We start from the raw sequence: 141,989 nt of genomic DNA on the forward strand, positions 1-141,989 counted from the left end.
TTTGCCAAGGACCGCCCTCGCAAATGGCAGTTGCCTCAAGTGTTAGGTGTTATCATAAGGACTTACAAAGCTCCTCTCCCCTAAATGTGTCCTAACTCGGGTATCACGGGGTCTAAAATCCTAGCGCTAGCAAGCCATTGCCTAGGCTAAGCACATCGTTCTATCTTTTTTTTTTTAACACTAATGTTTATTTTTATTCTGTTTGTTTGAAAATACATGGCTTTGTCCTTTTTGTGCCTCTTCTCACAGCCCAGAGGCAACTGCTTTCCACTCTTAGCCTTTTCTCCACGTTTCTAAAGACGATGAGTACACTGCGACTTTACTGTCCAGCTTAGACCTCTTGCTTTGCAGACGAGATCTAGCTCTCTGACATCCCCGAGGATAATTCTAAGTGCTGTTAAGGCTGCTGCCTGGGCTTTTCCCATCCAGGAGGAGAGCCTTGGGTGGGGACAGAAGGGGTGACTCACAGAATACGTGAGTCAACTAGGGTCGAATCAAGAGATCTGCAGCCCCAGGCGGCCGGAGGCCTGGCCGGCTCCTCTCTGGGCCCCTGGGGACCCGGCAGACCTGCTCCTCCATTCTTGGTCAGGCTACAGCTCCTTGGCGTGTGGACTCTTGTCTGCCTGGAATACAAGACGTGCTTCTAGTGGGAGGCTCTTCATTCTGTTCTTTACCAACAACATTAGCAACGGAACCAAAAATCTCCCCAGCTCACCGGTTGAGCGCCCCGTACTGCTAAAATTCTTGCTTTTTCATCAGTGGAGATAAAATGAAACTCCTTCACGGTCAGGAAACAGGTTCTGTTTCCTTATCTCTCTAATAATATTTCATGCTTTTCTGCTTTCTAAGCTGGAGGCATTTTCACGAGCTCTGAAGCCCAGTATCCTCAAAGCTCCCTACAGGGAGCCCTCGGCCCGCTTCCGCCCTCCCCAGGCAATGTCTGCTCCTCCCTGGATGCACACGCCTCGTGCTTTCCCTGCAGAGACAGAGCTTCTGGGCAGAAGGTCCTTTTTTCCAGTCTTATTTCTCCTTGCAACGCCCACTAGTAGCACAGAGCTTGTTTTGCACATAGTAGGTTTGCATTCCTAGTGCCTCTCTACCATGGATGACCCAACCCTCCAGCAGGTGTCAGAGTTACCTCTTTCTTAAGACCAGGGAAAAGGAGTGAGTCTTCCCTGCAAGTTGGGGGCGGCGAAAGCCAACCCTTCCAAGTGGAGCCGTCCACTTGTCTGTCCTCTCTCAGCGCCGCTGGGGCTCACGGACACGCTTGCGCCACCTCTCAGATCAGCGCTCAGAGAGGTTCATTGTCTCGTGACCTTCCGTCTCGTCTCTGGGCCACACCTGCTGTCCCCTCCTCAGGGTTCCCAGTGGTTCCCTGGAACCTTCTCGATTTCCCCAAAACACCTCCCTCTTCACTTTCACAACTGACTCCCTTCTGCGACAAAGGAGACAGAGGGAAGAACCCTCCCCTCGTGCCTGCCCACCCGCAAAGTGACGGCTCTCTGCCCTTTTTCCATCGTCTCTTCTCCAACCCGAGGCTCATTCCTCCTCACATATTCTGGATTCCTTGTCTTTCCGCCTCTGGAGGGACATGTGTCATTCAAGCACGCAGTCCCCTTTCCTGGATGTGTCCACGCTCACCCTCCCTTCTGGCTGCTCTGGGACCTGGGCTTCCCGGGAGAAGGGGCTGATTTCCAGGTCTGGGGCAGGAGGTGCATGGAATGAGCTTGTGAGGACATCTTGTCACCCTAGAAAGCAAGGACACTATCAAAGGTACCCGGGTCATGTCAGAAGGAGTCCCTGACCAGTGCGATTCAACAAGGAGAGTAACTGGAATGGATGCAAATACAGCAACTGTGGCTCAGCCCACTAGTGCGGAGAATTAAAAAGCAGAACAAAGGAAAACTCATGGCTAACTTTTGAAGAATAGTAGAAAGCCAGCTCATTATTTTGACAAGTGGCAAATAAAGGAATTCCACATGTATCCTGCCTTTTCTATATGAACTGTGCTTCAGGGTTAACTAAATAACTGATGAGGGGAAGTTTCTCTTTATAGAAGTAGGCTAGCAAATAAAAAAGAAACAATGGAATTATGATGTCACCATTTCACAACTATGAATTCTACTTCTAATGAATTAATGAACTTAGGCAAGGAACGTCTAAGTACGGCAGAAGATGACCAGATGCCAGATGCCTCACTGGCTTGAATCGACCCGAATCTGATCAAGCCTCGGGAGCTCCTTGCCAATTTCAGGTGGTACACAGGAAGTACATAAAGAATATGTTCGACCATATCATAAAGATGGGGTCAGCACAATGCAGAGTGTAGGAAACTCTGCAAGAAGAATGGCCTGGCCTCCGTGACAACAGCAAGAAATTGCTTAGGACGAAGATGCAGGGGACTCTCCAGATGGAGAGACCTAGGAGACACATCAGACAATACACGTGTGGACTGTTTGGGTCCCCATCTGAAAATAAACTGACAGAGTGAGACCATTTATAGGGCACTCAGGGGAGTGAGAACACGGGCTGGGTATTTGACGCTATTATGGAATTATTCTTGCTTGGGGAGCTCTGATGACGGCAGAGTGATTATGCTTAAAACTGTATCTTTTAGAGATACACAGTGAAACTTTACAGGTAAAATATAACGTCTGGGATTTTCTGCAAAATATCCTGGGGCAGGAAGTGGGTCAAGACAGAGAGGAAACAAAATTGGTGGTGCATTGATCATTGATGAAGCCAGGCGATGGGTACCTGGGGCTTCATTATAATGTTCTCCCGACTTCTGTCTACGCTTGAAAATGTCCATGCACTTCCCTGGTGGTCCAGTGGGTAAGACTCCGCACTCCCAGTGCAGGGGGCCCGGGTTCGATCCCTGGAGGGGGAACTAGATCCCACATGCACGCCACAACTAAGACCCGGCACAGCCTAAATAAAGAAAGAAATATTAAAAAAAAAAAAAAAGAAAGAAAAAGAAAATGTCCTTGCGTTTAAGAAATGTCCTTCCTCCCCCCTGAGTCCTTCTCCAGTTTTGGGCCCTTCACTTCTCCCCAGCGCAGCCAACCTTCCTGAAATGGTTTTCTGCTCTCCTTCCTCACCACCACCCAGGCCTCCGCCCGCCCGCACACCCCCCACCCCCCCCACCCCCCTCCCCTGCCTCCCAGGCAAGCTTTCTCCTCCCCTGCTGTCTGTATCAGGCCTCTCTCACCCACCTAGGATTCTTCCGGAGACTCCAGACTCACACAACCAACCCCAGTCAACAGCCCCACTGAGACACCCCACGGGAACCAAACGCTCAACAAGTATAAATTAATTCCTTGCCCGCACCCTGCCCCTCAAGTCTGTCTGTCCTTTGTCTGTCACCTCTCTCCACGAAGATGCCGCCATCCAGCTAGCTGCCCAAGCCAGACAGCTGGGTGTCATCCCAGCTCCTTCTTCTGCTTTCTCTCACCTCTTGGGCCTTCCTTAAGTCTGCGCTCCCAGACAACCATCATCTTGGGCCCATCTCGGGCCCAGATTACTGCCAGGGCCCTCAGCCCTCCCCGCTCCCTTTCCCTGCTCCATCCCCGCTCCCCATACCAGCCTGAGGGCTTTTGTCCACGCTGTGCTCCCTCTGCACAGACCATGTCCCTTCTCTTCCCCGAGCGCTTGGCCAACTCCTTGTATGCTGCTGAGATGTCATCTCCTGTGACCATCAAGCCTGGGTCAGGTGACCCTCTTTTGCACCCCCTGTGTCCCCTACTGCACTGTGTGACACAGCCTTGTGATGATCGCTGGTGACCTGTCGTCTGACCTCTCCACTAGCTGGGAGCTCCTGGCGGGGAAGGACCACATCTGTCCTGGGCTGCACTGCGTCAGGGGGGCTCCCCCAGCCTCCCGCCCCCCTCCTAGATCAGGGCAGTTGGAGGGCAGGAGGGGAAGTGGGGCTGTGGACTCCCTGCTTCTTCCCCGCTGCTGCGCCTCTACCAAAGCGCCGCCCTGGTCCAGGGGGTCCCTCTACAGCCTCAGCGCCCTGGGTTCCAGTAATGTGTCACTCCCCTGGCCTCTTCAGGCCTCGGGTGCCAACTTCCTGATGCCGCTGGCCTGGGAGTGCCTTCTCCACCACCTGCTCAGACTTATTTAGCCTCGTAGTGGGTTAAAAAATGTCCCCCTCCTGCCCCGCCCCACAAACTCATGTCCCTCCCTTAAGCTCTGAACGTGACCTTACTTGGAAATAGGATCATTGCGGATACAGTCAGTTCCGTTGAAGTCCTCCCGGAGTAGGGTACAGCCTAAATCCAACATGACTGGTGTCCTTACAAGAGGGGGACACAGAGACACAGACACACAGAGAGGAGATGATGTGAACACAGACAGGCCAGGTGACGACAGAGGCCGATTAGAGCGATGCACCTACAGGCTAAGAAACACCCAGGATTGCCAGCGACGCCGCAAGCTGAGAAAAGGGCACGAATCCCATTCTTCCCTGGAGGCTTCAGAAGGAGCATGGCCCCGCCAGCATCTTGATCTAGACCTGTGGCCTCCAGACCTGTGAGACCGTAAACGTCCATTGTCTTAAGCCCCCCACTCTGAGGTCTTTTGTTATGGCCGCCCCAGGAAGTGAACCCAAGTCCCTTCCTCACGCTGGCATCGGTGACCGCCGGCTCTTGCCACAGGCCTCTTGCTCTGTGGATTCTGCAAAGGCAAGGCCCCTGTTGACTGAGCCCTCAGTGCCTGGCATGCTCTGGCCCCGGTAGGCACCCAAGACACATCTGTTGGATAAGAGTGAATGTGCCTCTCATTTGGTCTGTTCCTCTTGTTCTGAAATAAAAATCAAAATAAATTCAAAGCAAGCGTGGAAGTCTCGAGTTAAAGCAGAGGCCCAGGGCTTCCCTGGTGGCGCAGTGGTTGAGAGTCTGCCTGCCGGTGCGGGGGACACGGGTTCGAGCCCTGGTCTGGGAGGATCCCACATGCCGCGGAGCAACTGGGCCCGTGAGCCACAATTACTGAGCCTGCGCGATTGGAGCCTGTGCTCCGCAACAAGAGAGGCCGCGATGGTGAGGGGCCCGCGCACCGCGATGAAGAGTGGCCCCCACTTGCCGCAGCTGGAGAAAGCCCTCACACAGAAACGAAGATCCAACACAGCCATAGATAAATAAATAAATAAATAAAATAAACCCAAAATTTAAAAAAAAAGGCAGAGGCCCGGCCAGGCAGGTGTGTTGAGCGGGCAGCCCCAGGTCTGGTCACCCTGGACTCATCTCTCTGGAAGCCTGGCCATGGGCTGTGGCAGCGGCAGCCGGAGGGCACACCGCCACCGGTCCCCACGCTGTGTCATGAGTTCGAAATGCTGGATACGAAAAGTTCAGCTGGGTTGGAAATTCATTTATTGATTCGCACAAGAAATGTCAATATTACATGTAGAAAGAAAAGGAAGAGTGTCAGATTCTTAAAAATAATTTCAACTTTTGTGAAATTTGTGTGATTGTAAAAAAGACTTTAAAGTTATCATCTACCTGCACCAAGAAAGTGTCTCCAGGGTGACACCCCAGCTGTGCCCCCGGCCTGAGCTCGTGTGCAGCCATTTCAAGCATTAACACCTGATATGATCATCAAAGCAATCACACGTTTTCGTTTCAAAATGGGAACTGTTTTATTTGGAGATTTCATACAAATTTACTAACTTCCCTAATCCATTTTTAGGTGTTTCTTACAATCATACAAAAGATTAATATTTTCTAAAAGATTAATATTTTAATCTTTGTAAAATTAATAGATGAATATTTTCGGCAAATATTATACAGACCACCTCAGGTCCGTCTGGTTTTCCCCAGTGCGCCAAACAAACACCATCATTTTCTAGGTGAGAAATGGTGTGGAAACGTGGAGCGTCCCTGTGCTGAGTCCTTCCGCACCCGTTCATGCAGTTGGCAAACGTGGATGAGACCTTCTGAGTCGGGCAGGGCCCCGAGAACCCCTCCAGTCCCAGGCTAGGGGCCAGGAGATGGATTTAGAAATAACCAGTACCAGTTTGTGGTGCTAAGTCAGGAGCAAGAGCTATCTACAGTGCCCTGGGAAAGCAGTGAAGATGGCCTGAGAGAACAGACAAACACTTGACCTGGGACTCGAAGTTTGAGCTCACTAGGAAGAGCCGGGGTCTGGAGGGCTAAGGCAGAAATAGCCACTCAACGTGTGAGAAAGTCCTGGAAACTAAAAGAGCGGTCCTGAGCTTTGGTTGTGAAGTCAAGAGTGGGTTAGGGTCTTGTTTTCCAGCTACTAAGGACTGAGGCTCTTTCCTGATCGGGAGGGGGATCTTGAAGGGCTCTCATCAGGAACACCAGGGTCCCATCTGCTTTAGGAGGGCAATCTGAAGGGCTGGAGGAGTGGATTTGGGGAGGGAGAGCTTGCAGGCAGGGAGGCTGATGCAGAAGCTAAGGGAGAGAGCAGGAGCCCGGAGCAGAGCCCGGGGCGGGTGCAGAGCAGGGTGATTTGGAGAGAGAGGTGTGCCAGGCTGGGCAGGCTTGGATCACCATGAATGGAGAGGTAGGGAAGGGAGGAGGACTGCCTGAGAGAGGAGGTCTGCGGGAAGAGACCTCGCCAAGGGAAGGGAGAAATCAGGAGGCGCGGGCCACCTCCCTTGCAGGATGAGGGGCCAGCAGCCATCCTGCAGCTGAACCTCAGGGCTACAGTGAGGCTGGCCGGTCTCCTTCCTGCATTGAGAACGCTTCTCAGAGGCCTACAGAAGCGATGCATTTGACGCCCAACTCAGCCAACGGGAAAGGATAGCAGGGTGTCCCCAAACACAGCAGGGCCCCCGGGGGAAGGCCTGGCAGGGGAAGTGGGTACTTGCCAGGAGGCTGTGTGCGCTCTCCTGACCTCTTTGGGCAGTTACTGCCGGGCCTTGGATTGGTTTTATTTATTTATTTATTTATTTATTAACATCTTTATTGGAGTATAACTGCTTTACAATGGTGTGTTAGTTTCTGCTATATAACAAAGTGAATCAGCTATACATATACATATATCCCCATATCTCCTCCCTCTTGCGTCTCCCTCCCACCCTCCCTATCCCACTCCTCTAGGTGGTCACAAAGCACCGAGGTGATCTCCCTGTGCTATGCAGCTGCTTCCCACTAGCTATCTATTTTACGTTTGGTAGTGTATATATGTCCACGCCACTCTCTCACTTCGTCCCAGCTTACCCTTGCCCCTCCCCGTGTCCTCGAGTCCATTCTCTACGTCTGTGTCTTTATTCCTGCTTAGATTGGTTTTAACTTTAAGCATTGTTTTAACCAGGGGGAGACTTCTTCCTGGAATTTCTTCTGCAAAACATGCTTTCTGCCTCACTGGGCCCTTCCAGGGAGGTGCTTTCCTGGGAGCTGGGCACCTGGGTTGGATTTAGATGCCATGTGTCTACCGCGGGTGCTTTGCAGGTACCCCAGGAAAATAATCAGGCTTGTGGGGGGCGGTGCCCGAGGTCAATTTTGGGCAAGAAGTGAGCATGGGATTCGCAGAACACTGTTCCTGGGTGAGGTGGGAAGCCTGTTATGGTGCCGGGGAGGGTCCGTCTGGTTCAGGTGACTGAGACCCAGTAAGGTTCTCCAGCACAGCCACGTGAGGGGTGTGTCACACACACACACACACACACACACACAGGTGTGATCAAAGATGGTTCACCACAGCCGATCGTGGGCCCCATTTTCACTTAATACGAGGCTAGTCTCATGAGTCTGACCCCTGAGAGGAGGTAATAAGAATAATGTCCAGGAGACCAAGGCTGGCCCCCTTTAGTGCCGGTCCTTTCTCGGGAAGTCCGGCTCCGCTGCTGTCGGGGAGGACTTACGTTGAGGACAAAGGGTCCTTGGGGAGCTCCTCTTTGGTCAGTTTCGAACTCAAGCCCGGGCGTCCGCAGGCAGGTGCAAGGAGCGGGAACCGCGGGGAGGACTCCTGGGCGGCGGTGGCCCGGGGTCTCCTCGTGGGGGCGTCCCCGCCCGGCCTCCCCGGGGCTGGCTGGGCCCCCGGGCGCGCTCCGGGGCCGCGGGAGGACCGGGGAGGGGGATGAGTCGGAGGGGGAGGGGCCGAGCTGCAGCCGCCGCCGCCCGGCCGGGCGCCCCGCGGCCTCAGGAAAGTGAAAGGGCCGCCCGGGCCTCCGCGCGCCGCCCCAGGAAGTCGCGAGCAGGAAGCGCCAGCGGCGGCCGGGCCGGGCGGCGGGGCGCGGGCCTGGGGGCGCAGGTGAGACGCGGCGACCGAGATGGGGCCGGGGTGGGGGGGAGCGGGCGGCGCGGGGACCCCCTCCCCACCGCCCGCGCCGGCCGGGCCGCGGGACTCGGCGCCGCCGCCGAGCGACACCTGCCAGCGCGGACGACGGGCGGGGAGGCCGGGGGTCCCTGCGCCGGGCGCGCGTCTTTGTGCTCGTCCGGGGCGGAGGCGTCCGGCGGGCTCCGGACCCGGGGCGGCCCTTGCAGCGGGCGGGGGCGGGGCTGGAGGGGCGGCCGGGCGCCCCGGGACCCGGCGAGCGGAGCCGGGGGAGCCGGTGCCGGGCCGGCAGCCGCCCACCGGAGCCCCGGGCGGGGGCGAGCCCAGCCGTCCTCCGGGCCCTCTCCCCGGCCCGCGCGGCCGCGGTGACAGCCCAGCCCGGGACTCGAGAGCGGAGCCCCGCGCGGGGTGGGCGGCGCGGCGGGACGTGGGCGTGCCCGCCAGTCTACTCCGGGACGGGCCGCCGGGGAGGAGCCGGCGCCCAAGCCCGCGGGAGGCGCGGGAGGCTCGGGGCGCCGCTCCCTGGGCCTTCGGGTTGTTCGTCTGAGCGGCTGGTTCCCGGAGCTGGTGAGCCTCCTGGAGGGATTTTACTGGACTCAAAGCCCCGGAAAGTCACCCGGCCTCGGGGCCCCAACCGTCAGGCTCTTTTTTCCAACCTCCCGCACCCGCCGGCCCTCCCAGCCTCTGCAGCCACGCTGCTGACCCTGGGGACCTGGCGACCTAGGGCTGCGACCAGGATCCTGGAAGGCCCCTCTGCACACCGCCAGGTTTGAATTTCTCCGGGTGGAATTGCAAAGCCCGCCTTTCCTTTAGTCTCCCTGAGCTTTCTGTCTGGAAAGTGCCCACCTGCCCTTGAATCTGAATTGTGTGAGGGTGTTCGAGTTGGTAACTAGGTTAGATCTCCCCCTTCCCCCATTGCTCCTTCTTTAATGTCTTTTAAGGTCAACCTTGAGAACCCAGGGCTCTAGACCTCCAGTGTCTCACCATGTGGTTTTGGAACGGCATTTGCAGGTTCTGTGTTGTACCCGCCACCTTGAGGTTCTGTTTGTTGGTGGAAGAAAGTGGTACAGGTAGAGGATTCCTTTTTGTATTTAAGCCCAGGAAAGAAATACTGGCTATTGTCATTCATTTTTAATATTGCTTACAGCCTTTAAAGCACAGACCATAGAAAGTGTTTTCTCTGAAAAGGAAGTTGTGTTTTCCTCTCTCTCTCTCTCTCTCTCTCTCCCCTAAAAGAAAAATGTCTGAAAACTTGCTTGGGGGACATGCATTCCCCCCGCCCCCTGCATTTGCCTTAAAATAAGATCTACTTTAAAAACCCTTGCCTTTAAGTAGATTCTTTAAGAAGCGCCTGGGGCTGCTTTGATTACTGACCACAGCGCTTCAGTTGTGGGAAGACCCTTTCTGTGTTCTGCGCATCATTACTTTTGAGACTCATTTTCGTCTCCAGCGAGTACACGGAACTGATCCCCAGGTAGTGCGTCTGAGGGCGGGGCTCCAGAATGCGTATTGCCCTCAGGTCATCCCATTTTATAGTTATGTAGTTTATAGACTAGGTTGGGCACTTCCGGAACATGGGTATAAAAATGTGCATTTTAGATAGTAAGAGAGATGCTCTAATGGGGTGTGTCTGAAGTTGCTGTCTTTGACAGTAGAATGAAACTGGGTATTCTGACACTTTTCCCTACTGGAGTGGTGAGTTCCAAGGGTGCCTATTAAGAGCCGTTTTTTTTAAAGTACGTTTTCTTTTTTATGTGCTTGGATTGTGTGCCAAAAAGGGGGCTTAAACCAAGTGATCTGCTCCAGTTCTGCCGCCCTCTCTTTGGAGGAGACCTGCCGGGAGGAAGTAGGTTGGAGGGAGGAGGGGACTGAGGGAAACTGGACCAACCTGAATTTGCCCCACAGCGTCCAGCCAACCCGGACCAGCCTCCGGGCCTCTTCCTCGACAGGCAGTGGGGCTCACAGGAGAGCACGGAATTTGTCACTGATGACCTTGGAGGTCTTGACCGGCTCTCGCTGGAATGATTTTCAGTGGACACCGTCCAGGCTTTGGAGGAAGGGGCCTCATTAAGTCGAGCTCTTAATGTCCTACGTGTAAAATCTCTATGTTTACACATCTTAATTAAACTTACGGTGAAAACTTATAACACTTGAGTTCACCCATTTTACAGAGGTAAGAACCATGGTTTTAAAAGGAAATCAAGATTTTTTTTTTTTCCTGCTGACTTTTCCAATGTCTTCTGGATTTTTTTTTTTTTAACATTACAGGTTTTACCAGAATTGAATTGAGGTTTATTGATTCGTTGATGTAATAGATGGCAATAGAATATTTCCAGATGAGCCGTAGGTACCTAGAGAAGCAGCGTCTGGACAGAGGAGGGAACTTGACTCTGACCATCCATTTCCAGGTGCTGTAAAACTTAGACCAAATCCTTTACTCTAAAGGAATCACTCAAAGATTGTTTCTCAAAGTATGTTTAGGCCCAAACAGGAGCCCACTCATTTTGAGCAGAATTTTAGTAAAACGGTTTTTTTAAATATAGAGATTTGAGCAGAAACATTGCGAAGCACTTGTGGAGCTTGGTTCGGCGCATCTCTTGACCGCTTGCCCTGTGCTGGGTTCTGAACCAGGGGATGGGGACGGGGTGGTTGCCTGCAGCCCTGGGCCTTCCTCCCCTGATTTCTACTGAGAACGATTCCAGCTGCTGTTTACTGAGCATCTCCTCCGCGCTGAGGGCTGTCCTTGGATCACTCATTTCATCTTTATAACCACCCTAAGTAGGTGCCATCATCCCTATTTTTTAGCTGGGGAAGGTGAGGGAGCAGAAAGTTTGTGGCATGCCTGAGATTACCCAGCCCAGGGTCAGCTGTCGGGGCAGGTGGCACTCTGGTGGGATGGAGAGCTGAGGCTGTGTCATCGTTAGGGCCCCGGTGGGGTGTGTGTGCAGGCCGAGTGGCCAGGCTGGCTGTCGGGAGCGAAGGTGTAGCTCCCCTGGCTGGAGCAGAGGGGCCTCAGTGCCTCACTGAGAGGAGGTGGGGGGAGTGGGGAGGGTGTGAAAGCTTGGCAAGGTGCATTTTGAAAACTCACTCTGGAGGGAGAGCAGGAATGAACATGGGGAACCTCTCTTAACTGGAAAGACGCAGGCACTGAGGAATATCTTCTAAATCGGAACTATTTGCTATTACTTACCTGTTATCGCAAGGAAGTGGTTTAAAGACACTGAATACATTTCAGCTTTAAATCGAGATTAATGTTTAGTCAGAAGTAGCTTTGTTTAAAAACGTTATATAACCTGTGACTTTTCGATAAGTATTAAGGTAGAACAGTGAATGCTCCTGCATACACTGTGTACTGTGTGATTTAACGCATGGGTCCCAAAGATTCCTCGCCACCGAACATAGGAGAAAAACTGAAAAATAGCACAGGTCGTGGGGTTGGCTTTGGGACAGGAGACCAGGCCTCCCTGCGCCTTCCTTCCCATCTGGCTCTGCCTTCAGCCCTGACTGCAGAATGGGGCCATTTTCCAAGGCCTCTGAGGTGACCACAGGTGTGAGAAATGAGGTGGCACAGACGAGCTGAAGTTCATTCCCACGGCATTACGTGCATTTAGACTCCATTGCAAAGCCACAGTCAAATGATGGGCTTGATGACCTGCCTCCTTGTCCAGGCCTATGTTCCTGTCTGTTACGGTGGCTCAGACGTAGCCCGGGACACAGCTTGGGGGAATGGAGCACGGCCAATTCCCTGGTGCTCTGGTGATTGGGCACCTGGTGCGACCCCTGGGCACATATGGGTCTCCTGTGAATGTCAATGTTAGCTCTGCAGAGTATTGTGATTGAGAGTGAACACGTTGATCTCAGGAGGGCTTCCAGATAAAGAGGAGTTCAGCGGTTTTTCTTACAAGTCCTCAGAACAACATGTGAAGTTCATTTCAGTGACCTTTGAACAAGCTGCCCCCCACCCCCACCCCAGGACGGATGCTCTACCCCTATCTGGTGGCTCTCGTGGTGGGAGCGTCCTGTTGCAGGGAAGTCCAGCTCTGCTCTGGGCTGGGTGACCACACCACGTGCGGTTACTTCTGCCAGGGCTTCCGACGGTGCCATTGTCAGCACACTTGACCTTTCCACCCCTCCCTCTCCTTGTAGAGAGCCGAGCCTCTGCTGGAAGGAAGAGGGCAGGCGAGACCCCACAGGACACCCCTGCGTGCTTCCCAGGATCAAGAACCTATTAATGAAGCATCTTATTTCGTGACCGAAGCTCCACGGTCAGTGAGACGTAAATGGCCCGACTTCCCCCCGGCATTCGCTTCATCGTCTCGTTCTCCAGGGATCAGTGGTAAGTCCTTGGGCACGGTGCCTCCCTCCGTGCAGCCAGTGCCCCCTGCCCCCAGTTTCATGATAAAATGCACGTGGATGGCCAGCCTCCCCATAAGTGTTGAATGGTTTATTGGTGGTGGAAGCGGTGACCAGGAACACGGCCAAGTTGTCCATCTTTGGTTCTGGCAGTGACAGACAGACTGAAAACCTTCGAGGTTTTCCGTGGTTTCTGGTCCACTGAAGATAATCCTGGTCCCCACCCACAGAAAAATGACCACTGACTACCGACAGGACGATAAAATGGCTGTGGGTGAAATAAGTATGTTAACTCTGAGCTTAGTGAGTGGCCTCGCTGGGTCAGGACTTTCAGAGAGAAAATGAGATCTGAACAAGTTAAACGCAGATGCCTTTCTGCTCTGAGAGCACCTGGTGTGCTCTGAGAATCTTTCTCACAGGAGATTCGTGAATCCCACACTCCTTGGAGCAGGCGGATGGTGAGGGCGGAGTGCAGAGCTGGACTGTGTAGTCTCTAACCCACACTCTCAGTGGGTTTTCTCCCCTGCTGATCTCTGTTGGGAAGGAAGAATTGTTCCTCTACCCTCTTAGGTCGAATGACTGGGGGCATGTGAATTAAACTGACAAAAGGCAGATTGACAAGAGAAAAGACATTTAACCACGTATGTGTGGGAGTTCACAGAAAAACGTGACTCCAGGGGGCCTTAGGATTTGGGGATCGGATCGGATACCAACCATCTTAATAGGGGAAGAGGAGCAAGGGAAGGGCACTTTTGGGAAAACAGGTAACTTTTTGGAAAGGTAAATGGGCCCTTAGGAGACTAGTTGGGAGCTAGGATACCGTCGTGACAATGTCTGTTTAGGTGTGATGTGGGCATACCCCGTTTCTGGTATTAAGACTCAGTCTCTCCTGGCTGCTCCCAGGGGGGGAGGATTTATGACAGCTGAGTTCTTTCTCCGCGGCTCTGCTTTTAGGCAGATGAGAGATTTCAGGACTCACGTGCCTTCCGCTCAAAATAACGTTGATGCTGTCTCAGCGTGTTCTGCATCCCTTCAGCTCCGTCTCACCAGGGCCCTCTTGGCCTCCGCACCTTTTGCAGCCTCTCAGGCCCAGGCTGGTGGGGCGAGCGCCCACAGGGTCTCAGGTGTGACCTCAGACATCTGGCTCTTTCCACAGCAGTTCGCTTGTCCACTCATCTCCCGTCCACTGCTGATCTAGCCGCAAGTGGTTCCCTTTTATTTAGTGGGTGTTTATCTTTCCCTTGTCTTGAAACTTTGTTTTGATACAATTTCAAACTCACAGAAGAAAATAAGAATGTTACCAGGAGCTCCTGTAGAACTCTTATGATCACAAATTCTCTTTTTTATCTTTTTTTAAAGTTGAGACCTACAGAGGTAGAACAGTGCTTCTCATGCTTTAGTGTGCATGGGAATCACCTGAAACTTGTTAAAATGCAGATTCTGACTCAGTAGATCTGGGTGATGCCTGAGAGTCTGCATTTCCCAGGTGATGCGGTGCTTTGCGTCCGTAGACCACACTGTGAGTTGCAAGGAGATAGCATATTTGTCTTCATTTCTATTCCATCTCTACCTCAAACTTGCTCCTTGACCTTGAAAGGGTATTTAACCTTTCTAGATCTCAGCTTCCTTCGCTGTAAAAGAAGAGAACTAGCTTTTCTTCTAACATTCCTGCGAAGGACATTTCCTATGTTTTTCTACCCAGCATGCATTGCCTCTTCCTAACAGCACTTTGATTTCCTTTGGGGAATTGACTTCCCTCCTTCGTGTGCAGGTGTGATAGGTAGGTGAGTCTCAGGATTTTCCATCCCGTTATGGCAGCCCCGTGACCTTCCGCCATAGCCCAGGTCCAGCAGGAGGCAGGAGAGGACCTAAGGTGGGCTACGGGCCTCTCTCTCCTGGGACTTTCCGTCTTGAGTTGACTGAACCCAGGGCAGACGGAATGGTGAATCGCCTCTGGTCCAGCCGTGGGGGTCCAGGTTCAACTGGCAGACAAATTCGTAACATTTGTCCTCATTTGCTTCTCCCCCTACCGTCTCTCATCTCTCTGTGTGTGTGTGTGTGTGTGTGTGTGTGTGTGTGTGTGTGTGTGTGTGTGTGTAGATGTACATATACACGCACACACATTTTTTTCCTGAACCATTTGAAAGCAAGTTAAAGACATTATGCCCTTTTATTTCTAAATACTTCAGTATGTACTTCCTGTGAACAAGACATTTTCATATAACGGCACACAAAGATCAAAATAAGCAAGTTTAACACAGATATAATGCTATTATCTAATCCACAGCCCATACTCAAAATTATATCAAATGTCCAATAATGTCTTTTATAGATTTTTTTCCCCCTGGGCCAGGATCTAGTCTGGGCCCACACTTTGCATTTAGTTGTCCTGTGGGTTTAGTCTCCTTTAATTTGGAACTGTTTCTTGGCCTTCCTTTGTCTTTCATGAGCTTGCCATTTCTGAAGGATACAAGCCATTTATTTTATAGACTGTCCCTTGTTTTGTGTGTGTCTGGTATTTCTTCATGGTTAGATTCAGACTATGCATCTTTGTCAGGAATAACACGGAAGAGAGACAGCTTCTCGCTGACGGTAAAGGAGTTACGAATATTGGTGGCGGGGGGAGGAGGGACAGAATGAATCACGTGGTGTTGGGTTGGCATTAAAGATATCGAGAAGAACTGGAGAGGAAGCAGGGGGAGAAATATGTGTGTGTGTGACGTGTGTGTAGGTAGTGGGTGTGTGTGTGTAAAATGCCCTCTCTCTGCCCGCTGACGGGCCCCGGGAATAGTAACACCCCGCAGCAGTGAGCACACCCGGTGCTGGATCTCACTTTCTACGTAACGTTTTCCGCTGAAGGAGCCAGTCAGGCGTCCTTGGAGGCTGGGTCAGCACTGGCCAGGGAAAGTGAGATGAGCATGGAATATCTCGTGCCAAAAAATAAGGAAGTGCTTAAAAATGAAGGGGCGCTCACTGGCCCAATCTGGGATGACATTTTAAATAAACGACGCCAGTAATGGATTATAGCCCATTGAATAAAACAAGAATCCAGTGAGTCCATTCTGCTATAACTAAATAATGCAGAAATGGGAGGAAGGAAAGCTCTCTCCCGCAGTAGAATGCCAGCCGCTAAGTAGAGCAGGAGTGTCCAAGCTGGAACATCGCCATCCGAAACCATCAGGGATGCTTGGTTTAGGCAAGGATCATCAGTGGACACGCACGATGGGGGGAAGGTTGGAGGAACAGGATATCTATGTAACCTCAAAGTACGTTCCCACAAACTCCTGACCGACTACTAGAGGGAAAAACTGTAGCTTCTCTGAGGGGCGACCAGGCAGAAAGCCCCTAAACCAAGGGGTCAGTGATAACGTCACTGACATCGTGGCCCTCCTTTAGGGTGCTCTGGAGAGGCTCATGTCACAGTATGCCTCGTTTCCTTGTTCCTAAATGAGGGATGTCTTCTTACTAATTTCTGTGCCAAATGATACTGTTCAGTAACTCTCATCTAAAGAATGTTTTACTTCTTATTTGCATATGACCGAGATAAATAACACTCAAATAAGGAAACGATATTCCCCCTTGAGTCTCTGAATTGTCTGGGAATGCCTGCGGCATTCTAGAACATCTCTGAGGAAGCTTTGAAGGCGCCTTGCTGAGATAGGCTTTTTTTGCTAGAAACTTGGGGTTAACTCAAACACTATTCTTGTAGTGTTGGTGGATACAGAGAATGCTATCTATTGCTGCAGAAAGTAAGCGGAACGCTGATGAAGTAGAGGTTTAAATAATTCATTTTTAATTGTATTTGCTTAATATTCATAAGCCTAAATGTAACACAAAGCAGAAATTAAAGTATCGGATTATATTCGTTTCCTGGGGCTGCTATAACAAGTCCACAAACTGGTTGGCTCAAAAGAACAGAAATTAATTTTCTCATGGTTCTGGAAGGCAGACGTCTGAGATCAAGGTGTCGGTAGGGCCGTGCTCCCACAGAAGGCTCGAGGGAAGCACGCTTCCTTGCCTCTTCCCGTTTCTGGCGGCTGCTGGCTGTCCTAGCGTTCCTTGTCCTGCTCTACCTGCATCACCACGTGGCCTTCCTCCCTGTCTGTCTCTGTGTCTCCCCATGGCCTTTTATAAGGACACGGAGCTGGATTTAGGATCTTAGTGGATTGTAGGTCATACGTGAGTTGAGTTAAGTATGACCTCAACGTAACTAATTACATCTGCAAGACCCGATTTCCAAATGAGGCCACATTCTAAGATTTATGGTGGACATCAATTTTTGGGGGGACAGTATTCAACCCACTACAAGATGGATAAAAGGAAACAAATATTATCCAAAGTCCTTGCTTCACAAGTGATAAAGGAAGAAGGTGGACGAGGATAGAATTACAAAATGGGAAAGGACTTCTGGAGGATTGTTTAGTCCCCACAACCCAGGATAATCCTGCAGAAGTAAGAAGTCTGCTCGCTCTCCAGGACGGGGGTATTGCCATGGCCACTGGGAAGGCACCAGCCCCACAGTGGTTTAAAAGTACCAGTGGGGCTGTGTTTAGGCCTTCCAGAAGTGGAGAACTCAGCCTCTAGTTGCTGGCTCTTCCCCTCTCCTCAAATCCTACGTAATAAGATGAGGAAAGAGAGAGGAAGGATTTGAAAACAGAGGGAGTAGAGTTGGCCTGATACTGGCGAAATGAAAGATCGGCTTCCTCTTTAGGAGACATACATTCTGTGTCTAGGAAACTCCCGGTTTGCAGGCTAGGTTGACCCTTTGCCCTGATTCTGCAGAGCAGGTTCCCTCCGAGAGCCCTGCTAACCGGCAGGCCGGTACTCTTCCCAAAGGGGCTGATTCATCAAGGTGTTTCACCTCCACCCAAAACTGAACTGAAAATGTGTGGAGGCAAGTTCTCCACTCTGTAGCCCTCGGTGTTCTCGGGGCTTCCGTGGCTGTGCTCCAGCGTGGCATCCCCCAGCACGGGGCAGTCATGGCAACTACTTCGCCCCTGCAGGCTCTGGGCAGGTGAGCATCGCATGCAAGACCGCCCGCTAGAGAAGAAGGCAAGGGCCCAGGAATGGCTGCTGGGTTCCCATAACCTGGACAGCTTGACAGCCTAGGAATGAATGCAGGTGTGTTAGAGCCCCAGGGCTCTTCAGACCTGATCGAGGCATACGGACGAGCTCTTTATTTCTGGGTTTATTTATTCTATTTAATAAATATATTAAATGCACTTAATAAAACTAGAATATTTATAAGTGGAATGTTCTGGGTAGAGAGTGGAGACCATGAACCCAAGGCCCATTTTCTTTTTTAATTTATTTATTTTATTTATTTTTGGCTGCGTTGCGTCTTCGTTGCTGCGTGCGGGCTTTCTCTAGTTGTGGCGAGCGGGGGCTACTCTTCGATATGGTGTGCAGGCTTCTCATTGCGGTGGCTTCTCTTGTTGCGGAGCACGAGCTCTAGGCACGCGGGCTTCAGTAGTTGTGGCTCTCGGGTTCTAGAGCCCCGGCTCAGTAGTTGTGGCGCACGGGCTCTGTTGCTCCGCGGCATGTGGGATCTTCCCGGACCAGGGCTCGAACCCGTGTCCCCTGCATTGGCAGGTGGATTCTTAACCACTGCGCCACCAGCGAAGCCCCCCAAGGCCCACTTAAGTAGACCTGCTCTTTCCAAATCCTTCTGAGCTGGGTGATGATGAAATCCAGAGTCTCCTGGCCGATGGCACACCTGCAAGCTGGTTGTATGTAGCGTCCTTGAGGGCTCCAAATCCTTCTCTCAGGCTCTGATTTGGGAGGGGCTGGAGGTAACTCAGACTGAGAATATTTTCTTACTCCTTGTGGAGATGGGCAAAGGGAGCTCTGTACCCAGATGGGGTCCGATCGGGGTCCCCGACAGTCCACACTAGCCCTAGCAAGTGGGCATCAAGCAACCAATGAGTCTAGCTATGGGCTGGAAATTCTGGCGTTGAAAGTTCCAGTGGCCTAGAACCTTCATAAGCTGGTGCAGAGGAGCAGGGTGGGGTGTGGGATGCGGAGAGCTTCCAGCAAGGAATTGAGAGACCTCCACCCCCTACCAAAATGGATGACTTTCAGAAACACAGGGACAAAGGCCTAGACTTTTGTCACAGGTCCACTGTACTTGCATAGTCTGTGTGCTTTGCGATAGATGTCACACTCACTTGTTTATAGTTTCACTTTTTTCCTACCTGCTCATTGGCAGGGGCTCGAAGAGCAAAGAATCCTAGGAAAACCATCAGTAAATGCTTCCTTGATGAAGTCGGTGTGGTGCGCCCTCGCTAAGCGCGGGTGTTCCAGAGGTGGAAGGTTTGAGTCCCACGGTACTACCAAGCCTTTTTTTCCCACCTGAAATATGACCTTCTGTTAAAAAGCTGGAAATATTTATTTGACTCCTGCCTTTTCTGGTGGCCAGGGAGGCAGACACCCTCAGGAGTCTTCGTGTTAGTCCAGAAAGCTACCCTCGAGAAGTAAATCACAACATTGGAAATGTGGGTGGGAGACAGGAGGAAGGCCCCCTCCTCATCGAGGGCCTTGAATGAGCCGCCTCCCCGGGGGCCGTGGCCCCCCTGCAGCCCCTCTCTGTTCTGTCGCCACTGCCTCCGCCTTGGGTCATCATGGGTTCAAGCCCGCACGCAGTTGGAAGGTCATTGGCCTTTCCAGACCAGAACAGGACGGGTTCTTCAGGGTTAGGGGCCGGGCCTCAGGACGCAGAGGGCCTGCCTTCCTGCTGGGTCTCCTTGTCACCATCTCTTGCCAAGGACTTTTTCCTCCTGACCCGTTGTCTTCCCCGAAGGGCCGCTTTTCTATAGGGTGGTTCAAACATTTAGAACCACATTTAGACCTGAATGAACTTTCATCTTCTTGCTAAAGTATCTTCTTGTCTGTAGTCTCCATACACCTCAGCACTTCCTCTCGAACTGCTTTTCTCATAAACCAAGAACAGCAGCAGGGCTTTGGGCCAATAGTTTTTATGTCATTGGCCTTATTCATAGCTTGTCAGCGTCACTGAGTTGTTCTCACTGAGGCCGGTGAAATAGTTATATTTCTGCCTTGCTTGTGTCCTTCTAAAAAGTAAAAATAAATATGATCTTAAATGCCCAGGGTAGCAGGCTTATAAGTCACTTGCAGTTAATTTTGTTACAAACTAAATCATCATTCCTTTTTGTCTGCTTTGTAAACCCATGTGTACATCTGTGTCCCAGGTTTCTCTTTGATTAGTTTTTCTCATGATGGTTTAAATAGTTCCAATGAACAAAATAAAAGTGGCACATTTTTAAAATATTGTAGTGGTGTTATAAACAGGATTGATCTTTGATGTAGGACTGAGTAAAAAAACATACAGCATAAGGAAATTTAAGAATACCGTTGTAATGGATTCTTAATGCACCTTTTTTTTCTTTATTGAAGTATGGTTGATTTACAACGTTGTGTTTTATTTCTGCTGTACAGCAAAGTGATACACGTATATGTTCGTTATACATATATATGTTCGTTTTCATACTCTTTTCCATTATGGATTATCACAGGATATTGAATATAGTTCCCTGTGCTATACAGTAGGACCTTGTTGTTTATCCATCCTCTACGTAATAGTTTGCATCTGCTGACCCCAAACTCCCCGTCCATGCCTCCCCCCAGCTTCCCTCCCCCTTGGCAACCACAAGTCTGTTCTCTATGTCTGTGAGTCTGTTTCTGTTTTGCAGATAGCTTCATTTGTATCGTATTTTAGATTCCACATATAAGTGATATCATGTGGTATTTGTCTTTCTCTTTCTGACTTACTTCACTTAGTATGATCATCTCTAGGCCCATCCATGTTGCTGCAAATGGCATTATTACATTCTTCCTTATGGATGAGTAATATTCCATTGCATACATGTACCACATCTTGTTTACCCATTCATCTGTCGATGGACGTTTAGGCTGTTTCCATGTCTTGGCTATTGTAACTAGTGCTGCTATGAACATAAGGGGCACGTATCTTTTCGAATTACGGTTTTGTCTGGGTGTATGCCCGGGAGTGGGATTGCTGGGTCATATGGCATCTTATAATTTTATGTCATCCCTGCCACTGTTTTGTGTTTCAGGTACAGAGCCTTCATTTTTATTTTGACATTTTTGCTGTATGCAAGTTTTCACTTATCTCGAAAGCCTATCAGCATAGTTAAGGTAAGAAATCATTGAAAGCACTCGATTTCATCTCCTGCCTGTAATCTCTGTAAGGAACTAGTAAGCCGGTTGGGGGGAAGGGGAGTTTGGGGGAGAGCAGTAAGATAAATGGAGAAAATGGATTGTTGAGAAGCAAGGTATTTTGCTGCTTTGGTTTTTAGTTTCTCTTTTCTGAAATTAATAACTTTAAAATGGTTTTAGGATTTATAATTTCAGAGGTAGTATACTTTCGGTTATATTCGTTGCCTGTTGCAGAATTCTAAAGCTTAATTAAATATCTATTCTGTCTTGTGTGAACTTTCCCTCTGAATATATCCAGTCTAAAAATGTTCCCCAAATTGCTTCTACGGCCATTAGGCTTTGATCCTAAGTCTGGCAGTGGTGGTGTTTCTCCATTATTCTCAGAACACTGAGTTTCTGTGTGAGTGATGGGTGTGCAGGAAGTTATTAGGCAGGCATTTAACTCGACTTGGGGAAAAGAAGATTAAAGGAGACAATCCTACGAAATAGCCAGTTGTAACCCGGGAAAAAGCAGAGTAGTTTTCTTACCCTCACTGGAATGACATCATTTTGCCTGCAGACTGTCAACTGGCTTGAATGGCTGCTGAGCCTTTATTATAGAAGAGACAGGAAATCGTCCAGGGCCAAAGGTAGCTCATTTACAGCCCGACTGCCCCTCCCTCACTTTCTCCTCATTGGCAGGGACGCAGGTCCGGGACTGTAATTCCGTTGACCTTTGTGGTCCCGCTTCCTCTGCCCCCCGGGTCGGGGGGCGGGGGGGAGAAGAGGCCGAGTGCTGGACAGCTGTCGTCTCGGCTCCCGGCCGGTGGCAGAGGCAGTGCCCCGAGGCTGTTGCTTCTCTGGATGGTTCTGTGTTCCCCGGTCTGCAGCAATTCCTCCTTGACCCCTAGGAAGCAGGAATTTCCCCCGCCCCTCAAGTCGCTTGTAACATTCTCCCTTTTTTGATGTACCAAGTTTGAATAACTATGGCAATCTTTGCAGACCTTTTATAATGCAGTTTTCAAAAAAGAGAAAAGGATGGGACAGGAGAGGGTGGGCCTTCATCCACTTGACCAGTGTCTCTAATACCAGTACCAAGGACCAACCCGCCCCTGTCAACTTAAATACTACTAATTCCTGTCTTCCTGGTTAGGGAAATACACATATGGCTCAAGAAAAAGGCAAGTTATGAAAAGGGAAGAGACCGTTGAAGGGACCTTAGAGAGTGCCTAGAACTGAAGGAGCCAGCGGGGTCGGGAGCCTTCCTGAGCCTCCGATGGATCCTGGAAGGCCAGATGTGGATCCTGGGGCCAATCCTGGCCTGCTGGGGGCGTCGCGGTGCAGCAGCAGCCTGACAGACTCAGGGCCCGTGTTGGGACCGAGGCAGCATGCTGAGGGGGGCTGGCCACTGGAGGGTCTCCTTCTGGTGGTCACGAGGGTCCCCAATTAGCCAGGAAGGGATGCGGCATTGTTCCAGGCCACTCTCCCGGCTTCCCCGTCGGGGGCTTGGGGCTTAGTGACGAGGGGCCCGGCTCTTAGTTACGTTTTCATCGGTCACGGTGACTGCCACTGGCTGAGCCCCGCGCCTGACAAGGTGCACGCCTCCCTTATTTAATATCATCGTCACGGCAGTCCTGTGAGTGTCCTTTTGAGGAAACTGAGACTCAGGAGCCTAATTCCTCTATGCAGGCCGGGGCCACCTCAGGTGAATTCCACAGGGTCGGGCTGACTCCAGGGTCCCTGCCCTTACCCTCCCTGCCACAGGGTCTCTAGGGCAGGTGTATGTAGGAAGCTGGGTACAGTCACGGCATCACACCCAGATTTTCTTCAACACGCAGATTGTCTGACTTAGCGCCTTAGACGTGCCTGGGTGTGGATTGGCCTAACGCAGAACCCCGGGGGCTTCGCCTTCTGAGATAGATAAGATGTCACACTCCATATGATAACTTACTTTGTAATGCCTTACAAGGCTTTCACGTGCTTTATTTAGCTCATCTTATTTATAAAACCAGAAGTAGTAACGCTGCTGTTGACCCAAGGAACAGTCTGAATTATCTGTAACTTATGTTTATTAGTACATTATGAGCAAAACAAAATTAAAATATATTTGCGTACCTGGAATTGATCACCAGGGGTGGTGAATCATAAAATGATTCATATTCTTTAATGTCACTTACAGTGACGTGACATGTCGTGGTGGCGTGAGGCTACTCTGTTTAGACTTAGTTTAACCACTGATGAAACCTTTCATTTTACTCTGATTTTAGTATATAGCAAAAAGGAAAAATAAGTGATAGTGATGAAAACAGGGCTGGGAGGAGGTGGGGTTACAACCCCGCTCTCTTCTGAGAGCTGCTCCAGCGCTAGCCCTGCCTCTTAACTGGAGGCCGATGGACATGTGGGGCCTGCACGCTGCCTGAGGGACACTCTGGGGGGCTCTTCCCTGCCCCCCCCACCCCCAGGCTGGGCCAGAACAAAAGCCTGAAAGCAGAGGGTTCTCGGGGAGAGCCTGAGCTGCAGGGGATCCAAGGTCCCTGAGGGGAGCTGTCACATTGACCCGTCTGAGTGTGAATGTCCAGCCCTCTCTGCACACACGGGACCCAGGAAAAGAAAGCCGTGAAATCCTCAGCGGCGGACAGAAAACAAAGCCTGAAAGGCTGGAAGTGCATACCTTGGCTTTGGGTGGGAAACTTGCTATCTGGAAAGTTCTACTGTTCCCAGTATTTGTGTTTAAATAGGACACAACTCCAATGAAAATCTCAGCAATGTCTTTTTTAACTGAATAAAATAATCTTAGAGTTTATGTGAAAAGAATGACCAAGAATTAATTACCAAGGAAAGTGTGGAAAAGGGAACATTTTTTAAGCCACTATAATCAAATTATTATGGTATTGCATGAGGATAGACAAAGAGGTCAGTAGAAAAGTATAGAAAATACTGTGGAAACATACAGTAGAATGGCTGACAGAGGTGATGGGAAAAGTATAGTTCATCTAATAAATGGTGTTGATACAACTGCAGATTCATCTGGAAGAAATACAGTTGAACCCCTATCTTATAAAGAATAGATGAATGGATTAAAGATTTAAATGTAAAAAATAAAAAGTAAAAATCGAAGAACAAGAAGATGTCCATCTTAAGGGTGTGAAGTTGGGAAATCCAAAAGAATGATGGACGGAGGGGGGCAGAATGATGGACGGAAGAGGCAGTTCGCAGACAAAGGATATACCACTTTATACCCACAAAGTGGCAAAACACCTAAAAGAGTAATAGCCCCTGTTGCTGGCAGTGATGGCGGGAGAAGACTTTCAGGTATGGGTGATAGAGATGTGAAGTGTTACAGCCTTTTGGAAAGCATCTGGGTAACACCTGTTGAAATTAAAAATGCTTGTCCTTCAGTCCTGCTTCTGGGAATCTTGTCCATAAAAATGAAAGCGCCAGCACTTATGAGTATTTGCATAAGCATCTTTTTTGTAGCATTGTCTGCAATTTTTTTTTTTAAAGGAAAAAAAAAAAACCTGGCTATTATGTGAACTTAATCAGCAGCTGAAAGTTTGAATAAATTATGGCACATCCATATTCTGATATGTGCAACTACTTAAAAGAATTAATTAGAGCCAAACCAGTTGACTCAGAAAGATTCCCAGCAGGTATTTTTGAGTAAGAAGAGTCAAGGTGGACATAAGTCCATGCAGAATGATCCCATTTAAGAAAAATAGACAGTGACCCAAAAGCTTCCCTATGTATTTCTGTACACCTTTGTGAGTGGGTGTACCTTTGCATATGCAGAAGTGTGTTTGGCCCATTTTCATGTGGCTCCTGTGAACTGACCACCTCCAGGTGCTGTTGTAAATGGGGCCCAGGTTGTCTGTTCTTCCTGTTTTGAGCACTGTCTCATCCGCTCTTGCTGCTGCAACAAAATACCATAGACTGGGTGGCTGTAGACGCAGACATTTGTTGCTCACAGTTCTGAAGGCTGGACATGCCAGATCAGGGTGGGTGCCCGCACGGTCAGTTTCTGGTGAGGGCCCTCTTCCAGCTTGCAGACGGCTGCCTCCTTGTAGCTTCACTTGGTGGAAAGTTGAGGAGCTCTCTGGGGTCCATTTAAAAGAGCATTAATCCCATTCACGAGGGCTCCACCCTCATGACCTAATCACCTGCTAAAGGCCCCACCTCCTAATACCGTCCGTCACCTCAGGGGTTAGGTTTCAACATATGAATTTGGTGGGAACACCAGCATTCAGAGCGTAGCAGGCACCAGAACTTTCATTTCTCTTCTAGGACTTCTTTTGCATAATGCTTTGGAGAGTTCTTTTAACCCAGAGCTTCATAAAAGGAGTCTAGGGCTTCCCTGGTGGCGCAGTGGTTGGGAGTCTGCCTGCCAATGCAGGGGACACAGGTTCGAGCCCTGGTCTGGGAAGATCCCACATGCCGCAGAGCAACTGGGCCCGTGAGCCACAATTACTGAGCCTGCACGTCTGGAGCCTGTGCTCCGCAACAAGAGAGGCCGCGATGGTGAGAGGCCCGCGCACCGCGATGAAGAGTGGTCCCTACTTGCCACAGCTAGAGAAAGCCCTCGCACAGAAACGAAGCCCCAACACAGCCATAAATAAATAAAAGAACGTGAATTTCTTTAAAAAAAAAAAGATCTCTTAAAAAATAAAAAATAAAAAATAAAAGGAGTCTAAAGGACTAGTTAAAATAAATGGACCCACACAGCCTAATGAACCCTAGAAAATTTACTAAACATATACACTCTGTATAGATTATGGACACACGCGTGCACGTACGTGCGCACACACTAAACTCCGTGTGTCGTTCAAAGGTGAAGTGAAGCTGACACAACCCCTCTCCTCCTGATGAGGCCCGAATCCCCTGCTCTCAGTCTCCTGCCCCTCTCCCTGTCACCTCCCAGCATCTTCTGGACCCCTTCCCCATTCCCACTGGGCTATCTCCTCCGTTACAGACAATGAGCAGCTCGCTGTAGCCTTGGCCAGAGAACCGAAGAGCCCATGTTTTGGGAATGAATGAGCGAATAAAGAGTTTCTCAGGGTGAAGCTGCTCAAGTTCAGAGTTTAGCACGTAGAGTCTTCATTAATGTACATTTATATAAAAACATTGGTGCCTAAGTGACTGCACGGGCCGGTGTGTGTGGAGCTTACGGGGAACATGTCTGCTGCAGCTCCTGCTGCCCAGTGCTGGGGATGGAGGGTGCTAGAGAGGGGATCTGTAGATGGGAGGTAAGTGCACCCCCCTGTGTCCCTGCCGCTCCCCCCTACATGGTGCTTCGTAACGTCATGGCCGTTTTCTGCATCCTTCCATCATGTCCACACCTGTCTTCTCTCACTCCCTGCCCCCCGCCCACCTTCCAGTCACTCTGGAGTCTTGCGGTTTATTGTGTTGTTGCCGTTCCTTTGTGTATTACACAGACATTTTTAAACACGTATGAGCCCCATGCACCTGGAATGTTCCATTCTGCTCTTCCCCTCTTGGCGTATCACAACCGTATTTCTCGGCTGCCACATTGTCTTTTGATTGATCGTCTTTTAATCACTGCCTGGTGTATTCTGATTAATTTTATGTGTTATCTGTTGAAAGGCACGTGTGTAAAAAATTTGCAAAGGAGACTGCTTTTATGAAAGCAAAGGACTAGCTCCCCACCCCCGAAATGATTTTATAACATGGTAAGAATCAGTTCACCTGGTGAGTTTTTTTTCTGGCAAACTAAGTTTATCTTAGTTTCATTAATCCTTAATTTTCCTGCAAACACCAGGTTTGGGGAATAAAACTCACTGAAAAGTTAAAATATGGCAGTCTTATTAAAAGCTAGCATGTGGTCATTTAAATATCCTTAGAATTCTTTATGCTCAAGTAATGTTAAGTCTTGTACTGCTTTTGCTTCAGCTTTTCAGGGGGATGGGCTGGAGACTGCATTTCTCATATGAAGGAGGAGGGCTGGGGAGAGAAGGGAGCTGAGTGAGATTAGGGCCAGCTGGAGGCCCTGGGGTGCCCCTGTGTGGGTGGACCCCAAACACACAGCTGCCAGTCACTGAGCCTTTCTGAGGGCTGGGGACCCGGAGGGGAGCTCTCTGCACACACCTGCATGTGCTCATCTTCACGGCAGCGCCGGACGGGCCGTGCTGTGCTGGCTTCTTAAGGGACCGTGGGGAGTCCCCGTGAGTCGGCTGAGGCTGGAAACCGGCACAGCAGCACCAGGACCCCGGCTCAGAGCCCGCGTCCCTGACCAATACCTCTCATCCCAGGACAAACCAAAACAGAAAACCTCTTCTGCTTGTTTATGAAACAAAAAGGGATGCTTTCTAATCCTTTATATCCCCTGTGGCTGGTGAAGGAGGACGTGGACCTGCCGGTGGGAGCCGCGTCTATAACGGTCCTCTTCCCGGGCTTCCGCGTAAGGCGTGTGTTAGGAACCCCCACGCCGGCCCCGCTCGAGGGTCCCCCTCAGCCCATGGGGGTCCCTGCGTCCTGCCTGTGGCTCCCTTATTGAAAGGTGAATAGACAGCATCAGTGGTGCCTCCGGGCCCGGCTGGCTTCCAAGAGAAGCAGCAGAGAAAGGTGGGCGGACACACCTGACTTCTGAAGACAAAGAGGGAGGGAAATTATCACATCAGGCGGGTGGGAAAGTGCTGGGAATCCAGCTTTATGCAGAAAGGCAGGGCTCCCCCGTGTCCCCGTCCCAAATCCACAGCCGTGTCCCCGTCCCAAATCCACAGCCGCGTCCACAGTGTCTCAGGGGGGCAGGGAAGGGGCTCCGAGCATCCCAGGATGACAGCGCCCGGCCTCCACCCCTGGGGAGCGTGAGCTCGGCTGAGGAAAGCTATTTGCAAAGTGTTACTTTGAGTTTGGAAAGCGGAACCTTGGCTAGTTTTAGCGGAAGCTTGTGTTTAAATTACAGCAGAGCAGCCCAGTGATGATGACAAAGCCACGTGACCACAGAGTGGCTGGGTCCCCCGTCCCAGGCCAGGTCTCAGGGGCGTGTGTCCATGTAAAATCAGCTGTCCCACCGTGGCTGATCACAGCCCTAGCAAGGCGGCCTTTTAAAGGAGATCAGCCTCTTTAGTGACCCCTCTCCTGAAGAGGCGGGGTACCCACAAAGCGAAGGTGGTGGACAGGCCTCCTGGCTGCCCCCCACCTGGTGGACTGGGGTGCAGCTCCCTGCCCGCTGCCCTGTGTCTTGACCCCGGGGTAGATGCTCCTGCCGGGACCAGCCTTCCCCTCAGCCCCCCAGGCCCAGCCTCTCTCAGGCCGCAGCTCACTAAAGGACGCCCCTTCAGGACCTCTGCTCCCCCTGAGGGCCACCTCCTTGACCTTGAGGACGCCTCCTTTCTGCCCTCGCTCACACCTGATGGATTGGTCCATCTGAGCCCCGTGTAGCGGAAACCCCAGAAAGCGCCCAGCAGGGGAGAAGTGGGAGCCAGGGGCCACCTGGGAGGGGACACGTGTGACCCCCAGGTGGCACCACAGGCGCATGGAGTCCTGTCTGCTGCCCCTTGTGTTTTAAGGAACAAGTCACCTGTTACTCAGGTCCCCATAACAGGGCGGCCCCGGCTGCCCTGCGGCACTTTTCTGGAAGTGTGGACGCCTCCTTAAGGAGCACCTTGAGCTAGTTTGGGGGGGGTGGTTGACGTATGATTTGCACATAGTAAAGTGCACAGATCTGCGGTGTCTAGCCTGGCAAGTATTTACATGCTCACCCAGGAAATCATCACCTAGGTTAAGGTCTGGCCCCTGTCCAGCTCCCCGCAGGCTCCCTGTGCCTGGTCCCCATCATTGTTCCCCTTCTCTAGGTGACCACCGTTCTCACCAATGTCACCTGGATTTACTTCCCTCCTCCTGAGCTCTGTAAACAAAGTCCTCCCATTTGTGCTCCTTCGTGTCAGGCTTATTTTGTTTCGAGATTCATCCTCGTCCTTGGTGGACCTGTAACTTGTAGTCAGTGATACAAATCCAGCAAGATGAATCCATTCTTCCGTTCTGGGCAGGTGGTCCCCCATGCCGCCCGGCTGCTCTGAGCAGTCGTCTCTGGGTGGCCCGGTACAGGCTGTGTCGGCTGTGTCTGTGCTCAGGAGGGGACGGCCGCTAGGGAGCTCGAGAAACCGTCCTCATCGGCAGGCACTCTGTGGGTCCCCTGGACACACCGCCCCAGAGGTGCCGTATCCCCCTAGGACGCAGTCACCCTAGGACGGCTGTAAGGAGAGGGGCGGCTGAGCCCCACCTGAGTGCACTCTCTCTCTCTGGCTTCTGTCCTCCCCATGGATGTCCCAGGGTGAGCTGCACAGAGACTGCACAGCTTCATATGAGCGGGAAGTCGGATTCCACAGCCAGAGCCGAAAAGCCTGGGACAGCCCCGCTCACCAGCCCCCAGACAACGGGACCGACTGCGGCTGGGCCCCATTTGGTGAGTTCTCCATCCGTCCCCCTGCTTTCGCCCCGTGGCTGAAGCTGGCCGTCCCTGCAGGCCTCCTCCACAGGTGGCAGTCCCCGAGCCGGCTGGCTGATCTCAGCAGCGGTGACAATGCTGTCGGATGCAGCTGCGCCTCCAGGTGCAAACTAACCTCTCCTCCCAGCAAACCAGCCTCGCACCTTCAGCTGCTGCACGTTTCCCGTGCCCGTGTGCAGAGGTGTCGCTCAGTGGTCAGACCTGCTGGAGGTCATTTGCAGGTTGCATTTGTCCAAGCTGGATGTTAGGACTTACGGAGCGTAAGCTGTGGGTGGAAAGAAGAGAGCAATCTCAGAGCTGTAGTGTGGGGCTGGCCTGGGGGGCCCGAACCAAAGCCGGTGTAACAGGTGAAGCAGAACAGAACCCACAAGCTCAGCGCCAGCGATGGGGATTTGACCTGATGGGAGTGATGTTTATGTAGCGATTACTGGAAACATGGTGACTTGATCTTCAGTTGCTGTATTTTCTGTGTTCCCTTCTGAGGACACCGCCCAGACGTAGAGAGCAGAGGTCTCGTATGTCATTGTACCTCTCCCGGACATACATTGGTATTTAGTGGAAAGTGAACAATGCTCTCCCTTTCCTGTTGCTTCTCGCCCCATGTAGATGAGGGCAACTACCAGCAGCTGCTCGGCGCCCTGGACTACTCCTTCCTGTGCGCGTACGCTGTCGGCATGTACCTGAGGTAGGTCGGGCTGAGACTGCAGGACCCAGGCGGTCCGCTGGGCGCAGAGCGCAGCTCCGGTGCTCTGAAGACGCCGCCCCGCCCGCAAGCGGCTGCTCCTCCAGTCTCTCCTCAGAGACAGGGATGAGGTGGACGCCCGCACACGGCCTGGCTGTCCTGCCGATCGGGCAGGCTGTCCTTGGACGGCTTTCCCGGCCCCGGGGTTGGACGCACCGTGAGCCCTGCCGGGACCCGGTCACTCAGGAGCAGGGCCCTGGCCGCTCCCCACCCGGTGAGCACGGCAGAGCATACTCTTCGCTGGTTTCAAGGGCCGCCGTCTCTTTCCTAACCCCGCCTGGCGTCAGAGCAGTTCACACAGCGGGTGCTGGGAGTGTCCACCTGGATGCCCCGCTAGGCCGGAACAGAGCCTCCGCTGAGTGCCAGAGGCCGTCCTGCCTGGCGGTGGGAGGTGTGGACCCCAGAGGCACGTTGCTGGGATTTGGTCCCGGCTTGACTGCTCGCTTGGGTGGCTCTGGACGAGTTACCGCACCTCCTTGGGCCTCAGTTTCCCCTTTGCAAAATGGGGGAAACAGTAGTTCTTAACTCACAGGAGTGTGGTGAGGTTTAAATGAGTTAATACATGCAGAATGCTCAGAACGGGGCCTGGCCCGTGCTGTGTTCCCAGCGTCTGTGACATACGATCATTACCCCATTCTTGATCCAGTTCTGAATTGGCCTAGGGAGGTGGTAAATATTAGTGGGTAATAACAGGACATGCAATTGGCCGGTTAAAAACTGCTATTGTGTCAGTCTAGCCAAGTTTAACAAAAAAAACAAAACAAAACTTATAGGGACTAAGGCCTTTAGTCCAAAGAGGGCTTTGTTCAGAGACACAGAGTTTTAGAGCTTTGGGAATCTCTGGAATCCCTGTAAGTGTTTACCTTCTTCCCTGAGATCCACCCAGACTGTGTTATCACCGAGACCTGGACCCCCTCCCCAGCTCAGGACCGTCTGGGTGTCTGGTACCCAGACAGGCGGTTTCTGCTGGTGGAGTGGCTGTCACCCCTTTGTTGAACTTGCACATCTGCGTAGAGCTGCAGGGCTTGTCTGAGTGCGGAATGAATAACACGGATGCAGCACAGAACAGGAGCCCAGCTGCTGAGAAGGACGGTGTAAGCCTCAGGTGCCTTAGGGTGTGGGCTGCCAGCCGTATTCCATCCTGGGGTCAAATATTTATGTTCTAAGAACCGCAGTTTTACTGGACACCAATAATCAATATAAAAAGACCCCAAGGTTGGAGTGTGTTTTTCTCAGTTACTAGAAAACACTAGTTAAACGTGGTTGCCAGCTGGGAGTGATTTTGTCTCCTAGGAAACAGTTAGCAATATCTGGAGACAGTTTTGGTCATCTCAGCTGGAGAAGGGGGTGCTGCTGGCATCTAGTGGGCAGAGACCGGGGGTGCCGCTAAGTGTGCCACAGGACACAAGACAGCCCCTCGCCACAAAGAATTACCTGGCCCAACATGCCAAGGGTGCTGAGGCTAAGAAACCTGGTTTGAATAAAGTGGTTTTATTATTGCTTATTTATTGGCAAAGATCATTCTTTATGCAACTCGCCAACGAAGGTTCTTATTAAATAATTTTATTTTATTATGAAATAGTATTATTTATTTCATAATAACCTAACGTGAAATCCACAGTGGACTCGTGACGGGGATGAGGGTGTACCCTGCTTCCTTGCGTGCTTCCTTGCATGACGTCTTAGCGACATCATGACACATTGCTAGTGAGATGGATGGTGTTAGTGTAGCAGGTAACTCAGACGTGGTGGCACCTTTGTTAACCCAGGTCATCGCTGGCAGGTTCAAGCAGGTGTGGCGTGACCTTTATTACCTGTAGGAGCCTTATACGATGTGGAATGCTGTCCATTCCGTTAGGCCTTTTCTTTAAAACTTTAAAATAGAGACCAAATTGAGTCCCAGTATTGTCTTGCAAGACTAGAGGACATTTGTAAGCCCCAGCCGATGGCACTAGCTCTCAGGAGGCCCATCTGACTCTGGCACTTACTCCGTGACCTTGGGCAGATCAGCCAGCTCTTCTGGGGCGTGTTCCCTCTTCTCTGAAGTGAGCAAGGTGAAGTAGATAATTCCTTTAGCTCTCGAATGCTCTCGAGTTTGTATGTGATCAATTTCTACTCAGCTTAAAATTTGACCTGAATGCTGTTTCTAATTTTAAATTACTTCCTCTGCTTTAGTGTTTAATAGGTCATTTGCGTGATACTAGGTTGATCTTTTTTTTCTTTGGTAAATTCTGAAGGAAGATCTCTCTGGGGTATTTGTTCTCGAGATGAAAGACCAGAATTTTGGAGCTGGTTCCCGGGCAGGCAGGCGTCATCCTTCATTACGTCTCATATTTATCTGACTCCTAGAATGATTACGTGGAAGAAAACGAGACCCACGGAGTGTATGTAAAGATTGCCAAAGGCTCACAGTCATTTGTGATTGTTCTCCAGGTCTCTATTCACTTAATAAGTCACAGTGTCAAGCTGTTCCATAGTGACACGTCCTACAAGGCAGTAAAGGACGTATTTCATATGGCACTGGGTAGTGAGGTGTGATGGTGGTAAAGCCCTGTTGAGTGTATGTCCCGGTGTGAAACTGGAGATTTTCACCCTCCCCGGCAGCACTGGATCTGTTTGATTGAGCACCCACTACATGCCAGGCACTTAACCGAACTTATGTCGTTTGAGCACCCAGGCGGCTCTAGGAAGCAGTTCTCCAGAGAGATTAGCTCTTTATGGCATCACGTTGCTGTTCAAAGGGAGCGTGGAGGCTTTGCCCCACGTCTCAGGCTTTACCTTAAAGACAAGGCTCTGTCTTTAAACCAGATCGCAGTGCTTGCGGCCAGAGGGTCGTTGGCAAGAGCGCCTCTGGCCTGGCCACTGATGCAGCGGCTTAGTGCCAGCCTGAGGGCCAAGAGACGTGCTCAAGGTCACGGGTGGACCCCTTTTCATATTTGTCTACAGTTCGACAGTTGAAATCTTAAAATACTCTATACATTCACTGGCTGTTGTTTATATAAAGCAGGATTAGCTGGCAGGACAAGTTTTTGGTTTTGTTTTTTTAATTGGCAGGCATCATATATGTCAGAGTGTTTCAGTTTTATTATTTGACAGTGACTTTTGTTAGAAGTAGAAAGTCTTAAAAGGTGTTGCCAGTTTCTGGTTAATAAATGCTCCACTGAAAAATAATTGTGATTAAAATTTACTGGAAATTGGAGTGCTTTCAAGTTCTAAAAGCTCAGAGAACAGCATGAAAGCATCCAGAAAGAAATCGCTGGGTCATTTACATTATGGGTGTGTTTGTTTTCTCATATTTGTCTTTCTTTTTTCTCCCTCCTCAGTGGCATAATAGGGGAACGCCTGCCAATTAGGTATTACCTAACTTTTGGAATGGTGGCCAGTGGTGCTTTTACTGCCCTGTTTGGGGTAGGGTATTTCTACAACATCCACAGTTTTGGATTCTACGTGGTGACCCAGGTAAGGTCTGGTCCACGGCTTGCCATGTATGGGATTTCCGTGATAAGCCAGACGGGGTGTTAATGTCACGGGTCCCCAGCTCTGCCAAGAGAGAACGTGGCAGGTGGTGGGAGTGGGCACAGAACTGTGTCCTAGCTGAGGTCAGGGTCGGCGCTGGCACATCCAGCCCCTTTTCTCTCCTCTGCTCTGAAATTCCAGCAGCCATGAAGGGTTTCTTAGTTTCAGGAGTTGCCGCCTAAAGAATCCTATTTGTCGGTACCCCAGCCAGGGGATTGAAGCATGAAGCCCTTCTAAGTCCTTCTGCCTTAATTTGGGTGCATTTGAGATGTTCTGTCTTGTGTCAGACTTGACCGCTCTGGGGTTGGGGTCATGAGGGGCGTGGTGTGGGGGAGGAGGTTGAGGGGACTTGGGGATGGTCGGCAGTCGGGCAGGGTTGGGGGCAGTCAGCGGGGCGGGGGGGGGGGGGGGCGGAAGGCGAGGGCCTAAGGGTGCTGCAGGGGAGTGAGGGCCAGACGAGCATGCGGCCCGGCCCTTCCAGCGGGGCCCAGTGCTTCCCGGAACTCTGGGCTCTGCCCCTCCCCACAGCCCTGTGGGTAATATTGGCTAGAAGTGGAAAATGACTTGGAACAATGATGCTGAGCTTCCGAGGCTCTCCAGACAGCCCAGGGAGATGTTGCAAGGTCATCAGGGCAAATCGTATGTAATTTGCTTTCAAAATTTTCACCATAGGACTTGAAAGAGTTTGGCTGTTTTAATTACCAAAGCGATGCGCACTTTATGGTGATAACAGAAAATCAGAGAGAAGGAAAAACCTATTTCCCAGAGTCCCAGCACGTTCCTGGAGGGAAGGCTGAGCCTGGCTGGCCCTGAGTCTGGACCAGCGTCTCCCAGGCCGCCTCTGGAGGCCGGTCCTTCCCGGCGGCAGCTGGCGGAGGCTGCCCCTGACGCCCCTGAGACTAAAGCAGAGCCAGCTGCTGATTCGCTTCCTAAATCCCTGCTTCCGACACAGGCTCAGGGCGCGCTTGGCAAGTTGGGGAAGTCATTTCTCTAGGCACTAGGTCAAGGTTCTGCTCCCTTCGGTGAGTGGCCAGCAACGGTACCTTCTTCACGACGTAAGAAGGGAAAACGTGCAATTTACAAGCCACCCTTACGGTATCATCACCGTTCTGTAAAAAGGAGAGGGTTTTTCTCTTTTCGTAAAGTTTTAGCTTGGAGAGAGAGTGGACAGCCTGGCCCCAAGCTGTTAACAGTAGTTCATCTCCGAGCAAGAGATTTTCTTTTCTTTTTTTTCTCTACTTACTCTAAAATTTTCACGATAGGCACGTACGACTCTCGTGGTAAGATATATGCGTATATTGTTAAAATAACACGTCTGGCTGCCGAGGCTCGTATCGCATCGGGTTCTGCCCCTTCCTTTTGTGAGAGTCCCCGCTGGGCGCCCAAACCCCTGAGGCCAGGCTCCTGGGCGTGGGTGTCCCCCCTCAGCGGTCTCTTCCTTTGCCCTCTGTCACAGATCGTCAACGGACTGGTACAGACCACCGGCTGGCCCAGCGTCGTCACCTGCCTCGGCAACTGGTTTGGAAAAGGGAGGTGAGGAAGGCAGCCCTGCTTCCAGCAGCAATCGTTTTCAGAAGATTCTGATAAAAACCAGAACGCTTTATGTTTAGGTTTTTTTTAGATTCATTACAGAAAAAAAACACATCAGTCTACTGTATGAAATAAGATGACTGAAACCTCTGGGTCTCGAGGGTCTAAAATTCAGGCGGGCCTCTGTCCCAGGAGATGCCCCTCCGTTGTGGGCAGGGTGGAGTCTGGGTCATCTGCGCAGCCATCCAGCAGCCCGGGCCTCACCTGGCCTCCTGGGAATCGGGGAGAAATGCAGTCAGGGCCTTGCCTCAGGCCTTTCGAAGCAGAAGCTACATTTTCACAGGACTGAAAGGCACAGGGAAGTGTGACCTGTCCAGGTCACCCAGCGCCTGCTGGCAGAGCTGTACCCAGCCTCTGGTGACCTGACTGCGGTCAGATTCCATCGTAACGTCTGTGTGACCGGCAGCACGGCCAGGCCCACGGTTAGGAAGTGGTCGAAGATGCTGGACAAGATGGGGAAACTAAAACAGGAAACCCACTCATCCAGTCTTATTTAGCCCCGTTCATCTGGCAGGTTCTTCAACGTGAACTTTGCTTAATGGGATATTCCATCAAATGATTGTATTTAGATTGCAAAGGCACAAATTTAAATTAGGGGCCTTCCAAGAATTCTAGGAAAAGGCCTCTTTCTTCTTTTAATCATAGAATGAATAAGCTCAGAGAGATGTAATTATGCAGCCGGAGGTAAGGGAAGATACTGTCCTCTTGTAAACACCCCTGGTCCCAAGCCTCGCAGAGGTGGTGTGTTGCACTGCCTGTTTATTTCTACACCAGCTCTCACGCTGTGCGGGCACTGTTGTAACCTCACGTACTGATCCATGTAAGCCCCGAGACATCATTTGCCACCTTGTGTTTTGCTGTGTTGCAGGCGAGGTTTGATTATGGGGATCTGGAATTCCCACACCTCTGTGGGCAACATTCTGGGGTCCTTGATCGCTGGCTACTGGGTGTCCACATGCTGGGGCCTGTCCTTCATCGTGCCTGGGGCCATCGTGGCAGCCATGGGGATAGTGTGCTTTCTCTTTCTCATTGAACGTAAGTACCGGTGGATGATGACCTCTCCCCGGGAGGGCTTTGCGGGGGCGGGGGGGGGGCGAGTTTAGAAGAGGCTGCTGCTGCTTCGTCCCAGGCAGGGGTGGGGTTGTCCAGCTCTCCCTTGCCAGGAAGACTTCCTTCTTAGGTATGATGAGCCATTGCTCTCCTGGTCTTGCTGGATTTTCTGCTGTTTCCCGATTTCTGGAGTAACCAGTGTTGAAACTCCTCCCGCCCTGTCCTCTGGCCCCGCGGCGTTGGGCATGCGTGGTCTTCTGCCACGTTGCTCACTGCCCAGCCCACGTGGCTGCACCGGCCCACCCCAATCTTGCTGCCACAAACTGAAATGTGCCTCACCAGCTTGTTTGCCTTCTGATAAGGTATATCCTGGACAGTGTTTTAAAACCATGACATGACTTAAGATCATATACCTTAATTAGGTAAAGAGTGTTCTACCAGAAAATCCAAGCCTTTGTTCCATCCTAGACTCAATCCCAGACTTTTGTTTTAATTGAATTTTAAATTAATTTTTTAAATGGAGATCGGCAGGACACGCATTCCTAACAATTACACTAACGATAGAGAAGCAGGTGCTGCTTTAGCTGTTACATGTCAGGGTGCTCTAATCCCACGAGCTATTCTGATGAGTTATATTTGGCGTTTACCTCTTTGATTTGGCTTAAAGCAACATAAAATCATATGGTACTAGATAGCTCCCCACTGTCAGCTCCCAGGGACGCGGAACTCAACTCAACGGTGAGCGTTAACTGTAGCTTCAGCTTTGCATTCGGAGTTGCCGGTTTTATCATCCAAAAGGTTAAGGCACGTGAAGTTTCTCACTTCTTTTTTCTTGTTGCTAATGCTAACCTTTTCATTTTTAAAATAACCACCATTTACTGGGGCACACGGGAGGCTCTCAGGCCAGCGTTGTCCGGTCAGTGAAGATGGAAGCCAAGGTTAGATGAGGAATCAGACGCCCCCCTCCCCTGGGTGTGAGCAGAGGTCGCGGGGCTGCTCAGCTCCCATCGTCACCGTTTTCTCCAGGGGCCCAGTAAGCTGTTAGCAACATCTCGAAATGGCCCAAACAAGTGAATTGTTAAACTGATGGGGGCGTGGTGGGGAGGTTGGGTATTGTGACTTCCTTGCCGACATGCCGACCTGTGGCATTAACTGTCGCTTGTGTGTCACCGGAGTTCTGGGAAGGATCATCGCGTCACCTGGACTCTCCAGGGGCTGCTTCCACACCATCACCTGGACACCGACGCGCTTCCTCTATGTTAGTGCAGGGACACCCCCCCCACCCCCCACCCCCGCCCACCGCGTACCTTCGGCCTGAGGTCCAGAGTCCCCGGTGGCTTTTATTCTCTTCCTCAACTGATGAAGGGGCAGCTCTGGGGAAAGGGGTGGAGTGACAAGGAGTGGAGGGCGTGGCAGTGGACGGGAGCTTGTTTGCTGGCCTGGCCAGGGCTCTCGGTCATCCTGGGCGGGGCAGGATTTTTATTTATAATAAAATGAGAACATCCTCCCCACTGAGCCGCAGCTCCTGTAGCTTCCGAGGGGGCGGCGACGCTGGGGGCTCTCCTGGAGCTGCTTTCCCGCCGCTGGCCATCCTCTCACCCCCCTCTCCTGTTTCCATGGTGACCATGGGGCTCTGCCTCCCCCCCACCCCCGCCCCGCCCCGCCCCGGCCCACTCTGGGATGAAATGCACTCGCTCAGCTTCCCCCAGACCCGTAAGGTGTTCCTGGGAGATGTACTGGTACTGACTCAGGGGACAGATGAGCGCTCGTGCCCCCTCCTTGGCCTGTGGGGAGGCGGCCTCAGCGGGCACTGAGGACGGACGGGGTCCTGGGGGGCCGCGGGCCGCGGGGAGGGCGCTGCGGGCTGAAGTCCGGGCCACAGAGGCCGTTCTCCCCTCCTCCCTCTGCTATCACATTCCTCTGGGCCGTGCTGGTTCTTTTTACCTGGAGTCTTAGCTTTTAGCCATTAGGTGTTCAGGGTAAATATGTTCAGGGTTGTGCAAGATCGTCCGTTGAGTTCCGTGTCCCCGTTCTTCATGAGGCCACCAGCTTTCCTCTCGCTGGTCCTCCTTTCCTGCCCTCACACCTGCCCCCTCCTCCCGCTCTCCCCATGGCCGGGGCAGGGCGCTCTGGTGTCCCGCGAGCATCGCCCAGTCACCTGGTCCTTGCTATCTCTGCCTTGGGCTGGTCACCTCTCCCCGGGACTGGCCGGCTTTGTCCCACCGCCCTCAGCTGCTCCTTCTCTCCTTGCCTGGCCTGCGCCCGGGTCACCGGGGCCCAGCTTGTGCGGCCTGAGGCACCTTCTGGACTTGGCGTTTCTCCACATTCCCGCTGAATGTCTTCCTCTTGAGCTCGGGCTCTGGAGGCACTGCTCAGCGCACGTGGCTGTGACAGGACGCCGGCCGACCGTGCCAATGACACTTCCCTTTGGGGGCAGCTCCTGCAGCCGGCCTCACGGGAGGAGGCATTTCTGTGGCCCCCTAACCCTCCCACGCTGGGACCCGGCACCCAGGGCGGCCCCGTGTCCACGAGTGTCTCAGCGAACGGAGAGAAGCCAGTTCGCAGGCTCGGACACCCTTACTCCTCCTCCTCGCTCAGCCCGAGCCAGGCCCTTGTGAACAAGGCCTCTCCTCCTGGGCCCGACGCCGCCTGTCAGCCTGAGTCCACTGTAGGCACAGGCCTGTTGCTCTAACAGAGGCCCTCCACAGCAGAACGAGAATCAGACCGCCGGGCTCTTTCTGCTGAGGGGATTGGTACCTATTCTGCCCCTGGTGACAAGGAGGTGGCGTCTGTATGAGTGATGATGAAAGCCAGCTGCAAGCAGTGACCAGCAAATCCTGTGTCCAAGGGCAGAACACTGCAGAGAGGAGAGACCGGATCCACGTGCATCTCGGTGGTTTACTTCTGCTACCTCCCGGTCCCTAATCCCCTACCGCAGGGTGGGCGGGAAAGCCCCAGGAGCGCCCCTTCTCGTGACCAGCAGCGAGGGACCGGCTCGCCCCTGTTCCTCCTTCCTGCCGGGGCTGGGCCCAAGGGGACAGGGCACGCCATCCACAGGCCCCTCCAGGGCTGCCTGGGAAGCTGCCCTCAGACGTGTCCCAGCCAAGGGTCACTGGTACTAATGTCCTGCAGGGTGAAAGCCCAGGAAAAGCCATGTCCTGGGGACCAGCCACACCCCATCGAGACTGACCCTGGGGCTCACAGCACAGCTGGGGAAAGCCACGGGCTGGGGAACTGCTGATGTCACTGCACATCCCCAGGGCCATCGGGACCATCAGGGCTCCCCAGGCCCACCCTCCGCAGAGGGCAGCGGGGAGGAGCCTCCAGCCCAGGAGCACGTGTGGTCCAGGGGCCCCTCCGCGGTGTCACCCTCTGTATCTCGCGGGAGGGAACGCCGCTGTGGGAGGTTTAAAGCCCTGTGGCTCCGTTTGTGTTTCAGGGCAGTTAAACTGGCTCACCAAAAATTATAAAAAAGACCCGGGTTCTGGGTGATGGGGAAGGAGCAAAGCTGTTAAAAGGCGGCTGTCTAGATTCTCAAGAAGTGGAGTTTGCTTGCCAGGGCTACTCGTGGCCCTAAGCCCGGCTCTCATTCCCGGGTCACACCAGCGTGATTTTAAAGTACGAAGACGAAAAAAGCGTAGCTTCTGGTTTTGTTCGCTTCCACATGTCCTCCCCTCTGTCGACAAAAAATTAAGCAGTGGATCTAAGAAAAAATTGGGAGACTTTATTCAAGCCAAATGTGAAGATTCTAACCCAGGAAGAGCATCTCAGAAAGCTCTGAGGACTGTTCCGCCCATTAGAAGTCAAGACACAGTTATGTAAGTTTTTTGAGACAGAGGGATTATTGACAGTTTACATAATCCAGGTCTAAGGGGCATCGTGGTGGGCCACGTGACCCCTTACAAGATCAGGAAGGAATGTTATCTTTAAGGAGTTGTCTTGTGGATGCTGGGAGAATGTTACTCCTCTTGGCTGCGCAGGTATTTCTGCTCATGGGGGAGGTTTGGTTGATGCCTAACGCGGATACATGATGCACAGTGCGGGGGAGAGGTCGCCAAAGGTCAGAGAATCATTTTTATGTGTAAGTTTTTCTTGTCTTGCCGTAAAACATGAATTTTATTTCGCACCTCCTTGCATTTAGGTAAAAGGCATTTTGTTCTATTTCAAGGTAGATGTTTTGTGCCCGCTAATTTTACTTCTAGTTAATTCCATAACATTAAGTGACTCATCCCAAATGTTATTCGGAACCCCGCTACTCTGATCTACTGGTCATGGTTTTCTAGTTCCTTCTGATACTTATCCTTTAAATGTATCTCACATGGCTTGTCACCATAGTGTACTTATGCTCTGCTTATTTTTATTTGTAAACTATTTTCCATATTGCAAAGCAGGCTTCCTATTCGTGACGATTTGCGTTTGTCGGTGCTGGTTTCGTACTCTCCCGGCCTCAGCACGTGGGGATCAGGCAGTCACGGGGCCCGAGGGAGGGAAGGGGCGCGTGTGGGTTCTTGCGGGGGTGGCCGAGCTGCGCCCTCACCCCACCAAACATGCTGCCTCGTGCATTGTCTTTTTTCTTAAATTGTTGCTAATTTAGTAAAAGTATCAGAGGGTGCCTTGTTTTGGTTTACTTTCTTGTGTGGGAGGAAACACCCAGCCCTGGTTCACACTGTTCCGTGTTTGGTGTTTCAGATCCGAAGGACATCGCCTGTTCTTCCTCCCTGGCCATGGTAAGGACGTGCTCCCTGCTTCTCGTGTCTTCAGTATGGTGTGCCGTCTGCCAGGTGTCTGATGACTGTCACCAGCCTGGCCCTGTCTGTCCAGTCAATGGGTAACGAAGTATGGACACAGGTCCTGCCCTCAAAATATCGGCAGTTTTAGAAAAAGATTAATCATAATGATAACAACCGAAACCAGACGAGAAGCTTGGTGCGGTCTGGGTTAGGGACTCGGAGAGCCACCAGGGGCTGGGGACCGGCCGGGCCTCACAAGGAGCGGGGACATCATACCTTTCCTGGGTGGGTGTCGTGGTGTGACTACAGGATGACGCAAAGCTAAGCTGGCTGGCGTCACTTGAAACTGGCGCCCACACCTGGCAGGTGGCCCGTTAGGACCGCCCAGCACCAGGACCACATTCCCTGGGTCAGTGTCACTGCTCACCGCCACCCCTTTCCTGACCTGCTCACGCCCAGCTGGGGAGCGACCCTGTGGTCTTCGCGGCCCTGCAAGGGCGCTTGCCCCGCCGGCGTCCGCAGAGGTCTCTGCCTACCCCCAGGTAGCAGTAACTCTGGGAGCTGCCCAGGCCAGCTCCCCTCCCCTGGCGTTCGGCTTGCCCTCTCTCCTCTGTCGCTCCCAGCAGGGGTGTCGCCCTCGCACCCGATTTCCTGCTTACCTTAGAGTACACTCCCCGAGTCGTGCTCCCTGACTTCCCTCGCCCGGCTCCCCTCCTGTCCTCCGGCCTCCACCGCTCTGCCAAAGCCACCCGCCAGGGCCCCCAGCAGCATGGTCTGGCCGCATGTGGTCAGCGCTCTGGCCTCACCCCTGACCTGTCACCAGCGTGTGACGTGGTCGTCTCCTCCCTCCGTGAGATGCTCCCTTTGGGGGCTTGTAACACGCTCTCCTGCTTCTCTGGTAACATGCAGAGCGCTTTGCTGGCCCTCCTCTGCCAGACCCCCAGACGTGGGAGCCCCCCAGCCTGGTCCTTGGCCCCGTCTCTCCTCGTTCCTGCTCTCACCGTAGGAGATCCTGCGCGGGCCTGGGGCTTTCAGCGTCCTCACAGCACCTCTGTGTGCGTTGATGTGGAGTCCCCAGCATGGTCCTCTCCCCTGAGCTCCGTGGTCATAGGTCACACCGCCCACCCGACATCCCCATAGAGGCGTCTGGGTGTCTTCCCAGACTTAACGCGACCAGAATGTTCTCTTTATTTTACCCCATAATCTTGTTAGGCCCCTGGCATTCCCCGTGTCAGTCGGGGAACTGCTCTCTGCCCCTTGGACAGGCTGGATCCAGAGGACTCATCCCAACTCCTCCTTCCATCAGCCCGGGGCCCATCCGTCACCAGGCCCGTCAGCTCTGTGTTTGTGTGTGTGCGCGTGTGCACGTGCACATGTGTGTACGGAATCATCCTTGTGCACAGCTTCAGACGTACGGGAAAGTGTACCTGTGCTAGAGGCGTTCCTGTGTTTGTGTGTGTGTGACCTGGGGCCCAAGCTGTGTCATCTCCCCCTGCTGAATCCTCCCTGACAGCTCACTGAGCCTCCCCAGGATACATGGGGCAGGGTGGCCCACGGAGTTGGGGCTCCTCTTCCACTTTCTTCCTCTCAGGGGTCGGTCAGAGGGAGAGATTGGACTGATTTCTGGGGGCGTTTCATCAGCTTCTGCCACAGCCCCAAGGTTCTCTTTCCCACAGGAACTCTACTCAACTTCCTGTAGGGCCCTGGAGAGACCCGTGTCACAGGGCCTTCTCGAGGGGCCCCAGAGCCTGGGGAACTGAGGGCAAGCTTGGGTGGTTCTCTATCTGCTCTGTCCTTTTGCACCTCCCCCTTATCATAAGCAGAGCTTCTGTGCAAAGCCGGATGCACTTGCAAGACATTTCACAGGTGCTGACTTCTAAGTAGAGCCGTGTCCTATCTGAATTTCCCATCTGAAGGTGTTATTTTCAGCATCAAGTTCTTATTTTTTCCAGTTCTTTAAAGTTTTCGTTATGGAAATTTTAAAACACGTAAAAAGGTAAAAAGAATAGTATCATGAACCCGCATGTACCCATCACCCTGCCAGTCTTATTTCATCGGTACCCCTTCTAATACTCCCTCCTTCTCCTCATGATTTATTTTGTAAGCAAATACCAATCATCATATTATTTTGTCTCCGACTATTTCAGTATATGTTTCTAAACTCTAAGGACTCTTTTATTAAAAACAAACAACAAAAAAACATTACTATACCATTAGCACACCTAAAGACCAACAGTAAAGAATAGAAAAAGAAATAGAGATAATCAATGAAGCCTGACAACTGAAAAAACACACAACCTAAAAGTTGTGAGTAATGTTTTATTCAGGGACCTTACTGAGGACTGTGGCCCAGGAGACAGCCTCTCAGTAGCTCTGAGGAACTGTTCCAAAGAGGTAAGGTAGGAGCCAGGATATATAGGAGTTTTGCTGAAAAAAAAAAAGCCATGTAGTCAAACATCAAAAGATTACTGTTGGGCTTCCCTGGTGGCACAGTGGTTGAGAGTCTGCCTGCCAATGCAGGGGACACGGGTTCGAGCCCTGGTCTGGGAAGATCCCGCATGCCGCGGAGCAACTAGGCCCGTGAGCCACAATTACTGAGCCTGCGCGTCTGGAGCCTGTGCTCCGCATGCAACAAGAGAGTCCACGATAGTGAGAGGCCCGCGCACCGCAATGAAGAGTGGCCCCCGCTCGCCGCAACTGGAGAAAGCCCTCGCACAGAAACGAAGACCTAACACAGCCAAAAATAAATAAATAAATAAAAGTTATTTTTAAAAAAAGTGTCTTTATAAAAAAAAAAAAAAAAAAAAAAGATTACTGTTAATCACAAACAGCAGACATCTCAAGTTAATGATTTTATTGCTTGTCTCTGTATAGGAAGATGCAGGGGTCTGGGCTCATTGAAATTATTCCTTAGATATGCATCTTAACTATCTAGGGCCAGCATCCTGTTTCTCTCCTTCCTGAATTCCCCTCAGGGCACACAGTTGGGAGGGGCTGAGGTGGGGACTGCAGTGGCTGATAGCTTGGTGGCGGCAGCATTCTTTGTTTACTGAAACAGCGCAGACAACATTTTTTGTCCACAAGCCAAAATTTGTTCTTCGAAAAGATCAACAAAATTGACAATCCTTTAGACTGACCAGGAAAAAAAGATTCCAATTACCAAAATCTGGAATGAGAGAGGGGACGTTACTACCAACTTCATAGAAAGAAAAAGAATTATAAAGGAATACTATGAACAACTGTATGCTAACAAATTAGATAACTTAGAATAAATGGGAAAATTCCTAGAAAGATATAAACTACCAAAACTGACTCAAGAGATAGAAAATCTGAATACATCTATAACAAGGAAAGAAACTGAATTATTAATTTAAAAATTGACTACAAAGAAAATCCCAGGACTAGATGGCTTCATTGGTGAATTCTATCAGACATTTAAAGAAAAATTAGCACCAACTATTCACAAACTCTTCCAAAAAATAAGAGAACACTCCCCATTCACTCTCTGAGGTACTATCCTGATAACGTAAGGAGACATCACAAGAAAACTATAGACCAAGCTCTCTTATGAATGTACATGCAAAACTCAACAAAATACTAATCCAGCAACATATAGAAAGGATTAAATATCATGATCAAATGCAATTTATTCCAGGAATATACAGTTGGTTTAACATCTGAAAATCAACTAACGTAATACTCCACATGAATAGAATACAGGACAAAAACCATAGGGTCATTTCAATAGAAGCAGAAAAAGAATTCGACAAAATCCAACACCCCTTCATAATGAAACACTCAACAAACTAGGAATAGAAAGGAACTGCCCCAACCAGAAAAAGAATATCTATAAAAAGCCACAGCTAACATCATACTTAATGGTGAAAGCTTGGATGCTTTCCCCTAACATCAGGAACAAGACAAAGATACCTGCTCTCACCATTTCTATTTAACGTTGTACAGGAGGTTCTAGCCAGAGCGTTTAGGCAAGAAAGTGAAATAAAAGACATGCAGATTGGACAAGAAGAAGTAAAAGTGCCTCTATTTGCAGGTGACATGATCTTGTATATAGAAAATCCCAAGGAATCCACCAAAAACCTATTCGAGCTAATTAAAGTTAGCAAGGTTGCAGGATACAAGATCAGTATATAAAAATCAATTATATTTCTATACATTAGCCATGAACAATCCAAAAATGAAAATTAAAAAACTTCATTAACAGCAGCATCAAAAGGAATAAAAAACTCAGGAATAAATTTAACCAAGGAAGTACAAGACTGATACATTGCAAACTACAAAACATTGTTGAAAGAAGTTAAAAGAAGACCTAAATAAATGAACAGATACCCTGTGTTCACTGACAGGAAGATTTAATACTGTCAAGATGGCAATATTGCCCAAAATTGATCTACGGATTCAGTGTAATCTATATCAAAACCCCAGCTGGCTTCTTGGCAGAAATTGACAAGCTGATCCTTGATTTCATATGAAAATTTAAGGAATCCAGAGTAGCCAAAAGAATCCTGAAAAAGAACAAAGTTGGATACACACTTCCCAATTTCAAAACTTATTACAAAGCTGCAGTATTCAAGACTCTGTATTACTATCATAAGGGTAGACATACAGATGAATGGAATAGAACTGAACTCAGAACTTAAACCCTCATACTTATGGTCAATTGTTTTTTGACAAGGCGCTAGGACCATTCAGTGGGGAAAGGATAATCTTTTTAACATGTGGTGCTGGGACAGCTGGGTATCCACAGGCAAAGAGTGAATTTGGACCTGTATGTCACGGCCTACACAACATTTAAATGCATCAAAGACCTAAATGTGAGAGCTAAAACTATAAAACTCCTAGAAGAAAATATAGGAGGACATCTTCCTGACCTTGGATTAAGCAAAGCCTTCTTAGATATGACACCAAAAGCACAAGGGGTGGAAGGAAAAATAGATAAATTGAACTTCACTGAATTTAAAACTTTTATGCTTCAAAGGATACCATCAAGAAAGTGAAAATACAACCCAAAGAATGGGAGACAATATGTGCAAATCATATATCTGATGAAAGACTTGTATCTAGAATACATAAAGAACACTTAGAACTCGGTAATAAAAAGACAAGCTAGTTTAAAAAGGGGCAAAGGATCTGAAGAAGACATTTTGCCAGAGAAGATAAATAAATGGCCAGTAAGCACATGAAAAGGTGTTTAATATCATTAGCCATCAGGGAAATGTAATCAAAATCACAATGAGATACCACTTCAGACCCACTAAGATGGCTAGAATCAAAAAGACAGATAATCATAAACTGGAACCCTCATACACTGCTGGTGAGGATGTTAAAATGGTGCAACCACAGTGGAAAACAGTCTGGCAATTCCTCAAAAGGTTAAGCATAGAGTCACCATATGACCAAGCAATTTCACTCCTAGGTGTATCCAAGAGAAATTAAAACGTGTTCATTGTACAGACACACACACACAAACACACACACACACACACACACACACACACCCCGTGGCCCCAGTGGTCGAACTCTGATTGTCCGGCAAGCCATGCTCTCTTTCTATGTGGAGGGTGTTTTCTTCCTTCTGAATCAATCTGCTGTTGTAGGAAGGGATTCTGTTTTTCACTGGTTAGAGGAAAAGTCGTTTCGAAATGTCAAAGCCGTCACAGAAAGTTAAGTTGCCTTGATCGGCATTTTTACGTTTCTTTATTCCTCGGTCTTGGATTATTCTTCAGGAAAGGATTTTATTTTCACCCTCTGTTATCTGAGGGTCTGAAGCCTTGAGATTAAACTGATTCGCCTTTGTTTTACTTTAATCATTTGTCTTATTTTCCCTTGATAACGTTTTTGTGAAGATATTTAGTGTCCTTGCTGCAGTGAGTTTAGGTGTAATTTCTGTCCATTGATTCGGTAATTGCTCTAAATGTTTTTCTCCCAGCATCCAAAAGGCTACGAGAACGGCACGCACAGATTTCGGCTGCAGAAGCAAGTGCTAACCGAGGAGAGGAACAAACCTCTGGTGAGTTGCACACGAGGCCGCTTGGCAGGAAGGCAGAGCCCTGCCTCAGTGACATCTGTCACAGACATCCAGGGTCTTGTATTTCCTCAGTTTGCCTTTGTTAGTTTGTAAATCAAATTTGTAAGCGATTCATTCATCTGACAACTGTCTGCAGCATTCAGGGTTGCAGCACCTGTGCCACGGACATCAGTCCCAGTGTCCTGTGGAACTCACTCACATCCTGGGGCGGGACGAGTGTGGGGTACAGAGAGAAAACCAGCAGACAGAGCCGTCCAGAGAGGACCGAGCAGGCACTAATTCAGGCCTGGTCTTGGGAGCTTCCCTAAGCTGGTGGCTTTGCGTGGAGCTGTCAAGGAGGTGAGGAGTGAGTCTGCACGCACCTGGCCCAAGGGGGTTTCAGGTGGAGAGAGCATAGGGTGGTCTGGGAATAAGAGGAGCGACCCGAAGGCAACAGAGAAAGTTGACTTCCAGCGCTCCGCCCCTTCACTACCCCTCCGTTATACAGAAGAGGAAGTTGAGGCACGGAGATGCTCAGTTCCCTGCCTGGTCCCCTTCACAAGTGGGGAGGCCAGGATGCTGTCCAGGGCTCTTCCCCAGCGCTGGGCTCACCCTCCCGTCTCCTGTCAAGATGCAGTCAGCCTCCGTATCCACAGATGCGAAACCGCCCATACAAGGGCTGACTGTACTAAGCCATTGTACGTAAGGGACTTGAGCATCTGCAGATTTTAGTCTCCGCAGGGGATCTCTGGGACCAATCCCCTACAGATCCCGGGTACCAAGGGATGACTGTCCTTCCAAGAAATTCCTCCCATTGCTTCTGCCTGGCTGACCACATGGAGCCACAAGGGCATTTTAGATTTGGTTTTAATTCTTGAAAGTATAAGATATTCTCTTTTCTTTTTAAATCAGTTAGCTTAAAGGATAAATGTACTAAACAGGCTTCTTACTTTTTTTTCTTTATTGCCCAAGGAAGTTATTTCTGGTGGTTGAAATAATGGAAGAGGGAAAAATGGTGTCTCATACATCTTGGTTCTTAGATCTTAGTGAAATTCAACTGAAATGCTTTAAAATCTCTACTCACTTCTGAGTTTACATCAGAAGCAGGTGTCTTAGATTGGGCTGCTGTAACAAAAATACCCTAGACTGGGTGGCTTAAACAGTAAACCTTTATTTCTCGCATTTCAAACCTTTGTTTCTGGAGGCTGGGAAGTCCCAGATCAGGGCACCAGCAGGCCTGATGTCTGGTGAGAGCCTTCCTGGCTGGTAGGCAGCTGCCTTCTCTGTGGATTCTCAGGTGGCGGAGCAGGGAGAGAAGCAAGTTCTCTGCTGTCTCTTCCTATAAGGGTACTAATCCCATCATGCGGGCTCCACCCACATGACCTCATTACCTCCCAGAGACCCCACCTCCTAATACCATCATATTAGAGATGGGGGTTCAACATACAGATTTTGGGGGAACACAAATATCAGTCCATAGCATCAGGACTTAATCAATGTCCAAATGGCTATAATTCCTCTCCACTTGTTACTGAAGACTTATCTTTTCCTTGAGGCAAGAGCCAGGCCCTGTGTTCTAATGTAGTTACTGACCAGTAAAGCTAGCTCTGTCTTCTGAGCATAACTTCCCTCTTCCTTTTTTCTGTTCCTTCTATTAAAGTCTATTTACTAACATGTCACCAAAGAGACAGTTACATATTTAGCAGCCCCCGTAGGTCCTGTTTCAGGCCTGGCCACACCACAGGCTGACTTTGATGTGGACATGACCGGGCAGGTGTTGGCCGCAGTGGATGGGTGTCCCCTTCAGCTGGCCCCTGCGCACTAACCAGGCTTTGTTTGGTCCCCGCCCTTCCGTAGCGTGGAGAGCTCATGTGCTGGAGGTGGCTCTGGGGTCAGCAGGCAGGATGTCCCACGCGTGTGGCAAGACGCACTGGTGTCACCTTTCCCGGAGTGACCTGGCTCAGATCCATGGGCTCGGAGTGGAGCCTTACCCAGGACCCTGATCGCGACTGCTTTTCAGCTGGGACTGCTTAATTCCCTTCTATGCCAGGCATGGTTCTTAGACTTCGTGGGGAAATACATAAAGAAGGGGGTGGGCAAGGCAGAGAATGTGAACAAAGAGAAAGAGGCTCCGGGGTCTCTTGCCACGCGGCGGACCTGCGTCCAGCCCTCGTGGGTGTTTATCGTGTCGTCTTGGGGATGTCGACCTCTGTCGTCCTTGTAGTCACATGTCCTTCATGTCATCCTTGGCCTCTCGGAGGGTCTTTCTTTATTTTTTTTCTTTGTAAATTCTTTCCATTTTGTGTTCTTATTTTTTATTTTTATTTATTTTTGTTTATCTTTTTTTAAAATTTATTTTCATTGACATATAGTTGAATTACAACGTCGTGTTAGTTTCTGCTGTACAGCAAAGTGACTCAGTTATACACATATGTATATTCTTTTTCATATTCTTTTCCATTATGGTTTATCACAGGATATTGACTAGATAGATACCCTGTGCTCTACAGGAGGACCTTGTTGTTTATCCGTTCTCTATATACCAGTTTCCACCTGCTAACCCCAACCTCACAATCCAACCCTCTCCCACCCCTCTGAGGGCCTTTCTGATTGGCTGTGGCTCAGCGGCCACTTAAAGAACGCTGAGTGGGTGTTTTGATGCTAAAGGTTTCTCCACCCAGCGTGGCAGTGCAACTCCGTCTGAGGCCAGCACGCGGTGAGGCAGGGCTAAGCCATCATTCGTGCAAACTCCCCGTGTGCGTTTGCTCTCGTCACACGGAGCCCTTTCACTCTGTGCACGTATAAACCTCAGAGGAGGGTCCCCAGCTGAATAAGCCCCCATCCCACTGAGGGCTCCCCATCCCAGCAGATACCCTGGGGGCTCCAGGCACACCGCTTCCCCTGCCCTGTCCTCCCAGCAGGTCTCTGTTGGCTCCGAGGAAGAGGAAGCCTTGCTCTCCTGATTTGCTTTGGAAAACCCGCCATGACCTCACGCACCCCTCTGTCTCCTCCAGACACTGCAAAAGACTGGACTTGGGTGGCTGGGATGGCCCCCACCCCCCAGACTGTGCATAAAGGATGAGCGGGTGTGGGCAGGAGGCCCATCCTCAACGAAGACAGGGCCTTCCCTGCCTGCCTGAGGGGCTGCTCGTGGCTTAGAGCAGAGGGGCTGGACCGAGGCTTTAAACCAGCCCAGTTTACAGAACAGGGAAGGGCCGGGTGCTGACCCTGGGCTGTGACCAGGTGGGTTTCCGTGCTGGACCTGCAATTACTACTGTCCTGGCTGAGCAGAGTCTTTTCACTTTCCTTTTTCTCTTCATCTGGCTGCATTTCATGGTCCACCAGTTGGACCACTTAGTGTTAAAAAAGTCTGTCCTGTGGTTCTCAGCCTTGACTACACATCGGGCTCTCCTGGGGCCTGCCCCTGAGACTGCTGTATTCGGTCTGGGGCACAGTCTGGGCACCGGGGTCTCTCAGAGCCCCCAGGAGATGCCAGGGTTGAGAACTAAAGATTTCGTCTCCTACACTGGACAGCCGGCGTAATTCACAAGAGAAAACTTTATTTTCAAACTCAAATCATAATTCTCTGTTTTCATGTACCTTTGCGGAATTGTCGTCAGGAGGATGTTCTGCTTCCACACGGGGGTTTGTTGTCTGCATCCTGAAACATCAGAGCACGTGGTTACCTGCGACCATGTTCACCAAAGGCCGGTTCTCGACGCCTGAGTCACGGTGGGCGCTGGGCTTCTCGGTGATGCAGCCCTTGCTGCCCGAGAGGTGAAGCGCTGGGTGCTCAGTGCCCACAGGGCTGCAGTTGCTGTAGCCTGCCAGCCCGTTTCCCAATTTCTGTCTTTCACTGGAAGAGAATTCTAGTATCAAGAGTGGGTTACTGCAATGCATTGTCATTTTTTAAAAATTTAACTGCATTTTTTAATCTAACTCGCATAGATTATAGTGAGATAAATACAATAAAACCTATTTGGTTTTGTGGGAAGTCCAACATACATAGAAACATTTCTTTTTCAATCCTTGACCTATAGAGTGCCCTCATGAAGGACACTTTTAGATCATCCTTGCTCTGACTTGATATCCCTCCCAGAGTTGAGGACCACTGTTCTTTGTTTTAATGAAGATAAACTTTGTCCTTTAGGGAGGTCCGGAATCAGAATTTATGAAAGAGTGGAATTGGTTTATGAATTTTAAAATAATATTGTTTTTGATCATGTATGTCCTTTGTGAACTCCTTAAAAAATACAGGATCATGGAAAGAATTTATCAACATTTCATACAAATTACATGTAATTCTACCATTCAGTGATAACCATTGTCGGTTTAGAATTTAGCTTCTTTTTTCCTATAAATAGATCCTTTAGTTACCTACTTACATAGGTACATATTTAAACATTCTTGGAGATCATAATGAAAATGCGCTTTTGGATGATGTCTTATTACTTAATGTATCGTAAGCACCTTCCCATGTCATCAAATCTCACAAACTTTTTTTTTTTTACAACTGCAAGATATTTATATGGATGTACTTCAGCAATTTTTCTCAGTGATGGTGTGACATTAATTTTACCATATAAGTATTTTTCCACTTCCCAAATTATTTTTCAGAGTCCTAGAACTGTTGGGTCAAAGGATAGGATTTTGTGTGTTTTTAGTAAGTATTTCCCAAAACCACGTGAATGTTAATGGTCATAAAGCAATGGCCACAGTGAGGATGTTATCCAAGGCGTTCCCCAAGACCTTTAGTGGAGCAGCTTACCACACCTCAACCAAATAGACGACCTGGTGACACCTTTTCTTTTCTTTTCTTTTCTTTTCTTTTATCTTTTCAACGGGATCTGTCTCCAGGACCCAGAGATGCAGTGCTTACTGCTGTCGGACGGAAAGCGCTCCGGCCACCAGAACCACGTGGTCATTCTCCCGGCAGACGGCGGGGGCGTCATCGCGGCCATCAGCTTCGTGGGGGCCTTGAAAATTCCCGTGAGTACACGTGCCCAGGAGAGTTTCCAAAGGGGGCATTTATGCTTACTATGAACAGAAACTGGCCTGTTGATAATCAAGCTTAAAAAGAGAAATCCGTGATTCTGTAATGCATAAATTAGAAATCCATAGCATGAACCAGAAGTTGCAGACAGGTCAGCTCAGGAATGAATAAGGCTGCAGAGTTGTGTTAGCCTCTTAATAGTTATAAAATACATTATATAGGTATATTATGTATGTGAAATTCATGGGCTCCCTCAGCAGAGCATCTGGGGAGCTATGCAGAGGACTTTGAGCAGCTGTGTTCTTCTAACGGGGAGCCGTGGAGGGTGATGAAGGCAGAGCCAAGAACAGAGGCAGGATGAGAGGAGAGAGCACACCCTGCCCCTGGGGGCCGGGATGGACGACCCCGTGGGCCACACTCAGAAACACCTGGGCTCCTGCCCTTGGGTCCTATTCAGGGGAACAGACGTGGGTCTCATGCAGCAAGACCACTTCCCTCCCGCTGGCCTCGGGGAGAACCAGCAGAGAGAACCCAGAGGCTCCGTAGCGACCATGTGGGAGCTGGAAACTAAACAGTGCACCCAGAGCCTTAGAATCATGGCCCAGAAATGAAAGAACTGAGAACTTTGGCTTTAGAACAGAAACTTCTGCCAGCGCCCAGATGAAACTGGGCTGTGGAGGGCCCTGTTGCCGGTCTCCTGCCAGAAGAGAATGTTGAAGGCCAGGCCTGGACTCCTGGGGTCACTAAAAAAGATCTCTGTGGGCTGGCCAGAGGAGACGCTGGTTCTAAATTAAAAAGTTATCTTTTAAATGTTGCTAATAACAACAAGTAACTTTTCTGTTGCACCTTATTGTGTAGCCATCTCAAATACTTTTGCTAAAATGTAGGGTGCACACTATAAATAGAAGTGGGGTGGCGGAGAGAACAGGCTTCAGAGCCCTGGCCTGGCCTGACCTGACCTGGCCCTGCTGCAGATGAGCTGGGTGTGCCTGGCAAGGGTGTTAACCACTCTGGGCCTCCATTTCCTCCCTGTAATACAGGCTCAGGGCCTGAATTACTACTTAATGCTGTTCTGAGGATCAAATGAGATCATTAACTACACAATAAGCACAATGCCAGGCACATGGTAAGCATGCAGTACATCACCCACACGCACCCTCATACTGGGTCTGACCGTGAAAACATAACTTGCTTAATTTCAAAGGCACTGACATGAATTGCATATTGTGTGCTTTGCCTAGTGTTGAGGGGTGTTCATAACTCTGCAGTTAACCTGGGAGGAGCAGGGGAGGGGGTCAGTACCTTAGTGTTATCCGATTTCTCACTCAGATTTCCCAAGTGATATCCGGACTTATTGTCTCACAAGGGCCACCTCTTTCTAAACGCAGACATAAGATGGAACACAAACAAGCATTTCACAGTAGCCGTGAGATTCCAAACCTCAGTATCCTTCCTCATCAAGGTCTATGTTTCCCTTTTGGGCGTTACCAAACTCAGGGCCTGCTGTTCGCCTTTGAGAATCAATACTCAAGAGGCAAGTGTTGGTTAGAAGGGAAAGTCGCTTTAATCAGAAAAGCTGACAACCTGGGGAGAAGGCGGACTCGTGTCCCCAAAACCAACTCCAAAGATTCTGCTCGGCCATGAAAGTTTTTAAAGAGAAAAGGAGAAGGAATCTCAGTTAATCATTGAGATAAGGGGTCAGAGTTGTCACCGTCCCCCAGTGTGTGCAGGCTTGTTGACTTCTTGTGATCTTTCTTTAGATGCTCTCCTGTTCACACAATTTGTTCACAGCCTGACTGACAGGGAAGCTAAGGAAGAGATCTGGTCATCCATTGATATTAATTCCTTATTCTTCATTTTTACTTCTTTGATCTAGGAAAGAACCAACAGGTTAGGCAAGGTATTGTGTAATCAAAAGATTTGACAGGTGTGCTTAGGCCAGAGACGCGTAGACCATGGGGGTGCCTGGTTTAAGGTTAGTTACAGTACAGCTCTGCTAAAGTGACGAGAGAGAAGGGGCATCTCCTGCAGAGAGCTCTTTCCTTCCAAAAGCTGCTGACAGATCCCCCTTGTCAGAACATCATCCCATTTCTATGGGTTCATGGGGGAAGGTCCATCTTCTGTAACTTCTTCATGCGGACATAGGCTGCCATATTCTCAGAGTGGGAGAAGTTGACATGGGGCACCTCTTTGCTGACAATTTTAGTTGCCTGCTTATGTGCATGGGCAGAACAAGCTACAATTATTGGGTTGGCCAAAAAGTTCTTTCAGGTTTTTCCATAACATCTTACGGAAAGACCCAAATGAATTTTTTGGTCAACGCAATATTTTGATGCCCACAAAGACATAGGTTATTATGTGCAATAGTGTTAATCCCATTCTCTTGAGACCAGTTCTCGGAATTGTGCTAACCATAGATCCAGTACTGCTGAAGATGAAGCAGCTTATGTCATGGCTACAGTCTGGTCATCATGCAGTCAGCTTTTTCCTCTGGTGGCAGTTACAGTATCTGTAAAACAACTCAGGAATGTGCATCAGATACTGAAAGATTCGGTGACTCTGTTATCCTAGTTATTAACTGCTCGAGCCTACTCCCTTGTGACTCAGGGAGGCCTGGGAGACTTCAGCTTCTCTACAAACAAGAGGCAGGGGCATGGAGGGGCCTTTGTACTTGGAGGGGGAGGGGGTGTTGCAGGGTTCTACCTGGTTCCATGGGTGTTTCCCCAACACCCACTAGTCTGCTTAGTGCCAGGCAGGTGGAGGTAGCCTGTGTATCTTACAGAATAGTCAGAATTGTTTGTGCTGTGTGTTTCCAGATCTCTGTATCCTTTGCAGTGATTTCAATTTTAGGGGAAAAAGAAATAGCCAATAAATACTCAGTAACTAGGTGACTCTGCACAACATCTGTGCCCTTTGAGAACCCCTTTAATAGCTAAGTTTCAGAGAGATGTGGTGTGAGAATTAAACCAGTAGTATTTTTATTGACTCTGATCTGATGTAAAGACATTGAATTTCAACCTTAAAGGGTAAGAGTCCATATCGGTCAGTTCTCCAGTTACCTCATGTCCTCCACAGCGATACAGTAGCCGTGCATCTGGAGGTGCTAAACCCAGACCCAAGATGTGGGCTGTTTTTACGGGAATGAAGTGCTGTGTAATTCTATTGCATATTTCAGCAAACCTGCTGAGTCCACTTTCGGGGTGAACCCCCGCTCTCTCTCTCTCTTTCAGGGCGTGATAGAGTTCTCTCTGTGTCTACTGTTTGCCAAGTTGGTCAGCTATACTTTCCTCTTCTGGCTTCCACTGTACATCACAAATGTAGGTGAGTACCTGTTACTAGCTGGGAAGTTCTGCGCAGGGGCTGTGGTCGGGACTCCCTTTTATCCACTGGTGTCTACAGTCTTGGAAAGGAAAGGGATGGACGATGCTTTTGAATCAAACAACATGATTAGTAGAAATGTACAGACCAAAAGAATTCAGACAGCAACGTTTTACTGCCATAATGATAACCTGGATGGGGTTTAAAGGGTTGACACGGTATATCCCAGCTGTGGCTACAAATCCCACGGGGTTCTTCCTATCTGGGGCGGCCTGCTTTTAAATGTAGGCTGCATCGGACTTTGGGTCACAGTAGCTGGTGAGCAGGAGAAGAGAGGCCTGAGGGATCTGAGATAATAACGGCTGAATAACTGACCTGGAAATGGCTTCTTGGAGATGAGCTCGAACTCTGGGGAGCGGACAGTTGGTCTCGCATTTCCAAAGTCCAGCCGGGGCTGAAGCTGTAGACTGTGACAGAGCGGACTTGCCCCGTAGTAACGCCCGCTCCCTGTCCTGTGCGTGACCACGCGGGAAGATGGGCAGGGACCAGCGGCTCCTCAGGGGAGGGGTCCTGTGCAGGGGCTGCAGCCGCGGCTAAAGGGACAGGGATGGTCAAGGAGGGCCCCGAGCTCTGGGCCCCGGGGTCAGGGATTGTGAGGACAAAGCAAAGAAACCAGGGTCCCCGGGAGGAGCGGGCTGTAGCGAACGTGGAGAGACATTTGGGACACGGGGGCTCCAGAGTACAGACCAGTAATTGCTGGCAGTGACGTAGGACCAGCAGAGGTGGATGGGAGCCCCAGGCCGGAGGGCTGAGTTTCTTGGGGATGGAGGTTGAGGAGGCGGTGAGGGGACCACCCTATGTTAGCAGGGACCCGGTCTAGGCGGGGCTTCGGAGCTTCTTTCCCGGGCTAGCGACCTCCACTCGTTACCACAGGCAAGGCGCACGCAGCGTAGACAGGTGGGCCCTTGATAGGCCGGCCCTGCACCTTCCACCCCAGCGGTCTCCTGTGACTGCGAAGGGCTCACATCATGAGTTACCGGCATTTACCATCTGAGGGATTGTTTGAAAAGAGCCGAGTTCCCGGTCTGTGCCATTCGGGCCTCTAGGAAGGGCAGGACCTGATTCACAGTCCGGAGGCTCCCAAACCTCCAGGCACTGGCCAGCCGGAATCCAGCTTAAAGCTCAGGGTTTGTGCTAAGTCCAGCGACGGATCCTGAGCTGAGCGTGGGGAGACCTCGGTCCCCTCCTCTGGAGGAGAAGGTTCCAGCCCCCCCCCCCGGCCTGAAAGCTGGGGGTCGTATGGTCCGTGTCCAGGGCGCTCTTGCGGGCCAGCCCCTTCCCCAGGTGGTGCCCCACAGGCCCTGCCTCGCCTTCGGGCCGTGTCTGACTTCACGGCTGCCCCGAGGGGGCCACAGAGCAAAGGCGGGGCAATGCTTAGACTGAGCGGGGGGAACCCTCACCTTTCGGTTGGGAGTGTTCTGTTTCCATCGTCTCCGTGTGTCTGCCCGCAGAGCGGACTCCTTTCCTTCCTTCTCCTCTGATAATTACTACCTTGATACTAATCTGATAACGGATCTAATAACTGCTGCTTGGTTTAAATCATGCTTCTGAAACAAAAGAATGTCGTGTGCGGCTCGCAGGCTGCTGCGACTTGCTTGCGGTGACGCTCTGCTGTCACGTTAATAGATCACCTTGACGTCAAGAAGGCCGGGGAGCTCTCCACCTTGTTTGATGTGGGCGGGATCTTCGGTGAGTTCATTTTTGTTCTGCTTTGACTAAGACCTTCGCCGCCACAGCGCTGCGTGAACGCCCGTGGCCTGCACGCCCTTTGAGTGGACCTCCAACTGGGAGGCCCCCGAGCCGGGCCTCTGAGGGCAGGTCCCTCCCCCTCCTGGGCCTTGAGCTGGTGCTCCCTGGGGACCAGGGCACGCCTCACGTGGACGACAGACGGGCGGCGTTAGGACCCTCACAGGCAAAGGGGCTTTGAGGCCAGCCTGAGGGCCGACCCCTAGACCTAGGTGCCCTCGGGTCGCGGGTCGGCAGCCCTGGGGCAGCTAGCTTCCTGCTCGCGGGCTGCGGAAACGGGTCTGGAGAGGAGGTCGTTCCCTTCTTGCCGCTGCTGCAGCACGGGTCCTGCTTCCTCTCCACGGGGTCCTGCCCTGGCCACACACGCCCCTCAGGACCCTCCCTCTCCCTTGCAGGTGGGATCCTGGCGGGTGTGATCTCCGATCGACTGGAGAAAAGGGCCTCCACCTGCGGCCTGATGCTGCTGCTCGCAGCCCCGACGGTGAGACCAGCCCCCACCTCGCAGGGCCCCTGCGCCTCCGGAAACAGCTTGTCTGTCTCCCCCCAGCGCACACGCCAGCTGCCCGGGCCCCCTCCTCTCAGGGCTCTGGTTTCTGGGAACTGGCATCACCTCAACCCCAATCAGTGCCCCCCGCCCCCTCTCACTCTCCCCCTCCCCCATGCACACTGCACATTGCTCCCGGCACACTGCACACTCTCCCTGCACACTGCTCACTGCTCCCTGCACACTGCACGCACACTGCTCACTGCTCCCTGCACACTGCACACTCCCTGCACACTACTCCCTTCACATTGCACACTCTCCCTGCACACTGCTCACTGCACACTGCACACTCTCCCTGCACACTGCACACTCCCTGCACACTACTCCCTTCACATTGCACACTCTCCCTGCACACTGCACACTGCTCACTGCACACTGCACACTCTCCCTGCACACTGCACACTGCTCACTGCACACTCTCCCTGCACACTGCACACTCTCCCTGCTCACTGCACACTGCACACTCTCCCTGCACACTGCACACTCCCTGCACACTGCACACTCTCCCTGCACACTGCTCACTGCACACTCTCCCTGCACACTGCTCACTGCTCCCTGCACACTGCACGCTCCCTGCACACTGGTCCCTGCACACTGCACACTCTCCCTGCACACTGCACACGTGCAACAACGCTGCTTCTCACTCATCCCTGGCTTCACGTGTGCCGTGTGGACTGTTCCCTTTGGGACACCCCTCCCCCAACAGGCTCCTGCTCATTTTTAGGGTCCCTGCTGCAGCTGCCCAACCCGCCTCCCCGGGCAGCGTCAACCCTCCCGTCATAATACAGGTTCCACTGCTTTTCGAGCATTTAGTAGTGCCTGACCTTGGGCGAGTGACTTTCCCTCTGAGCCTCAGTTTCCTCATCTGAAAAATGAGGATGACAGTAGCACCACCTCACAGTGTGAACGTGAGGATCAAGGGGAGCATCGTTATACCATCACTGTTTTCACAAACAGCAACATCGTACATAGTATTATTACTTGTCAACCTGCACTCTAATTATTTGCCCATCTGCCACTCCACTGGGCTGTGACCGTCCCCAGAACAAAGCCCAGTCTTCAGTTGTCCTGGGGCCTTGGACACTGCCCAGCACAGACCCTCAAAGAACCTTGACTCAGAAGTGCTGAGTGTGGCCCCCTTGCCACCCAGGCCCTGGTGTTCGGGACAGACAGCCTGGGAGGGCACACGGAGCTCAGGGGGAGCTGCCCCAAACCCAGGCCCCTCCCCTGGGAGCTCAGAGTGGGGACATCCCCCCTGGGTTCCCAGCTCACAGGGTGATCAGACCCTGTGTGTCTGGGACAAGCCTGGGGACAGTTTGCCGAGCACTCTGGATGCCTGTCTTTGGGTAGCCTGCCAGGGCAGCGTGGCCTTCCTTCCTTTCTAGGGGTTTCCACTGTCTGGTTGGCTGCCTGAGAATCACCTTTCAGAAATACAGGTTCCTGGGTAATCTCTCAGCTAGTCGTAGTAAACCTTTGTCTTTCTCTGGTTTTGACACCGTTCACAGCTCTACATGTTCTCTGCCATCAGCAAAATGGGTCTAGAAGCCACCATCGGTGAGTCTATGAGGCCTTTCTTTTCTTTCACACACATTTTTCTATTTTGTCCACACAGCTTTGTGAAATGAAATTTAAAAATCAACAAAGAAGCATGCAGTTTGTGTGATGTGGCTAAAATTGTCCCCGTGTCCCTCTTTGGGGGGTAGGGGGGCAGATGGGAGGGGCCCATAGAGACTCCTGCTCCCGGACCTAAGGCCTCAGGTTTAAGGGCCAGCGTGGGAGGGTGCAGGCCCCTGGGCTGGGGCGGTGAGAAGCTCTGGGTGCCCAGTGCAGGAGGCACTCAGAGAAGCCGCACATCCCCCGGAAGGCGGCAGGCGGGCCTGCGGAGACCTGCACCTCCAGCATCACCAGCCCAGGGGCACCGTCCCCTCTTAGCTGCTCTGTCAGCTGCCATTCTGGGCACAGTTGCTATTTTTAACTTCCTGCAAGGAGCGCTGTCAAATTATGGCTCTGACACTGAGTAAATACTTCTGTTGTCACGTGACAGCAGTGGGGCTTGGTAGGGATCCCATTAAAAGTTATCCAGAGGGCAGGTTCGTGATTCAAGGAGACGATGGAGTTTCCTGGAACCCCTCGGTCCAGAAGCTTCCGCACAGAGGAATGTGAACCAGAGGATGGTCTGGGAAAGGGAGCCCAGGGGACAGGTTATGAGCTCGGTGGTCCCGCCCGTGCGGAGCTGGGCTGTGCAGCTTGGGTGCAGAGAGGAAGCCCTGTCTGCTGCAGGCGAGGCTGTGGCTGGTGGTGGCATCCAGGCGCTCCCCCGCGTCACGTCTGTGGTCCCGTCTGTGCCCGGGTGCCGGGGCTCTCAGTTCCTCTTGGCTTTTGACAACAGCTGCTGCCCATCAGGTTTGAGCAGGCGGGGACCAGGTCCTCTGAGCAGAGCTTGGATCTTTGGGAAAGTGTGATTGGACTTAGAGACATCTCAGGGCAAGTTTGAAGGAAGATGTTTGTGACGCTTGCCCCAGCAGTGGCCACTCCCCGCACCGGCCTGCGCGCCGACCCGTGTGTGATGCCGGGATGCCCACCTAGGGAGTAGCTAAGACGGTGGAGGCTCTCCTGCAGGGCCCTGTCCTGCTGGCTGAATCACCCTCCCGGTTTCCGTTTCCCACAGCCATGCTGCTCCTCAGCGGGGCCCTGGTCAGCGGGCCGTACGCACTGATCACGACCGCCGTCTCCGCCGACCTGGTGAGTGCGGGCAGCTCAGCGCAGAGCCGGGGCCACATGCTGCCCGGGGTGGCCACCCTTTCCATCACGACGCAGTGGTCTCTGTTAGTAAGACGGTCTGTTTCTGTAAGCACTCTTTTGCAGATGACCAGTAAGGACGCCAGGAGTCTTCTGAAGCAAATAAGGGGACATGGCAGTCCCGTCCCATAAACGAGTGGGCCGAGATGGTCTGAGGCCCGAGGTCCGAAGCCAGTATCTGGCTCGCTCCTCTGAGCTGCCCTGGCAGCCGCGGAGGCTGGTGGCCGTGTGCCCCAGAGGCCCCCCTCGGGGCCTCAGCAGAGTCCAGCGCACCCCGGGTGCCCCCTCTGTGCCCAGCCCCCTGCTGGTCTTGGGGACTTCAGGGACAAGCCCGGTGGGGTCCTGGCCCTGGGAGGACATACTCCAGGTAGGAGGCCAACACGGTAAAGAAATGGTTCATGTACAGGGTGGTGAATGCCACGGCAGGGCCACCCAGGGCCTTGGAATCCACGGGGGCTCCTGACCAGTTCTCCCTGGAGGGGAGGCTTCTTACAGATGACATTTGACTCTCGACCTTAGGGACCCTGAGAGAGCAGGGCTGTCTCATCCACCTGATAGGAAAGACAGTCATCTCGTGCAGTGGCCACGTGCAGACACCTGAAGGACGCACTGCACTGAAATACAAAATCCCCTGTTAGAAGGTGGTTTCCATAAATAAACGGGAGAGAAGAGGCAAGTGTCCTGCACAGAAGGGTTTATGCAGGTCCTCTGCCCTGGGGGAGGGAGAACACCCCCCCCCTTTCCTAAGGGGCAGGCTGTGCACAGGGATGTCCTCCCACAGAGGGCAGCGTGGGGAGGGGGAAATAGAGTAACTTCTCAGGGGAGAAACCTAACAGCCCCACCTCCACCAGGGGTCACCATCAACACCAGCAGGGATGCACGGATGCCGGGTAAGAGGTGATGAGCACAGCCCTTCACCTCTGTGGTCCCCCTCCCAGAACCCACACCCCATCCAATCACAAGAAACAAGGAAAGTCCCAGAAATAAAGTCTGAGAAGCTGTCACAGCCAAGAGGAGCCCCAGGAGACACAATGACTAAATCTTATTCAGTGTCCTGGGTGGGATCCTGGGACAGAGAGAGATTAAATTAGACACTAGGTAAAAACCCAGGGGGTCTGAATACAGTGTAGACTTTCGTGAGTACTGCGTCGGTAGTGGGTCATTCATCGTGATAAACACAGCCTAAAGGAGTAAGATGTTAACACAGGGGAAAGTGGGAGCAGGGTCTGCCACACTCTGCTCTCTCTTTGCAAATTTTCCGTGACTCTAAGACTATTCTAAAATTAAAAGCTTATTTAAAATCATGAGCAGTTCCCCAGAAGTGGTTTACAGACTTGTGGGCGGGGCGGCCGGGCCTCCCAGCCATCTGGTCCTGCATCCCCTCCCCCAGCCAGCTCCCGAGCGCCCTTGAACTTCCCTGCCAGCTCCAGTGGCCCCTCTTCACTTCGGCATCTCTCAGGTCCTTTCTGCGTCAGACCCAGAAGCCACCAGCCGCCAGCTCACTCCCCTGTTTGGAAACCACAGCAAGCCCATGCCTCTGCAGTCCCCACGCCTGCTCCCGTGTCCCCTTCTCTTAGGGCCGCGGGCAGTTCGTCTGCCTGGCGGTCGGCCCTCTTAGAGCCACCAGCCTGCCCTCTGCACTGTCTTCGGCATCCCAGCCTCTTTTCTTCTGGGCAGAACCAGAAGTCCTGCCCTGACAGGTCAGCCGAGAGCAGAAGAGGAGGGAGGAGTGGGAGGGCGTGCTTTTCTCTTCCGCGTCCCCACGAGGGCTCTGGCCCACCCTCACGTTGACAGACGGCTCCTAAAACTGCCTTTACAAAACGTGTCCAAGCTCCTGTCTGTGTGAGCACAGAACATTCTGGAAGGGTGTACACCAGACCAGCAGCGTGTTTGCCCTCATGGAGTTAGAGGGCGGGGGAGGGACTTTCACAGATTGCGGAAAACGTGGATTCTGGGGGATTATCTCTTCGTGTGTGTGCTTTATTTTATACTATAGATGTATGTATACACACACAAGCACTTGTTGTATTTTACAAGCTTTGGTTTATTTGTATAGTTTTAGGCTTCCAGGCACTATTTTTCCTGCTTTATTTTTTCCTTTTATTGTCCTCAGTTTGTGATTTTTTTCCCCCAAAACCTATATGTGTGGCTTTTTGAAAACCAGAGGTCCTGTTGGTTTTTCATTTAGGACTTGTGCCCCCTACATTGGTTTCTTGGGTCCTGCCCTCTTACCCGTCCCCGGGCATTTGCCATTAATTAGATACTGCAGAGCCGTCTCACCCACAGCACAGAAAGCCCCAGGCAGACACACGGACGTGGGCATTAGCAGTGGCACAGCTTAGGGACCAGACGAACACCATTCATCTTTTCATTTTCCACGCTGGCCGATACGGTGCCTCGGAGATTGTGCCGAGGAAAGATTTGTTTATTGAAGAGAATTCTAAGAACTTTTTTCAAACTTGAATATATTTGGACAAGTATTTCTGATGAGTTCTTACTATTAAAAGCACTTGAAACTTTGCATCTTTTTCCAAGGTGAGTTTGGGATGGAATAGAGCTTAAATTTTCTGATGGAAATACCCCACATTTTGCTTTGCAAAATTATTTGGGTGAATTGTCATATAGGAGGTGTAGGTTTATTTCTGCCTCTGCTGTTTCTGGGACGTGTTTCACATTTGTGTTTCCCTCTCTTCTAGGGGACTCATAAAAGTCTGAAGGGAAACTCCCACGCCCTGGCCACCGTGACCGCCATCATTGACGGAACTGGGTCTGTAGGTACGTGGATGCTTTTAGCCCGTCATTGTGGCCCTAGGGGAGACACATCGTCACATCCTAGTTAACAGACGCCCAGGATTCCAGTTGCCTTGGTGATATTAGGATCAGCTGGCCTTCTTAAAATGTGAGCAGATCAAAAGCACATGCAAACCCAGAGCAAAGAGGTGGCTGGCCCTGCCTATCCTCTTTGGTCGGATGGTTCCAGAGGAGACCTGCGCATGTGGCTGGCAAAACAAGGTTTCCTCGGTCTGAAAGGAGGTGGGCCCAGGTTTTCTTCCAAGCCGGTGGTGGGCAGACTATGGCCTACGGGCCACTGGGCCACTGACTGTTTATCACCGTCGTTTCAAGGGAGATAGAATCTTATTTCAATGTAAATGACGGGTGAACCGGTGGGTCCCACAGCACACAAGACTCCGAGTGTTACCAGCCCCGTTAAGGATCCTGGGGAGAATGCAGTAGCATATTCTGGGGGGAAAGAGGAGCAAAATAAACAACTCACCGCTCTGAGCTGGGCGGATGGGAGCTGGTAAACAGCAAGCCTGTCCTGATCCATGAGTCAGAAGGCTGACAGCAACGTCCTTGACCTTTGTTGAGCCTCTTGGGAGGAGCACACAGACCGGGACCCCTCCTGCCAAGACCCCAGAGCTGCCTGCCCCGGGCTCCTGCGTCGGCGAGGGCCCCTTTCTGGAGACGCGGGAACTGAAGCTGGGAGGTGGACTGGAGTGGCCCCCACGGCTGCTGCGGAGGATCTCGGTTGCATCCTGATGTGTCACCTACCGCCCCAGGCCCCTGAAGTGGGGGGACAATGAGAGAGAGGGCAGGCCAGCTGGGGAGGGGCCCTGGGCGGTCTGGAACACCCCTGTAGCAGTAAACCAAGCGCTTGCCGGACCAAAGCGGCTCTGTAAGCACAGTTCCACCCAATACTGGCCTCTCCGTGGGCCCTCCTCGGTCCACCCTGTCTGGGGCGTGCGGACCCCTCCCTGCCCAGGCTCAGGGCCTCTCCCCGCTGGCCCGCCCTCCTCTGGAGCACCGTGCACCTGTCTACTCTGTACGGTCCTCTCTCCCTGCACCTGAATGGAAGCCCCAGGAGGACAGGAGTTTGTTTCGTTCTCGGTTGTACTCTGAGCCCCGAGACAGTGCCTGGGACGAAGCAGGCACTCAGTAAGTGGGTGAGGAAGGAATTGCCCGGTGGCTCTAAGACGGGAGATCGCAGGCGGGCCGGGCGGTCTCCCATCCAGGCTGTCGGGTTCGAAGATGAGGGGCCGGGTAGCAGAGGCCCCGGGCCCCCCTCAGCCTGCACGGCTCACTGGGACGGGGCCTCCCCGGTCCCTGCTCGTGCCGCACCATGATAGCGGCCGCCACTCTGGTGTTCTCGGTGAGACCATCCCCTCGGGGGCACTGCTTGGGAACCGGGGTACAGGTCTGGGGTTAGGGAGGTAGGGCAGGGGGCCGTGCCGTGTGATGGGTGTCCGCGGCCTGCCAGCACGCCCCGCCCCGGGCTCACATGGCCCCTGAGAAGTTTCCCACGGCCTGGAAAGTGCGCCGTCGGGGGACTCCTGGGCTGAGCACGGGTCTGAGGGGCTGTGTGACCCGGCAGCCTCCTCTCCGCCTTCTGTCCACAGAGGCCTCTGTCTGAGTCAGTCCAGCGCCCACTGTGACACCCTTTTCTGAAAGCAAATTGGGAGCTTGGCTAGCAGCCCTCATTGCATTTTAAAGCAGAAGATGGGGGGTTAAAAAGAAGGAAATTATGAAGTAGCCTAAAGAACACATTTTTCTTGATATCCTTCTCAAAACAAGAGGGAAGCAGAAGTCCTTGGCCCAGGGTAGAGACTCTGCGTCTCTAATCGGGGAAAGGCTCTGAGCTGCAGGATGAACCAAAGCCCAGCTCTGAACACCTGTCACCCCTCACAGAAGGAGGGCAGAGGCTAACTCAGACCATCCCTGACCTCTGCACTAAAAGCTGATCATCCAGAGTCATCACACCCACCTGATGGCTGCAGGTCCTGCACCCGGGGTCTGGCCGAGACTCGGACTCCATGGGCTCTGGCAGCCCCCGTGCACCAGGACAGAGGAGGTGGTCGCCATGGAAACGGCATGCAGGCACATCCACCACTGTGTCTCCCCCACTGTTTCTCTGCTTAAGTGCTGCCCAAGTAGATGGAAGCAAAGCAAGGCTCAAGTGGAAATTCACACTGTTCCAGCAGAAATTCTGTTTACAAGGGCGTTTACCCTGATGTATTTATTAAATGTTGTAAATGTTGGTTCTGACGGAGACAGAGCTTGACTAATTGTGAACAAGCTGTTGCCTTCTCGCAATTCACCAGAGGCAGACTGTTGCAGGGACACCAGTTCATGTGTTTGGTGCGTTCACAGGGTTGAGAACTGCATCCCAGTGGGCTGCAAGGCTGGCTGTTTCTATATGTTTATGCAGAGCGATTAAATAGAGCCCTGATTTTCTTCAAGTTAATTTTTATTTTCTCAGAGTAACACACAGTGTTGCTTTAGAAACCAGATAGTAGTCTTAGAAACTTATTATAATGCAAAATGACAGTCGCCTGCCCACGCCCCCTCCGCCCCCTCTTTCTAGAAGCCATCACTTTCGACCATTCTTTCCGGTCTTCCCCACATACGCATTTACACGTTTCTTGATCCATCACCTTTTGACCTTCTCTCCTGTCCTCCTGGTGAGGAAGTTGGGGACCTTGCTCCCCACAGCCCCTCCTCTCATCCTCCCCAACCATCCTGACTGCTTAACATCACTCACTCTTGAGCCCAGAAATAAACTTTAACTGTATACCTCCTTAATATGCACATTTTTGTTTTTCCCCAAAGTAACGAATGTCCCATTTTCCCTTTTGTTTACATTTCTGTCTCGGCTGCTCCTTCCTCTCCAGCATGGCCGGCAGCCTGCGAGGGGCCCTGCAGCCACATGACCCCTGTGCTCTGCCTAGGACACGGCTCTCATCCCAGAGCTGCTTGTACTGCCCTCCTGCAAGCCCCTTTCATGTCTTGCCCATGGTGGACCCGTTTCCTAGATCCCGTGTTTACTTCTCCTCTTTGGTGGAAAACGTCTCCTAGTAGCTTCCAAGGAATAGTTCGCAGTAGGCAGATTTGAGAGCTCGGGAGTCTGTAGGGTCTGGATTCAGTTCTCTCCCTTGATGGATAGTCTGTCTGGGTATAGAATTCTAGCTGAGGGTCCTTTTTCTCCAGAATTCTGGTGTCTTCTAGCTCCCGTTGTCACCACAGAGAAGCCCGTTGTCACCCTTAGCCCAGGCCTCCACCTCTGACCTCTGGTCTTTCCTCTTGGAGGCCCCCGGGGCTCCCTTTACCTCTGCAGCCTCTTTTCATCCCCCATGCCCTGGGCACCTGGGGCCCACCCAGTCTGGAAACACATGCCCTGCCTCCCTGGGGAAGTGTGCTGTGTTTTCTCTTTGACAAGTCTCTACTGTTTTTGTCTTCCTAGAAAACCTATTGGATGTTTAACTTTCTGGATTCATCCTTCAATTTTCTTTTGTCCTTGCCTGACGATGTCTTTGTTGTTTTCCTCTACTTTCTCAGAGATGTTCTTGGCTTTCCTTTCCAACTTCCGTACTGAACTTTTTATTTCAGGCATCACAATGCTATATTCATTAGTGTCGTTCTGCCCTTTTAGTGCATCCTGTTCTTACTTCTTGGATGCAGTGTTGTGAGATTGAATCCTGTGAAATTGCTGACGTTGGATGGTTTTCAGACACAAAAGTGGGAGTTTCGCATGATTCAACTTCTTTTTCTGTAAGTTCTCGGAGGGTATGACATTTTCCTGGGAATGTTCTTCTCCACAGTTTCTTTATTTCCTCCAGATTCCCCCTCCTCCCAGCTTGTTTGCTTTCACGTTGAGGCTTTCCTCTGACACGGGTGAACCTTGGCCATCCCATCATACATTCATATTTAAGACGGAGCCACTAAGAACTCGTCAGAAGCCCTTTCTGCACGGGGGGGCATGTCAACTGCTGGTCTTTGGGGTCCGACTGGGGTCTGGAGGAGGAGCCCCCTCCCCCACCAGGACCCACAGGGGTGTGACCTCACTGCCAGCGTTCTTGCCACCGGGAGGCAAGGTTAAGCTTCTGCTCTCCTGGGGGGTGGGTGTGGGGAGTGATCACTGAGTAGGGACGCTGAGGAGGAGAATCCTGGGATCAGAGGGGCTGGAGGGTCGTATCTAACAGTTCAAGTTCATTATAGAAGAGTCTCAGCCAGATCCCGTCTTCTCCTACTGCCCTCCCCCCTCCCCTGCCTCGTGCACTTGGGCAGTCTGGCTCTGAGCTGGGAGTCCCCGGCCCCTTCTCGTGAGCAAGGAAAACCGTGCCAGTCACGCCCTTTAAATCCCATCCTCAAAAGCAGTGCCTTCTCTCATCCACCCGTCTCCTTGTGGGTTTTAATTTTTTTTAACTCAGTTATGGTTCATCCTGGGGTGTTCGGGAGGGAAGAGATAAGCACGTGTGAACAATCCACCACGTCTACCTGGAGTCCTTCTGTGACTTTAAAAAGACACAATTGCTTCTCCGATTATAAAAGTAGTAAGCACTCTTTGTGAACACTTAAAACAGCATTAGCACGTCTAACGTAGGAAAGACCCTCATCATCCTATCTCTCGGAGGTTAAATCTCAGTCAGTAACCTGGTGTGAATTCTCCATGCTTCTTCCTGTTCCAAGCCACTGAACCATCCTACACGCGTTTCATAACTTATTCCAGTCTCTCTTAGGAAAATAAACAACTGCTGCAACAAACATTCTTAAACAGATATCTTTGGATATTTTGAGGAATATTTGCTTTCTTTTGTTTTATCGTTTTTTAAAAAATTATTTTGACGTAATTTGAGACTTACAAAAAGGTTTCAAAAATAGTACAAAGAAATCACATTTGCTTTATCATTCCCTCTTCTTCCCTCCCTGTCTCTCGCTTTTCTCTGTCTCTCTCTATGCAGACACACCCACAAATGGGCGCATATGTATACACACATGCGTGTATACTTACGAATATACACGTGAATGTTTTTTCCCAAACCACTTAAGAGTAAATTGCAGACATGCTGCCCCTTTTACCAATAGCTATGTATTCAGCGTATATTCCCCCAAAACAAGGAATTCCTGGTATAACCACAATACAATGGTCAGAATCAGGAAATTAACAGTGATACAGTATTAACATCTACAAACCTTATTCATATTTAACCAAATATTTTTATAGCATAAGAATATCTAAGGTTGTGCATTAGGTTCTGACTACTTTATAATAATTTTTTAATGGGATTGTTGGGCCAAAAGAATGGATATTGTAAAGTGAAGACATATTTTTAGATTTGCTTCCAAAACAAGCTTGTACCAATCCTGCCCTCACCAGTATGAGTACCAGGCTTTTTTATCCCTTATCAATCTGACAGCTGAGAGTGAAATTTTAGCGTTTAATGTGTTTTTTCTTTTTTCTGGCCACGCTCTGTGGCTTGCGGGATCTTAGTTCCCCAACCAGGGATCGAACCCATGCCCCCTGAAGTGGAAGCTTGGCGTCTTAACCACTGGACCGCCAGGGAAGTCCCCTTAACGTGGTTTTTTTAAGTTAAGAGTAAGGTGTTGAGCCCCTTCCTCTATATTTACTGGGCCTGGGTATTTTGGGTAGTCACGTTCCAGAGTTTTCTGCACACAGCACCACGCGTGTCCCTTTGCCTCGTTCCAGGAGCAGCGCTGGGCCCACTGCTGGCCGGGCTCCTCTCCCCGTCGGGATGGAACAACGTGTTCTACATGCTGATGTTTGCAGACGCCTGTGCCTTAGTGGTGAGTCATCCTGCTTTTCACCCAAGCAGCTTTCACGAGTGTCTCTGTGGCTGTCAGCCAAACACCGGTGGCGCTTTTTCCTGCGGACTCCTGCGGCTCTTGGCGGAGTTTGGGCCGGTGACAGACCCCTAAATGTTCGTGGTCCTAGGCCCTTTCTCTGGCTTAAACAGATGTCCGAAGCAGCAGCAGGTGGTCTCCAGCAGGATGGGAGAGAGGCTGAGAGGGGGCTCGTGTGTGCCTCGGGCGGGTTCTTGAGCCCCGCTGCTCCGAAACGTCCACCTGTGAAGTGGGCAGAATAACAGCACCAGGGACGGGGTTACCGTGGGGATTAAAGGGGACGGTGCACCGAGCTGGCCTCCCAGCCGGTGCCACGACTGTTCCCACACCCCTCCTGCCCCCAGTCGGCCGCACTGGGGAAGCAGCTGGTTCCCGCACCCAAAGGGCTGGAGTTCAGAAGAGGAGCCGGGGCCGCCCACGCAGCACTGAGCACTCCGGTCTGTGCGCCCCGCGTCTGTCCCCTCCTGCATGCGAAGGTCGGAGGCTTTCCCCGGGCTGGAGAAGGCCGGTCCCGACGGCACAGCCCTGCAGCGGCCACCTGCAAGGGTGGCCACCGCGCCCCCCGACTGGTCACCCCGCGCAGGGGCCCAGACCTGAAGCCACCGTCTCCTCTCGCGTCACCCGGAAAACCGAACGTTGATCCCAGTACAAATGAGTTGAGGATCTTGGAAATATCAACTCCATCAATTAAATGAAACTTTTATATTTTCATTCCCGGAAGCCCTAAGACACAGCTCCCCCCATTTCATACAGAATCAAATACCGACTCTCAACTTATGAACCTGTTAGGTGTTAAAAGCAGTTCCTCAATTAAGTCCCCAGATCATTTCCGCCAAGTAGCAGTGAAACTTCCATCGTTATGGCTGTTTGAGACTGAAAACACTTCAATTTCAGAAATACCAGGTAATATATACACTAAACTTCCTTTTAAAGCACAGCTAAACTCGTAAGGAAGGAAGGGATATCCCCAGGACCCCAGAATGTAAAGATAACTAAACTAAGCACCCAAGCTGATGCTGGAGCGGCCAGGGTGAGTCGTCAGCCTCAGGAATTGAGGGGCTGGGTGGTCATGCCTCCCCTCCCACACCCCTGGGACTCAGAGGCGAGGTGCTGGGCGGGCCCAGGATGCGGAGCTGGAAGTGGAGACCCCTCATCAAGCCCGGACCGTCGGGGAGTCCCTGCGTGTAGTGAAAGCACATATGTCTGCACACTGGTACAGAAGACACCCAGGATCTGTGCCATCTCAGCCCACTCACCGGACTGGGGGGAAGTCTTCCCTGAGAACTTGTAGCCATGGACCTGCTTACAGTAACCTTCAGTTTTTTAACTTAACATTATGTAAATATTACATAACACCCACAGAAAATTAAGTAAAGCTGGTTCTGGGGCAGTGATATACCTGGTTCTTCGGCAGAAGCAAATCCCAAACCACGTGAGCGGGACAGACCTCACCCCCCGCTGCATGGGGTCTCTAACACCCAGCTGCAGCTGAGCTCACACTCCCAAATCAGGAAACGTCAGGAAATGGCCCGCTGTGATGGAGTGACAGGCACAACAAACAGACCCCCAAACGGCAGGTAAAAGGGTTATCGGATAAACTGTAAAAATAAACACTTGTAACATTACTAAGATGATCATGCTGAGTGAAGTAAGTCAGAAAGGGAAAGACAAATACCATATGATATCACCTATATGTGGAATCTAAAATATGGCACAAATGAACCTATCTGCAAAACAGAAACAAGCTCACAGACATAGAGAACAGACTGTGGTTGCCAAGGGGGAGGGGGAGTGGGGGAGGGAAGGATTGGGAGTTTGGGGTCAGCAGATGCCAACTATTATACAGAGGATGGATAAGCAACAAGGACCTACTGTAGCGCACAGGGAACTATAGCCAATCTCCAGGGATAAACCATAATGGAAAAGAATATAAAAAAAGATTGTCTATATGTGTATAACTGAGTCACTTTGCTGTACAGCAGAGATTGGCACCACACTGTAAATCAACTAGACTCCAATTAAAAACAGATGAAAAAAAAAATTACCAAAGATGGCAAAGAAGGAACTGAATTCATGAGCAAAGAACAAGAACTAAAAAAGACAGAGCTGGTGAGATACAGGTATAAAGAAATCATCCAGAATGCAGCCCAGAAAGAGAAAGATGGAAAATACTAGGGAGCAGATAGAGATTGGAGGCTCAGAAGACGGCCCAGCACCGTCCAGGAGGAGCCCCAGAGGAAGAAACTGGAGGACCTGAGGCCGAAGCAGTCGTTGAAGAGAAAAGAGCTGGGTGTGAGGGGCGTGGGAGAGGATCCAGACGAATCTGCAGTCACCGGCGGACGGCGGACCAGCTTGGAAACCGTGACTCCAGTTACTTACAGGAAGCACACCTGAAATGTCAGAAAGGACGAAAGGGAAAGAAAGGGAAAACACATAACAGGGAACCAATAACTGCAAGGCCGAGGGACTGGCTAGATTAGACGAGAGGCTACAGCCAAAATCGCTGCAGGAGAGAGAGCGAGAAGGACGGTCTGCAGACGGCTCGGTGGTTCCACTGAGGACAGTCTTTTCAGCCTTAAAGACCAGACACGCCGCTTCTCTTCTGGGGTCAGTAGGCCAGTTTCACCTCCTTCCACGTCTGAGGCTGGACCTCCACGAACCCGCAGGTGACCCTGGGGGCCTGCGGACTGTCCGGCTGTGATCACGCCTGGGGGCCTGCTCTCCGAGCCCCGGGCCTTCCCCTCTCCCTCTGACCCCCGTCACACGGGGCTGCAGCCACCTGGGCGGGCTCTGGGGCCAAGAGGCCCTGTCCCTGCTGGGCAGTGCACACAGACGGCCGCTTTTGTCACGTCTGAGCAGTTGGTGGGGCGACCAGCAAGCCCTGAGGCGGCAGGGCCGGGGCTCTCGCAGAAGCCGCCCCGTGAAACAGGGCTGCTCACAGGATGGCCGGGCAGCCTCCGGTGCCGCTGGCTGCGGACACTCGCCTGGTCCTCAGTCACCCTATCTCCCCCGGTGTCACCGTGACCATGGGTCACCTTGTCCTCGCTCTCGGTCTTTTTCCCATTTGGACACTTTATGATTGGACTGGTTTCATTTTAAACAGACATCCTTCTGGCTGGAATCTGTCCTAAGGGCTTTATTCCCAGGAGCACGGCCTCCGCAGGGACACACGGGACTCGGTGCCCAGCAGCCCTGCCCTGGGACCTGGCCCCTGGGCGGCTGTGCGGGGCACTCCCGCCGCTCTGCTTGAGGCTTTTAAGTTCTTTACGTTCTGAGGAAGAGGCCCCTCCGTGGGCAGCCGCCTCCCCAGTGCCCCACGGGAGAGCCGCAGACACAGGGAACTCGAGCGCCAGCTGGGTTGGGCTCCCGGGGGGCGGGGCTGCCCCGGCATCTTCCCGGTGACAGCGGGGCACCACCCCCAGGGTCTCCTGGCAGTAACCGTGGCCTTGTCTTTGCTCTGGGTGCAGTTCCTGCTCCGCCTCATACACAAGGAGCTGAGCTGCCCGGGGTCGGCGACGGGAAACCAAGCTCTGTAAGTGCGCCCTGCCCGCTGCGCCCCTCAGCCTCTGAGCGCCAGCCCGGCCTGTCTGCTGCCAGGCCTGCTTCTCCTAAAAGACCACACCTCCCCCGTGGTCCCTGGCACTGCACGCCTCATGCACGCTCATTTTTCCTTTCCTAATAAATACCTGGTGTGGATACGATCCCGGCAACCTCTCCTCAAAATGGAGTGAAAAAATGTGCGGGGCATTTGCCTCCTTTGCTCTGCTCTTTGAGCTGCAGCTTTCGGACAAACACAGCAGCTCCCAGGCTCAGCCTGGCTCTGCTCCCCCTTCCTGTGTCCTCTCCCCTTTTCTGTCCCCAAGGCCTCAGGGCAGGAAGGGAGAAGCCCCAGGCTCTGCGCTTTGGGCATGAATTGAGCGCTGCAGGCAGGGTGACCAGCTGCTGTTTCATCCTCCTCTTGCAGGTTTAAGGAGCACTGACCCCTCGAGTCCCGTGGAGGGAGGCTGGGCCAGTCCTTCACAAACTGTCTTTCAAGGAAGAGTTCAAATAAAGGATCCTGTGTTGAAAAGAGTGATTTACCCTTGCCTTTTGCACATTCACCTGGGAAAGACACACAAGCCACCTTGAGAAATCCTGGTTCTATGTCAGCCGGGCCGTGGAGCTCCGGCAGTGGTGGAGCAGCTCGTGGGCAGTGCCGGCTGCCGCCCGCTGAGCCCCACGAGCTGGCACCTCGGGGCGCCGGGTGGCCCCTCCGCATCCTGAGCGACAGCGGCCGGTACTGGTGTGCGGCGCCCAGGGGAGCTTCGGTCTCTCTCAGGTATTTCAGCGCGGGATGTCGGAGCGGGTGGAGCTCAGGTGGCAGGAACATGCCGGGGGCCAGTCAGGATGCTGCAGGCGGTCGGGGTGCGGACAGCAGAGACGCCTCTGCAAGGACAGAGCCGACACCTGCATCAAAACCAAGACAGAGCTCAGACCCATCGTGTCACCCAAAAGATGTCCCCAGCCCTTCCCCCTGCTCTGCACCCAACCGGAAACGGTCCAGGGTGGACTGCGATGAAGCCGTCAAAGCCTGTGGACAGTCTGGAGGACAGACGGCCGCCCCGGAACCCCGGGGGTTCCCGTCGCCGGAGCCCCAAGGGCCCCGAAGCCACTGGCCCCGGGTGGGGTGGTGGGGAGGACACGGCGAGGCCGGGCCCCCAGCCCAGCCCTCTGTCTCCCCCATGACGCCACGCACAGACCGGGGCCTGTCCTTGGTGACACAGCACTGGAGCGGATTTATTTATTGAAATGGGTAATGTGTTACCGGAGCTTAGGGAACATACGTGGCATCTTGTTATTGATTCAGACAAACTCCGATTGTTCTCTAGCCACTTGTTGCCTCGGGTGTTGCCTCTCGGTTGTTGACCTTTGAAATAAAATGTTTAAAAAAAAGAAACTCAGGCAGAACGTTGGTTATTTCTGCTCACGTCTCCATTACGTTCAAAAAAGAAAACTTCCAAGTAGAGCCCCGTGCTCTTGGCTTTCTCGGGGTCGGACACAGTCCGTGGTTTTGCAGCTGGAAGCAGAGACCGTTTCCAGCAGAGAGGGTGTCACCTGCTTGCAGACAAGTCCCCAGTCTACACAGAATGTCGTGCCCAGGCCCCAGCAAACCCAGCGGCTGGATGTTTTGTAAATCATGTGATGCAAGGAACACCCCAAGGTTTGTCCTTGACGATGAAATGTCACACACCGGGAGGAGCAGGGCTGCCCTTGAAAACTGCACAGTTCAGGGCAGGCTTTCAGACGTCCTTCTTAGAACAGGCGTCTTCTAAGACGACACACGTCTTTGTCAGACAGGGTGCCGAGTGTTGACACCTGTGCACTGACAGGAAGGCTGTCCCCGGGGCCGTGGTCAGGGTGTGGCCATAGATCACGGTCGTCCTGTCGTCCCCGCTCTCCAGGGGAGGGCAGGTGAGGTGCAGGCTCTTTTGAACACAGTGGTCTTCACAGGGAGCTTGCTTTTTTATTAACCAAAGTTACTTACACTAGAAAGTTTCCTCCTACTAAAGATAAAATTTCCATCGACGTTAAGTGGATTCCATACAGTTTCGCACACACGGTTCACTCAGCCTCATTCTTCTGTCCCTCCGGCGTCCTGTGTTTCATCCTCTGCCTCTGGCCCACACGTCCTTCTCATTCTCCCTCCCTGCCCTTGGCTGTAAGCATCCTTCTCTCCTGGCCCCCAGGGATCGCGGTGGCCTGAGTTTGTCTGTGCCCCGCAGGCTGCGGCCCCCTTGCTACCATACAGCCTCTGTCCTTCTTTCGTTACTAAGTTGCATCAACCAGGGCAGGAAAAGACTCAGAGCTTCCGCCTCAGAGCGCAGTTCTGTCTGGGGCCTGAGCTGGTCAGATGCCCAGGTGAGGTCTTGAGTTGACCCAATTCAATTCTGCACCTTCCCCGAAGAATAGCTACCCTCTGTTGTGGTTCAGCAACAGAAAGCTTTTTAGGAGGTGATCGTTGTTTTTCCCAACCCAGGGCACTAAGGTATTAGAAGAAAATCTTCCACAACCCACAGAGGAAGAGGGGCAGCCGTCCTGAGCCTGCAGAGGGACAGCAAACAACGCCCTTGAAGGGGAGAGTGGACCCCTTTAGAAAAGGAGGCTCACACACGGCTAGTTTTTAAAGCAGCTTGGCTGAAGCATTCTCTATCCATGAATGGAAGATTTCTTCCTGACTTTTAAGGAAAAAAGTATATGATTTCAGTATAAAAATACATCATCGTTTCATCCCGCGCAGTAGCTGGGATAATATCCTTCTGCAAATAGCCAGCCGTGGTGCCTGCATGCTTGTATTCATATGGAAATGTAACTCTGCCCTTCTTGAATTTATATGTCCGTAAGGTTTTCCTATTCAAATCCATAAAAAATGCCCAGGATGATTGAAATGCAAGCTTGTGACAGGGGCAGTGAAGGAGCCAAGGGCGGGGCTACAGCCCTCCAATCACAAAGGAACGAGAAACTGGTCCTAGAAACTCGCCATAATAAAGAACCCCCTCAAAGTCAAAAACCAGAACCCCCTCGGATCACCTGCTTGTAAAATCCAATAAAAATAAATTACTAGAAAAAATGAACTGGAAAAAGAATACAAGTCATAATTTTTTATCATTAGATCCAATACACATACAACCACTCTGCCACATTGCTGTAGAAGTTTGTGAATGCTTACGCCCCTCTCTGCTTACACTTTTTAAAAAATTTTATTGGAGTAGAGTTGATTTACAACGTTGCGTTAGTTTCAGGTGTACAGCAAAGTGATTCAGTTATACATACACATACATTCATGCTTCTTCAGGTTCTTTTCCCATATAGGTTATTACAGAGTATTGAGTAGAGCTCCCTGTGCTCTGCAGTAGGACCTTGTTGGCTATCTATTTTATATATAGTAGTGCGTGTATGTGAATCCCAAACTCCTAACTCATCCCTTCCCCCCAGCCCACGTTTCCCCTTCGGTAACCATCCATTTGTTTTCGAAATCTGCTCATCTTACCGTGAACTGTGACCAGGGACCCACCAGACACACCTGGAATAGGAGGGAAACTTGCAGGGGACGGAGCTGCGTGGCGGTGTGGCTGGTGGCCCCCCCGGGGGATGGGGGCTCCAGGGTGGATGGCTGGAGGCTGGAGGCTCTCTGTGGGGGTGCAGGGGCTGCTGTGAGTGAGCCCCACTGTGTGCCACCTGGAGTGTCCCCAAGGAGCCTCAGCAGCCTGGCTTCCAGGGCGCCCCAGGTCCGCCAGGCTGGGAAGTGCCGGCAGCTCCTCTGCTGGCTGGCCGGGCTGGCGGGCTTCTGTTTCTCCAGCCAGAGCCCAGTGTCAAACAAACACATGGGCCCCTTGTTCAAAAGTCAGAAAAAAGTGCTGTTCAAAGTACTAGAATATAAAACGTTTTCCCTCTTCCCTGGGAAGGGGCGGTAGGAGACAGGATCACGGGACCGCTGAGGATCCAGTCCTACAGCCCCTTAACACTGCCCCGCCGGACTTCACTGCAGACCACAGCTCCGGAGAGAACACCCTGCAGGACTGAACACGGCAACGGCAGAGCAGTAAACCCCAGCACAGGGCCCCTGACAGCGGCGGCCGTGGCCCGTGAAGCCATCACGGCAACGCCGCTGCTCCTCCCAGGCTTAGACAGGACCTGCAGGCCAGACGGGGAGCCCGCTGGTCCTAAGGGGCCCGGGGCCAGAGTCAGCCGGAGGGGGCTCGCGTGATCTCCCTGCCGCCGTGCGGCCCCCGCACGTCGTGCAGCCCGTTCGGGTTAGGGTGGCCTGTGGGCGTCCTCCTCTAGGGTGTCTGAAATGTCCCCCCCCACCCCCAGGAACGGACACGGGTTCTGGGCTCGTCCTGTTACCGACCAGGGTTCTTGGCCTCCTTAACCAATAGCAGTTGATCAGAGGCCAGACAAGAAATTCAGGCGGGGCTTTACTGGGGCCCCTGCTGCAGCACGCGGCATCGGGAACAAACCACAGGTCCCCTTGCTTGATCGCTCCCTGAGGGGGGCGAGCTGGCTCCTTACATGGGTTGAGGGCAGGGGTGTGTCCAGGGGTCGGGCCGGAGGGGCGGCTTAGGTGCTTTGCCTACCCCTTAGGTGGTGGTGTGTGCCGGGGGCATGCGCAGTGCCCTGCTTTTGCTCCTGGCTCTTCAGAAGTGGCAGCTGGGTTTTGGTCTTTTTGTACCTTGCTGTCATTAATTTGCCCCAGCTGTGCGTGCACACAGTTATTTTTAGTCCCTTATAGTTTCTTTGTATTTTGTTGCTGGAGAAGACGTTTGTCCAGGTGCCAGCCCTGCAGCAAAGGGTCTCGGGTCCCAGCCTTCCAGGTCCCGGGCCGGCCTGGCTCTCCAGGTGAGCCAGTCGGTTCCTTCCAAGTCACCCTTTCGCCAATCAGCCTGGTGTCACTGTCCCCTGAAGGCTCAGACTTCCTGATATGCTGCTAAGGAAGCGTGGTTAAGTGCCCCCATCCCCGGCCTGTTCCCACCCGGCCACGGCCGAGGGTGCTAACCGACCGGGGCCACTTTACCAAGGCCCATGGGAGCGGGGCTCCGAGGGCAGTGGCACCGCCACGGGGAAGGGTTCCACGCCAGGAGCCGGACTTCCCCACACCCCGAATAAAGCACAGGAGCTGGCACCCTAGACCCGCACAAAGCCTGACCCTGAAACTGGTGAGTCACCACCCCAACTGAGATGCTTCCGTGACAGGGCAGGGGCGTCACCTCCAGACTCACTGCGAGCCAACTGGGGACCTTGTGACATCTTGACAGAGGGTCCTGGCCCCGCTGAGCCATTGCAGGGGGTACCCCTCGGGCAGAGCCGGGCCGTGTCCCGCAGCTCAGAAGGCGGGCAAGGCTGCTAGAGGTTTGCCCCTTTTGATGGGCTCGTCCCCCCTTTCCTTTTCAGTCAGATGCCTCGGTACCTGTGTCCTAAACACCATTTCCTCTCCTCTTCCCATTGGTTTTACTTATTGATGATTTCCCAATAGCACCAAATGGCTTACTGTCCGGCCAGGACACATCACACATGCGTGTAAGTGTGCACGGGTCCACCAGTGTAGAAACTAGATCTATTTAGACTATTTTTGCTACTTTGAGTCAAACTAAACTTACAACCAAAAACAGATAACCCTGGCCAAAACATATCTTTGTGTGTCGAAGTCGATGTGACTGAGGTCCCCACGTGGGTTGCATTTGCACCAGAAAAGCCGGGTGCTTTGGGGGCCGCAGGAGAAGCAGGTGGCTTGCTCCAGAGGGCAAGGGCTACAGCATTCTCTCCACAAACGTGTCTGACGCCAAAAGGCTGAGGCCAGTACTTCCTTCCCTCTACCCCCTAAGCGAGAACCAGCCCCGTTTCAGGGGAGCCCCTCACCCCTTCATGTACAACTGATCAATGATTGTAACTTCACAGCCATGTAGCTGGGATGCAGGGCAAAAGGTAGAAGGTTACCCCTACCCTGGAAGGGGCCCCGGGCCTCCCTGCCCTTGAAAGTCAACATTATTCTGACCTTACTAGTTTTCCTGTACTGCAGCGAGTGAGGGTGTGTTTCCTGTCGTGTGTCAGCGGCCCCCGGGCACCTGCGCCAGCCTCTTGAGAGCTTTTGCCCGTTTTCCTGTTGGGTTGCTGGCCTTTTTCTTTCTGTCTGGCAGAGTACCTCCTGGAGCTGGTCCCCATCTCTGATGGTTGGTTTTCCGCTTGGCTGGTGTGTGTCTGTGTGTGGGTGTGCATGTGTAGTGCCCTACTGGTTCTGTGTGTCTGTTGGAACCCTGACTTGTACAATGTCTTCCTCTATTGTCTTCAGGTTTTAAGGGGACATGTCTTATTTTTATAATCAGAACAAGTAATAAAGTTAATTTTGAAAGTAGGGGTAACACTAGAGAGAAAGTAAAGACCACTGTTGTGGGTTGTGGTCTCCCGGGCCAGTTGTGTTTCAGCACGTTCTCCCAGGGGCTGCAGCAGCAGGGCTGTGGAGCCTAGGACCCTGCCACACCCTCAGGGACATCAGATGTCACCAACTGCACAAGCGCTACGTTCAGAACCCCCGGCCGGGAAGCCACACCCGTGAAGACACCTCTCGGGTGCCTGGAGTCATGACTTCAAACCCAATCGGTAGACTGGTGTCATTCTTTCATCCAACACACGTGTCTCCCGGTGCTGGAGAAGACCAGTGACACGCAGGGTGAGTGCAGCCCCTGCCCCGTGGGGTTGATTCTGTGGGACATAGACCAGAGCTGCAGACAGACCAGCAGTGCTGCGTCAGGGGGCCAATTCTAGGAGAAACTAAACCAGTGTGAGGGGACGGGAGGGAAGAGGTTATTTTACATCGGATGGTCGTCTTTGAGGAAGGGGTACCTGAGCAGAGGACTCAGTGACGGGACGGAGTGAACCATCCAGGGACCCGGGCAAGCTGGCAGGACGGTCAGCGGGCACCATCCACAGTGGACGCCGCCTTAACCAGGACTGGCAGGGCCAGGGAAGGGAGGGATGGAGGTGCAGGGGGAGGCGGGAAGGGGCTGGCCACAGCAAGGCTGAGGTTATGATGGCGGAAATGGGGTCTGACGTGGGGGGAGGCGGGCCAAGCTGGGCAGTTGCTGATCGGGAGACAAGGGTTAGAGACGGAGGGGCCATACGGAAAGCCGATGTGCGTGAAGAGTAGCAGGCTCAATGTGGGCACAGATCACAAGCTCAGAACTGACAGAGGTCACATGACGATTGAGGACACTGAGACCCAAAGAGAGGCCATGTGGAGACCAGCCCAGGCCTGCCGGCCACTGGTCTGAGCTTTGCCCACCGTCCCTTATAAATGCCGAGTCCAGCTGACCTCTGATCGCCAGTACCCCTGGAGACGCCCTTGTCTTTACAGCGCTCCTTCCGGCTACCATGACTCATGCCTCCAAACCCATGGGACCGCCCACGCTCCAGGGGTCCCGGCCACTGACAGACCACCAGGGGCTCCCCCTCAGCCAAGGGGCTGGAGGGCTCACGGGACCCGCAAGCCTGAGGGTCGGAAAGGCCAAGACCCCTGTTATGTGTTCTCTTTTGTTCTGATTTAATAGAACCCAGATCTTTTGCTGCCACCAGAGGGCCTCCCCGCGCTGAGTCACAGAAGGACCTGGGGAAGGACGGCCACGTCCCTGGGGGGCTCCTCTGCAGGGGCTCCCTGGGCCCCCAGCCAACCCCCCAGGCTTCCCTCAAGGGCTGGGTTTTCAGAGGGTCCCTTTGCTCCGCTGTCACGTTTAATGTGGTACAAGAAACCGAAGGGCAGGCGCCGTGTGTCAGATGGCCAGGCTGGCAAGTGGAAAGTTGGACCTGCAGGCGGCGGGGAGGGGGTGGGCCCAGTGCAGCCGGGGGAGGGGGGTGGAGGGGGGCCTGGGAGGCAGGGGGATGGGGCCAGGGGAGGCACCGACCTTGTCAAGCTCAGCTCCACCGCGGGGGGGGGGGAACGCTCCATCACGTTCCGTCACCACCCCGTCCTCCCAACACTTGTGAGGCCCCGTCTTCCCCTTCGTTTAATAAAATAACGAAGGGGCCGAGGTCTGGACAGGTTGACTGCTCGAGCTCCCTGGGCCAGGCTAGCATCCACGTGTCTGCCCGCAGCTCACCGTCCGTCTGTCCTTCCCCAGAGAGGCCGGAGCAAACCAGCAAAATCCTTGTGATTTTGTTTTATGGTTTTTTTTTTTTTTAAATACTTCTTATTAAGGGAATTTTCATGCCTACATGAAACTGACAAGACAACGTAATAAGCTCCACACTCCCGTCCCCGGCCTCAACAGCCATCCCGGCGCGTTTCCTGTTTCCTCTTCGCCGTTGCATTTTCATCTTCCTCTTATAATGTTACGTATCTTTAGGTAAAATCTGGAATCATATCATTGCACGCAAACACCTTCACTGGCTTCACCAGCCATTTGCTCAGCTCTCTTCTGTAGGAGCAAAGACCAGACGCTGATCTCCACTGTCCAGACAAAGTCACTGACGGCCCGAGAGCCTGAGCAACTTCCCGCAGCACGTCCACAAGATTCAGAGCTGGGAGCCCTGGGGACACGGGTCCTGCTGGTGACCTGACCCCAAGGGCAAGGAGCGAGCCCCACCGACGTGGTGTCACCTCTGCAGGTGATCACACATGTGCCACCTGGACCGAAGCAGAAGGGTGACACACATGTGCCGAGTAACTGGGTCCTCCACTCGCCTCCTCGGCCACAAGATTTCATAAACCCAATCGCCTGGGGTTGAAAAGGAAGAGAAATGAGTAAGAAACTCAAGATATCACTAAGTTCATTTTTAGAAACTGCAGCATGAAATGAAAAATGAGTGTCTCTAGAATACCAAGTAGGGGAAATGATAAATCGATGCCTCCAAATCATATGAAATGCCAGGAAACCATCCAAGTACCCATGACTCAGAGGAGCCTGGGGGCGGGATTTGATCAGGACCGGGAACCACTGGAGGGCTTGCAATTCAGCAAAAAATTGATGGTGTTAATGACATCCTCCGGGAAAGATCAGCTCTCTCTCCACCAAAGCAACTGCAGCGTGAGGAACAGCGGTGGCTCAGTACTTCTAGGGCTCCCGAGTCAAGTGGGAGCAAAACTTCAGGCCTGTTCCCTGAGCTAGGGCCCGTGGAGGGACCCCCAAAGGGCTTTCAGGTATATGGCCGGGTGTGTGCCGGGGGTTACCCAACCCCGAGAGCTGAGTCACCACACCTCAGACACCGCCCTGTGTGCGGCCAGCACGACCCGGAGCAGGGGCTGGACCATGAAACCCTGTGTGCTCACCCCGACCACCCTGGCAAGCCCGCCCTGCGGAGCTCGTCCTCCCAGCCCTGAAGTTACATCAAGCAGGCTTGTAATGCATCTGTTCCCCTGGAGTCCCTAAAAGTCCTCCTGTTTCTTTAGTCCTCTGTGGCAGTCATTCGCATTTTCTACGAAGTATTCTCGCCCCTTCCAAGCGCAGGCAGCCATTGTGCTCCCAGCCCCCTGCCTGTTCGGCCAACGTGCTGTGAGAGGGGTGACACGTGTCCCTTCTGGGCTGAAGCATTTAACTGCCCGAGTGTGACCCTCCAGAGCAGTTTTCCCTCTGCCCTTGTGGCAGGTGACGTTGAGATGCCGGCTACTCTGTGAGCCTGGCTTAGATGTGAGCAATGCCCCTGACAGCCCCGGGGGCGGGGTCCCCGCTGCGCAACCTACACAGCTGAGGGGCTAGCAGGAGGGCCGTGCAGAGGCCGTCCTCACAGGCGAGAAGAGGGTCATTCCTGGTGCGCTTGGTCACTCATTTAGGGAAAATGTCACCTGTGACACGTGGGAAGCAGGTCCTCCACCTTAGGGCACCGTAGCTCTAGGGGACACGGTTGGAAATTGGATTTTAGCGTGTGTGGGTTTAGTTGCTGTTGGAAAGACATTATACAAAAAGATGAGCTCGGAAAATAATTCTCTGGTTTGTAAGCGGGATGAAAGGCAGAGAGTTAACACATTCAGGAACTCGCAGGATTGGAAAGAAGCTACTGATTCTCAAACCCCAACGGCAAAGTGGTGAAACCGAGAAATGCCTGAAGCAGCAGCTGCGTGAACCTCAGCCGTTTCTGAGGGTGAGATCAGGGCACGGCCTCGCGTCCGTTCCTAAAACGTCCCTCTCCGTGGGTCAAGGCGACTCCCAGGGAGTCATTCCAGGTGGACGCAAGCAAAGAGAAGGTCGTGTCCCCCATGTCGGCTCTTAGGCTCACAGACCACAGCCATCTCTCCACCGTCGGGGTAAGAGGACGATCCCCCAAAGAGACTACAAACCAGGAGGAAAACAGCCATTGCTTATCATTTGCAGTAGTTACACTGCACGAAGTCGCTGTGAACCCAGACTTAGTGAAATCTGAGCCATTGCTCCAAAGGGAAAAAACACAGGGTCAGGGTCCTGCGAGCCTCTGGTCACTACATTTTCATCAGTCAACGAGCCTGTTTGGTGTGTGTTTCTGCGCAAAGACAGCTAATTTCATACATGTTGTTGATTCTTTAACACTGAACCCACGCCAGCAGCCCCATAACTCACTCCTGTAGCGAAGCTCATCTGACACATGTGTTTTCTCCGGGGAGGCACGTCCCAGCCTTCTTGCACTTAGGACACTAGACAGCCCTTCCCGCTGTGCTTGGGGCCATATAAAAAGCAAAATCACCAGCAAAAAGCACAAAAATGTGAAAAACATGGCACTAAATAGGCCCTGGAAAGGATGCTGGTTCGCAGCACGAGCTGAAACAAGCAGGCAGAGTCACCCTGTCGCCCTCAGCTGGGGACGTGCACGTCCGGCCACTCGGATCCTTTGCCCCCCTGTGCGTGTCAGAAAAGGCCCCTAAATTCCTCGAGTATTGATTCGAGGTTACAAATAAATTTTCTCCAGTAGATGAATTTAAAAACAGAATCCGCAAATAACGAGGACCAGCTGTGGTTGAGACTGATGGGAACTTAAACATACCCTGTTCTCATAGGAGCAGACGGGCTAGGAAAGCAGCACAGCCCCCAGGAGGGCGGTTCCCCCATGTCCAGTTCAGACGTGGCCGAAGACAGCAACAGCAAAGGGAAAACACCCGAGGGGCAGAGCCACAGCCCGAGCGCGGTGGACGGGGCTCTTCCCACCCCACCGGGATTCCAGGATGGCGCGGATCTGTGACTCCTGTGTGCCTGTCCTCCTGCCCCTTTCCAATGGGTGTGAGGATTGCTGTCGTCCCAGCCCAGCTCCCACATTTTATGTTGAATGTGGACGGGATAATTTGCCTTTTCATCCAGGTCACTGACCCCATGGGAACCGCTGGGCATCACCCCCGATGCAGAGACCCCCCCCCACACACACACACACACACACACCACCCAGAGAGCCGGAGAGCTTTGTCCAGGACTGAACAGGAACTGGGGGTGGTGAGGGCAGAGCTATTTCAAATGCGAGGAGAGGGAACCTTGGGCAGTGGAGCGGATGCGTGGGCCTTCATGCTGCTCACAACGACCTCGGTTCTCTCCACGAGGCGTCCAGCCGGGCTCCCAGGGAGCAGACCCTGAGTTGGAGCTGAGCACGCAGGACGTTTGTCAGGAGTCCCCTTGGGATCGAAGCCGTGGTGGAAAGGAGGGGCAGAGAAGGACGTGGCAAAGGGAGCTGTGGAGCTGCTGTGCAGACCAGACCACAGCCTTGGGCCCCCGGGCGGAGATCTGAGCGAGAGCGGCCCTCAGGTCCAGGACGGCGGGCCTTGTCCTCCTGCTGGGCTGCCGGTTGCCTCCCCCTTGGTGATGCTCTGTGCTGCCCAGAGAGCCTCCGCTTCCTGCGCACTCGTGTCTACCCACCAGCGCCTCCACTCACACCTCCTTGTTCCTTCCCCTCGCGTCCCCCCTCCCCACCTCTGTTCAGCTGGCCAAGTCCTGCCCCATCGCTCATGAATTCCAGCACCTTCTAACCTTGGGGCTGCCTCTCCTTCCACGCAGAGCGGAGGACCAGGTGGGCCCAAAGCTCTGCCCACGGGGAGAATTTTCCCTCCTCACTCTCCCTAAAGCAACCTGAGAGAGGCTGTCTTGTGGCAGCCGTGCTGTCTTGGCTGGAATGGACGCATCCCTGGACCGGGCGGGGCTTCTGCTCCTGTATCTGCTCACCGGGAGTGTTTTTAGTTTACTATCTTGACCAGGGTCAGGGGCGTTTCTAGAGGCTTCCACCTGTCATGTCCCACTGTGACTGTTTTTACCCCACAGGCTAAAGACCCAAAGCGAGCTTGCTCCAAGTTTGTCTGTCCTAATTATAATCTGGGGTTGGGGGACGTGACCATAGCGGGTCAGGGACCCAGTGGACCCACTGTAAGCCAGTCCTTGGCCATGACCACCTATACTTACTACCTGGCTTCTATATACCTCCACCTCCACAGGAGGCCACTGTGAAGCTCTGGGTCCTTAGGTACCAAAGTAAACTCTAACCTATGTCTAGCGATCCTTAAAATGTTTGGAGACGCCCCCCACCAAGGGAATGGCTGCAAGTCATTGTAACAAGCTCGCATGTTACATGGTCCGTTCTCCTGGGGACCCAGGCTTCTCAGGTCTGGAAAGAGGGCAAAGGATCATGACTCTTTAATGGGGCAGCTGTTTTTACCCTCCAGATATCCATCCTTGCTTTTGTCTCAGGGTCTGCGTTGAGTGGTCCCCTTGTTGGCTGCATGTACATTTTGCCCCTGAGGATGCTACGCTCTATTAACCACTTCAGAGCTCTGCAGGTTGCCACACCGACCTTTCTGCTCTCTGCAAAGATTCTGTCCACCTGCGTTCTGACGGGTCCCCACCCACACCTGATCTTGTGGTTCTGATGTCTTTGTCTCTGTTGCTCCTGGAGATCCTGGTTCTCATGGCCCCTCCTCCCGTGAGCCTGTTCCACAGACGAGGTCGCTACTGACTTCTTCATGAGGCTGGTTCTCGTCTCACCAACGCATTTCACGTGCCTATTGTTAATGGTGTGACCTGCAGGGCTTCCCAAGGAAAAGAAGCATCTCGTAGGTTTGGGGCTTTCACAGTTTATGCATTCCAGCCAGGTGTGTTAACATCTCCCACTATCGTTGCATTTGTAGATTTTTCTACTTATTTTCATTCTGTCAATTTTTAAAATATATTTTGGTAACGTTATTAAGTGCATACAAATTTAGAATTGCTATATCTTCCTGGTGAATCAAAGTATCCCCCTTTGTCATTCGAAAATGTGTGTTTCTAGTGATTTTAACCTTGAAGTCAATTTTGTCTGAAATTAGTATATATACACCAGTTTTCTTTTTGTATTTGTGTGGCATGTTTTTTTTCATTATTTTGTTTTAAGCCATTTTTATCCTTACTTCTTAGATACTGTGGGATGCCACAAAGCAGTGTCTAGAGAAAAATTTGGGTCTTGGATGCCTTTCTTCAATGAGAAAAATTCTTAGCTAATATTTCTTCAATATTGCTTCTGCCAATTCTTTTTTTCCCTTTCCTTTTCAGACTCCTGTAAATATTTACAAAATCTTCTCACAGTAGCCTTTATGTCTTTTACCCCCTATTTTGTATGTTCAGTCCTGTGTCTCTCCTTGCTTTATTCTGGATGTTTGCTTTTAACCTGTTTTCAAATTCACTCATTTTCTCATCAGGTAATCTAACATTCTGTTAAAACAATCCATTGAGTTTTTATTTCAATAATTGTATATTGCTGTTCTCAAATTTGTATTTGGTTATATTCAATTATGTTATATCATTTTTTGTAGTTTTCAATTCTCACTCACTTTAACATTTTGCCTGGTTAATTCCAATATCTATAGCCCCTGAGGGTCTGTCTAATTTCACTGTCCTTTGTTTCTGCTGGTTCTTGTTAATACTATCTTTTCTCTTAGTGTGTTCGGTTATTCTAGATTGTGTACTGGACGTTGCACTTGGAGAAAAAATATTTTATAGAAATAACTGAGGAAAATATTTTTCTCTGAGAACTTTTTGTGACTGCCAGGCTCCTGGTTATATTAGCAATCTGGAATCATTTTAATCTAATTGTAATAAGTGAGATTTTGAGACATCCTAATGTCTGAAAACTGGACTGAACTTTTCGTGAGGGCTTGTTTATTTCCAATTCACTTTTTTCCTTAGGTGTAACACTTTGGGGTCCCAACCCAAAGAAGAAGGCTAAGACCCCCAAACTTGGAGGACCTTGAACTCTAAATGTCATCCTCTCTTCCTATGGGATGGCAAAAGTCACTGCTCAACTTCTCAGTGGCCTCTTCCATGATTGGCAAACACTCTTAGTGGAAAAATTGCCCCAGAAGCTAGGTTCATCTTTCCAAATATTGGTCTTCTCCCTGATGTTGGCCTCGTGGTTTTCACTATCTTTTTAGTCCATCAGTAGTCAAGAATTTTTTTCAGATATTTTGTTCAAATATATCTTGTTGTCCTCAGAGGGACGGTTGGTCCAAATTGCTTAGGTCAGTATTCCTGGAAGCACAAGTCTTTACACTGTTGTTCTCAGCATAAATTTAACAATTCAGTCTTCTGACACCAAGAGATCAAAGCTTCAAATATGCTCACTTTGTCCGCCTGACTACACCATTCTATACTCTGAATACAAATGGGGGAAAAAATGCAGTCAAACTATGTACAAAGTTCAGAAGCTTGAGGACAAGCTGACCTAGAATTCTGAATAGGTTGCATTTCAAAGTTCACCTGTCAGTGGGTTGTCTAGATTTCAGAGTGTGTGTTCCCATGCAGGACAGCCAGCCCACAAGAGCCCCGACGTGGGGCTGAGCCACTGAGGCCTCATGAATTCTGTGTCACAGGGTCAGAGGTGCAGATGGGAGGAAAACTACAGGAGTCAGAGATGGGACCGCCTCCCTGTCTGCCAAGTAGGCAGAGGGTCCAGGAGAAGATGTTTAATAGGCTCACTCTGCCTTTGGTGTTTGCCCACCTCTCTGTGTTCTGAGCACCCAGCCTCCAAGCACCCTGTGCCTTCCTGGGGTCCCCAGTGCCCTGTGCCTTCCTGGGGTCCCCACTGCACACTGGAGAGCCTCACCCATCCTGTCTCCCACCCATCCTGCTCCGCGCTCCCAATTCATCTCGTCGTTTTCCCTCATCATAAAATCTCAAACTCCTCCTTTGCAGGCCGTCTCAGCTCATAGCTGACAGAGGGAGGAATCCGCTCAAACTACTTCCAAGTTTGTAAAGAGGCACCTGTTGTAACACATGACTCTGTCATCTCAGGCAGCAGAGGTAACAGAGTGGACAGGACGCCTGCAGAGAAAGTTGGAGAAATTATCTGGGGGGAGACAATAGGAGAGACAGTCACTGAGGTGCCTCTACTTCCACTATTCAATTCCCTTAACTAGGTCCTACTTTTCCAGCACTTTCTCTCCATCCAATTCTGAATCCTAGGGATATTCCAAGTCTGGATATTTTTTCAGCTGCTCCAGGGCAGAGCAGTGTCTGCCTTGTATCAAAGGGGACCAGTGACGGGGAGACAGAGAATGGGAGAGGTCAGGGGCCGCCCTGAGGCTTCTGGAGCTATTTGTGTTAATAAACCAGGCGTCTGTAAGGCTGGGATTATCTGGAGTCACATTTTTTAGGTTTTTGCCTTGACTGAATCAAATTTGGTTTACATGCTACAGTGTTGCTGCTGGGCTTTTGGGGGGGGGCGGTTTCTTATTATTATCAGTTTAAAAACAAATCAAAGTCAAGCTTTTATTCCTGGCAGGTTTCGGTTGCCTATGCTTTATTTAGTGGACAGTTCTGTTGTGCTCAGTTTTTCTAGAAAACAGAAAACCTACCTACTTTTGTTGCAACCACAAGAGGAGCTCACGCTGTAAGCAGGTGGAGGGTCATTGGAGCACCTGAGTGGTTTACAACTCTTTCCTGATGGCCAAGCTTGGCCCCTACCCCCTACATGGTCAGCGTGGCTTTTCCCCATTTACAGGTAAAGGAACGAGGCTCCTGGAAGCCAGCTTCCCTGCAGGTCATGGCTGCCGCCCAGGGCCCTCCCCCGACAGCTCTACAGCACTGCGTGCATTTCTCTGCAAACCCTGTTCTTATGGTTTACAGGGTGTCTAATCAAAGTGTCTGTAGTAGAAAACCACATTCACAAAGGGGCTATTTTTGGACAGCAAAACTTGGAATATTTTTTTCCAAAGGGACTTCTCTAGGCTTTCCAGGGATGAGGGGACATTTGACATTCATGGCCCACTGCAGGTCTGGGCAGAGTTTACTCCCTAACAGTTTGGTTTTTGAAAACGACATGGCAAACTCTAGGAGAATGGAAGACGTCATGTGGACAGAGGCCACGTACGCAGTGACCATGCCTGTGCTTCCCAGCGGGCATGGCCTCATGACTGACCTTGCTTTGGACTTCATCTGAGGTCTAACCTGGCCAGCATGACCTATGGGGTCCCACGAGGGGCAGGCTCCGTAGGTACCCCCAGAACAGCCCTTCTGTGGCAAAGCTTGTCCCAACGCTGACCCATCCCTGAAGGTAACAGAACTAAGACCCGAGCTGAAAGGGATTTTAGGGGCTTCAGATGCAGAAGCTGATTAAATGATTTGCTCAGAATCCCAAGGAAGCTGGGAGCAGAGCCAGGACAAGACTTCCCGCCATCCACTGCTCTACCCCCTCCAGCCCACCTAGCCTCCTCGCCATCCCAAGGCTGGGTGTGATCGCTCTCACACACACGTGCACACATACACACACTCGTCCATGGCCAAGTTCAACTCTGCATTGTTCACTAATCATTTTTCCAGCTCCACCAGTATGTATCATTGTGATCAGGAACGTTATCTTTCTCCTGCCAGGTATGATATCCTACTCTGCAGCACGATCAAGGGTGTAATACTGGCCACCACGCATTATGAGTGCCCTGATGAAATGAAAGCTGTTTTGTGAACAAGAAGCAGCAAAGCTCACTGAATGATGGCAGTTAAAGTAACAGAAGGACCAAGATGAAACAGAAGCACGACACAGAAAGGTGAGAGCAGGAAATATACTCGAAAGCTTCTAAGCCAACTGCAAACTCCAAGTTTCCAAACTTCTCTTTCATCTTTGCCAATTTGGTAGGTAAAGGATGGGATTCCTGGTGCGATGGAGGATGTCTTCACATGCCCATCAGTGCACGTAGGTCCCAGTGGATTCCTTATTCCCAGCCTTCGCCCTGTCTCTGTATAGTTTGTCCACTGGATCTGAAAAGCTCTTGACATTGCCCACATTGCAAACATTGACAAGTTTTTGCCATAGTTGTTGATTTTTTTCTAGGTATCCTGGAACTGCACCCAGAATGGGGATCCCAGTGGTCCGTGGTGGCCGGCCTCTGTAGGACGGGGCAGATGGTGGGCAGGCTCTTTCAGCCCGGGGCTTCCTGGCAATTGTAGGAAAGAGGGTCCAGGAAGAACAGGCAGGGTGGCAACAGCACTCGGGCTCCTCACACCAACAGACCAACGGGCAGAGAAAGGTATCACCATGCCGGCCAGGATAACTGACCTTGATCATTGTGTAGCTGTAGGGCTGGTGACATGTAAAAATGTGTTTGGTACCCATCTAATCCCCTGGGGCATCTTTGTTCTCCTATGTCCAGTTCAAATGGTCAACAGACAAGCACAGCGAACGCAGCCTGGTGAGGGGATGGTGACCCTCAAGGATGACCGGCTGGCCTCACTGAGCTGGCTACCTACACCTGTGTGCTGCGGTGGAGAGAGGCGTGTCCAGAGGCGGCCCTGCCACGAGGGCCAACGTCTGAAGGATCATCTGACTGTGCTCCCAGCTGCCAGCCCTGCTCGCTCCCTGCCCGGCCCCGGCCCGTTCTGAGCCCGTCTCTCCAGCTTCTCCTCGATTCCGTGCACATTGATTATTCAGTGAGGGTGGGTTTCTATTGTTTCAAAACAAGAATCCAGGCTGGTACCCACGATTGGAACTCCAGGCAGGTCCCCCAACAGCACACACTCTTTTAACCACAGATGTTCTTGCTGACGTCTGAAGTAATTGGCTCTGTTTTTCTTTCCAGGCTGCAGCCCAACCAGAAGATCACCGTGAATATCTTTGACCCTTCAGTGCATTTATTAAAGAGAAATTTGGCACGTAGGAGCCTTCTTGTGGTGGATTATTTTTCTCATCAGAAAGAGGGAAACTGGGGAACTCCCTGGTGATCCAGTGGTTAGTACTCCGCGCTTTCACTGCTGAGGGCGCGGGTTCAATCCCTGGTAGGGGAACTGAGGTCCCACAAGCCACATGGTGCGGCCAAAAAACAAAAAACAAAGAAAGAGGGAAGCTGACAGCGTCTGTTAAAAGGGGAGGGTCAGACAGTGTCCGAACTGCTTTCCACACACAAACTGTCACCCTGCTCACGGCCCCCTGCAGCTCCCACCCTCTGGTGGATCCTGGGACCAAGGCTCGCATGTTTGCCACAGATATTACCTCTTGAAAAACTGTCGCAAAGGAGACTTAAGGAGTTAGTGGCTGATTTAACTGGGTATCACCCTGGGGAGTCTCTCTATAGGGTCCCCAGGCCACCGACCCCTCCCACAGGGACCAGGGTGCCCTTCACATCAGACAGCAACCCCCTCGTGTGCTCACTTCCCTTCTTGTCACGGTGGGTCCAGAAAAACAAACATTTTAGGTTAAGTGGTTGTCTTCAAAGGGCAGGGCCTCGTACCCAGACAGGACCTCATCGAGAATTCAGGAGGGCACAGAGCAAAAATCACAAATGGGCCCATTTTGTCTTTCCGATTTTTTTTTTTTTATAAAGATTTTTTTTTGATGTGGACCATTTTTTAAACTCTTTATTGAATTTGTTACAATATTGCTTCTGTTTTATGTTTTGGTTTTTTGGCCACGAGGCATGTGGGATCTTAGCTCCCCAACCAGGGATTGAACCCTCACCCCCTGCCTTGGAAGGCGAAGTCTTAACCACTGGACCACCAGGGAAGTCCCTCTCTCAGACTTCTAAAACTGGAAAATTCTGCCCCTTGTCCTGTGAGGAGTGGCGCCTGCCTCGTCCCCGCTGCCAGCAGGACACCCCGTCCACTGCTCTCTTAACATCTCTGCTGAGACTTAACTTGTCCCAGGGGTGCCTGCGGTGGGAACACCCAACGTGAGTGGGATTCATGCCAAGCAGGTATTCTAGAAAGTCTCCACCTTTGTCCACAGGCATCTAAAGGTGAAGATGGACGAGGACATGCTCACTGGAATAATTGCCAACTTGAGTAGACTTGAGTTAACTCACAGCTACCTGGAAAATGGCGCCCGAGCGCACAGCTGGGCCCTTTGAGCTGAATCCTCTTTTCTTATCCCAGTACTTTCCTGTTCTGTGTAACGCTAACGAAAAATCTGATCTCCATCCCTACTTCAGAAAGATTACAAGGCACTGGCTCTGGCAGCAGAAAACGGGTAGAAATAGCAGATCTCAGGCATAAATGTAAACATCTGTTCCAAAGCACACTATCTTCCATATGGACAAGTGAGAGCACGTCCAGAAATGTAAACCGTCTCTTTTGTATTAGTATTGCAATGAACGCAATTAAAAGCTAAAAATAGGAAAATGTCTACCATCAAGACACAAAGACGTTTAAAAAGGCGACTGCAACCGTCCCCATGCAGGGCGGGCATGAGCATGGGTATTAAGCTCATCCATTTATTGTTCGCCAGCAATTTACTGGGAGCTTAATGTAAACGAGACACGGTTAGGGAACAAAGGTGACTAAATTGGTCATGAAAGACCCACTCGACATCCTCAGCTCACTCTATACTTGACCATCAGCAAAACCACTTGTTCTTGTCACCAAAGACGACTGGTTTAACAGCATTCTGAGTAGTTTTGTAGAAGGTACACATTTTATCCTACTTCACCGTAAACTCAGACTCCAATACTCTTGTTTGACAATTCTATGCTTTGGGGTTCTGCACAGATGCTCCAAAGGCACTCACGTGTGCACACACACACACACACACACCCCACCCCGGACCTTCTTCCCACTCTCCTAAAATCACCACCGTTAACCCAGAATGTTAAGTGGTCAGAAAACCAGAGAGCAGGAAGCCTGCTCCCGCCTTTGCCCCAGCTCCTCTGGATCAGCAATGCCCACGACAAGCGGGCTGCTCCCCCTCCAGGCAGGGTCTGTACTTCTCCTCGGAGCCCCTCTGGTCCCCAGGCGCCATCTCCAGCCCTCGAATACAGTTGAAATTATTTGTGTCAGAGGCTGTCTCCACACTGGGCGGTGACTCTATGAGGCAAGCTGTGGTGCCTCAGCCTGGGTCTCCGGGGCCCAGCTCAGAGCCCACAACATCCTGACGCTCAAAATAACACTGCGGGGTGAAGGCATGGGCGTATAAATGGTGCCCTGGCCTGCTTGCTGTCGCCCTTCACGAGGGCATTGCCCACAGGTCTCAGGTGCAGGATTCAGCCATCGTGACATGCCTGCTCCTGATGAACTTGAAGATGTGACTCCCCTCCATACCTCCCCAAACCCGTTCTGAGTCCAATGCCTGGACTCAGAACAGGACGGGTCACCGCCCTGTTGGAAACACCAGCTGGCATCCGCCTGTCTCCCTGGTCGTCCTGGGGCAGGAGGAATCTCAGTCCCCAGTGAGATGTGCCTCCTGTCACCTCGTGGAAGCTGGTTTCGTCTTCTACCTCCCAGACGTCACTGCCTTTACTCACTCATTCCTCAAAAAAAAAAGAGAGGAAAAGTATTTCTATTATGTGTCTGACATCACGCTGGCTGCCATTGGAGATGACCGAGGTGAATAAGACATAGTCCCAGCCCTGGAGGAGTGTACAGCCTGCTGGGGATGGGACATGATTGGAGTCGGGGACACCACAGGGAGAAGTCCTGAGGTCAACGCCTCCCCTCGGCCTTGCTGAGTCACGTCCCCACGGCTCAACTCACTGACTCAAGTTCACGTCGACTGCATTCCCCGTGCAAGCCATGCCTCAACGTGTGGGGTCTTAAAAGTACTATCTATTCTATTTTGATTAAGCATCTATCATCTGCATTTCCACTTTGGGACAAGCTGTCAGTCACTGCCTCCCTGCGATGCGCGTGGAGATGCGCAGACTAATTTAGGGGCAACTGGAGGGTGACTCACGTAGAAGAAGAACTGACGAGAGCTTGCCTGCTGGAGGAGCTGTCGAGATGGGGCGCATCCGTCCACTTTATAACCTCCCTCTATGCCCATCACACACCCTTGCCTGCGGTTGTCAGCCCCCTGGATAATCCTGGTCAAGAGGCAAAGAGGATGCGGGCCTCCCACGGAGCCTGGCTGTGGATGCTGGGCCCGCATTTCCTCACCAGCAACACCCACCCCGCCCCCAGCACCAGCCAATCCCAGCCACAAAACCCTTGGAGCCAAAACAGTTGGATTCTGACTTTGCAGCAATCAGGAAACTCTGCACAATAGTTCTCAGCACCCACCCAGGTGCTGTTTTAAAAATACATCTGCCCAGGCCCACCCTCAGAGATGCTGATTCCTTTAGTCTAGGGTGGGCTCAGTCATCAGCATTTTTAAAAACTCCTCAGCAGATACCCAAGGGCACCCAGAGTTGAGAACCCCGCTCGGCTGGAAGAACTTTTCTACCCTGAGGACTCGGAGCCCTAACAAAGGGTCTTCTTTCTCCGGGACTCAGTTTGTACCCAGCTCTGGAGCACATCCCTCAAAGCGTCTTTGCTTGAATTAAAGTAGTGACTTCTGAAATTCTTGAACTGCTTCAGCCTATTTCACATGAGAAGCTATTATTTCTTTTCCAAAACAATGGAGCAAAATGGCTGTTTTTCGTATCTACCGATTTATAAGGTGAAATTTTGTATAAAACAGACACCCATACAAGTCATAAAATTAACCTGAAACTACATTCCTCCCCAGAGCCGGGGTCCAGGACGTGGTAATTGTCGGACTTACGCTCCACAGCCCCCTGCCGCATCAGAGGAGGCTGGTTTGTACCCACTGTGGTCTAAGCTCCTACAGACCCTGCAGACACCTGGTCCGGGGATCAGGCCTCCCAGTTCTGCAAGGAGGCAAGACACAGACCAGCACGGCCTCAGTCCCACGGCGGAGAAGCTGCTGTGACGTTCACAACTTTCCTAACACAGACAAGGCCGGGCCTTGAAGCGGAAAGGAGTCGATGTCACATCTTCGAGCTGAGCTGGACCATGTATTCAACCTGGAAGGCCGCTGATGCTTGCGGCATGGCCATTTTTGGTGCTAAGACTGAGATATTCCCTTCTACCCCAGGAGAAGACTTCTCCATGCCCCCTAATTATTTGTTTCTAGTCTTTCTTTTTTTGGTTGATGTTATTCATGGATAATGGTCAACCTTCATTATGATCATGGCACTGGTCACAGGTTGACCCAGAGGGAGAGGAAAGCCAAACCACGTTACCTATTGACAGGTCCCCAGCACAGACACCCCGTGCCCCGCAGAGACCCTACTGCCCAAGGCCACCACACCTCCCTTCCCATCATCCTCCCCAGACAGTACTTGACCCCAAAGGAAGAGAGCTGACAGGGCTGCCCCTGTTGCTCCCGCAGACTGGCTGGCCCATCCCGACGTCGGACACCGGCTTCCATTCCCTCCCGTCCCCTTTGGGCTCTCGGACAGTTATTGCGGTGCTAACACCCCAACCTCTTCCCTTCACTGTTAGAGCTTCTCCACTTTACATGCAGCTGCCACCTGGAGGGAAATTCCGTAACTCCTTCATCTTCCAGAAGCGCCCATTAAATTCCTGCTTCACATGGTATGCTCTGGGGAGCACCACCCCCACCCACTCTCCCCTCGTCCACAGCAACACAACCAGGCTTGCTGTGTAGACCAAGGTGGTTGTGCCATCCACAGCGGTGCCGCCAGAGGGTTGAGCGGGGCTGAAACCCAGCTCATCTCCTGGTGTGGTCACAGAGTCGGCACAGGACACTGCAAAGGGGCGCCCTTGACCTCCACCAGTAAGTCTAGACTCCTGAGTCTGTTGGAGCGGGAACAGAACTAGAGGCGGGGACTTGGCCTGACCGTGGAGCTGGGACCTCGGTCTCCTCCTGCCCTCAGGCTGGGATTTGCACCATCGGCTTCCCCAATTCTCAGACGGGACTGCCCGCCGGCCGTCCCGGGCCTCCAGTTTGCAGACGGAGGGTCCTAGGGCTTCTCAGTCTCCCTCATCATGGTAGCCAGCTCCTTAGAATAAGTTTATATGTATCTGGTTCTCTGGAGAACCCTGACGAGTCCGGCCACCCTGCCTGGATTCCATCCAGTGTGTCTGTGCCCTAGTCTGCCCTGCACCCTCTGAAGAGGACCCCATGCAGGGCGGGATCCCAAGGGGCCCGTCTGTCTCTCTTGCTGCACGTGAAGGAGCAGAAGGGCCCTCATCTGGAAGCAGCTGTGGCACCCACTCCCTCTCGGGAGTCTAAGTGGATTGGCGCCAGGTGGGGGGACCGCAGGAGCACCTCCACTTCTCCAGCTCAGCCTTCATGGACCATCAACAAAACAGACCCAACCAAGGACAGAAAGACTGCCCGGGGAATTGCCCATCTCTGGGGCCATCGGGACAGAAACCCAGGGCAGCCGAGCACCCAGCTGATACGGTGTGACACACAAGAGTGAGTCCAGGGCAGGGGATCCCCAATCAACCCCGTCCTGAAAGGCAAGAAGAGCCCAAAGGTGAAGAACGAAGAGCCGCCCCTGCTGTGGAGTCTCTGTTCCGCCGCCTTCAAGAGGTGGGGGAGGGACGAGGGAAGGGAATAAAACAGGTTGTGATTGTCGCCACTCGCAGGGCTGGACAGCCTCCCTGGGCCGAGGCAAGGTGGGTAGCCTTGAGGGGCTGCCTGCACAGCCCCGCTTCCCACCCAGAATTTACACCTATGTCCCGGTCACGCACTTAACCCTGTACATCAGGAGATGCTAGGGAAGCAGGTCGCTGTGGCCCAAGAGCGTGATTGGACGGGAGATGTCGCCTGGGCAATGACTGGTCCTCCCACCCCATCCAGGAAGAGCAGGGTTGGAATGTGTGTGTGTGTCTGTTTGTTTGAAAATACACATCTGTGTTGAGAAGGGAAGGAAACTCCTCCGTTGGGCTCAGAGAGAGAGCTGCCTGCATCTCCTCGGGAAGCGCTTCCTCCTAAATGCAGCAGGTGGGCCTCGGAGGGCAGCCCACCCTCCCTCTCCCACTGTAGCTCAGAGCAACTCAAAGGCTGAGGCACCTTCCCCTAGACCAGAGGGGAAGGCTGGCCCCCACCCCGTGGCCTCATTTCTGCACGTGCAGCACCTCACTCTCCTTCCTCTCCCACACGGAAGCTTGCAGCCGCCTCTGCCTGGTATCTTCCCTCCTGCCAAAGTCACCCCCTCCCCGGAGCCCTGACGTCACCCCAACACATCCTCTTTGGTAAAGAGGTGTCAACCGCAGCACTTGCCACCCCCAGAGCCCCTGCGAGGACCTCTGCACCCCGTCCTGCCCCAGGTCCACGCTCGGACCACAAGGCTCCTCCCTCCCAGGCCCGGGTTGGGCCCCTGGTCCCAGCAGACAGAGGCTTGTTAGGCAATTGTTGACCGGTTCGGTCTGTGCCTTCTCTCCGACTTGTGTTCTCCCACAGACCCCATAGGCATGCCCTTAAGTAGTCCCCCTGAACTCGAGGGATTCTCAGAGTTTCTCTTCCCTTGTGCCCAGGAGCCCAAAGCATCTCCAAGCTCATCTGCCCCCTTCACTTCCCCTCCAGGCACCCTTCCCCCAGCCTCCACAGAGCCAGGCCTGGGCTCAGGGGCAGGACCCCTCCTGTCCCACCCCCAGGGTTGTGTACCTGTGGGCAGTTCTTTCACTTCCTGGCCTCCGGTCCCCTGACTGTAAAGGAGGATGAGGTTTGAAAGGTACATAAAATCCCTAACGCGGACAGGTATATAATAGGTACTCGAAAAATGTGTTTCCTTCTCCATCAGCTCCCCTCGCTGCCACCCCAGTGAATCTTCCTAAACAACCACCCTGCTGTGTCCACCCCCTAGATTCATAGGTTGAAGCCCTAACTCCCCAGCGTGGCTGTAGTTGGGGTAAGGAAGTAATTAGGGTTAAATGTGGTCATCAGGGTGGGGCGTTGGTCTGGTGGGATTAGTGCCCTTATCAGAGGAGACCCCAGAGCTCGCTCTCTCGAACTCTTTCTTACTTCCTTTCTTTCTTTTTTTAAATGACATTTATTCACATCATTTTCAGAAAATAAAAATAAATGATGATTTAGAAAATAAAACCATTTAGATAATGGTTAGCTTATTACTTTGGAAGGTGAGTATTACAATCATAAAATATGTCTCTATTTCATTTTTTTTAAATTGGGGTATAGTTGTTTTACAATGTTGTGCTAGTTTCTACTGTACAGCAAAGTGGAGTAGAGTTTCCTGTGCTATACAGCAGGTTCTCATTAGTTATCTACTTTATATATATTAGTGTATATATGTCAATCCCAATCTCCCAGTTCATCCCACCTCCCACTCCCAGACCCCGCTTTCCCCCCTTGGTGTCTATACATTTGTTCTCTACATCTTTCTCTCTTTCTTTCTTCCTTTCTTTCTTTCTTCCTTCCTTCCTTCCTTTCTTTCTTTCTTCCTTCCTTCCTTCCTTTCTTTCTTTCTTTCCTTCTTTCTTTCTTTTTCTTTCTTCCTTTCTTTCTTTCTTTCTTCATTCTTTCTTTCTACTTTCTCTCTACCACACACCTCCCCACTGAGTATATGAACCAAGGAAAGGCCACATGAAGACACAGGGATACAGCAGGAAAGCATCCATCTACAAGCCAGAAAGTGAAGCCTCACCAGAAACTGAATTTTCTGGTGCCTTAATCTCAGACGTCCAGCCTCCAGAACTGTGAGAAAATCAACTGCTGTTGTTCAAGTCGTATAAGCCTGTGGTATTTTGTTAAGGCAGCCCCAGCAGACGAAGATCCACCCCAACCATGTTACTCTCTTCCTGCCAATGGTTCTCCTCACTACTTAGTGAGGTCAAGGTCATCGGGCAGGTGATTCAGGCTTCCCCAGGTCTGGCTCCAGCTACCTTTCTGGTATTATCACCCCACCACCTGCAAAACTCAACAGCCTGGCCATACTGGGCCCAACTGACATCTGACTCACAGATAGACAGACGGATGAGGGGTCAAGAGGGCTCCTGAGAGGGGAGCAAATTCGGCACCTTTTACGGTGACGCAGGTGGGGCCCGAGGGTGGAGCAAGTGTGGTCATCATCAGTTCCAGGAGGGGGAACTCCACCCACAGGCATCTCCTTCCTGGAGCCCACTCCTTCCTGGAGCCGGCTCCCTCTCCCCCAAGCCAGGTGAGGGATGCTGAGAGATGAGGGATACTGACAAGTGAGGGATGATGACAGAGGGAGTCACGTGTGCCATGGATCCCCCAGTGAGAGGGACAGGGGACGTGGCCCTCTGCTCTGTAGAGCCACGGTTTCCATTAGAGCTGTACTTTGCTTTCTAGGATCGTTGAATTATTCATTTATTTTTATTTTATGTGTTCAGTTACTCAACCAGGATTTACTGAGTCAGCACTGTTTAAGCGGCAGTGTCCAGCAGCGAAGGAGGCTGACAAGTCTCTGTCCACTCAGAACCTGGAGTCTGACGGTCCCTGTGGAAGAAACGCAGGACAACAGCAGCAAAGGACAATCTTCCAAAAGAGGCTTTTTCAGTCTCTGCAGGATTTTATCAAAAGTGAGCGATTTTATCTTTATGCAGGTGGCAGCCTTGTCCGTCTCGTGTTCCTGAAAGGCTGACACAGTCAACTTTCCCATCTTTTTTTTTTTTTAATTTTATTTATTTGGCTGCGCTGGGTCTTAGTTGCAGAACACGGGATCTTCGTTGCCGCATGTGGGATCTTTAGTTGCGACATGCAGGATCTAGTTCCCTGACCAGGGATCGAACCCGGGCCCCCTGCATTGGGAGCACAGAGTCTTAACCACTGGACCACCAGGGAAGTCCCTCCCATCTTATTTAAAAGGTCCCTGCAATGAAATGTGAGTTTTAAAAGTCATGGTCTAGAGGTAGGTGCTGCTGAGAATCTATGAAACCCGAGAGCTGTTCTGAAAAGGAGACACAGGGAAAAGTGTCCCCGTCTGGCCTCCATGAGCATGAGTGGGTTGGAGGAGGATGTCTGCTGCTGTGGCCTCGGGTGGGGTTTCTGCGAAGAGGCCCCTCGAGCTGGGCTGCACTTTCCCCTGAAGCTGATCACAGACGAGAGCCGGCTTTTTCCAGCTCTCCTGGCTCATCTTTTACTTCTTTGGTGCCATGTGATTGGACAGGTGTTGCTATGAAGAACAGACGTGTAGACACGCTTTCCGCGCTGATGCTCTTCTCTTCCTAATGCTCCAATCAAAGGGCTCCACGCCCTGCGCCTGCCTCTCCGGTACCCGGGGCCGCTCTGTGTCTGCCTCACTTTGGGCATCTCCCAGCTCAGTCTAGACAGACTGGCATCTGAAACGGACGGGCGAGCCTCCCACGCTCTCCCCACAGAGAACAGTGCTGGTTGGCAAAGAGGAAGGACCGGCCCAAAGCCAAAGGGCAGGTTGCCGGGGAGCAGGAAGCAGAAACTGTCTTTAGGTTTTCATCATGCCCATAGGATGCATGCTTTCCCTGTTAACTTTTTACACATTTTTTCACCTTATTCAATAAATTCTAATATATTTGGGCTGTGACAACCATCGCACTATTTGTTTTCCTTGTGTCCACTATTTATATACAATTTTCTCTCCTTTCTTGTCTTCTTTAAGACTTTTCCGGTATTTTCTATGATCATTTCCTCCCCTCATTGTAGAATTTGTAACCAAATAGGAAAAAAAAAAAAAAAAAACAGGAGGGAAATCCAGAAATGACTTGTATATCACTTTAATATCTATAAGAGAAAAAGGAGAAAGATTGTGAAAAAATGCAGGATTCCATAATGTTAAAGGTCAGTGCAAATAGATGAAAAAATATTTAAATATCTTACATGAATGGAAATTAAAGATAGAAACAGAGGGTTCATTGTTCTCTCTACTTTGTGCATATTTGGAAATTTTCATGATTATAATATCTTGAGCACCAAGAAGAGGCAAGTCCCCTTGAAGCCTGGAGGGGGTCTAACAGTCTTGGTGGGAATTGATGACTCTGTGAGTGGACAGAAAACTTGGGTCATACACAACTTAAATCTTTGGGATGTGAAAACAAGGATTTAAAAGAAGGGATTTGTATTATGAAACCACCCCCTTTTATAGACTTAGTGGGGCTCTATATGTCCAAATGTGCTGTCAAAAATAATTCACTTAGCATCCTGGCCAGTGTAGACAGTCACACACAACTGCAGCAGGACAAGACTCCACTGCCCCCAGGTGGTTTGGGGATAAGCCATTGTTTCCATAGTGGCCTTTTAGGGTTCACTTCTTAGGACCTTTCAACATCAGAAATATTTGGAATTAGGTACAGAAATTTTAAGAAAATCAAACTCATAGCCTATAGTATTTTCAAGTTAAGGAATTTATGGACAGTTGAAGTTTTATCTGCTCATAATTAGGTTCATTGCAATAAAAGCCCTTCCTGGTTTCGCCTTTCAATTAATATAGGAGTAATTGATTTGGACTTGGGATGTGAAATAGAAATTCTACTAAATTTATTTTCAGTTTTGAAACATACAAGAGAAGTCGCCATGTTTAGAAAGTTAATTTCTCAGTTAATGAGATCAATGGTAAAGTTTGATTTGTTAATCAAATAACTGAAGCCCTCACCAAGAAAATTAACTTTGCTAAACTTACACACACAGTTTAAAATATTCAGAGGGGTTTAACATTTGCTTCCATTGATCAAAGCCTATTTTTAAAAAAATGGAACTGCTTCCAGTTACCAAAATTATGAATATGAGCTGATCTTAAATACAAGGAAGAACTAGTTATTCAAATTCTCAACTTAGATAACATGAAAAGTATTTTTTAAAACCAAAGCCAATTTCTGAGTTATGTTTTCTGTACAAAATCCAACCCTGAGAGTGCCAAAACTCACATTTAACACAAGAGGGAAAAGGCAGACAGAAGCCAGCCGTCTACGACATTTGTTAAATTGCAAGTGTGCTCTGACCAGGGCGCTTTGTGAAGTTCCTGCTGGCCTGGAGGGGGTCCTGCAAGGCGCTTTTAACCTCGGAGAATTGGGACTCAGGAAGTCACTTCTCTGCTTGCCCATCTCTCTGCCATCTCCTCATCCGCCCCTCCCTGGCCTCAGCTCTGCGTGGTGCCTCCCAGGTTGCACACAGCCCTCCCTGCATCGGCTGACCCTCTGCTCCTCTGTCCCAGACCCTTCAGGAGACAGCGCTCCCCTTGCTTCCTCCACACCAGGTCCCCACCCCACCCCAGCCCAACACGTGCTTCTTCCTGGGGCCACATGAATCATACGCGTGATCTCCAATCCTCATGATGGTCAAGCACAGAGCACTGGACTGGAGTTCCTGTTCCATTCAGCCGCCAAACGCTGAACCTGTCCTTGGGCCCTGCTCTCCCAGGGAGGGGGTGAGGTCACGGGGGACAAACGTCCACCGGAAATCTGGCCTTCCCCAGAGTCAGGGGACCCCAGGGCACATCACCACAGCAGGGTCCCCGGCCCCACCTGCACTATTCCACTTTCCAGGATCTTTTCATGCTGACACCTGGGTCCCAGTTTATAAAATCAGGAAGGAAGCACTCACCCAGCAGCCTTTACAAATCCAGCAGAGACTCAGCTCAGAGAACACTTGAAAGCTCTTCAGATTATATCACCCCGGCATGTCTTTATGTAAAATTGTCCGTGTTCCTTCCCCACCGAGGACCGTGACGTGCTCCCTTGTCTGTATGATATTCCGAGGACCTTGCCCAGGAAGCGTTGGCTTGTCCATCGGAGAGCACAGCCGGGCCTCACTGTGTGTTCGATGTGGGATCCACCGGGGCCACAAGGAATCAGTCGGGCGACTGAGCCTGTTGCTACAGCCCCTGAAGCCCTGGACTGCACTGAGATCCTGATTCCATGTTGATGTCCAAGCTGGGAAGTCTTTATCAGGTGCCCCAGCTGCAGTGAAGACACCAAAACTGTGAGAGGCGCCTGGACCAGGGGCAGCAGGGGTTGAAACTCTCATCCAAATTGCAGCTCTGGGGGTCACGGACAGACGTGTTCAGTGCCAGCACCCGCCGGCTGTTGGCGTAAGTGACGCCATCTTGGGCCCGCTAGGTCCCTCCTGTCCTTCCGCTGACTCTACCCAGGACTGTACTGTGCAGAAAATCCCTTGTCTGTCATCAAAGGCTCTGAGGTTAATAGATATCGTTTGATAATTATTAGGACCAGGTGGCTTCTATGCTTTGTTAGTCCCCAAACAATGATGAATGCTGATGTATTCCCAGCATGAGGAGTGGCTGCTCATTCAATCTTCTTAACTTAGGAATGCACGTCCTATTTCCAAGCATGCACCCCCATGCCCTAGGTTAACTGTATAGCTGTCCCAATGGCCCCTCAGGGGTGCAGAGTGCAGCTGTGAATACGCACCATTGCCTCCCCGATCCGCCCTGCCAGTAAATTACCTAATAGTAAACCGATCTATTGATTAGATGGAGCTGCCTGCCTCGTTTTTCGGTGTCAAGACGCCTTCTCAGTGAGGTGGGCACTTTTCCTTCCCTCCATCCTTCAACACCCACCTCCCTTTGCCCCCTCAGGGCATCCTTCCCTTGGGGACCCCAGCCTGATTTCCTGCTGCCCCACCTGCATTTTGATAGCTGAGCAGTGTTGTACCAACCAAAGTGGAGCCTGAGACAAAAGGAAAAATGTGCACTCCTATTCATCTGTTTTATGTAGTTTTATACGGTCACGTCTTTGCCAGAGCATTAAAATAGTTGCAAAGATAAAAAGCCATAAAGTAGATGTATTAAAATTTACAACACTATTTTATTTATATATCAAAACAGAATTAATTATAATTTTACTTCAACTTAAGTTAATTTAAAATTATTTAAGATAATTACTTGGATAAGAAAAACTGTCAGACATGGAAACTCTTAAGTAAAAATAAAAATAGTCTGAACCAAAGACTATACGACACCAAAAGTGAGCTGTAAGGTAAATCACAGACTTGGGTGATTATGACACATCCATGTAGGGTCACCAACTATGACAAATGAGCCACTCAGGTAGGGGGTGTCGTTAATGGGGGAGAGAGCTGTGCATGTGTAGGGGTAGCGGGGATGTGGGAAATTGCTGTATTTTCCCCTCAATTTTGCTGTGAACCTTACACTTCTCTAAAAAAATCAAGTCTTAATAAAAATAATAAATCTAAAAAATAAGATAAGCAAACCAGTAGTTTTTGAAAATATTATTAAGTCCGCTTCCATGCAAGCCAGGTGTAGTGCATTGAGTGGTGGTCCCCACGCGCCCAAAAGGTGTTCCATCCGGAACCCATGAATGTGACCTTGTTTAGAGTAAGTGCCTCTGGAGGCGTAACCAAGTTAGGGTCTCAGTGTGAGGTCGTCCCGGACTAGGGTGGGCCCTGAAGCCAATGACAAGTGTCTTTATAAAAGACAAGAAGGGGAGGAGACACACGAGGACACCAGCTGGGAGCTGGGAGGGACTCACAAGACTTCAGAAGGACCGGCCCTGCCCACACCTTGATTTCACACTTCCGTCCTCCAGGCTGGGAGAGCATACACTCCTCTTGCTCTAAGCCACCCAGTTTGTGATAAATTGTCACAGCAGCTCCAAGAAACTAATACACCAAGGCTTCACATCCCCTCCCAATGCCCCCAGCCCCCCTGCCCTGCTCACACTTCAATAAGGTTTGGTGCTGCACTGGTTTTTATTTTAAATGTTGATATTTTGTTGATGGTGCATTTTTTTAATTTAATTTTGATTTTTAAAAAATGTTGCCTCTTTTACATAGATCCAGTGAGCAAGCACTGGGGTGGTTGAAGAAAAAGACTGGCTGGTATCCGTAAGATGGGCCACCCTTGGCCCCCTGAATATTGAGACACCCACGCCCACGCCCCCTGTGGGTATTGACATGGGCCACAAACATCTTCCACATCTTCCACATGCCCATCCACGAGATCCACCAGTGTCTCCCTAAGGCCCACCTCGTCACCAGTTTTCCACCTGTGTTCCTGCCACGTCTCTGGCCGAAAGGCTAACCCTTTTGCCACCCACCATGAATCAACCGAGATCTGCTCCCCGGCCAGCGCTACACTCGCAGGAGGTGGACGACGGCTGGCTGTGCCTTTCGGAGCTCTGCCCACTGGGAGCATCCCTTCACCAGGGTCCTCCAGTGACACTTTGATGGCAGCGCACCGGCCACGACTCCCAGCTGGTGGCAGCAAAATGCACAGAACCTTCTCTTCACCAGGCCCATGCGTCTCCTGCTCCATTAAGAGGCCCCAGGCTTGGGCTGAGGAAGAGGTGGAGATGGAGCAGACGGGACCACAGGGCCCTAGCTCCCTGCTCAGACAGTTTCCCAGTGCCTTCCAGGCTGCTCTGGCCTGGTCATCCTACGAAAACTTCCGTCTGCTGTGGAATTCCATTGTGCATCTCCAGTATCATGGTTGGGGCCACGTGGTCTCCAGAGACCTCTTTTAGGGGTGGCTGCACTTCCTTGCTATGAAATGTCTTAGCTTTCGGGGGTGATGCAGTGTGAAGACCACGGTGATGGAGGAGATCCTGTAAGTACAAGAATGTGGTGCTGGTGGAGGACCAAGGGCAGGAAGGGAAACCTATTCATCCCCGTGAGGACAGAGTGCTGCCCCATGAGTGACGGGGCTAGTGTAATTCACCGGCCACCAGGAAGTCAGCCCGCCCCACGAGGGGACACAGGTGACTCGGCAGTGGTCCAGGGTGGCACTCAGCGGTGGGAGAGCCAGGCGGGCTTTGGTGGAAGGGAGACCACGTGGACCAGGTAGTGCAGACCCTCCGCCCTGCAAAAGCAGGCAGCTTATGCCTCTCCTTACTGATCAGGATGGAGAAGAGGCTTTCTCCGGGCAATAGTCGCGTAGCCACTGCTGGGGCTGCGCTGACCTCCTCCAGTAAGGATACAACCTCTGGACCACTGATTAGCTTCGTGAAAACCCACTGTCATGCTCTGGGGTCCTTCGGATGTTTGCACCTGAGCAACAGGTGAGTTACATGGGCTTATGGTATGAATCTCTGCCCCAACACCTCTCCAGTGTCCGCTGCTTTCTCCCAGGATGCAGTGTGGGGCTTGGTTCATTATTTCACGGGGCTGTGGTGTGGAGGCTCCAGGGCTTCCTCGGCCCCTTCTACCATGATGGGCATTCAGCCAGTTGCTAAGCACATTCATTCCCCCTCTATATCCTGGGTCTGGGAAATAATCAAGGATGGAGACTGTCTCTGCGGGGGAAGGAGGTTCAGGGAACTCGGAAGCTCAAAATGTTCCACTCACCTGGCCTCATCCTCCATCTCAGGGTCCCTGTCTTTACCCCCAGGGCCCTTATGCCAGCTGCCTCTGTGCTGTTGATGTTGGGCCAGATCATTCTTTGCTGGGGGGCCGTCCTGTTTGCATCCCTGCCCTCTACCCACTAGATGCCGATAGTACCCTTCCCAGTTGTGACAACCCCAAATATCCTCAGACTTTGCCAACCGTCCCCTGGGGGATGACATGGCCTCTGTTGTGAACACACTTGTGCTTGGCTTCAGAGACCTGGCCACGTTCAAGAGCTTTCACTCGGCAGCCTCACAGCCAGACCCCAGTCCCGGTCCTGAGGCTGCAGGGGCCACGGGGGTCCTTCACAGCTGCCCCTCTGGGTCTTCCTTGCTTATCCAGTAATTGGAATTTTCCTTGTTTCCTGTGTAGGTTAAGAGGAAGCCCGGAGGCTAAACTCTCTTCCGTCTCCACTAGGAAACCATGACAACCCGGCTTCTCCCCTAGCGCTTTGCCTCCTTCCACGCTGGGCCCTTGATTATGGGAATCATCAAGATGCTGTGATACCCGTGTTTACCTGTGGTCTGTTTCCCCGGCCAGGAGGTTACCTTGCATCTATGACCAACCCAATCCCAGCCCCCGCTCTGAGCATCTGTTTTCTGGGTCACCCCTTGTACTGACTACCTTATCAGTCAGGATTGGGGGGATTCTTTATAAAGGAGTGGGCAGGGTACAGGGGAGCCTCAGAGATGGAAATCTGGAGATCATCGTGGTGGAGCTGTTTCCATCCTGGGCCCATGGGGTGGGTGGGTGAGCACTCACCAGGAACCTGAAAGAAGCCCATGGACAGCAGGCCGCCACGAGCAGATCAGTGACCTTCAGTCAAGTGAGACAACGGCCAGAGGCTCTCCTCCCTCCAACAAGCTCCCGCCAGGACTCCCTGTTGGCGGAACCCAACAGAAGCCAGAGGATAGGGGCCTGGTGGTGCATCCACGTGGGTCAGCCCCAGGACAGGCAAAGAGAAGGATGGAGAGGGGACCTGCAGGGGCGGGGCCCACAGCACAGTGTTGCCGCCCTGCAGCCCTGTGTGATGCCCTCCACCATCACAAGGCTGTCCCCTGTGCTAGAAGGCCGAGCCCCACATGCTCAGGGCTGGCCCTTCTTCATTTGGGCCCAGGTCAGTGCCACCTCCTCAGAGGTCTTGCTGACTCTCTTAGATCCCCGTTGTCCCCACTCCTTAGAAGGTAAGCCACATGCAGGCAGGAACCATGTGCCCCCAACACCTGGAGCAGCGCCTGTCACAAAACAGGTACTCAATGAGTGTGTGTCCACCTGCCTACTAGACTTGTGAGTGAATGTGCTGACATTTGCCCAACCCCAACCAAGCATCTTATGTATTAAGTCATCCATCCATACATCTAAGCTTCCATGCATCCATCCAGCCAGCCATCCATCCATCCATCCAGTCATCCATCCATCCCAGCATCCATCCATCCCAGCATCCATCCATCCATATATTCATACATCTAAGCATCCATGCATGCATGCATCCATCCATCCATCAGTCATCCATACGTGCATCCATACATATATCCAAGCATCCATCCACCCACCCATGCATTCATCTAAGAATCCATTATATCAATACATACGTATGTCCAAACATCCATCTGTCCATTCATCCACTTAAGATATATTCTGCTGTCTCTTTCAGCGCCAGCGTCTCTCCACCCAGTGCCCGTGGCTTAGGACAGTAACCTCACTTTAACTCCTCCCCTGGCTTCTTTTCCCGGAGATAACGTGTTGAAACACACACAGTGACCCTGAGATGTAAATGCCATGGACAGAGAGAGCTTTGCCTGCTCTAAGGTCACCACAGCTCACCTCCTCACCAATGCAAAAGAGCTCTCCCAGTGACGGAGGGCCCAAGGCGGACGTTTTCACACCCACACGGGGTGGGCAGGGAAGCCCTGGCTGACTGTCGCCGTTTTTCTTATTTCCCCCCGAATTAAAGCAAAGAATGGAACTCAGAGAACTCTGGTTTTCATTGTGTTTACGCAGAGATAGCATTTTTCCTTCCTCTGTGAGGCAGCTAAATAGATTTAACAATGATTCATTAAAGTTCTGTCACCGAACGTCAAATCGTCATGGGAAAGATTTACATGCAGTCAGACAACTGGATACTGATTCCACACGTGATAAAAAATCCTCAATCTGACTAACTCTTCCCCTGACGTGGATGGTGATACCAGTATCATAACAAAGCCCTACAGACGCCGCAGCTCGGCGGAGGAGTGCTTCCAAAGAGGTCTGCCTTTTCCAGTTTTATGCCATTTTGTACACCATTTTCTTTTCTTTTTTAAAGCTAGAAAGTGGGTGGAAGGCCAGTGTGTAAAACCTCCTGACAAACAGGGAGGTTAAAAGCATTTTGGGAGCTCCTGGGCTGGTGTTGTTTTTGTTACCACGAACACAATTACATCAAACCCACGTGCCTGAGAACAACATCTCTTCAAAGAATCCATCCGGATTGCAAAATGATAAAAAGGACTATTACTAGAAAACCGAAAGACTGTGTGTTTTCGTCAGCTGCCGTGATGAGGTTTTCATGGAATTGGCCTTGGAGGTGCTCTGTGTTTTGTGGGTGGGCTTAGATTAACCAGCACACACCTGAGAGGGATTTGTGTGGAGTTTGGCTCATGAACAGAATTTTACAGAGTTCCTGCGCGCACACACAGGCACACACACAGGCACACATGCACACACAGGCACACAGACAGGCACACACAGGCACACACACACAGACACACACACAAAGCACGCACACACACAGGCACACACACAGGCACACACACACAAGCACACGCACACACAGGCATACACAAGGCACACACAGGCACACATGCACACACAGGCACACACACACAGGCACACACAGGCGCACACACAGGAGCACACACACAGGCACAGGCACAGGCACACACAGGCACACATAGGCGCACACACAGGCACAGGCACACATAGGCGCACACACAGGCACACACAGACACACATGCGCACAGGCACACAGGCACACACACAGGTACACACGCACACACAGGCACACAGGCACACACACAGGCACACGCACGCACAAGCACACATGCACACACTGGGGGAAAGCTGCCTCTGACAGCCCACGCCTGCTTCCCAGAACCATCAGGCTCTGAGCTCCGTGACCTCCCTTGCAAATTCTGATGAGAATCAACGTCTCAGAGATGGAGAAAGGAACATGTGACGTTGATATAATGTCCCGGCTACATTTGGGGTGGTGTCAGGGGAACAGAGAAGATGAAGTTTTCTTCACTCTCTTGGCAATCTACAAATGTCTACAAAAAACCCGTCCTCAGGGTCAGGTTACAGGGGACTTCCTGGGTCCACTGACAGTGTTGCGCTACTTTTGAGCAAAATATTCACGCTAGCTCTGCTGACCCACAAAGCACAGACAGAGGGGCTCCTGGCCACGGCGCAGGATGACCACAGCCGGCAGGTAACTTGCCCCAAACTCAGATGCCCTCCAAGGAGGGCAAAGTGACAGGAAGGGCTTCAACCTCAGCCCCAGTAGAGCCCTGTTCCAGGAGCAGACCCCGTGCTGGACCCTTATGAAACCATCAGTCTCATCAGGTAGGCTCCTGGGGGCCCTGCCCATGCTACCTGGGTCTGGATTGGGGACTTTTCAAAGGGGAGGTCAGTTTTGGATGAAAGACTACCTTTCAACATTTTGCTGTGCAGTTGCCATTGCAACCTCGGGCTTCTCATCAAGAGATTCACTGCTTAGTTCAAAATTAACTCCTGTTCTTCCTCTTCCAGCACATGGAGAGTCTTTCCTTAGTTTATTTTTTTAACTGAAGTATAGTTGATTTAGAATGTTGTGTTGGTTCAGGTGTACAGCACAGTGATTCAGTTATACATATATATAAATCTATTCTTTTTCAGATTCTTTTCCCTTATTGAGGGAAAAGTATTGAGTACAGTTACATGTGCGATACAGTCGGTCTTTTTTTGTTGGAGGCTCTTCATTCCTTATACATCCTTCCTGGGTTTAAGATTGTCTCCGGGTCATCGGATAGGTCCCTTCCCAGCATCTGTATTTATGGCCTCCAGCCCTGGACGGTTTTCCGAGCTGTGCGTTCTTCCTGCCCCCCACGTGTGAGTGCTCATCAAAACATCCTTCCTACCACCTCTTTCTTTCTGCAGCCACCGCATTCTGCCCGGGCTGGGAGGAAGAAATGAGCATCTGTCCAGGCCCCTTATCGAACGCTCTGCAGAGAAGCAGCTCAGTCATCTGTGAATTCCACAGCAGACGATAAACTCCTGCAACACTGCTGGGCCTCAGCCTCCAGCCTGGGGGGCCTGGATTGCTCGGTGACCATGGTCATGGAGCTGGGAGCAGGCAGCTCACAGGGTAGACTGGGTTCCCAGCCAGACAGGAACCCCCCCCCAGCCCTTCCTCACCTCTGCATCCAGATGGCCAGGCCCTGAGAGCCCGCCCACCCCTGACAGGCCCTGCAAACACCGAACACATAGATACTGGAGTTGAACAAGTAATGGGTGGTAGGAGGTGGCTTTCTCACTGTGGGAGTGGGAGGTAACAGATGAGCAAGAAGAGGGGCAGCAACAATCCAGGTGGTAATGGGCTCGAGCGGGAGATACCAATACGGTCACGTTCGACTTAACATAGAGGCCGAGGTTCTACGTGGATGTATTTATAGATATGCGTATATACATGGCTCAGTGGATTCACATATATTTTCTTGCTCGGTCAGCGGTAAGGGACAGCTGACCCTTGCAGCAACTCCAGAAGCAATGAGCACACTCAGACGTTGGTTCTTAATACCATTCTCCAGTGAGAAGAACCAGGGTGCCTTGGAGAGATGGCTGATTCTAGGACCAGGGCAGGAAATATACAAGATGAGCTGCAACGTCTTGTGGTCTCAGAAAGTAAAGAAGTGCTGGGGAAAAAAAGAAAAGAAAGAAGGAAAGAAATAGCTCATGGAGGAACGTCAAAGGCACACAGGACCCCACTGAAAGAGCCCCCAGTGGCCAAAATGGGACAATTTGAGCAAAAAAACAAAGTAGTAAAGGATTATAGCACAAAGAGTAAAATAAATATCCATGAGTCCAGATAAATAAATGGTTGAATAAACAAATACACAGGGTGAGAAGAGAAGATTTTCCCTGCAGAAGAATTCAGAAGGGTTTATGCAGGTCCTCTGCCCTGGGGGAGGGAGAACACCCCCCCTTTCCTAAGGGGCAGGCTGTGCACGGGGATGTCCTCCCACAGAGGGCAGCGTGGGGAGGGGGAAATAGAGTAACTTCTCAGGGGAGAAACCTGACAGCCCCACCTCCGCCAGGGGTCACCATCAACACCAGCAGGGATGCGTCATGTTGATGCACGGATGCCGGATAAGAGGTGATGAGCACGGCCCTTCACCTCCATGGTCCCCCTCCCAGAACCCACACCCCATCCAATTCCATCAGAAACACGTCAGACAGATCCCAAGTGAGGGACATCCTGTAAAATAGCTGACCAGTCCTCCTCGAAACTCTCAAGGGCAACAAAACCCAGGAAAGTCTGAGAAGCTGTCACAGCCCAGAGGATCCCTAGGAGACAGGATGACTGATGTTATGTGGTTTCCTGGCTGGGATCTTGGAACAGAAAAAACGATTAGGAAAAAAGAAAACAAGAATAAAGCACAAATTTTAGGTAAGAATAATGTATCAATATCTGTTAGTGGGAATGTAAATTGGTGCAGCCACTATGGAAAACAGTATGGAGGTTCCTCAAAAAACTAAAAATAGAACCACCATATGATCCAGCAATCCCACTCCTGGTCATATACCCAGACAAAACTACAATTCCAAAAGATACACGCACCCTTATGTTCATAGCAGCACTATTCACAATAGCCAAGACATGGAAACAACCTAAATGTCCATCAACAGATGAATGGATAAAGAAGATGTGGTCTATATATACGCAATGGAATACTACTCAGCCATAAAAAAAGAATGAAGTAATGCCATTTGCAGCAACACAGATAGACCTAGAGATTTTCATACTAAGCAAAGTAAGTCAGGAAGAGAAAGACAAATACCATATGATATCACTTATATGTGGAATCTAAAACACGACACAAATGAACATATCTATGAAACAGAAACAGACTCACAGACATAGAGAACAGACTTGTGGTTACCCAGTGGTATGGGGGAGGGGAGGGATGGAGTGGGAGTTTGGGATTAGCAGATGCAAACTATTACATATAGAAAGGATGAACAACAAAGTCCTACCGTAGAGCACAGGGAACCGGAGTCAATATCCTGAGATAAACCATAATGGAAAAGAAAGACTATATATATGTATTACTGAGTCACTTGCTGTATAACAAAAATTAAACACAACATTGTAAATCAACTAGACTTCAATAAATTTTTTTTAAAAAGAATAATGTATCCATACCTGTTCATTAATTCTGATAAGTGTAGCCTGCTAAGGTAAGATGCTGATCGCGGGGGAAACTGGTGCAGGGTCCACGAGAACTCTGTGTACTATCTTTGTCATCTCTCTGTAAATTTAAAACAGATCGAAAGTAAAATTTTATTTAAAACAATATAATGAGCATATTAAGCTTGTGACTCATGGATGTTGTTGTGACGTGACCAGGCACCTCGATCAGAGCGCCCGGCTCCCTGCTGAGATGAGTCACGCTGGACCCAGTTTGGCCCCGTGGGGTTCTCCCTCCAGCTCAGTTCCCACCAAGTTCTCGTTCTACTTGGGTGACGGTGCCGGTAGGATGTGAGCTCCGGGCAGCCGGGCAGCCACGACACTGGCCACGTGGGGAAAGCCCACTGCGGCGGCTGTGGGTTGGGGGCAGACAGACAGACGGATGTGGACGGAGACCCCGGATCCACGTGCCTCTAACTCCAGATCGACCCTTGGACTTTTCGTTTCTGAGTCAAAGCGTAGCCTTTGCTTACATTTATTTGAGTTGAGATTCTGTCACTTGCAAATGAAGCATCTAATGAGCCCTGGATGTAATCCATGTTTCGCTGGCCCTACGTTTTAGAAAGAAAAGAAATTTGGGGAACCGTATCTTACATCATCAAAAATTAATGTTTTTATGGGACACCTCACAGATGAAAAGCCTCAAATCTATTTTCCTCCGAAGCCCCAAACTTTCCTGCACGCGGTGCCTGAGCAGCCGTGTTCTTTCGCCCTGTTTATTACGTGGCTGAGGACCAGCTTTTCCTGAGATGATGGCAATGTGAAGTTTTGCTGGTAGGCTGTTAGAGCCACTCCTACCTTTGCACTTAAAAGAAGGAGGGGGCAGCAAATGTATGTGAAACAGCAACGGCAGAGACTCCCCAGCTGTGTTTCATCACCACAGGTACAGAGCTGCTGCTGTACAAATGTGGTGTGAATGGGGACAGCTGGTCGCCAGGGAGATAGCCTTGAAGTAGGTGGTTCTGGGCGCGCACAGCATCCCACACATGCTTTGGTTGATGGTCAGCAGGACCGGATCCATTCCTGGAAGGCAGCAAGGAAAGATGGAGAAGGGGAGGCCACAGGTGATTGCCATTAAAGGTCTTCGCTGCCCCGGGCATCCCTCCCCACTGCTGGATGCCGTCACCTGGAGCATCTCAGGAAGGAAAACGATTGCCGACCGCCCTGATGTGGGAGCAGAAGTTTTCTTTAGAGTGTTCAACGCTCTGAAGGGGCCTCTTCAGCAGTTCTTAAACCTACACTCCCAAGTGAAAAAAATTACAACTGCCATGGCAACAGTGATCTAGTGCTTGTTATACAGAAAGCAGAACGGAGAAGTACGAGGAAGAAGAAAGGCGTGGATAAAGTCATGCTACGTGGGGCTAAGTGCTTTGCAAGCTTTATACCATTAATCCTTGCGCCCATTTCACAGAGAAGAAAACTGAGGTTCAGGAAGGGTAAGCAATCTATCCAGGGTTGCCCAACAAGTAAGAGCTGGACTCAAACACCAACTGACCACATCCCAGGGCCTGCTGGCCCTGCCTGGCCTCCTTGCACACATGTCACCTGCATCCAAGTCAGCTCGGGTCACTTCACAGCTTTTGATCCTCTTGTGTCTTTGGTTACACCTAGAGTAAAACCCCAAAGCCTGCAACGCCAGCCCGCTCTGATCCCCAGCTGTCCTGCCTCTGCCCCACCACCTCCCTGCCCGAGCCCCGGCTGCCTCCGGCCTTTCCTGCTTCTGTTCCCTCCTCCTCGACAGCTCTCCCTTCAAGCAAGTCCTTCACTTGATTCGTGTCTCTGCTCAAATGTCACCCCCTCCATGATGCCTTCCCTGACCACAATATCTAAAACAGCAGCCCGAGGAATCCTCTATCCTCCTTCTTGGCTTTATTTTTTCCTTGATAAGTCTTATCTTTGTGCTGGAATTATACATCTACTGTTTGTTTATTATCTATCTCCCCACCAGAGTATGAGTCCCAGGTAGGTGTTTGTTGTCTGTCTCCCCACTAGAATATAAGTCCCAGGTTGGTAGAATTCTGCCTGTCTTGTCAACTGATAGAGCTTTTTGCAAACGTCTACTGGAGATGGGACTTATCACACTGCGTGTATGTGCAGGGTGGGGGTGAGGGGAGATGGGCACTATCTCTTGCTTACAAATCTTCCTCCACTGTCTGTCTATAAGCTTGTCAGAGAGCAGGGCCCAGCCACATATATCTTTGCCCCAATCCCTGTTCCCAGCTCCCAACTCCCCGCTCCAGGCCCAGTGCTTCACCCTCATCTGAGCTCAGTGAGTGTTTATTTGCAGTTGTCTGAATTTGGGCCGGGCTCAGAGGTTGGGAGGCCTGACAGGTCCTGCCCGTCCATTTGCTTTGAGGTTGGCCTTTACGAAGTTCTGATCAGAAACAGGTCATCGCAAGTTCATGTTTCCAAACTTTGGCAAATCCTTTTTTTCTTAGCAGAAGCTTCTTTTTTAGAACTCAGCCTTTTCTGTGTTCAAGAAAAGTGCTTTCCCTCATTTAAGGGTGTCATGGTGTTGAGAATGGGCTCACCCCAAAGGCCAGGGGCCCAGAGGGTCTGGTACTGAATTCAGCAGACTTTCCCCAGGGCCAGAGGAAGGGGAGGAGCAAAACAGGGAAATCCACAGGTTAGATGGAGTTTAAAGAACTAAACCAAAAGAAAGAGAGAAGAGAGGAGGAGGGGAGAGGTCGTAGAGGCCATGGATTGTGGGGAGAGCCGGTCTCCGGTCTCCACGGATGAGGGGACCCGTCTGAGGGGAGGCAGCCGACAGCGGGGTCTCCCGAGACCCTGCTCCCTAAAGCCGCCATCAGTGGGATGCCTGGAGCATCAGACCCAAATTATTTAAATGAGCAAATATTAGTCACGGCTCAACTGCTAAGAAATCTAAAAAAAAGAAAGACAGGAATCTCCAGCTGTTAAGATCTCTCTCTTCCATCACCCTGCAATTTTCAAAATCTAATCTTTCTCCCATGTTGTAGGAGGGGCACTTTTGGTTTATTTGCTTGCTTTCTTGGGAAGCAATAGAAGAAGAAATGGGCTGATCGGGGCCTTGCCCTCTCCCCAGGGGAAGGATTCAGTGGCCCCTCCCTTTGACCTTCGTAAACCCTTGGGGTTTGGGACTCTTGGGAGGGAGAAGGACACTCTCGGGATACAGGACAGGGAACTTCCTGCTGATTTGCACAGCTGGGTGCTTTGGAAATTAGCCACAGATTTACAAGAGGCATGACCACGGTCCAACTTTGAGTTTACAGAAGAGTTTCTTTCACTGAAGGATATACCAGCTCTGGCCCCTAAACTAACATTCGGAATATTTTTTAAAGCATTCCTAGGCACTGTGGAAGCCATTCAAAATAAATAGGACACTATCCTCTTCTTTAAAGAGCTTGCAATTAACTCGGAACGCCAGGATCTACAGATATAAGCTGTTATGGATAATCACGTACAGGTCTGCCTACGAATTAGGCTGTTGTGTCCTAGTTCTGGAAATGAGATCATCAGTTTGCAGTGGATTCTACTCACAACGGCACACTTACTACTGAGTCGAGCCAGAGCCAGGGGGTCATCTGGGTGCTGGGATCAGCTAGGCAATGACTTAGATTCCCGCACCTGCTGGGGCAGTCACCCTGGGACTCCTGAATGCAGGGGAGGCTGAGAACAGACTCCGACACTCACCCAGAGGCCCAAACAAAAAAAAAAAACCAGCCTGTCGAGTTGGCGTCTGGTGGACGGCCATCCCCCCTCGCCAAAGAACTTGGGGTGACAGGAGAAAGCGAGATTATTACAGGAACGAGGGCTACTTGGTGAGCGGCCACTGCCAGTGGCAGGTCTTAGCGTCAACCCCCAGGTGACTGGGCCCAAAGCACACCAACCCCCGCCTCACCCCACTTCGCCCTATTGGAGCCTCCTAAGCTCTGATGATGTCACTCTGTTCCGCTCCCAGTTAGGGCAGCTCCGTGCATCGGGATGAGCTCGCGGGCTCTGACACCCATCTGAGCGCAGGGAACGTGGTCCAGAGAGAGCCGGGGTCCTTGTGCAGCTAGAGCGCCTGAGCCCCCCAGGGTGCGTGTCACTCACTCCCAGATACCAGTTCTTGGGAGCCCCTACCAGGTGAGCGACCTGAGGGGCCAGCGGGTGGGAGAACAATTAGAGGTCCAGAAATGACAGCAGCCACAGTCCCTGCGGGAGAAATGGGTTAGAGATGGCAAGTGGCGTGGCACCATGAGGGGGACGGGAGGGCCCAGCCTCAGCGCCCTGGCCCCAGAGGCTGTCCCTGTGCCCGGGGGGCTGAGCCAGGTCCCCGGCGCTGCACAGCTGGCTGCTGGGCTGTGGCCCTCGACCCGCGCGGGCTGTGCAGGGCTCCAGCTTCCGGCGGCAGGCAGTGGAGAAACAGGGTCTCATGGGGCGATGGGGCAGAGGTCTCCCAGGGTCGGCCCGAGGCAGCACTTTCCTCCTCAGAAACTCAGAAAAGCCATTTCAGCCAAGGGGCAGGGAATGCACGCTTGGCTCTTCGTACCGCTTTTAATGCTAATTAAGCCAAGGTCAAAAATTCAGCACAGGTCATCAGCTTTGTACAGAGGAATGGGGGCTGCCCAGTCACAGAAAGGCATTCACCTGCTGATGGTTGTTCGACGTCCACTCAGCTCCAGGGGGAGGGCCACCCCGTTGAAGCCCGCCCACAATTCCGTCTTTCCCTCGCAAGGGCATCATTTCGTGGGGACACGGCGGCAGCGAGCACGCACAGGGTGAGTGAGGGTTACAGAAATGCTGCTCTTCCAAACCGGACAACAAGACAGCCCCGAGCTCCGACGGTGCACCAGGCCCGGGCTAACGCATGTTCACGCATTATCACCCGCTCCCATCAATCTCCAGGACACCTCGGGCCAGCTGTTGTCACCCCCTTCGATCAACGAGGAGTCAAGCTTGGGAGGACACGCAAACCATCCGGGGCTACACGGCGGGAATCACACAGGATGCCGGGCTTCAGGGACCCGGGGAGGAGCTCCCCACCCTGGTCCAGAGATCTGGGGGTTCAGGAAGATGGCACCGTGTAAATGACATCTGAATGGATCTTAAGGAAGAGGTGATCGAGGGGAGGAAAGAGGGAGGGACATTATTCTCGGATGAAACGAGGAGCAAAGTCACGAATGTCACAGCAGAGTGCTGTCTTCGGGGGATGGGGACGGAGAAGGACAGGACAGACAGTAGACGCCAGGTGTGTCACGCTGGAGGTGACAGGAGGTCCCCAAGGAGGCCAGCCAGGGAAATGACGGGGCAGATGGGCCCAATGGGAAGATCCAGGGACGCACACTCACGAAGGATGGGGGAGGGAGGAGAGGCAGGGAGGAGGCCACAAAAATGGGCCGAGAGAGGACGGAAGAATGTCTTGACCCTCCAGCCGCCCAGAAAGAGAGTCACCGTCCACGAGAAGGGGACAAGGGGGGCCAGCTGAGGGCCCTGGCAAGCAGCGTGACTGCACGCCACCGCCATCAGCAGACTCGAGTGTCTGTCTGGATCTGGAAGGCTCACGGCACCACATTTGTGAGGCAGATCCGCTCTTCCCTATACCGCCACGTCCAAGAAAGCAGGAGGCCGCTCCTTCGTGCACACTACTTGTTTATCACTTTAACTCTTCCCCTTTTCCCCGTTTTACGGCAAAAATAACATCACAGCGTCAGAAAAAATGTTTTTTATAAAATGCCTAGAACCCTACCAACCTAAACCAACCACTTCATTTTCTCTTCCTAAATCGGTTCAACTCTCCGCCAGGCTTCACAGAGCCTAACATGTAAACCCGTCAAGCAGGGCCTGGTTCTGTCCACAGCCAGACCTGCGTCGCCTGGCCTGGGGCACTTGCTGACAAACGGGTCGGGGCGGGAATGAATGGCCAGGGTGTAAATGCCTCTGCGGATTCTGCTCTGTCACTGGCGGGGTTGTAACTTCCCTCGGCCTCCATAAACCCGTCATAATCATCGTCCTTGATATTCCCTCCGGCAAACGTGCCACAATTTAATTAGCAGTCCCAATCTTTGGAAATCCAGGTCACATCTTTCTTTATTTCTTTTTAAATTTTTCTATTATAAATGATATCTCCTTTCTAAGCCAACAAGAAATCCAGAAAGCTGACAAGAAAAGAGGTAGAGTTTTGATTACTTCAGTGTGTAATGCCGCGAATGAAGTTAAAAGATAAGCCACTGACTTGTAGAATATATTTGTAAAATATACGATAGTCAAAGGGTTACTATCCTTTGTACAATATAAAAGGAGCCAGTAGAAATCAGTGATGAGGAAAATCTCAATGCCCAGCATACAGGGAACCTGATAAATAGGTAAGATCAGGTAAGAACACATGTATCTCCGCGACCCCCTTGGATGACCATTAAGAAGGGGTGGGTCTCCACCTTCTGACCTGGATGGGACTGTGCCTTTTTCTGCGTTGTTTGAAATATTTACAACTAGTAATAATTTTGTAATTACCAAAGCCATAAAAAGAAGTAAGTTGATGTGTGTATAAATCAAATATTGTACCACTAAAACTGACACTGCCATTGCACGAAAGCTTGGGGCAGATGGGCCAAAGGGCACACCCTTTCTCTCCTTCTTGGTGCCTCCTGGCAGATGGTTTTCACAGAAGGTTAGAGCAGTTTATGGGGTGTTCGGTTTGTTATGAATGCACAAAGCAGGCTGATTCCTCCAAGAGGCCGATGGTAAAACTTTCAGAACATAAAGCATCTTACCTCTGACCAGTTCGTTAACGTTAATCCCCTCCCATGGTGTTGCCAGACCCCCTTTAACCTACTCCAATCCCCTCTAACAAGGCCCGCTCAGTGCCTTGTATGCAGTAGGCGCTAATACATTTTGCTTGTCCGACAAATTCATTTTGTGGTACCCCCCTCCCCCGCCCCACAGGTCAGAAGAATTAGCACAGGAAGCAACTGGATTATTTTCAGAAGAGTCATTAAAAACCCCAGTTAGACCCAAGACAGACTAGGCAGAGGACGCCCTCGGGGCTGGATCAGCCTGCAGACTCACTGGCCCACCCCGTCCGGGGGCGCTGCAGGCGGGGGGTGGGGGGGGCGGGTGGGGGGGAAATGCTCCACCCGGCCCGGCCCGGCCACTCCCGATGGACGCCTCTTCCCACCGACAGATACAGCCTCTGGACTTTTCCTGAGTACCCTGAACTTCCTTCCCCATCTCTGCATCCTCGCTGGAGGCCGCCCACTCTGGGGGCGCAGGGCAGCCCCTTCTCTTCCTCCTCGTCGTGGCTTTGCTCCTTCTTGCCAGGGATGAAGAGCTGGTGTGGGACCCGGGAACCAGCATCCAGATCCTCAGGCCACAGTCTCGGCCCTTCTGTTCTGCAATTTGGCTCTGATTTCTTGATTTGAAATTCTTCCCTGATGAGGTCTTTATGGCAATTAAAGGGTGAGCTCGGCATTCAGGGATGAGTGCGTGTGCAGGCCGGACGGCAGCAGGAGAAGTTTCAGCCCACATGGAGGCCGAAGACCGAGGCTGAAGCCCCCAAGGGGCTGGCTGTGCACTTCCCTGAGCTCCTTCACCTCCGCCCCGGCCCCGCGAGATTCAGGCAGGGTTTCACACCCTGACACCCCAGACAGCTGGAAACTTCACCCCCTGGAACCCCTCAGGGCTCTGAACTCAGTGGCCAAGTTGCCACAAGGCCCCAGGCCTCCTGCCCCACCCTGGCACGTCATCCCGGCCCCAGCCCACCTGGCAGAGGCAGGCAGTTTCCTTCCGCTTTATCTTGGTTCTGGGAACTTACATTGGCTGCAATTCTGGTGGCCAAGCCAGGATCAGGAATGCAGGTCAAGGACGCCAGGGAGTCTCTGGGCTGATGTGGTGCAGGCAGAGGGGAGGGGTAGCTGCTGGAGCCTAACCCCAGGGGCTGTCCAGGATGCAGGAGCACGAATTTAGGCAGAACCCCACTCTGCGGAAGGGAAGGGGAGCAAAACGCAGAAATAATGTCACCGTAGGCACTGAGCCTTAATGAAACAGCCAAACGATCTCCAAATCGGATGCAGAATCCAACCTCTCCTCGTCCCAGTAGCCCAAACCACTGTCATTCTTCGCAGAGATCATGGGGGCAGCTCTTCCTGGTCTCCCGCCACCCCTCCCATTAGGGCATCCCCACCCAGCAGCGGCTGAACCCGAGGGGGCCGCGTCTCTCCTCTGCTCAGCCTTCTGCGTGGCTCCATCTGAAAGGGTGGAACCACGTCCTTGGTACGGCCCTGTCACCCCTCATCTCTCTGACCCACACCCCCTGCAGGCCCCCCCCCCCGTACCGCCCCCGCCCTCCTCTCCTGTGGGAGGGGCCTCGGCCTGAGGCTGCTCCCTTTGCTGGAAGGCTCTTTCCTCCCATGGACACGGGGCCCCTGCTCCCTCTCTGCCCCTGTGTGTTCCTGCCCAGCCACCCTGCCCACGTCAGCTCCGCACACTCCATGGCACACCCCTCTCCCCACGTGACTTTTCTCCTTTGCACTATTATCCAATGTGCTACATGTTGCACTTATTTACACCGTCTCATCTGTTTCCCACTAAAATGCCAGCTCCTCCAGGCCAGGGATTTCTGTTTATTCTCCACTTAATTCCCCGGGGCCTAGAACAGCACCGACACACAGCAAGGGCGGCGCTGATGAAGGATGGAACCTCGGCTCCTGGGGGCGGGGTAGAGGCAGGGTCTGCTGGCTCAGGGATGGAGTAACTGGACAGCAGCCTAGTCGGCCAAATACTTATGGGGTGATTACTATTCTGAGTGCAGAATGAGCCAGACGGCGTAAGGACCACCCCCCAACACACAGTGGTACGGAATGCACCGTCACAGAAACTCACCCTCTGATCGGTGCTAAACGGCCCTGAAGAGCTGCATTCGGTGTTTGGGCGCTCGAAGGAGATGGTCTGAGAGAGCAAGGTCAGATGACAACAAGACACGGAGGATAAATAAGTACCAAGCTAATGAGCCATCTGCCCGGCAGTGAAGTTTCCACGCCAGGCAGCACAATAGCTCTGCAGATTGGTCACCAGATGAGCCCAAAGAACATCGGAACGTTCGACAACAAAATTGAGCTGTAATAACAGTGCTCCTTCCAATTTTCTGGGGATACATTTTCACAACTGTGAGTCAAGTGGCCAAGTGTGACCACCCAGCAGGGTTGACCCTCCAACCCAAAGGCCTCCTGGTGCCCCTTCTCACCTCCAGCCACGTGTAAAGCAAATCTCGTGGTGCCCAGGTTCTGACGTGGTCCCGTCACTGCGCTGGACGCAAGAGCAAAGCCATCATCATTCTTTGAGAGCCAATCGGCCCCCCACCCCACCCCAGAGCAGGCAGGGGACGTGAAGCGACACATGCTGGACCGTCCAAAGGCTGAGGAAGACCACTTCACCTAAAGATGAAGACCCCACGCTCCCCAGGGCTCCAGCCTGGCCAACTCTCCAGGCAGCTGGGAGGAGTCTGGAAAGCCAGTGACTATCCGCCAGGTGGAGGCCAGATGGCCAGGGAAGGAAAAGCAAAGACCATTGGCCGTGGCCGTGGTCAGCCGAGCCTGGGCGGACCGGCCGGGAGGAGGGAGCCTGTGTGCTCCAGACACTCTCTCAGTAAGCAAACCCCAGACATTCAACAGATGAAAAGCAGTGGCTTGGAATTCTCTTAGAACGAAACAATAAGTGCATTCTCTGTCTGGTTTCGACACCAGCTTCCAAAAGCAACAGGCACTGAGAGCCATTCAGCGTCACCGCCCTCCCAAAACTTGTTCCCACCCCCTGAGAGAGCTGGGGAGCTGCAAAGGCAGCCCCCGCTGTGGTCTGCAGGTCAAGAGCTGCCTGCAATCCCTCCCTTTTTTCCCACACTCCCTGCGGCAATTAACAAGGGGGGTGGGGACCAGAACAGTGCTGAAACCAGCAAATAGCTGGTGGCTGGGTAATCCTCACTCTGGCTACATCAAGGACAGAAATAAAATTGCCATTTCAGCTCTGGGTGCAGCTGGAAAAAGCTTTCACTCTCGAGGATGTACAGAAAACTTAGGGGAAGGAGGTACATGAAGGAGAAGAAACTTTTCCCATCTCCTACAGAAATTAAATGAGAATGGCACTCACAGCAGGGAGAGCTGGAACCCGGGGGGATTCTCCCAGCGTCAAGTTGTGCTTGGGTTTAGGTCGTGACCACAAATAGCTTCCGGCCCCATGCCAGCCAGGTGCTTGCTGATGATGGAGTAGCCACCTGCGGCAAAGGAGTCCCAACTGGCCACTGTCCACTTGGGGAGGTGACCAGCCCTGTGGCCAGAGGGGGTCGCTATGGGAATCTGGTCACTTGGGGAGGTGACCAGCCCCCTGCAGCCAGAGGGGGTCGCTATGGGAATCTGGTCACATGGGGAGGTGACCAGCTTTGCAGCCAGAGGGTGTCACTCGCTATGAGCACCTGTCCAGAGGGCACTTGGAGACAGGCTGCCCGCTTGGCCCTGTCCCCAAGGCAGCTGGACTCAAAGGGAAGATGAGGGGGTGTGCCTTAATGTGGGAGGGGAAGAGAAGGGAGTGAAGATAAGGGAGAGAGGAGAAACGGGGAGGGAAGGGGAAGGAGGGAGGAAGGCGGAGTGGGGGAGAGGAGGAGGGGGCGGGGAGAGGAGGAGCCGAGCCGGCGGCACGGGCCGCGGCGGCGCGCTGGTTGGCTGGTCCCCGCGTCCTCCCGCCGCCCGCCCCCTCCTCCCACTCCCCGCCCTCCCCGCGGCGGCTGGCGTCGAGAAAGTACAGTAAAAAGTCCAAGTGCAGCGCTCGTCAAGATGGGAACGGGCTCCTCCAGCTACCGGCCCAAGGCCATCTATTTGGACATCGATGGACGCATTCAGAAGGTAGCCCCCTCTCCAAGCGTCCCAGCCCGGCGCGGGCGCCCTCCCGGCGCGCGCCCTGCGGTGCCAGCCCGGCGGCGGCCCCTCCCCGGTGACAGCGCGGGGTCCCGGAGGCGGGTGGGGGCCGGCCAGGGGGAGCCGGCGGGGGAGGGGACGGCGGTCCAGCGAACCGGCATCCGTGGAGCCTGCTGCGGCCCTCGACAACTCGGGCCGGGGGTTGGTGGGGCTCTGCGGGGCAGGTGTCCCCACGCGCGGCCCCGTGGAAAGGCGCGCCTGCAAGGGGGTATTTTTTCCATTTCGTGGGCAGAGCTTTCTTTGTAACAGATCTGATTAGGCTGAGTTCCTCCGTTCAGAGGCTGGTCCGTTAAGCCTTTTATTTCCGGTGGAACACTCACCCCGGGAGCCGGTGGGCAGACCTGCCGGGCAGAGTCCTCCGACAGAGAGGGTGCCTGGAGCTCGCAGCCCCTGTGGGGACCGGGCACTGCTTGCCGGCCACAGGGAGCGGGTTGAGGGGGGGGGGGGGGTGTTGGTAGAGGCTGGCTCAGCAGGGGCTGCTCATCCCCCACCTCCTTCAGTTACCCATCCCAGCAGGTGGTCGGCTCTGACCGCCAGGGGGTGACCCCGGGGCTGCTCTACCTCCTGGGCCTGCAGAGAGACTGGGTGACCCTCTGGACCAGCTTTACATTCAGAGCATCTCCTGCTTCTCACTGGCAGAGAGGGACAATAAGAGAGCTGGCTTGGAGGGGGCTTCTCTAGGCTCCCCCTAAGGTCCTGGGCGCGGGGGACAGGGAAGGCCACAGTGAGGGAAACGCTCCCAGATCTCAGCTGGACGTTTCAGGGAAGCCCTGCAGCTGCTGCAGCTCACTTTGCTCTTCTCAAGGTGGCGCACCCAGAGCTGGGAAGCAGGGGGAGATGCCCCAGCCAGGCACGGAGTAGCCTCGGGGGCTCGGGTGTCTCCGGTTCTCACACAAGCCTCTGCCAGCCACCTCACTCTCAGCCCATCCCCTGCTTGATCCCAGGAAAGGAGAAGTATGGGCTCCCCTTCTCCCACTATAGCCCGCTTCATTGGAACCATATAACGGGGAATAGGAAGCAGCTGAAACAAGGGCAGGTGGTCCACCCCTCTTATTTCATCAGCACAGGGCAGGTGGTGACCTGATGCAGGACTCCCGCCAGGTCCCCTGACTTCCAGGGCTGGGCACCTGTGACTGCACAGGAATTTTAACAGCGTCCCCAAAGGAAGAAAGGGCCCTCCGCTGAGTACTTCCCTGCTCCAGCATGGACACACGTGCACAAACATGCACACACCTGGGCACACCCGTGTGCACATGCATTCACACACAGCATGCACATTAAAATATGTGCACGCAACACATGTAAACACACACAAGCACACACGCATGCACACACGCAGGCAAACATGCACACATGTACACAAGCACGCACGCTTTTTCTACCCCAGCAGAGGAGAATTATCAAAGATTGGCCCTTTTTATCTTTGGAAAGAGGTGAGATGAGATGCTGTCACCATCAGAAGTGACAGTTCCTTCCCAAGAACTTCCCGAAGGTTTCCTGGAGAAATTCAGTGGGATGTGGGTGAAAAGTGGAAGAGAGGGTCCAGAGGGAGGTGAAGGTGGAGTGACGGGCTCAGCTCAGCTGTCACTGTGGGCATTTTGCAGCTGAGATGCTCGAGGTTTGGGTGACCTCCACGAAAGCAGCCCTGCAGGCGGCCCTGGGAGACCGCGGGCACCTGCGCTCAGGGGGTGCCAGATCTGATGTTGAGTGCCGGTTCCACCACTTTCTGCGATCCTGGGCATCTAACCCTTGGCTCTTCTGAGCTGGCCTCCTGGTCAGTAAAGTGAAACAAAAACATCTGCTTCACAGACTGTCGTGCACAGTGAAGGAGGCCATGTAGACAGAGTGCCTGGAACACTCTGGAACACAGCGGGCGTGATGCTCTCTCTCTGTTCCGTCCATGCCCTTTAACTAATACAAAAGGGGGGAGGCAGACCGTGGTCCTCAGATCTCTGTCACCTCTGTCACTGCTTCCTGACCTTGCTCTGTGCCCTCTGCCTTTGTTGCCGGCCCTGTTGGGGGCCCCTGACTGCACCTTTAGCCCTGGGGGAGAGCCGGATCATTTGGGGTTCCAAGCATGTGCTAGAAAGTCCTAACCCCGCGCTCACCTCACACTCGACACCCAGCAGCATTGTTGGGACTTTCATCCTGGGTTGAGAGCTCCTACAGCAATGCTTCCAGCGGCTGCGGTTTCTTTTCTTAAAGTCCCAGGCACTGGATTAAATCCTGAAGTTCCCAGCATGCAGTCGTGTTCTGTCTCCCTTTTATCCCCATCCCATCTCCTTTCCGGGAAAGGTCACTCTTGAGGGGAGAGCCCCGCGGAGGCGGAGTCAGGGGATGAGGCAGGTACCACTTCTGGCACGTGTGCTGTTCTGTCCGCCCCAGCGTCCCTCCCGCGGCTCCCACGTTGTGTCTGCTCCTTGTCTGTCCAATTCCCCGGCTCCTGGTCCTTCCACGCTCCCCGCAGAGAGGGCCCAATGGGGAAGAAGGAGGTAACAGTCAGAACAGTGGCTTCCGCAGACGGTGTCTGCTCCAGCAAAGCTTGGGGTGCAGACGTAACGCTGTCCGTTCGGACAGCCAGCCAGCGTCCCCGTCTGAGGACGTACCCGTAGTGATCACACCGTAGGTGCTCCAGGTTCTTAGAGAAACCGTGGCGGCCCTCGGGAGGCTGGGAGCCATGCCAGGAGCCAGACAGCGGTCCTGTCCTAAGCACCTCCACTACCATCCCCACGGCCCCGGGTCAGTGACCTCACCTCTCTCTGCCATGGATTTCTCCACTGTCATGTGGGGACGCCGGTCGTGCTGCTTGTTGTAGGAATCAAAGCGGACGGGGCAAATAGCTTAGTTATCCAAACGAGTTTACTGAGCGGCCGCTATGTGCTGAGAGCTGGGATCCAGTGTGAATGGGACATTCGTGATGCTGGGTGAGTCCCCCCCGAGCCATGGCCCCTCTGCCCCCTGCTTCCCCCGGGAGGGACAGATAGTAAACCGCCACTGTTGCAGGGTGCCTGGTGACGGGCAGGACACAGCGGGATTCGGCTGGGGGGAAGGGGCTGTGAGGCCGGCCGTACGTGGGGCCCAATGAAGAGGCTTCCTTCCTCAGAGGAGACTGGCGTTGTGGGGAAGGAGCCCTTCTCGCAGACTGGGTGGCCTCAGGAGGACCCAGGCCGGGAACTGCCGAGTGGCCAGGGCTGCGGCCTCACGCGGCCAGCAACGCCTCTGCACGCCTGTCCCCTTCGCCTGCTCCTCTACCCGCCAGGGGGGCAGGTGGGACCTGGTACCTCCCAGCCGCAGGTGAAGGAGGAGGGAGTGGGAGCCCCCAAGCCCGGAGAGCCAGAACCGCAGCTCCGAGGACTGTGCTTTAGGAGCTGATGCGTCCTCTCCCTACCCAGAGGGCTTGCCGTTTCCCTCCGCAGCTTCCCCTGACCTCAGAACCTGCTCCTTTCTCCCACCCGTGTCCAGAGGAACGATGAGCTCGGCTGGGTTGCCCGGGGCATGACGGGACGATGCCCTTGGCATCAGGGACCTTGAGGGGTCCTGCCTGGTGGCACGTCCGGGCGTGGGTCTGCCCACCTCCTGAATGAGGCAGAGTGAGGCCTTTGTGGGACCCCCGGACCTGGCCTTGGGCTTGGGTTTGGTGAGAGGCCTCATCTGGGCAAGACTGACCATCCTGGAGACCATGATAAGTGCCGTTGAAAGGGGCCGCCTGTTGGTGCATCACCCTGGCCTAGCGGCCCCCTGGGGGACAGCCCCTCGTCAGGCGCTCTGCTGGGCCCACCCTCGGCCTGTCTGAGTTGCCACGTCCTTGTTCCCGCCTCGCTCTGCAGCTGGAACTCGGGTCTCAATGGGCGATCAGCCACTTGAGTTCTACTAAGTTGTTTCTGCTCTAAAACAATGGAACAAATGAGAAAAATCCAGAAGGAAGAGCAGTTAGAGCATTGGAAAGTTGTTAAAATGTCAACAGAAGGCTGTTCCCAGTTCCTAATGCCTGGTTGTGGTTGGTTCTCCCCGCCCCGTGACTGTGCCCCCTTCCCCGCTGGGGCTAAGCCCCCGTCTGCCGGGCCTTCTCTCCACCCTGCTGCCCTCCCCCGAGCCTGGCCCTGTTGACACTTGGGACCCCAGGCCGTGAAGCTGGCATTCAGCCCCCGTGGAGCTGCGGGGCCGGGCCTGCCATCCCCTCCCCAGAGGTTCCCCCGGGGCTCAGGCCCTCCCTCCTCCCTGCGCTGGGAGCCCCGGCTCTGCCCGCTGTGCCGCAGTCTCCCTGTGCCCCCCCTGCCCTGCTCTGGCTCTGCTCCCTCCGAGGACGGCAGCCTCCACTGCCTCTGGCACAGACACGAGCCAGCGCTTCGAGCTGGCTGCTCATCTTCAGCCTGTTTGTTGCAGGGTGCACCTGCCCCCGTCTGGTCCAGCGCGGTCCGCATGGCGGGGCCTGGAGTCCCTCCCTGGCTCATGGAATGTCTTTCCCCTCCTGGAATGTCTGGCTGGCTGCCTGGTGAAGCCTAGTGGAGATTCCCTTTTGCCCTCAGACGTGTGCCCCTGCTTTGCCCCACGCTCAGAACATCCCTGCCCTGCCGACCGGAAGGGTCTATGCCCGTTTGTACAGGGATGCACCCCCTGGCCAGGCAGACCCAGCGAGTTCTCTGGGCTTCTGCACTGCTGCCCTCTCCCCACATCACTGCCAGGTGGACAGCGCCTCCCCTTGGTCACCCTCCGCAGTCCCAGCGAAGTCGTTTACCCTCCTTTTAATGTTCATAATGCAAGAGCTTTAAAAAGATATTGAAATGGTAACAAGCTAATTGCAACCAAGGGAAGTTGGAGAAAGGGGGTCATTCCATACCCTTTCAGGGATTCCGGTGCAAATGGAGGTATAGGGCTGGTCGTGCTGGGGAGAAGACCCAGCCCCTCGCCTGTGATGACCCTCTGTCTGCAGCTGCGCCAGAGCTGGGCTGTGAACATTGATGTCTCCATTTTCAGTCTCTTTTTCAACAAGTAGATCAGCCACTAAAGCAAGTCAGCCTGATTCCTGAGATACCGTATCAGGTGCTTCCCAATAAGATCTCTTGGAAACTCAGTCTCTCAAATTCTAGCCCGAGGTCGCGGAGAACTCAGGAGGCTGCTGGACTCCCTCCTTCCCACTAGCTACGGTCGGAAAACCTCTTAAACCAGACACTTTCTGACATCCGGACGCCCCAGCACGGGGTTGGCTGGAGGCCCGAACCTCTCTAATGTCATAAGGGTTGACGGATAATGACATGGAGACCTTGCCGGCTAAGTGCAGGGCGGCCGGAGCTGCTCTCGGCGGTCACGTGGAGGGGCGCAGGCCGTGGTGCTGGACAGACAGCCTCTCAGCGCCCGGCTCGGCCATGGAAAGGTCACCTTCTCCTCGGTGAGGTGTGTGCAGTGCCGGCGCCCCACACGGGGTGATGCGGATGGCGCTGAGTGGCACACGTACAGAGCCCGGGGCGGAGCTGGCCACCCGGGGAGGCTCAGTAAGCACGTCCTGCCCCCCGGCCCCCTCCCTCTGCCCTGTCCACTCGGAGACTATGGAAGAAGGCTTGGCAGTGCCTTGGCGTCCCCGGTTTCATACTGTGAGCCAGCCCACTGTGACAGACAACCACAAAGAAGGGGGCAGTGCCAAGGCCCCGAGACCCCGGGCCACTGCCCAGGGCACCTCCCTCTCCGACCCGGCAGAGGCGAATATCTTGCCCTGAGCGAGAGGGCCAGTGGCCTCACCAGAGCCCTTGTGGGCTGAGCGGCTGCTTGGCCTCAGAAACGTGCAGAGTACGGCTCTGAGTGTCAGGGAAGAAAAGCAAGGGCAGGGCGCCCCGCCAGACAGCTTCTGGGAACCCTCAATTTTGCACGCTTAGCCAGGATGCTGAACGCTGTGCCAGCCACGGGGACCCCGGCACAAGCCCGGCAGTGGGCAGCAGGGGCTGGGGGGGGGGGGGGCAGGTAGCCTTGGGTCACTGCAGGCTGGGGCCCCACTCCCCTGTCCTGGGTTTGCGGTTTGCAGGTGGCAGGCTGCACTCCTGGGGACTGGGGGAGGTCTTTGGCAAGAAGGGCTGAGAGGGTCCCCAGAGGACACAGAGGGACCTCAGGTGTCCATGTCAAGGCAGCTGCAGCCCAACCCTGCCCCAGTGAAGGATTCCTCCATGCTCCCATCCCCTCCCCTTCGGCCGGACAGGCCATGAGATGGGAGGGGGGCCCCGGCAGCCCCCGCCCAGGTGTGGCAGAGGATGGGCTCCAGCCTGGAGGACGGCTCGCGGCCAGTGCAGGAGGCATGTGAGCCGCCCAGCTCGAAAGACATTGAGACGGAGCCATAGCCTCTTGCTCAGCTCCTTGGGCTGATTGCTCCCACTTTTGTGGTTAAGTGTTTGCATTTCCAGGGTTCTGAATCTTTTTGAGAAAAAAGTATTCTAAGGTAGTGCACGCTTAAAGATCCAGCTGTGGGAGTATAAAAAGTGCACCCGTCTGTCCCTGGGCACCAGGTTTACAGCCGTGCTGTGGGTCACTGTACAGTGCATTCAGGTGCCTTGGAAATGGCACCAAACATTTTCAATCTCAAAAACATAACCTCTGCAGTCGATGGTGTGGTTATTTACCTTGGCCGCAGCCCTGCCTACCTGTCCCCCACCCCATCACCCCCACCAGGTACCACATCTCCTTCTCAATTCCCAAAGCTGATCACCCGATGGGGACTTCTGCCTGAACAGAAACTCACAGCGCCTCTGAAAACTCGGTCTTGACACAATTAAAGAAGAGCCAGAACGTTCTGTTCAGTTGGCTTTAGACGCCCTGCCTAACATTTTTTTTAATTTTTAAAAATCGTAGTAAAATACACATAGCATAAAATTTTACCGTCTTCGCCATTTTCAGTGTACAGTTAGCGGCATTAATGCATTCACATTGTTGTGCAGCCATCACCACCGTCCATCTCCAGAACTTTCTCATTTTCCCGACTGAAACTCTGTCCCCACTAAACACTGACTCCCCGTCCCCCCTCCCCAGCCGCCCGGCAACCACCACTCTACTTTCTGTCTCTGTGAATCTGAGTCCTCTAGGGACCTCCGATAGGTGGGATCATACAGGATTCGTCTTTTTGCGACTGGCTTATTCCACTGAGCCTAATGTCCTCAAGGTTCATCCTTGTTGTAGCAGGTGTCAGAATGTCCTTCCTCTTTAAGGCTGAATAAGATTGCATTGTGTGGATGGACCACATTCCATTTATTCGTCAATGAATTTGCCTGCTATCTTTTAAACCTGAATCATTTCCACTCTTATCACCTCATTTTGCAAAGCATAGGTCTGTTGCAATAGTGAATTATTGTGTCTTCTGGAAAACTTTGTGTTCCCAAAGCCCTCCCCCATTTCCTGGTCCTGGTCGTGTTCATCTAGGGCGGTTGTGTGCGGTGTGGTCTCTGAAGTGAAATGTTACAGGCGGGGACAGGAGTCAACTGTTCAGGGAAGACAGATGCTTTTCGGATTCAATTACACTCAGTCCGTTTACCAGCAACATGACATCACGGTCGAGAGCACGGATTCTGGGGCGGGGTTGTCTGCATTTGCACCCGGGAGCGTGTGGGCAAGTTACATGCCTCGGTGTCTCCGTCTGTGAAGTGGGAGGAAGCCAGCGTCCACCTCACAGGGCCGCTGTGATTAAATTCAAGCATGTGTGCTGAGACGGGGTGGCGTGTGGTGTATGCTTAGGAAGGTCGTGTTATTTTTACTTGTTTGTTTATTATTTATGCATGTCAGGGACTCAAGCCGCCGGATCTCCGTGTCTGGCTGGGGGAACCTTCCCGAGACGTGTGGCCCTGTGTGTCCTGCCATCGTTCCAGGCACAGGGCCGTGTGTCCAGGAGTGCTCTGTGGAGTGAGGGGCCGGCCCAGCCCCTCGGGTGTGTCCAGCTCTGTGATACCCGGTGACTGTGTTCCCCAGGTCGGCCCCCAAACCTCCCTCCTTCCCCCATCCTTCCCAGCAAAGAAAAGTCCGCAAATGCCTTTCATTTCCCCTCCGACTGTTTCGGAGGTGGCACTCCATCAGGACGGCGGTGAGGAGGGAGGGCGGGGGTGGGGGCGGAGGACGTGACCTCCCAGTGCTCTCGGCTTGGACGCACTAGGACCACCAGTCCCGATAGTGACGTGGGGCAGCCCGCCTGCCCGCACGCGCTCCAGCTGCATTCGGGTTTCCAGGCTTCTGGTTCGTCTGTTTTGCTGGAGGGGATGGTAGCGGTACCCGCAAGCACGTAACAATAATTTTACAGGCGAAATAAGCCTTGCCGTGGAAACGAGCGGTGTTCAGACAGTGCTCGGCTGGTCGCCATCCCTTGCGGCCCCAGGAACACTCTGCTGTCTCTGTCCCTTGGATGCTGGCTGCACTCCCCCAGCCCCCACGTGCAGCCTGGGAGAGCTGCTCGGCCCTGGGCGATCTGTCACAGGCAGACCCGCCTCGGTTTAGCCGAGAGGGAACACGGCCGCAAGGAAGAGCGGCCACCGCCCTGCAGTCACCACCGCCCAGCTGCAGGCTCCGGGAACCAGGGTGCTCTCCAGGTGGGGTCAGGCATCCCCGAGGCCAGCTGCAAGGTGCGTTGATTCATTCTGTAAGCAGAACACTTAGCAGACCCAGTGATTCAGGCTGGCTTTATCCTCACAGCTTCTGCCTTGGGGATTTTTTTGTTTTTACATTTATAGCCTTACAAATAACAGAAAAAGAGGCAGTGCATTTGACATGATCATCTAGAGATCTCCAATAATCTCTCCACCTGCAATTCCCATTTGCAAGAACAGCTAACCCAGAGCGTCGTTCCTTGTTACGTAAAGGCTGACTGCCGGCAGAAGCGGCCGGGCGTGGCTGGCGGCTCGTCTGGAGCCCGTCTGCCATGCGCGCCAGTTCCAGAGCGCTTCGGGGAGCAGCCCCCAAAACGTTTGCGCTCAGAGTTGTGTTATATAAGCGTCACAGGGGGAAAAGTCAAGATGTGGGCAGTGCTTAAAGGCTCAAAATTCATGGTCACACGTAACTCTTGAGATCTCTCAATGAAGCTTCTTATGTAAGCCTCAGATGTCTTACCATCACTATTAATAACAGAAAAAGAGCAAACACAAGAAGCAGTGGAACACGTGACTCACAGATGACTTAAGACGTCCCCCTGGAGCCAACAGGATGTGCAGCCATGGTCCAACATGTATTTGAGACCCATTTTGCGGGGGGGGGGGGGGGGGGTGTTTTGAAGGCTGAGCCCCAAAGAGCAGAGATGGGAGATGGCACCTGTGGCCTCCTGGCAAAGACGGCCCAGAATACTCCAAGGGGTGAGGGTCGGAGAGGCACTTCCCGTGGCAGAGTTATAAAGGGGCACGTGCAGGAGCAGCGAGTTTTCTCCGGGAGTGTTTCTTGAAGCAGGGCTGCTGGCACCAGGCAGAAAAGATGGATGACATGGGTCAAAGCCTCAGGGACGGAGAGGACACGCCCGTGCAGGCGACGCCCGGGTGATGGAGGAGCAGCAGGCCTGCGGGTGACGAGGTGGGTGGGCAGAGGGTGAGGGCGGCCCTTCTCAGAGTCAGACTCGGCTGCCTGTCCTGGGCACCTAAGATGTTAAGCCGGATCACCAGGGCCCGATTCTCAGGGCTCCCGTGAGTGAGCCTGGAGGGTGTGGGCTGCGTGCAGCGGCGGACATGGCTGATATTCTGAACCATAGACGTGTCCAGACCTCGTTCCACCTGCTCCCCTCTCCCTGCACCCCTACGTTTCCCCCCCGGAACGTGACAGCATGCCAAGCCCTGCACCCTATTTTTTCCAACTCGTCCTGTGCACGGCATCTCCCCTCCCAGGCCTTTCCCTGAAGCCCAGGGCCTCTCCAGGGGTGGGGGACTCTGGGCTTCTTGGGCATTGGTGCTGGAGCAGCGGGGACCCCTATGCGTCTGGGGTTTCTGACTCGGTCTGTGGCCCTGTGGTGACCCCTGCCCACATGCTCCAGAGGGACAGCTCAGGCAGCCTCCAGAGGATGCAAGTTGGGTCCAGACACCACAGGGCCCCCTCTAAGCCTCCAGCTCCCACCCCCCCGTTGGAAGTGCCAGGCTTGGCTTCTGGAAGAAAAAGCCAGGGTTTAGTGGCTTTCGGCCAACCGCTGTGAGCCCCAGGCATCAAACTGAAACTAGTGAGCCCCAGAGGGATTGTTTGGTTCGGTGCAGAGGCCGCACGGGTGACACGCCCTCCACACGCTGGGTGGCACGGGTGCCGCGCGATGTGGGACAGTGAGGGTCTCGGCGTGGCCCAGGAGACACTGTGCCCGGCTGATGTTACATCGGGGACGAGCACCCCGAAAGCGCAGCCACACTGAGCAGAAACCCCGATCTTCGGAGGCACTTGTAGCAGCCGTAGAGGATGCCCGCGGGGTTTTTCTCCCGGTGGTGGACGCCGGCCTGTGCCTGGATGAGACGCAGGATGGTGGGGCTTGGACCCGCTCAGGGCCCCCTGCGTCACCCAGGCCCAGAGACATTTCTTTTCTGGCAGGAAAACTGTGCTCAATTTTTCTAATGAAATCTCAAGCAATAAAAAGAAAAGGAAATACAGGAGGTGATGGAGGGAGGAAGGAAGGCCGCCCCCCACTGCAGATGGAAGCCTCTCGGCTCCCCCGCGCCCCACAGCCAGCTCAGCTCACTGGACTTTCTCCCCCCGCTCCCATCTCAGTGCACACGCCACTGTTGGCCAGGGCGCCCGCGTGACGGCCCCAGGTGCCTCTGGCAAGATCCCGCCTGCCTGCGTTGTCACCTCGTCCTGTCTTTGTTCCCGTGGGTCCCCACTGTTTGGGGTGAATTGTGTCCCCCCCCAAAAAGATATGCCCACGTCCTAACCCCCAGTACCTGTGAATGGGACTGTGTTTGGAAGTGGGGTCTTTGCAGATGTAACCAAGGTGAGATGAGGTCATGCTGGTTGAGGAGGGGCCTTTATCCCGCGTGACTGTGTCCTTTAAGAAGAGGGAGATAAATGTGCACATACAGAGAACAGAAGGTGGAGGTGGGGACTGGGGTGATGTGTCCACAAGCCAGGGAGCCCCAGGGGTTGCTGGCCGCCACCAGAGCTTGAGAGAGACGAGGACGGACACTCCCTGAGAGCCTTCAGAAGGACCCAAACCCGCCATCACCTTGACTGCAGACTCCCGGCCTCCATAAACTTCTGTGGTTTTAAGCTGCCCGTTTGTGGCACTTTGTTACGGTAGCCCCAGAAAACTCATACAATTGCCTCATTTTAACTTCATTACCTCTTGAAAGACTTTCTCCAAATACAGCCCTCCCCCGAAAGCCTGGATCGTTCTCTGGAAAGGGCTGAAAGGCGCAGCTTCCCTAGAACCCTCGGATTCCCGGTTCATTCCCACTGGGAATGACAGTGGGACGTGGACGCTTGCTTCCCAGGACAGCCGAGCTCCCTGGCCTGAGCTGGCGAGAGGGGCCCTTCCTGCCTCCTGGTCACAGGTCTAGCTTTCGCGTGGTTTCTTCTACATCTTGTCTTTTCGCCCTTCCCCGATCCCCGCCACACTCACATTCTGCCTTGAAACAGGGCCAGAGGGACTGCATGTTGGGGGAAGGCTCCCCATGGGTGGTCCCCAAGGGGCTTCGGCCCCAGGTCCTCCCCTCCTGCCCCCTCCCACCCGGGGCACCCAGGAGCCCTGACCCCAGGATGGGTCTCCCGGGACCACACTCGGAGTCCTGATGCAGCAGAGCCGAGACAGGCCCGGGAGACGCGGGCAGCGGAGCAGGACGAGGGCCCACCAAGGGGAAACAGACGGGTCTTGGACCACGAGCTGCCTCTTACTGGGGTTAGATCTCAAGAAGTAGCGCAAATTTGAAGCAGAGAGGCGCCCTCAGCAACGTCCTAGCGTCAAGCAGCCCTCCGAGTCGAGCTCCGCCTCAGCACATTTCTTGTTCTTCCGGCTCCTCGCTTTGTGCGTTTTCAGTCCCCTGTGATCCATTATTTACAACAATGGAGCTTGGCCTCAGACACCAGAAGCGAGAAAAAACAGAAACAAAGCAACCCCAAAAGATGACACGAGTGGTGAGTGGGTCAGCCATGACAGATGGGTTCAGGGTGGAGGCTGCCGCAGACCCGAGCAGGAAAATGGGCCCTGAAATCCCTCTGAGCCTCAGGGCGGCCCAGAGCCTGAGCAAGCGGGGCTTTACAGAGTCCGGGTGGCCGCGTCCTGCCGGTGAACATGCACACATCCGGGACAGTTCCCACGACTGGACAGTTCCCGGGCTGTTTCCCTCCAGCCTCCCCGCCTCACCGTCCCCCAGACCCACAGCAGCTCTTAGGGGCTGAACCACAGCCTTTGACCCGCTCCCGAGTTTCCAGTGTCTCCGCCCTCTAACCCGTGCTTCCCTGGCCCCGTCCTGCAGTTTGGTCCCAATCCTACAGACACCCCATGCCTCTGCAGCTTCAAGGACTCCCATCACCTGCAAGAAAAGATTCCAGCCTTCTCAGAATGGAGGCCAAGGGTTTGTTAGCTCCCTGGGACTGCTGTAACAAATCGCCATGAACAGCATGACTGAAAACAACAGAAATGGGTTCTTTCACTGTCCCGGAGGCCAGAAGTTCTAAATCAGTGTGACGGGGGTCGGAATCAAGGTGTCGGCAGAGGCCCTGGGGGAGAATCCGTCCCTGCCTCTTCGGCCTTCTGCAGCTGCCAGCATGTCTTGGCTTGTGGCCTCATCCCTCGAGTTCTCAAGGCCAGCATCTTCCAATCTCTGTCCGCCCCGGCTTCACATCACTTTCTCCTCCATGTGTTGTCGGCTCTCCCTCTGCCTCCCTTGTGATTCTGTGATTTCATCTAGGCCCACCTGAATAATCTGGGATAATCTCAAGAGCCTTAATCTAATCTCACCTGCAGAGACTTTGCCCCGTAAGATGATATTCACAGCTTCCCGGGGTTAGGGTGTGGGTATCTTTGGGGGGTGGGGCATTACTCAGGGCCTACGGGGCTCTCAGCCACTTGGCTGTAAGTAAACACATTCTAGCCTCAGCTCACAGCACGTTTCCTCAGCCCCACAGGCTCTCCACACAAGGTCACTGTGCCCTAAGCCCAGCGGGATCGTCGGTCCAGAGTTGTGCGTAGGGTGGAGCGAAGTGATCACACCTTCCCTTCACCTCCAGGCTGATTCAGCCTGCTCCTTGTGGCCTCCCCGTCCCTCGAGGTCGGCCCTCTTTCACAGACGTGTCCCATCTGCCTTTGTTTTCGTGTGTGTTGTGGACACCATAGCTTCCTCTGCCGCCAGGTACATGTCACAGGCAGGGTCTTAGACATCTCTCTGCCCCCCCCCACCAAATTTGGCTCTTCATTTTGATTGCATTAACGCGTGCTGCGCTAGGCAAATGTGCCTCTCAAACCCTGTCACCTAACAGGCTGCCTCGACTGCCTCTTGTGTGTTGGACCCCAGAAAAGGTGCGTGAGGGAGAGATGAATCTCAGGAAGCGGTGGTTTGCTTCAGAACCTCAGCCTCAAATCACCCCGCACCCCACCACCCCCTTGGCTGCTTATCCAGCGGCCCCGGAATCAGCAGGCTGGGCTTTGCTTCCAGCAGTGCCACGTGCTGGTTGTATGATCTTGGGCCTCAGTTTCCACATCTGTAAATGGGGCTCGTACCTGCCCGGCAGACATTTGGGTCATGCTCACCACATCCCAGGTATCTTGGGATGTATTTTATAGAGGCTGTGCATCTTCCCTAGATTGCAGGTGAGGAAAGTATGCAGTGAAGAAGGTAAGGAATTTGCCCACCATCCCAGAGTCCTTGAGAAGCAAAGCTGGGCGTTGAACAGGAGGGCAGGCTTCAGGCTCTGTGCGGTGAATGTGCCTCTCGGGGAGAAGGAAGAGCCACCCATGGGGTCAGGTGATCATTCCAGTATCTGGGGCTCAGGGCAGAAGCTGCCCAGGGGAGCGCCGCAGCACCATGAAGCTGGCCTGTCCACTCTGAGGTTGAGATGTCTAAGACCAGAGATGTTGGGAGACTTGCCTGGGGCACACGGTGTATTAGAGAAGGAACAGAGTCAGGTCCTGGAAGCCCAGTTCAGAGGCTTTTCCTCGGCCGGTTCGTCACGGCCTTACAAGCTCTGCAAGGGCAGTGAAGTTGGTCTTTAGGGACCTCTCTCTGCATTTGTCCCAAACTCACCCTCCCGCAATTCCAGGAGGCTTTGCATGTGTGCTGCCCCCCGAGCGTGTCCATAATTCCCAGCTTCACCCACACCTGGTATCCATCATCTAAGACGGTTTATTGCACTGAGCCACCAGCTCCTCTCTCTTCCCTCGGCCTGACCTTCACCAGCTGCTGGACTCGCAGTCGCCCTTCCTTTTCATTCCCACTCACTGGTTGTGGGAACCTGGATGAGTTCCTCCACTCTGTGAACCTTAATACCTGCAAAATAGGAATAACAGTGCCCACCTTTAAAGCTTGCTTTAAGGATCAAAGATAATGCGTGTTCTTCAACAAACAAATGGCAAGAAAAGGGGACCATGTCACACACACACACACACCCACACACACACTCATTTTCAAGTCAGGATCCACACAAGACTCACATGGTACATTTGTTTGCCGTCCCTCTTGGTCTTTCTCTATCCATTTGTTTCATCCCTTTACGTTGCTTGCCATTTTATTGGTCAAAGAAGACATATTACTTCTTGTTCTCAAAACATGCCCTAAGGATAGATATCTGACAACCTGAGAAGTGATAAGGGAGATTGTTGTCAATTTTATTTCCATGTGATAATCGCACTGTGGCTATCTTAAACCGTAAGAAAGAGATCTTATATTTTAGGCATCCACACTGAAATACATGCATGAAATAATATGATGTCGAAAATGAGCTTTACAATAACCCCAGTGGAGGGAGAGGTCGGGGAACAGACAAAGCAGGATGGGTCTCGCGTTGAGAGTTGTGGAAGCCGCGAGGTGGGGAGTGAGGCCCCGTTATGCCAGGCCTTCTGCTTTTGCAGATGTTGGAGCATTTCCATTATACAAAAGTTCCTTTTTTTTTTTTCAGAGAATGTGTGTAATGCGTCTGGCTCATAGTAATAAATGGTAGTTTTCGTTATTATTTTTATTTTTTAACACCTTTATTGGAGTATAATTGCTTTACAATGGTGTGTTAGTTTCTGCTTTATAACAAAGTGAATCAGCTATACATATACGTATATCCCCATATCTCCTCCCTCTTGCGTCTCTCTCCCACCCTCCCTATCCCACCGCTCTAGGTGGCCACAAAGCACCGAGCTGATCTCCCTCTGCTATGCGGCTGCTTCCCACTAGCTATCTATTTTACATTTGGTAGTGTATATATCTCCATGCCACTCTCTCACTTTGTCCCAGCTTACCCTTCCCCCTCCCCGTGCCCTCAAGTCCATTCTCTACATCTGCGTCTTTATTCCTGTCCTGCCCCTAGTTTCATCAGAACCATTTTTTTTTTAGATTCCATATATATGTGTTAGCATATGGTATTTGCTTTTCTCTTTCTGACTTACTTCACTCTGTATGGCAGACTCTAGGTCCATCCACCTGACTACAAATAACTCAATTTCGTTTCTTTTTATGGCTGAGTAATATTCCATTGTATATATGTGCCACATCTTCTTTCTCCATTCATCTGTCGATGGACACTTAGGTTGCTTCCATGTCCTGGCCATTGTACATAGTGCTGCAATGAACATTGTGGTACATGATTCTTTTTGAATTATGGTTTTCTCAGGGTGTATGCCCAGTAGTGGGATTGCTGGGTCATATGGTAGTTCTATTTTTAGTTTTTTAAGGGGCCTCCATACTGTTCTCCATAGTGGCTCTATCAATTTACATCCTCACCAGCAGTGCAGGAGGGTTCCCTTTTCTCCACACCCTCTCCAGCATTTATTGTTTGTAGAATTTTTGATGATGACCACTCTGACCAGTGTGAGGTGATACCTCATTGCAGTTTTGATTTGTATTTCTCTAATGATTAGTGAGGTTGAGCATTCTTTCATGTGTTTGTTGGCAATCTGTAAATCTTCTTTGGAGAAATGTCTACTTAGGCCTTCTGCCCCTTTTTGGTTTGCGTTGTTTGTTTTTTTGATATTGGCTGCATGAGCTGCTTGTAAATTTTGGAGATTAATCCTTTGTCAGTTGCTTCATTTGCAAAAATGTTCTCCCATTCTGAGGGTTGTCTTTTCGTCTTGTTTATGGTTTCCTTTGCTGTGCAAAAGCTTTTAAGTTTCATTAGGTCCGATTTGTTTGTTTTTGTTTTTATTTCCATTTCTCTAGGAGGTGGGTCCGAAAGGATCTTGCTGTGATTGATGTCATAGAGTGTTCTCCCTGTGTTTTCCTCTAAGAGTTTGATAGTGTCTGGCCTTACATTTAAGTCTTTAATCCATTTTGAGTTTATTTTTGTGTATGATGTAAGGGAGTGTTCTAATTTCATTCTTTTACATGTAGCTGTCCAGTTTTCCCAGCACCACTTATTGAAGAGGCTGTCTTTTCTCCATTGTATATTCTTGCCTCGTTTATCAAAAATAAGGTGACCATATGTGCGTGGGTTTATCTCTGGGCTTTCTGTCTTGTTCCATTGATCTATATTTCTGTTTTTGTGCTAGTACCATGTGTGTACTAGCATGTCTTTTAGTTTTCTGCATACAGGTCTTTTGTCTCCTTAGGTAGGTTTATTCCTAGGTATTTTATTCTTTTTGTTGCAATGGTAAATGGGAGTGTTTCCTTAATTTCTCTTTCAGATTTTTCATCATTAGTGTAGAGGAATGCAAGAGATTTCTGTGCATTACTTTTGTATCCTGCTACTTTACCAAGTTCATTGATTAGCTCTAGTAGTTTTCTGGTAGCATCTTTAGGATTCTGTATGTAGAGTATCATGACATCTGCAAACAGTGACAGCTTTACTTCTTCTTTTCTGATTAGGATTCCTTTTATTTCTTTTTTTTTTCCTCTGATTGCTGTGGCTAAAACTTCCAAAACTATGTTGAATAATAATGGTGAGAATGGGCAACCGTGTCTTGTTCCTGATCTTAGTGGAAATGGTTTCAGTTTTTCACCATTGAGAACGATGTTGGCTGTGGGTTTGTCATATATGGCTTTTATTATGTTGAGGTAAGTTCCCTCTGTGCCTACTTTCTGGAGGGTTTTTATCATAAATGGGTGTTGAATTTTGTCGAAAGCTTTTTCTGCATCTATTGAGATGATCATATGGTTTTTATCCTTCAATTTGTTAATATGGTGTATCACACTGATTGATTTGCGTATATTGAAGAATCCTTGCATTCCTGGGATAAACCCCACTTGATCGTGGCGTATGATCCTTCTAATGTGCTGTTGGATTCTGTTTGCTAGTATTTTGTTGAGGATTTTTGCAACTATGTTCATCAGTGATATTGGCCTGTAGTTTTCTTTCTTTGTGACATCTTTTTCTGGTTTTGGTATCAGGGTGATGGTGGTCTGGTAGAATGAGTTTGGGAGTGTTCCTCCCTCTGCTATATTTTGGAAGAGTTTGAGAAGGATAGGTGTTAGCTCTTCTCTAAATGTTTGATAGAATTCACCTGTGAAACCATCTGGTCCTGGGCTTTTGTTTGTTAGAAGATTTTTAATCACAGTTTCAATTTCAGTGCTTGTGATTGGTCTGTTTATATTTTCTATTTCTTCCTGGTTCAGTCTCAGAAGGTTGTGCATTTCTAAGAATTTGTCCATTTCTTCCAGGTTGCCCATTTTATTGGCATATAGTTGCTTGTAGTAATCTCTCATGATCCTTTGTATTTCTGCAGTGTCAGTTGTTACTTCTCCTTTTTCATTTCTAACTCTATTGACTTGAGTCTTCTCCCTTTTTTTTCTTAATGAGTCTGGCTAATGGTTTATCAATTTTGTTCATCTTCTCAAAGAACCAGCTTTTAGTTTTGTTGATCTTTGCTATTGTTTCCTTCCTTTCTTTTTCATTTATTTCTGATCTGATCTTTATGATTTCTTTCCTTCTGCTAACTTTGGGGGTTTTTTGTTCTTCTTTCTCTAATTGCTTTAGCTGTAAGGTTAGGTTATTTATTTCAGATGTTTCTTGTTTCTTGAGGTAGGATTGTATTGCTATAAACTTCCCTCTTACAACTACTTTTCCTACATCCCATACGTTTTGGGTCGTCGTGTTTTCATTGTCATTTGTTTCTAGGTATGTTTTGATTTTCTCTTTGATTTCTTCAGTGATCTCTTGGTTATTTAGTAATGTATTGTTTAGCCTCCATGTGTTTGTATTTTTTACAGATTTTTTTCCTGTAATTGATATCTAGTCTCATAGCGTTGTGGTCGGAAAAGATACTTGATACAATTTCAGTTTTCTTAAATTTACTGAGGCTTGATTTGGGGCCCAAGATATGATCTATCCTGGAGGATGTTCCATGAGCACTTGAGAAGAAAGTGTATTCTGTTGTTTTTGGATGGAATGTCCTATAAATATCAATTAAGTCCATCTTGTTTAATGTATCATTTAAAGCTTGTGTTTCCTTATTTATTTTCATTTTGGATGATCTGTCCATTGGTGAAAGTGGGGTGTTAAAGTCCCCTACTATGATTGTATTACTGTCTATTTCCCCTTTTATGGCTGTTAGTATTTGCCTTATGTACTGAGGTGCTCCTATGTTGGGTGCATAAACATTTACAATTGTTATATCTTCTTCTTGGATTGATCC

At 52.0% G+C, this 141,989-nt stretch overlaps 2 protein-coding genes and 1 long non-coding RNA gene across 4 annotated transcripts in view; 2 read left to right on the plus strand and 1 right to left on the minus strand.

Moving 5' to 3' along the window:
* The first annotated feature begins 8,111 nt into the window (after positions 1 to 8,111).
* On the plus strand, positions 8,112 to 73,877 carry SLC37A1 (solute carrier family 37 member 1). The gene is made up of 20 exons (XM_068545797.1): positions 8,112 to 8,214; positions 12,385 to 12,574; positions 20,685 to 20,766; positions 29,053 to 29,185; positions 29,834 to 29,912; positions 33,293 to 33,428; positions 34,942 to 35,018; positions 35,944 to 36,110; positions 40,815 to 40,852; positions 46,803 to 46,883; positions 51,738 to 51,869; positions 55,104 to 55,194; positions 56,878 to 56,940; positions 57,393 to 57,478; positions 59,047 to 59,095; positions 60,210 to 60,283; positions 63,037 to 63,115; positions 68,823 to 68,920; positions 72,445 to 72,509; positions 72,942 to 73,877. Exons 2-20 carry the CDS (start codon positions 12,519 to 12,521, stop codon positions 72,955 to 72,957), a joined length of 1,602 nt encoding a protein of 533 aa, XP_068401898.1. The 5' UTR covers positions 8,112 to 8,214; positions 12,385 to 12,518; the 3' UTR covers positions 72,958 to 73,877.
* Positions 73,878 to 120,272: 46,395 nt separating this feature from the next.
* On the minus strand, positions 120,273 to 121,697 carry LOC137766101 (uncharacterized). The gene is made up of 3 exons (XR_011074271.1): positions 121,588 to 121,697; positions 121,227 to 121,292; positions 120,273 to 120,324 (listed from the first exon to the last, which is right to left on the minus strand). It is a non-coding gene; the product is annotated as an uncharacterized lncRNA (long non-coding RNA).
* Positions 121,698 to 123,134: 1,437 nt separating this feature from the next.
* The window catches only part of PDE9A (phosphodiesterase 9A), a 99,458-nt gene continuing 80,603 nt past the window's right edge, over positions 123,135 to 141,989 (plus strand). For both annotated transcript variants that reach the window (XM_068545798.1, XM_068545799.1), the window contains exon 1: positions 123,135 to 123,235. In XM_068545798.1, the coding sequence (XP_068401899.1) occupies positions 123,167 to 123,235 (69 nt within the window). In that variant the 5' untranslated portion in view covers positions 123,135 to 123,166. The remainder of the gene's footprint in view (positions 123,236 to 141,989) is intronic.

The sequence above is a fragment of the Eschrichtius robustus genome, chromosome 6, assembly GCF_028021215.1.
Source record: "Eschrichtius robustus isolate mEscRob2 chromosome 6, mEscRob2.pri, whole genome shotgun sequence".
Lineage (NCBI taxonomy): Eukaryota > Metazoa > Chordata > Mammalia > Artiodactyla > Eschrichtiidae > Eschrichtius > Eschrichtius robustus.

Excerpts from the sequence above, each read along its gene's own strand:
- SLC37A1 (XM_068545797.1), top strand. The coding sequence starts at position 12,519 with ATGGCCCGACTTCCCCCCGGCATTCGCTTCATCGTCTCGTTCTCCAGG. Across the intron at positions 33,429-34,941 it reads GATTCTACGTGGTGACCCAG|ATCGTCAACGGACTGGTACA; the intron begins GTAAGGTCTGGT and ends CCTCTGTCACAG. Across the intron at positions 36,111-40,814 it reads CTTTCTCTTTCTCATTGAAC|ATCCGAAGGACATCGCCTGT; the intron begins GTAAGTACCGGT and ends TTGGTGTTTCAG.